Raw genomic sequence first — 144179 nt, 5'->3', positions numbered from 1 at the left:
ATATATTGACAATATTTTTACATATTGGTCATAAAATACTGATATTTGACGCATGCGTTCTCACGGATTTATTCTGTTCGCGCCGTAGTCGCCTTCATGCCCTCTCACGAGGCTCGAGAGGCCACCGCCGCCATCACCCGCCACCCTTCGACCTCGGAGTTCGCCATGCTCCTGAGTCGGGCGCACAGGTACGCCACGAGGATGCATCATTTCACATTAGTTACATACCCGTAGGGTTTTATCCGTCGGACCACGACACCGCCGACGCCTGACATCACTAACTCCGCACTCCGAGCATCGACTCTGTAACGCATCCAGAGCACGCCATAGAGGACGCCCGACATCAAATTGGTGTCAGAGCATCATCTCGCATCGCGACGACCGACACCATCGCCGTTTCTGCGCCAAATTTGCATCAGAACATCGCCTCGATATCGCACGGACGCATTTACACCGCCGCCCTTCTGCATCACCGATGCCATGTAGAGACAAGCTTACTCCACTACGCATACATTCAAGTGCAGTCACATAGCTATCATAAATTTTATTTGATTTGGGAAGGCTAAATGGCAACGGCATTACAAATACTCATCTGCAATTCACGCCCACCAGCGACACTCCACAAAGAGATCAACCTGAAATATCTACATGTTAACATCGGATGAGAAAGAATGGCCAACCATTTCCTATTGGCCTGGCAAGTTCCACCGAAGAGCAATGCTTGGCTGTTCGAATCACACTTTCTCGGCATCGATACTAGAAGAGGACAGAGGAGGAGAATAAAGCAGTTTGGAATCTCAGGAAATAAGGAAGGACTGATGATAAGAAACTGTCCAAAAAAACCTCTATTCACTATACTTTCAACCAAAGTTTCCAATCTAAAATACAGGTCTGTGAGCCCTTGAGTAGGCTCACAATTGTAACCAATAGTTTACAAAACATATATTTGTCAATGAGTAATAACTCATGCGACATTTGTTCTTAACGGCATAACTTATGTTAATGTTTTTGTTACGTGACTTGTGCCCATATAAATTGCAAAGAAGGCGCGAGTGAACACCCACGCCCCACTTAACGCTTTCGTGCTAATAGAGAGGTAGTTTCTTATCTGTTTGTGTTGGTCCCATTTATCACAAAAAGAACATCAGGGGCCTTCACAACACACGCGCTTTCTTATTTGAGAAGGTCTCCAATACGTATACACCTTTTCGAGAGGTTTCTCCCTACCAACCAACTCTCCCATCCTGAACTGTCTCTCCACGCCTCTCTGAAACTTCATCTTCAGCCTTTTGTTGGTTCAGTCCCCATGGCCATATCTCGCTGCCACATATCATTGGTGGGATAGGGTTTTCATTTGTGGTGACCACGGATTGCATCATAATCCTTTATCGTAACAAATGAAAGTGTATAAACATATACAACGCTCAATTACAGCGTTGAAACTATCGAAAAGATAAATTCATTATATAGATTCTAGCATGAAGGCTTCTTGTCGGAATGAATTTTGAGTATACTCCTTGCTGAATTAAACCACTTCAGAAGCTCTAGATTTTTATTTACGTCAAAGATAGACATGCTCTAATAGTGAACGTAAACAAGGCCAAGCTGTTCAAATTTTGTATGGAGCGGATCCGAGTGGGGAGCCTTTGGTGGAGAACTGCTACAAGCTACATCCACACGATCAGAACAAAGATGCAGGAACGCGTTCCCCATGCAGTCTTGGATTTGGAGCTACTAGGACTGTCATCTTTGATGTCACGTAGCATTCGTGATCATTCGCAATCCCATCTAAAGTCTATACATTTCTGTGTCGATCAAGACTAAATACATCCAGTATTAGTATTCCTCAACTTACAACTGAGGTTCTGTAGTTCGCTTAATGAGCAGATCCAAGGTGACAAATGACTAAGTTTTTGGTCACGAGGACGAGTTTTGTCTATGACTAGACATGTTGTGGAACGTTCTTGCGGAATTTACTGGATCAACTTTGGATAATATGTCAGTACAGTTCTCGCATAAATATTACTTTAAAATGTTGCAGTGCCTTGCATTGTTGTAAGGTATTCGTGACCAAGGCACCATGAATGTAAGGTCTTTTCCAATAAAATATACACGAATATCGCAATAATATGAAAGCAATCTTTAGATTACGCATGTAGTCAGCGCACACATATTCATGTCATAGACTGGTAATGTGTCATGGCCGGATGCTCTGTTCTTGTAGTAAGAAGCTCAAACATATTTGCGGTTTCCTGAGGAAAGCTTCTGTCATCGAGAGATATATAAAGTGGGAAATACATCCAACGGCATACTTACAATGTAGATTGGTATCTGATTTACCTACGTGTCACGCCCCATGACGAGTGATTAAATATTTTATTGTGGTCCCATCTTTGTAGGGGTCTAATTTTTTTTAAGGGCAAAGCCAGTAATGCCTTACTAGATGCGCGTAAGATACGCATTCAAATGATGTTCGATCTGTCATCGAATCAAATCTGCCGGGAAATATGGGGATGCGAGTGCTTATCCTCCGCTTCACCTCTGAGGAGTAAAATAACATAACAGTGTACAATAATTTATATGCGCAATCGTTTGTTTGACGCTATCTAAAACCTAACCCTTAATCACCGATGATTCTTATCATCAGCTTCTGCCAACATTCTTGGACGGGTTCTGCTAACAGCTCGTGCCACAAAATCACAGTATAAATGTCATTTCACATGGCTAGGAACAATCAGAAGGACGAGGGGTTTATCACGTGACGTACTGTGGAATACGAATTATTAATACTGTGGACGGTACGTAAATCATACCATTGGGTAGTTTTGAGCGTTAACTTTAAGTAGGATACTAATCCGAGAACAACGACGCAATTCCTTGTGAGTCTTATTTGCACCAACGTGACCTATCAGTCTCTTCCTAGTTTATTGTGTTTCTGTCCGTAAATTTTGGTGAAGAAATGCATAAAACGGCCTTAGGACCATTAGTCTTCGCGCCCGGCCTTGTTTCGCAGTGGAGAGGTGTTTGCCGGTGGTACGATGTGAAAGACAAATCTCATCACCCGGAGCCCCACAAAGACTTGACGCCCGTAGAGTTAGAATGAAAGCCAAACTTGGATCAACCTTACTATCCGAAGGAAATCAGGATACGAGGCACGGTTGGGGAGAAAAAGCACATCTGGCCGGACGAGCCACGTCACACTTAGTAGACTCGAAATCTAACCCGCAGGCGCCGCCCGCGAACGCGCCACCACCCATGCTAAGCTCCTCCTGACGAGGCCCATGGCCTCACAAATTCGTGCAAGTCCATGTCGCGCAGGTTTCGCAAGGGAGGAGGGCCCTGGGCTCTCCTTATGATGGTTTGGTTTGCCTCTCGCAGGCGCCGCACGCGCCGCCAGAGTAGGATACAGCCCTAGATGAGCTCTGTTGTTGTGGATGTCGACGATCTCCGCAGTCCACCCCGCTGCTGTGTTCTCACCACGGCTTCAGGAGCCTCCATGGTGCAGAGGACGATCTTCCTGCGCTAGAGCTCCATTCGTTGCCGCGAGCCATGACGAAAAGTCAATCTGGATTAGCGTGGATGGTCGCCAGTCTGCACGAAGCGAGCTAGTATATATACTGGTTATTTTACAGTACCAAACGGGAATGTTTTCATTGCCGAGCGCTTTCAGAGTTGGCCGCACTCTTGAGCAGTAAAGCACTTGCCAAGCCCAGGCATCGGTTGCAGAAGGCCTTTGTTAAGTTTCCTCGGGGTCCAATATTTCCAAAGAACCCGCAACTCAAAGATTGCCGCACGTAAGCAGCTCTTCGAGACCAGAGAGAGAACGTCCGACAGGGAGAGCGGCATGGTGAGAGTCGGACTCGCGATAGAGGTCGCGGAAGTAAAAATACGGACAGAGAGAAGGGAAACGGGCGAGCGAGGAAAGGAAATGACGCGTTTGGGAGAAAGAGAGAGAGGGAGAGGGAGAAGCGAGGCATCCGTTGTGTCCGTCGTAAATATGTATAGGTACATATCTACGCATTATAGACAGACAGTTGAGAGATAGAGAGTGAGAGAGAGGGAGAGGGGGGGAAGACGAGAGAGATTCGCCGTGTCTCTCGGAGAGAGAAGAGAGACTGAGAGAGAGCAAGATGGATAGCGTGGGAGAGAGCGACAGATGAATAGAGACTGCGATATAGCAAGTGAGAAGGCGAAAACAAGAAAGAGACGAAGAGAGAGAGGGGAGAGATAGGTTCGGCGGAAGAACGCTCTACATGGAGAGACATAGAGGACAGAGAGATCGACTGCACGAGAGGAGGAGAGAGAAAGCCGAGAGAAGTAGGGAGGATAGAGCGAAGTGGGAGGGATAGGAAGATGGAGATAGCGAGCGACTGACAGACAAAGAGCCGGGAAAAGCGAGAACTACAGGGGGTCGAGAATGAAAGGGGGACATTGGGGAAACAGGCCCCAAATGAAAGACAGGGAGAGTGAAAGAGTCAGAGTTTCAAGAAACGGAACAGAAGATAGACCGTGAGGTTGAAACGAAGTGAGAGAAATCGAGAGATAGCTGGAGAGGCTCATGAAGAGGCAGAGCGCCAGGGCGGGACAGAGAGATGGAGATCGAGAGAAAGGCGGAGGGAGCCAGAGGAAGAACAGAGAGAAAAGGAGAGATAGATGGAGAGACTGATCTGGGGTACTGAGATAGACATGAACAGAAAGAGGGAGAACTCCAGAGCGACGAAGGGAGACAGAGCGGATCCTGAGACAAACCAGGAAGCGGTGAAATGAGAGACGGAAGGAGAGAGGGGCGGCATCGAGTGACTGCCCAGCAGAGAAAGGAAGGAATAGAGGAGGGCGTGTCGAGAGACCAAGAGTTCAAGAGACTGGTCAACACGGATAGAGAAAGGGAACGAGCGAGAGAAATAAAAAGCTACAAATATAGGGGCGAAAGAGAGAGAGAGATATTTATCAGACCAGAGGCGGAAGAGAGTGGAGCAAGAGAGAGAAAGAGAAGTAGGGATGGGGATCGACAGAAAGGTTCACAGTTTGATTAAAAGAGGAGAGAGAGGGGAAACGGAGAGAGAGAGTCGAGAGCGAGATCCGAGAGAGACACAAGGGTGAGACAGAGGGAAGGATTAGAGAGAGAGAGATGGAGAGGAGAGGAAGACAGAGATAGGGTTTTATAGAGAGAGAGATAAAGACAGACACAGAGAAAGAGAGAGAGAGAGAGAGAGAGAAAGAGAGAGAGAGAGAGAGAGAGAGAGAGAGAGAATGAGAAACAGTACAGTAGAGAGAAAGGAGAGACATAGAGAAAGGAGAGACAGAGAGAGATAGATAGAGGCAGAGAGAATGAGAGTTGCTCCATGAAACCACCAGCATGCGGTGATGGCAACTACAGTGACGGCGGCACCGAGGCGTAACGTGGTGGCTGCCACTGCTGCGACGAAACAGTTATACCATATTCTCCGCTAATAATAACTCATTCTGAGCTACTCACATCACATACAAATAAAAAATACCGACTAAATCTTCTCCGTGTACAGGCTGCATCCTATTATTACATTCTGCCTTTAAATCATACAGTGCATTCAGTGATGACTTCTTATTTAATTATTATTTATCCTATAATATTGTTTTTCCATTTCTTCATCTGATCAAGTAAACCTCTCAAAAACTAAGCTACTCTATTCAGCCAATATCTCAGTTAATATTTAGCCTTTTATTTTAGACATCTACCTCATGAGCACGCAAAAATTAAACAACACTGCTCCTCTCTTTCCCAAATTCTCATATTCGTTACTGCTTTCTCGCATTGGATTATCTTACTAAACAAACAAATCATATTCATGTGTCCTCTAAATCTAACATATATCCAATTAGCATATTTATCTATTTTTGTCCCACATCTAACTTATTGGTCCTAACATACCAATATTTGTCTTCACCTCAGTTTTATTAGTTGAATACTTATATAACTCTTTTCTTTACATATATTGACAATATTTTACATATTGGTCATAAAATACTGATATTTGACGCGTGCGTGTTCTCCTACTGATTTATTCTGTTCGGCGCCAGAGTCGCTTCATGCCTCTCTCACGAGGCTCGAGAGGCCACCGCCGCCATCACCCGCCGACCCTTCGGACCTCGGAGTTCGCCATGCTCCTTGAGTCGGGCGCACAGGTGCGCCACGAGGATGCATCATTTCACATTAGTTACATACCCGTTAGGGTTTTATCCGTCGGACCACGACACCGCCGACGCCTGACATCACTAACTCCGCACTCCAATCATCGACTCTGTAACGATCCAGAGCACGCCATAGAGGATGTCAAGCATCAAATTGGTATCAGAGCATCATTCGATACCGCACGCATCGACGACACCATCGCCGTTTCTGCGCCAAATTTGCATCAGAACATCGTCTCGATATCGACGGACGACGACACCGCCGCCCTTCTGCATCACCGATGCCATTAGAGATAAACTTACTCCCACTACGCATACATTCAAGTGCAGTCACATAGCTATCATAAATTTTATTTGATTTGGGAAGGCTAAATGGCAACTGCATTACAAATACTCATCTGCAATTCACGCCCACCAGCGACACTCCCACAAAGAGATCAACCTGAAATATCTACATGTTAACATCGGATGAGAAAGAATGGCCAACCATTTCCTATTGGCCTGGCAAGTTCCACCGAAGAGCAATGCTTGGCTGTTCGAATCACACTTTCTCAGGCATCGATACTAGAAGAGGACAGAGGAGGAGAATAAAGCAGTTTCAAATCTCAGGAAATAAGGAAGGACTGATGATAAGAAACTGTCCGAAAAAAAACCTCTATTCACTATACTTTCAACCAAAGTTTCCAATCTAAAGTAATACAGGTCTGTGAGCCCTTGAGTAGGCTCACAATGGTAACCAATAGTTTACAAAACATATATTTGTCAATGAGTTAGAACTCATGCGACATTTGTTCTTAACGGCATAACTTATGTTAATGTTTTTGTTACGTGACTTGTGCCCATATAAATTGCAAAGAAGGTGCGAGTGAACACCCACGCCCCACTTAACGTTTGGTGCTAATAGAGAGGTAGTTTCTTATCTGTTTGTGTTGGTCCCATTTATCACAAAAAGAACATCAGGGGCCTTCACAACACACGCCTTCTTATTTGAGAAGGTCTCCAATACGTATACACCTTTCGAGAGGTTTCTCCTACCAACCAACTCTCCCATCCTGAACTGTCTCTCCACGCCTCTCTGAAACTTCATCTTCAGCCTTTTGTTGGTTCAGTCCCCATGGCCATATCTCACTGCCACATATCATTGGTGGGATAGGGTTTCCTCATTTGTGGTGACCACGGATTGCATCATAATCCTTTATCGCGACAAATGAAAGTGTCGGAAACTAATACAACGCTTGATTACAGCGTTGAAACTATCAAAAGATAAATTCATTATATAGATTCTAGCATGAAGGCTTCTTGTGGTCATGAATTTTGAGTATACTCCTTGCTGAATTAAACCACTTCAGAAGCTCTAGATTTTTATTTACATCAAAGATAGACATGGTCTAATAGTGAACGTAAACAAGGCCAAGCTGTTCAAATTTTGTATGGAGCGGATCCGAGTGGGAGCCTTTGGTGGAGAACTGCCACAAGCTACATCCACACGATCAGAACAAAGATGCAGGAACGCGTTCCCATGCAGTCTTGGATTTGGAGCTACTAGGACTGTCAACTTTGATGTCACGTAGCATTCGTATCATTCGCAATCCCATCTAAAGTCTATATATTTCTGTGTCGATCAAGACTAAATACATCTACTATTAGTATTCCTCAACTTACAACTGAGGTTCTGTAGTTCGCTTAATGAGCAGATCCAAGGTGACAAATGACTAAGTTTTTGGTCACGAGGACGAAGTTTTGTTTATTACTAGACATGTTGTGGAACGTTCTTATGGAATTTACTGGATCAACTTTGGATAATATGTCAGTACAGTTCTCGCATAAATATTAATTTAAAATGTTGCAGTGCCTTGCATTGTTGTAAGGTATTCGTGACCAAGGCACCATGAATGTAAGGTCTTTTCCAATAAAATATACACGAATATCACAACAATATGAAAGCAATCTTTAGATTACGCATGTAGTCAGCGCACACATATTCATGTCATAGACTGGTAATGTGTCATGGCCGGATGCTCTGTTCACAGAGTAAGAAAAAAAACATATTTATTTGTTGTAGTAAGAAGCTCAAACATATTTACGTTTCCTGAGGAAAACTTCTGTCATCGAGAGAGATATATAAAGTGGGAAATACATCCAACGGCATACTTACAATGTAGATTGGTATCTGATTTACCTCGTGTCACGCTCCATGACGAGTGATTAAATATTTTATTGTGGTTACATCTTTCTAGGAGTCAATTTTATTTTGAGGGTGAAGTCAGTAATGCCTTGCGAGATGCACGTAAGATACGCAGTCAAGGGATGTTCGATCTGTCATGGAATCAAATCTGCCGGAAATATGGGGATGCGAGTGCTTATCCTCCGCTTCACCTCTGAGGAGTAAAATAATATAACGATCTACAATGATTTATATGCGTGCAATTGTTTCTTTGCCGCTATCTAAAACCTAACCCTTAATCACCGATGATTCTTATCATCAGCTTCTGCCAACATTGTTTGACGGGTTCTGCTAACAGCTCGTTCCATAAAATCACAGTTTAAATGACATTTCACATGGCTAGGAACAATCAGAAGGATGAGGAGTTTATCACGTGACGTGCTGTGGAATAAGAATTATTAATACTGTGGACAGGTACGAAATCATACAATTGGGTAGTTTTGAGCATTAACTTTAAGTAGGATACTAGTCTAAGAGCAACGTCGCAATTCCTTGTGAGTTGTGTTTGCACCAACGTGACCTATCAGTCTCTTCCTATTTTATTGTGTTACTGTTTGTAAATTTTGGTGAAGAAATGCATAAAACGGCTTTAGGACCATTAGTGCTCAGCGCCCTGGCCTTGTTTTGGGAGTGGAGAGATGTTTGCCCGGTTGTATGATGTCAAAGACAAATCTCATCACCCGGAGCCCCACAAAGAGTTGACGCCCGTAAAGTTAGAATGAAAGCCAAACTTGGATCAACCTTACTATCCAAAGGAAATCAGGATACGAGGGCACGGTTGGGGAGAAAAAGCACATCTGGCCGGACGAGCCAGGTCACACTTAGTAGACTCGAATCTAACCCGCAGGCGCCGCCCGCGCGAACGCGCCACCACCCATGCTAAGCCCTCCTCCTGACGAGGCCCATGGCCTCAATAAATTCGTGCAGGTCCATGTCGCGCAGGTTTCGCAAGGGAGGAGGGCCCTGGGCTCTCCTTATGATGGTTTGGTTTGCCTCTCGCAGGCGCCGCACGCGCCGCCAGAGTAGGATACAGCCCTAGATGAGCTCTGTTGTTGTGGATGTCGACGATCTCCGCAGTCCACCCCGCTGCTGTGTTCCTCACCACGGCTTCGGGAGCCTCCATGGTGCAGAGGACGATCTTCCTGCGCTAGAGCTCCATTCGTTGCCGCGAGCCATGACGAAAAGTCAATCTGGATTAGCGTGGATGGTCGCCAGTCTGCACGAAGCGAGCTAGTATATATACTGGTTATTTTACAGTACCAAACGGGAATGTTTTTATTGCCGAGCGCTTTCAGAGCTGGCCGCACTCTTGAGCAATAATGCAGTTGCCTAGCCAAGGCATCGGTTGCAGAAGGGCTTTGTAAAGTTTCCTCGGGGGGTCCAACATTTTCGAAGAACCCGCAACTCAAAGATTGACGCATGGATGCAATTCTTGGAGACCAGAGAGAGAACGTCCGAGAGGGAGAGCGGCATGGTGAGAGTCGGACTCCGCGATAGAGGTTTTGGGAAGGACAAATATCGACACAGAGAAGGGAAATGGGCGAGTGAGGGAAATGGATGTCGTGTTTGAAAGAAAGAGAGAGAGAGAAGGACAAGCGAGATATCCGTTCTGTCTCTCGTAAATATGTATATGTATATATCTACGCATTTTAGATATACAGTCGATAGATAGAGAGTGAGAGAGAGGGAGAGGGGGGAAGACGACAGAGATTCGCCGTGTCTCTCGGAGAGAGAAGAGAGATTGAAAGAGAGCAAGATGGATAGCGAGAGAGAGAGATAGTGACGGATGAATCGGGACTGCGATATGCCAAGTAAGAAGACGAAAAACAAGAGAGAGACAAAGAGAGAGAGGGAGAGAGATAGGTTCGGTGGAAGAACGGTCTCTACATGGAGAGACATAGAGCAACATAGAGATCAACCGCACGAGGGGGGGAGAGAGTAGTGCCAAGAGAAGTAGGGAGGGATAGAGCGATGTGGGAGGGATAGGAAGATAGAGATAGCGAGCGACTTACAGACAAAGAGCAGGGAAAAGGAGAACGACAGGGGTCGAGAATGAAAGGGGACATTGGGGAAACAGGCGCCAAATGAAAGACAGGGAGAGCGATAAAGACAGAGTTTCGAGAAACGGAATAGAAGAGAGCCAGTGTGGTTGAAACGAAGTGAGAGAAATCGAGAGAGATAGATGGAGAGGCTCATGAAGAGGCAGAGCGCCAGGGCGGGGCAGAGAGATGGAGATCGAGAGAAAGGCGGAGGGAGCCAGAGGAAGAACAGAGAGAAAAGGAGAGATAGATGGAGACACTGATCTGGGGGCACCGAGATAGACATCAAAAGAGAGAGGGAGAACTCCAGAGCGACGAAGGGAGACAGAGCGGATCCAGAGACAAACCAGGAAGCGGTGAAATGAGAGACGGAAGGAGAGAGGGGCGGCATCGAGTGACTGGTCAGCAGAGAAAGGAAGGAATAGAGGAGGGCGTGTCGAGAGACCAAGAGTTCAAGAGACTGGTCAACACGGAGAGAGAAAGAGAACGAAAGCGAGAGAAATAAAAAGCGACAAATAGAGGAATGAGAGAGAGAGATAGTTATCAGACCAGAGACGGAAGAGAGTGGAGCAAGAGAGAGAAATAGAAGTAGGGATGGGGATCGACAGAAAGGTTCACAGACCGATTAAAAGAGGAGAGAGAGGGGAAACGAGAGAGAGAGTCGAAAGAGAGATCGGAGAGAGAGACAAGAGAGAGACAGAGGGAAGGATTAGAGAGAGAGAGATGGAGAGAAGAGGAAGACAGAGATAGGGTTTTATAGAGAGAGAGATAAAGACAGACACAGAGAAAGAGAGAGAGAGAGAGACAGAGAGAGAGAGAGAGAGAGAGAGAGAGAGAGAGAGAGAATGAGAAACAGTACAGTAGAGAGAAAGGAGAGACATAGAGAAAGGAGAGACAGAGAGAGATAGATAGAGGCAGAGAGAATGAGAGTTGCTCCACGATGCTGTGTTGCACCATGTGAAGCATGATAAGGATGGCAACGACAGTGACGGGGCACCGAGGGTTAATGTGGTGGCTGCCACTGTTGCGACGAAAGAGTTACACCATTTTCTCCGGCTATAACTTTATTCATTCTGATTTTTCATATGACAAATAAATAAAAATACCGATTAAATCTTCTACGTGTACAGGCTGCATTCTATTATTACATTCTGCCTTTAAATCAGACAGTGCATTCAGTGATGACTTCTTAATTAATTATTATTTATCCTATAATATTGTTTTTCCATTTCTTCATCCGATCAAGTAAACCTCTCAAAACTAAGTTACTATATTCAGCCAATATTTCAGTAAATATTCAGCCTTTTATTTTAGACATCTACCTCATGAGCACGCATAAAATTAAACAACATTGCTCCTCTCTTTCCCAAATTCTCATATCCGTTACTGCTTTCCTCGCATTGGATTGTCTTACTAAACCAACTAATCTTATTCATGTGTCCTCTAAGTCTAACATGTATCTATTCAGCATTTTTATCTATTTTTGTCCCACGTCTCACTTATTGGTCATAACATACCAATATTTATCTTCACCTCAGTTTTATTAGTTTAATATTTAATATAAATATTTTCTTTACATATATTGACATTATTTTTACTTATTGGTCATAAAATACTAATATTTGACGTCGTGCTCTCCTACTGATTGATCATGTTTGGCGCCAGTAGTCGCCTTCATGCCCTCTTAAGAGGCTCGAGAGGCAACCGTCGCCATCACCCGCCGACCCTTCGACCTCGGAGTTCGCCATTCTCCCTCGAGTCGGGCGCAGGTGCGACACGTGGACGCATCATTTCACCTTTGTTACATACCTGTTAGGGTTTTCTCCGTCGGACGACGACACCGCCGACGCCTGACATCACTATCTCCGCACCAATCATCGACTCTATACCGACCAGACGATGTCCTAGAGGATGTCAAGCATCAAATTGGTATCAGAGCATCACCTCGATACCGCACGAACCACCGCACGAACCACCGCGACTGTCGCCGTTTCTGCATCAAATTGGCATCAGAGCACCGCCTCAATACCAAGACGGACGACGACACCGCCGCCCTTCTACATCACCGATGCCATTAGAGATAAACTTACTCCCACTACGCATACATTCAAGTGCAGTCACATAGCTATCATAATTTTAATTTGATTTGGAAAGGCTAAATCACAACTGCATTACAAATACTCATCTGCGATTCACTTCCACCAGCGACACATCCACGAAGAGATCAACCTGCTATATGTACATGTTAACATCGGATGAGAAAGAATGGCTAACCATTTCATATTGGCTTGACAAGTTCCACCGAAGAGCAATGCTTGGCTGTTCGAATCACACTTGCTCAGGTATCGATACTAGAAGAGGACAGAGGAGGAGAATAATGCAGTTTCAAATCTCAGGAAATAAGGAAGGACTGATGAGAAGAAAGTGTCCAAAAAAATCTCTAGTCTCTATACTTTCAGCCAAAGCTCCCCATATAAAGTAATACAGGTCTGTGAGCCCTTGAGTAGGCCCACAATGGTAACCAATAGTTTACAACACATATAGTTGTCAAGGAGTTAGAACTCATGCGACATTTGTTCTTAACGGCATAAGTCTTAGTTAATGTTTTTGTTACGTGACTTGTGCCCTTATAAATTGCAAAGAAGGTGCAAGTGAACACCCAGCCCCACTCAATGTTTTCGGTGCTAATAGAGAGGTAGTTTCTTATCTGTTTGTGTTGGTCCCATCGATCACAAAAGAACACCAGGAGGCCTTCACAACACACGCGCTTTTTATTTGAGATGGTCTCCAATACGTATACACCTTTTCGAGAGGTTTCTCCTACCAACCTACTCTCCCATCCTGAACTCTCTCCACACTCTCTCTGAAACTTCATCTTCATACTTTTGTTGGTTCAGTCCCCATGGCCATATCTCACTGCCCCAGATCATTGGCGGGATAGGGTTTCCTCATTTGTGGTGAGCATAGATCGCATCATAACCCTTTATCGCGACAGATGAAAGTGTGGCGGAAACTAATACAGCACTTGATTACAGCGATGAATCTATCAGAAAAGATGAAATCATTAAACAGATTCTAGCATGAAGGCTTCTTTGTGGTCATGAATTTTGAGTATACTCCTTGCTGAGTTCAACTACTTCAGAAGCTCTAGATTTTTATTTACATCAAAGATACACATGGTCTAACAGTGAACGTAAACAAGGCCAAGCTGTTCAAATTTTGTAGGAGCGGATCCGAGTGGGAGCCTCTGTTGGAGAACCGCCACAACTTACATCAACACGATCAGAACGAAGATGCAGGAACGAGGTTCCCCATCAGTCTTGGATTTGGAGCTACTCAGAATGTCAACTTCTATGTCACGTAGCATTCGTAACATTCGCAATCCCATGTAAAGTCTATATATTTCTGTGTCGATCAAGACTAAATACATCTACTATTAGTATTCCTCGACTTACAACTGAGGTTCTGTAGTTCGCTTAAGGAGCAGATGCAAGGTGACAAATGCCAAGTTTTTGGTCACGAGGACGAGTTTTCTTTATTAATAGACATGTTGTGGAACTTTCTTGCGGAATTTAATGGGTCAACTTTGGATAATATGTTAGTATAGTTCTCGGCATAAATATTAATTTAAAATGTTGCAGTGCCTTACATTGTTGTGAGGTATTCGTGGACCAAGGCACCATGAATGTAAGGTCTTGTCCAATAAAATATACGCGAATATCACAACAATATAGAAACAAACTTTAGATTATGCATGTAGTCAGAGCACACATATCCATGTAATAGACTGGTAATGTGTCATGGCCGGATGCTCTGTTCTCGTAGTAAGAAAATCAAACATATTTACGGTTCCCTGAGGAAAACTTGTGTTATCGAGAGATATATACAATGGGAAATACATCGAACGGCACACTTACAATGTAGATTGGTATCTGATTAACCTACGTATCATGCTCCACGACGATTAATTGAATATTTTATTGTGGTTCCATCTTTCTAGGAGTCAAATTTATTTTAAGGGTAAAGCCAGCAATGCCTTACTAGGTGCACGTAAGATACACATTCAAATGATGTTCGATCTGTCCTGGAATCAAATCTGCCGGGATATATGGGGACGCGAGTGCTTATCCTCCGCTTCACCTCTGAGGAGAAAACCAATATAACGATCTACAATGATTTATATGCGTACAATTGTTTCTTTGCCGCTATTAAAAACCTAACCCTTAATCTCCGATGATTCGTATCATCAGCTTTCGTCAACATTGTTTGACGGGTTCTGCTAACAGCTTGTGCCATCAAATCACAGTTTAAAGGACATTTCACATGGCTAGGAACAATCAGAAGGACCAGGAGTTTATCAAGTGACGTGCTGTGGAATACAAACTATTAATACCGTGGACAGGTACGAAATCATACAATTGAGCATTAACTTTAAGTAGGATACTAATCTAAGAGCAACGACGCAATTCCTTGTGAGTCGTGTTTGCACCAACGTGACCTATCAGTCTCTTCCTATTTCATTGTGTTACTGTCTGTAAATTTTGGTGAAGAAATGCATAAAACGGCTTGAGGACCATTAGTGTTCGGCGCCCTGGCCTTGTTTCGGGAGTGGGGAGCTGTTTGCCGGTTGTATGATGTCAAAGACAAATCATCACGCGGAGCCCCACAAAGAGTTGACGGCCCGTAAACTTGGAATGAAAACCAAAGTTGGATCAGCCTTACTATCCAAAGGAAATCAGGATACAAGGCCGCGGTTGGGGAAAAAAGTACGTCTGGCCGGACGAGCCAGGTCATACTTAGAGGACTCCGAAATCTAACCCGCGGACGACGCCCGCGAATGCGTCACCACCCATGCTAAGGCCTCCTGACGAGGCCCATGGCCTCAATAAATTCGTGCAGGTCCATGTCGCGCAGGTTTCGCAAGGGAGGAGGGCCCTGGGCTCGCCTTATGATGGTTTGGTTTGCCTCCTCGCAGGCGTCGTACGCGGCCGCCAGAGTAGGATAGAGCCCCAGCTGAGCTCTGTTGTTGTGGATGTCGACGATCTCCGCAGTCCACCCCGCTCTTGTGTTCGTCACCACGGCTTCGGGGAGCCTCCATGGTGCAGAGGACGATCTTCCGGTGGTAGAGCTCCATTCGTTGCCGCGAGCCATGACGAAAAGTCAATCTGGATAAGCGTGGATGGCCGCCAGTCTGCACGAAGCGAGCTAGTATATATACTGGTTATTTTCACAGTACCAAACGGGGAATGTTTTTATTGCCGAGCGTCTCCAGAGCTGGCCGCACTCTCGAGCACTAATGCACTTGCCCAGCCCAGGCATCGGTTGCAGAAGAGCTTTGTTAAGTTTCCTCGCGGGGTCCAACATTTTGAAAGAACCCGCGACTCAAAGATTGCCGCATGGAAGCAACCCTTCGAGACCAGAGAGAGAACGTCCGAGAGGGAGAGCGGCATGGTGAGAGTCGGACTCCGCGATAGAGGTTTTGGGAAGGATAAATACCGACAGAGAAGGGAAACGGCCGAGGGAGGAAAGGGATGTCGTTTTTGAAAGAAAGAGAGATATAGAGAGAGGGAGAAGCGAGACATCGGTTGTGTCTCTCGTAAATATGTACATTTATTTATCTACGCATTATAGATAGACAGTTGATAGATAGAGAGTGAGAGAGAGGGAGAGGGGGGAAGACGAGAGAGATTCGCCGTGTCTCTCGGAGAGAGAAGAGAGATTGAAAGAGAGCAAGATGGATAGCGAGGGAGAGAGATAGTGACGGATGAATCGGGACTGCGATATGCCGAGTGAGAAGACGAAAAATAAGAAAGAGACGAAGAGAGAGAGGGAGAGAGATAGGTTCGGCGGAAGAACGGTCTACATGGAGAGACATAGAGCGACATAGAGATCCACCGCACGAGAGGGGGAGAGAGTAGTGCCGAGAGAAGTAGGGAGGGATAGGAAGGTAGAGGTAGCGACCGACTGACAGACAAAGAGCAGGGAAAAGCGAGAACGATAGGGGGATCGAGAGTGGGAACAGAGAGGCGGAAACAACGTCAGGTGAATCCCAGGATAAAGAACACGCGATCTGTCTGGAATGAGACGGGGACATTGGGGAGACAGGCGCCAAATGAAAGACAGGGAGAGCGATAAAGACAGAGATCGAGGAAGGGAATAGAAGAGAGCCAGTGTGGTTGAACCGAAGCGAGAGAAATCGAGAGAGATAGATGGAGCGACTGCTGAAGAGGCAGAGCGCTAGGGCGGGACAGAGAGATGGAGATCGAGAGGAAGGCGGAGGGAGCCAGAGGAAGAACAGAGAGAAATGGAGAGATAGATGGAGACACTGAGCTGGGGGCACCGAGATAGACATCAAAAGAGAGAGGGAGAACTCCAGAGCGACAGAGGGGATCCAGAGAGACACCAGGAAGCGGCGAAACGAGAGACGGAAGGAGAGAGGGGCGGCATCGAGTGACTGGTCAGCAGAGAAAGGGAGGAATAGAGGAGGGCGGATCGAGAGACTGGTCAACACGGAGAGAGAAAGAGAGCGAGCGCGAGAGAAATAAAAAGCGACAAATAGAGGAATGAACGAGAGAGAGATAGTTATCAGACCAGAGACGGAAGGAGAGTGGAGCAAGAGAGAGAAATAGAAGTAGGGATGGGGGGGATCGAGAGAAAGGACGAGAGACCGATTAAAAGAGGGAGAGAGAGCGGGAAGAGAGAGAGAGTCGAAAGAGAGATCGGAGAGAGAGATCAGAGAGAGACACAGGGGGAAGGGATAGAGACAGAGAGACGGAGAGAAGAGGAAGACAGAGATAGGCGAGAGAGAGAGATAAAGAGAGACAGAGCGAGAGAGAGAGAGAGAGAGAGAGAGAGAGAGAGAGTAAAGTGAGAGACAGAGAGAGGAGAGAGTAAAGTGAGAGAGAGAGGAGAGACATAGAAAGGAGAGACAGAGAGAGACAGATAGATACAGAGAGAATGAGAGTTGCTCCACGATGCTGTGTTGCACCATGTGAAGGATGATAAGGATGGCGATTACTAGGATGCTGTGTTGCACCTGTGAAGAAATAATGAGCCGGTCGAATCATCTAATGGGACGACGGGTGGGAGGGGAGGGAGGGATAACGCATATAATATTAATCATCTAATCTAATGGGGGTCCATTCCACAACAGATTTAATTTCTTAAATTTATTCTTGAAGGAAAAAATAATTTAATAGTGTTTGAGTGTAGCGGCATCCGTGGCACATTATGTTGAACTCCCACAGGGCATCGAAAGAGTTACACCATTTTCTCCGGCTATAACTTTATATTTTCATTTTTTCTCATGACAAATAAATAAAAAATACCGATTAAATCCTCTACGTGTACAGGCTGCATTCTATTATTACGTTCTGCCTTTAAATCAGACAGTGCATTCAGTGACGACTTCTTAATTAATTATTTTTTATCCTATAATATTGTTTTCCATTTCTTCATCCGACTAAGTAAACCTCTCAAAAACTAAGTTACTATATTCAGCCAATATTTAAGTAAATATTCAGCCTTTTGTTTATAGACGTCTACCTCACGAGCACGCATAAAATTAAACAACATTGCTCCTCTCGTTATCCCAATTCTCATATCCGTTACTGCTTTCCTCGCATTGGATTGTCTTACTAAACCAACTAATCTTATTCGTGTGTTCCCGAAGTCTAACATGTATCTATTCAGCATTTTTATCTCTTTTTGCCGTACGTCTCACTTATTGGTCATAACATACCAATATTTATCTTCACCTCAGCTTTATTAGTTTAATATTTAATATAAATATTTTCTTTACATATATGGACATTATTTTAACTTATTGGTCATAAAATACTAATATTTGACGTGCGGGCTCCCTACTGATTGATCATGTTTGGCGCTGTAGTCGCCTTCGCCCACTCTTAAGAGGCTCGAGAGGCAACCGTCGCCGTCACCCGGCGACCCCTTCGGCGCCCGGAGTTCGGCATTCTCCCTCGAGTCGGGGCCTGCAAGTGCGACACGTTGGACGCATCATTTCACCTTTGTTACATACCTGTTAGGGTTTTCTCTGTCGGACGACAAAGCCGTCGACGTGTGACATCACTATCTCCGTACCCAATCATCGACTCTATACCGACCAGACGATGTCCTAGAGGATGTCAAGCATCAAATTGGTATCAGAGCATCACCTCGATACCGCACGAACCACCGCACGAACCACCGCACGAACCACCGCACTGTCGTCGTTCTGCATCAAATTGGCATCAGAGCACCGTCTCAATACCGCACGGACGACGACACCGTCGTCGCTCTACATCACCGATGCCATTAGAGATAAACTTACTCCCACTACACGTACATTCAAGTGCAGTCACCAAATTGCCATAATTTTAATTTGATTTTGAAAGGCTAAATCACAACTGCATTACAAATACTCATGCGCGATTCACTTCCACCAGCGACACATCCACGAAGAGATCAACCTGCTATATGTACATGTTAACATCGAGCGAGAAAGAATGGCTAACCATTTCATATTGGCTTGACAAGTTCCGCCAGAAGAGCAATGCTTGGCTGTTCGAATCACACTTGCTCAGGTATCGTATACTAGAAGAGGAGACAGGAGGAGAATAATGCAGTTTCAAATCTCAGGAAATAAGGAACGGCGACTGATGAGAAGAAAGTGGCGGAAAAAAAAATCTCTAGTCTCTATACTTTCAGCCAAAGCTCCCCATATAAAGTAATACAGGTCTGTGAGCCCTTGAGTAGGGCCCACAATGGTAACCAATAGTTTACAACACATATAGTTGTCAAGGAGTTAGAACTCATGCGACATTTGTTCTTAACGGCATAAGTTGCTTAGTTAATGTGTTTGTTCGGTGACTTGTGCCCTTATAAATTGCAAAGAAGGTGCAAGGAAACACCAGCTTCCCACTCAATGTTTCGGTGCTAATAGAGGTCGTTTCTTATCTGTTTGTGTTGGTCCCATCGATCGCAAAAAGAACACCAGGAGGCCTTCACAACACACGCGTCTTTTTATTTGAGATGGTCTCCAATACGTATACACGTTTTCGAGAGGTTTTTCCCTACCAACCTACTCTCCCATCCTGAACTCTCTCTCCACACTCTCTCTGAAACTTCCTTCATACTTTTGTTGGTTCAGTCCCCATGGCCATATCTCACTGCCCCAGATCATTGGCGGGATAGGGTTTCCTCATTTGTGGTGAGCATAGATCGTACCGGAACCCTTTATCGCGACAGATGAAAGTGTGGCGGAAACTAATACAGCACTTGATTACGGCGATGAATCTATCAGAAAAGATGAAATCATTAAACAGATTCTAGCATGAAGGCTTCTTTGTGGTCATGAATTTTGAGTATACTCCTTGCTGAGTTCAACTACTTCAGAAGCTCTAGATTTTTATTTACATCAAAGATACACATGGTCTAACAGTGAACGTAAACAAGGCCAAGCTGTTCAAATTTTGTAGGGAACGGATCCGAGTCGGGAGCCTCTGTTGGAGAACCGCCACAACTTACATCAACACGATCAGAACGAAGATGCAGGAACGAGGTTCCCCCCCTCAGTCTTGGATTTGGAGCTACTCAGAATGTCAACTTCTATGTCACGTAGCATTCGTAACATTCGCAATCCCATGTAAAGTCTATATATTTCTGTGTCGATCAAGACTAAATACATCTACTATTAGTATTCCCTCGACTTCCAACTGAGGTTCTGTAGTTCGTTTAAGGAGCAGATGCAAGGTGACAAATGCCAAGGTTTTTTGGTCACGAGGACGAGTTTTCTTTATTAATAGACATGTTGTGGAACTTTCTTGCGGAATTTAATGGGTCAACTTTGGATAATATGTTAGTATAGTTCTCGGCATAAATATTAATTTAAAATGTTGCAGTGCCTTACATTGTTGTGAGGTATTCGTGGACCAAGGCACCATGAATGTAAGGTCTTGTCCAATAAAATATACGCGAATATCACAACAATATAGAAACAAACTTTAGATTATGCATGTAGTCAGAGCACACATATCCATGTAATAGACTGGTAATGTGTCATGGCCGGATGCTCTGTTCGCGTAGTAAGAAAATCAAACATATTTACGGTTCGTGTAGTAAGAAACTGAAACATATTTACGGTTCCGTGAGGAAAACTTGTGTTATCGAGAGATATATACAATGGGAAATACATCGAACGGCACACTTACAATGTAGATTGGTATCTGATTAACCTACGTATCATGCTCCACGACGATTAATTGAATATTTTATTGTGGTTCCATCTTTCTAGGAGTCAAATTTATTTTAAGGGTAAAGCCAGCAATGCCTTACTAGGTGCACGTAAGATACACATTCAAATGATGTTCGATCTGTCCTGGAATCAAATCTGCCGGGATATATGGGGACGCGAGTGCTTATCCTCCGCTTCACCTCTGAGGAGAAAACCAATATAACGATCTACAATGATTTATATGCGTACAATTGTTTCTTTGCCGCTATTAAAAACCTAACCCTTAATCTCCGATGATTCGTATCATCAGCTTTCGTCAACATTGTTTGACGGGTTCTGCTAACAGCTTGTGCCATCAAATCACAGTTTAAAGGACATTTCACATGGCTAGGAACAATCAGAAGGACCAGGAGTTTATCAAGTGACGTGCTGTGGAATACAAACTATTAATACCGTGGACAGGTACGAAATCATACAATTGAGCATTTACTTTAAGTAGGATACTAATCTAAGAGCAACGACGCAATTCCTTGTGAGTCGTGTTTGCACCAACGTGACCTATCAGTCTCTTCCTATTTCATTGTGTTACTGTCTGTAAATTTTGGTGAAGAAATGCATAAAACGGCTTGAGGACCATTAGTGTTCGGCGCCCTGGCCTTGTTTCGGGAGTGGAGAGATGTTTGCCCGGTTGTATGATGTCAAAGACAAATCTCATCACGCGGAGCCCCACAAAGAGTTGACGGCCCGTAAACTTGGAATGAAAACCAAAGTTGGATCAGCCTTACTATCCAAAGGAAATCAGGATACAAGGCCGCGGTTGGGGAAAAAAGTACGTCTGGCCGGACGAGCCAGGTCATACTTAGAGGACTCCGAAATCTAACCCGCGGACGACGCCGCATGCGTCACCACCCATGCTAAGGCCTCCTCCTGACGAGGCCCATGGCCTCAATAAATTCGTGCAGGTCCATGTCGCGCAGGTTTCGCAAGGGAGGAGGGCCCTGGGCTCGCCTTATGATGGTTTGGTTTGCCTCCTCGCAGGCGTCGTACGCGGCCGCCAGAGTAGGATAGAGCCCCAGCTGAGCTCTGTTGTTGTGGATGTCGACGATCTCCGCAGTCCACCCCGCTCTTGTGTTCGTCACCACGGCTTCGGGGAGCCTCCATGGTGCAGAGGACGATCTTCCGGTGGTAGAGCTCCATTCGTTGCCGCGAGCCATGACGAAAAGTCAATCTGGATAAGCGTGGATGGCCGCCAGTCTGCACGAAGCGAGCTAGTATATATACTGGTTATTTTCACAGTACCAAACGGGGAATGTTTTTATTGCCGAGCGTCTCCAGAGCTGGCCGCACTCTCGAGCACTAATGCACTTGCCCAGCCCAGGCATCGGTTGCAGAAGAGCTTTGTTAAGTTTCCTCGCGGGGTCCAACATTTTGAAAGAACCCGCGACTCAAAGATTGCCGCATGGAAGCAACCCTTCGAGACCAGAGAGAGAACGTCCGAGAGGGAGAGCGGCATGGTGAGAGTCGGACTCCGCGATAGAGGTTTTGGGAAGGATAAATACCGACAGAGAAAAGAAACGGCCGAGGGAGGGAAAGGGATGTCGTTTTTGAAAGAAAGAGAGATATAGAGAGAGGGAGAAGCGAGACATCGGTTGTGTCTCTCGTAAATATGTACATTTATTTATCTACGCATTATAGATAGACAGTTGATAGATAGAGAGTGAGAGAGAGGGAGAGGGGGGAAGACGAGAGAGATTCGCCGTGTCTCTCGGAGAGAGAAGAGAGATTGAAAGAGAGCAAGATGGATAGCGAGGGAGAGAGATAGTGACGGATGAATCGGGACTGCGATATGCCGAGTGAGAAGACGAAAAATAAGAAAGAGACGAAGAGAGAGAGGGAGAGAGATAGGTTCGGCGGAAGAACGGTCTACATGGAGAGACATAGAGCGACATAGAGATCCACCGCACGAGAGGGGGAGAGAGTAGTGCCGAGAGAAGTAGGGAGGGATAGGAAGGTAGAGGTAGCGACCGACTGACAGACAAAGAGCAGGGAAAAGCGAGAACGATAGGGGGATCGAGAGTGGGAACAGAGAGGCGGAAACAACGTCAGGTGAATCCCAGGATAAAGAACACGCGATCTGTCTGGAATGAGACGGGGACATTGGGGAGACAGGCGCCAAATGAAAGACAGGGAGAGCGATAAAGACAGAGATCGAGGAAGGGAATAGAAGAGAGCCAGTGTGGTTGAACCGAAGCGAGAGAAATCGAGAGAGATAGATGGAGCGACTGCTGAAGAGGCAGAGCGCTAGGGCGGGACAGAGAGATGGAGATCGAGAGGAAGGCGGAGGGAGCCAGAGGAAGAACAGAGAGAAATGGAGAGATAGATGGAGACACTGAGCTGGGGGCACCGAGATAGACATCAAAAGAGAGAGGGAGAACTCCAGAGCGACAGAGGGGATCCAGAGAGACACCAGGAAGCGGCGAAACGAGAGACGGAAGGAGAGAGGGGCGGCATCGAGTGACTGGTCAGCAGAGAAAGGGAGGAATAGAGGAGGGCGGATCGAGAGACTGGTCAACACGGAGAGAGAAAGAGAGCGAGCGCGAGAGAAATAAAAAGCGACAAATAGAGGAATGAACGAGAGAGAGATAGTTATCAGACCAGAGACGGAAGGAGAGTGGAGCAAGAGAGAGAAATAGAAGTAGGGATGGGGGGGATCGAGAGAAAGGACGAGAGACCGATTAAAAGAGGGAGAGAGAGCGGGAAGAGAGAGAGAGTCGAAAGAGAGATCGGAGAGAGAGATCAGAGAGAGACACAGGGGGAAGGGATAGAGACAGAGAGACGGAGAGAAGAGGAAGACAGAGATAGGCGAGAGAGAGAGATAAAGAGAGACAGAGCGAGAGAGAGAGAGAGAGAGAGAGAGAGAGAGAGAGAGAGAGAGAGAGAGAGAGAGAGAGAGAGAGAGAGAGAGAGAGAGAGAGAGAGAGAGTAAAGTGAGAGACAGAGAGAGGAGAGACATAGTGGGAGGGGAGACAGAGAGAGACAGATAGATACAGAGAGAATGAGAGTTGCTCCACGATGCTGTGTTGCACCATGTGAAGGATGATAAGGATGGCGATTACTAGGATGCTGTGTTGCACCATGTGAAGAATGAGCCGGTCGAGGATCTGGTAGACGCCTGACGTAGTGGGAGGGGGGGAGGGCCAGATACGCAACTACGCAGCGTTAATCATCTAATGGGACATTGGTCCACAGAGTTAATACATTTCTTAAATTCCAGGTTACTTGAAGGAAAAAATAATTTAATAGTGTTTGAGTGTAGCGGCATCCGTGGCACATTATGTTGAACTCCCACAGGGCATCGAAAGAGTTACACCATTTTCTCCGGCTATAACTTTATATTTTCATTTTTTCTCATGACAAATAAATAAAAAATACCGATTAAATCCTCTACGTGTACAGGCTGCATTCTATTATTACGTTCTGCCTTTAAATCAGACAGTGCATTCAGTGACGACTTCTTAATTAATTATTTTTTATCCTATAATATTGTTTTCCATTTCTTCATCCGACTAAGTAAACCTCTCAAAAACTAAGTTACTATATTCAGCCAATATTTAAGTAAATATTCAGCCTTTTGTTTATAGACGTCTACCTCACGAGCACGCATAAAATTAAACAACATTGCTCCTCTCGTTATCCCAATTCTCATATCCGTTACTGCTTTCCTCGCATTGGATTGTCTTACTAAACCAACTAATCTTATTCGTGTGTTCCCGAAGTCTAACATGTATCTATTCAGCATTTTTATCTCTTTTTGCCGTACGTCTCACTTATTGGTCATAACATACCAATATTTATCTTCACCTCAGCTTTATTAGTTTAATATTTAATATAAATATTTTCTTTACATATATGGACATTATTTTAACTTATTGGTCATAAAATACTAATATTTGACGTGCGGGCTCCCTACTGATTGATCATGTTTGGCGCTGTAGTCGCCTTCGCCCACTCTTAAGAGGCTCGAGAGGCAACCGTCGCCGTCACCCGGCGACCCCTTCGGCGCCCGGAGTTCGGCATTCTCCCTCGAGTCGGGGCCTGCAAGTGCGACACGTTGGACGCATCATTTCACCTTTGTTACATACCTGTTAGGGTTTTCTCTGTCGGACGACAAAGCCGTCGACGTGTGACATCACTATCTCCGTACCCAATCATCGACTCTATACCGACCAGACGATGTCCTAGAGGATGTCAAGCATCAAATTGGTATCAGAGCATCACCTCGATACCGCACGAACCACCGCACGAACCACTGTCGTCGTTCTGCATCAAATTGGCATCAGAGCACCGTCTCAATACCGCACGGACGACGACACCGTCGTCGCTCTACATCACCGATGCCATTAGAGATAAACTTACTCCCACTACACGTACATTCAAGTGCAGTCACCAAATTGCCATAATTTTAATTTGATTTTGAAAGGCTAAATCACAACTGCATTACAAATACTCATGCGCGATTCACTTCCACCAGCGACACATCCACGAAGAGATCAACCTGCTATATGTACATGTTAACATCGAGCGAGAAAGAATGGCTAACCATTTCATATTGGCTTGACAAGTTCCGCCAGAAGAGCAATGCTTGGCTGTTCGAATCACACTTGCTCAGGTATCGTATACTAGAAGAGGAGACAGGAGGAGAATAATGCAGTTTCAAATCTCAGGAAATAAGGAACGGCGACTGATGAGAAGAAAGTGGCGGAAAAAAAAATCTCTAGTCTCTATACTTTCAGCCAAAGCTCCCCATATAAAGTAATACAGGTCTGTGAGCCCTTGAGTAGGGCCCACAATGGTAACCAATAGTTTACAACACATATAGTTGTCAAGGAGTTAGAACTCATGCGACATTTGTTCTTAACGGCATAAGTTGCGTTAGTTAATGTTTTTGTTCGGTGACTTGTGCCCTTATAAATTGCAAAGAAGGTGCAAGGAAACACCAGCTTCCCACTCTATGTTTTCGGTGCTAATAGAGAGGTCGTTTCTTATCTGTTTGTGTTGGTCCCATCGATCGCAAAAAGAACACCAGGAGGCCTTCACAACACACGCGTCTTTTTATTTGAGATGGTCTCCAATACGTATACACGTTTTCGAGAGGTTTTTCCCTACCAACCTACTCTCCCATCCTGAACTCTCTCTCCACACTCTCTCTGAAACTTCCCCTTCATACTTTTGTTGGTTCAGTCCCCCATGGCCATATCTCACTGCCCCAGATCATTGGCGGGATAGGGTTTCCTCATTTGTGGTGAGCATAGATCGTACCGGAACCCTTTATCGCGACAGATGAAAGTGTGGCGGAAACTAATACAGCACTTGATTACGGCGATGAATCTATCAGAAAAGATGAAATCATTAAACAGATTCTAGCATGAAGGCTTCTTTGTGGTCATGAATTTTGAGTATACTCCTTGCTGAGTTCAACTACTTCAGAAGCTCTAGATTTTTATTTACATCAAAGATACACATGGTCTAACAGTGAACGTAAACAAGGCCAAGCTGTTCAAATTTTGTAGGGAACGGATCCGAGTCGGGAGCCTCTGTTGGAGAACCGCCACAACTTACATCAACACGATCAGAACGAAGATGCAGGAACGAGGTTCCCCCCCTCAGTCTTGGATTTGGAGCTACTCAGAATGTCAACTTCTATGTCACGTAGCATTCGTAACATTCGCAATCCCATGTAAAGTCTATATATTTCTGTGTCGATCAAGACTAAATACATCTACTATTAGTATTCCCTCGACTTACAACTGAGGTTCTGTAGTTCGTTTAAGGAGCAGATGCAAGGTGACAAATGCCAAGGTTTTTTGGTCACGAGGACGAGTTTTCTTTATTAATAGACATGTTGTGGAACTTTCTTGCGGAATTTAATGGGTCAACCTTGCATCATATGTTAGTATAGTACCCGCACTAAATATTAATTTAAAATGTTGCAGTGCCTTACATTGTTGTGAGGTATTCGTGGACCAAGGCACCATGAATGTAAGGTCTTGTCCAATAAAATATACGCGAATATCACAACAATATAGAAACAAACTTTAGATTATGCATGTAGTCAGAGCACACATATCCATGTATAAGACTGGTAATGTGTCATGGTCGGATGCTCTGTTCGTATAGTAAGAAACTCAAACATATTTACGGTTCCCTGAGGAAAACTTGCGTTATTAAGAGATATATAAAATGGGAAATACATCGAACGGCACACTTACAATGTAGATTGGTATCTGATTAACCTACGTATCATGCTCCACGACGATTAATTGAATATTTTATTGTGGTTCCATCTTTCTAGGAGTCAAATTTATTTTAAGGGTAAAGCCAGCAATGCCTTACTAGGTGCACGTAAGATACACATTCAAATGATGTTCGATCTGTCCTGGAATCAAATCTGCCGGGATATATGGGGACGCGAGTGCTTATCCTCCGCTTCACCTCTGAGGAGAAAACCAATATAACGATCTACAATGATTTATATGCGTACAATTGTTTCTTTGCCGCTATTAAAAACCTAACCCTTAATCTCCGATGATTCGTATCATCAGCTTTCGTCAACATTGTTTGACGGGTTCTGCTAACAGCTTGTGCCATCAAATCACAGTTTAAAGGACATTTCACATGGCTAGGAACAATCAGAAGGACCAGGAGTTTATCAAGTGACGTGCTGTGGAATACAAACTATTAATACCGTGGACAGGTACGAAATCATACAATTGAGCATTTACTTTAAGTAGGATACTAATCTAAGAGCAACGACGCAATTCCTTGTGAGTCGTGTTTGCACCAACGTGACCTATCAGTCTCTTCCTATTTCATTGTGTTACTGTCTGTAAATTTTGGTGAAGAAATGCATAAAACGGCTTGAGGACCATTAGTGTTCGGCGCCCTGGCCTTGTTTCGGGAGTGGAGAGATGTTTGCCCGGTTGTATGATGTCAAAGACAAATCTCATCACGCGGAGCCCCACAAAGAGTTGACGGCCCGTAAACTTGGAATGAAAACCAAAGTTGGATCAGCCTTACTATCCAAAGGAAATCAGGATACAAGGCCGCGGTTGGGGAAAAAAGTACGTCTGGCCGGACGAGCCAGGTCATACTTAGAGGACTCCGAAATCTAACCCGCGGACGACGCCCGCGAATGCGTCACCACCCATGCTAAGGCCTCCTGACGAGGCCCATGGCCTCAATAAATTCGTGCAGGTCCATGTCGCGCAGGTTTCGCAAGGGAGGAGGGCCCTGGGCTCGCCTTATGATGGTTTGGTTTGCCTCCTCGCAGGCGTCGTACGCGGCCGCCAGAGTAGGATAGAGCCCCAGCTGAGCTCTGTTGTTGTGGATGTCGACGATCTCCGCAGTCCACCCCGCTCTTGTGTTCGTCACCACGGCTTCGGGGAGCCTCCATGGTGCAGAGGACGATCTTCCGGTGGTAGAGCTCCATTCGTTGCCGCGAGCCATGACGAAAAGTCAATCTGGATAAGCGTGGATGGCCGCCAGTCTGCACGAAGCGAGCTAGTATATATACTGGTTATTTTCACAGTACCAAACGGGGAATGTTTTTATTGCCGAGCGTCTCCAGAGCTGGCCGCACTCTCGAGCACTAATGCACTTGCCCAGCCCAGGCATCGGTTGCAGAAGAGCTTTGTTAAGTTTCCTCGCGGGGTCCAACATTTTGAAAGAACCCGCGACTCAAAGATTGCCGCATGGAAGCAACCCTTCGAGACCAGAGAGAGAACGTCCGAGAGGGAGAGCGGCATGGTGAGAGTCGGACTCCGCGATAGAGGTTTTGGGAAGGATAAATACCGACACAGAGAAGGGAAACGGCCGAGGGAGGGAAAGGGATGTCGTTTTTGAAAGAAAGAGAGATATAGAGAGAGGGAGAAGCGAGACATCGGTTGTGTCTCTCGTAAATATGTACATTTATTTATCTACGCATTATAGATAGACAGTTGATAGATAGAGAGTGAGAGAGAGGGAGAGGGGGGAAGACGAGAGAGATTCGCCGTGTCTCTCGGAGAGAGAAGAGAGATTGAAAGAGAGCAAGATGGATAGCGAGGGAGAGAGATAGTGACGGATGAATCGGGACTGCGATATGCCGAGTGAGAAGACGAAAAATAAGAAAGAGACGAAGAGAGAGAGGGAGAGAGATAGGTTCGGCGGAAGAACGGTCTACATGGAGAGACATAGAGCGACATAGAGATCCACCGCACGAGAGGGGGAGAGAGTAGTGCCGAGAGAAGTAGGGAGGGATAGGAAGGTAGAGGTAGCGACCGACTGACAGACAAAGAGCAGGGAAAAGCGAGAACGATAGGGGGATCGAGAGTGGGAACAGAGAGGCGGAAACAACGTCAGGTGAATCCCAGGATAAAGAACACGCGATCTGTCTGGAATGAGACGGGGACATTGGGGAGACAGGCGCCAAATGAAAGACAGGGAGAGCGATAAAGACAGAGATCGAGGAAGGGAATAGAAGAGAGCCAGTGTGGTTGAACCGAAGCGAGAGAAATCGAGAGAGATAGATGGAGCGACTGCTGAAGAGGCAGAGCGCTAGGGCGGGACAGAGAGATGGAGATCGAGAGGAAGGCGGAGGGAGCCAGAGGAAGAACAGAGAGAAATGGAGAGATAGATGGAGACACTGAGCTGGGGGCACCGAGATAGACATCAAAAGAGAGAGGGAGAACTCCAGAGCGACAGAGGGGATCCAGAGAGACACCAGGAAGCGGCGAAACGAGAGACGGAAGGAGAGAGGGGCGGCATCGAGTGACTGGTCAGCAGAGAAAGGGAGGAATAGAGGAGGGCGGATCGAGAGACTGGTCAACACGGAGAGAGAAAGAGAGCGAGCGCGAGAGAAATAAAAAGCGACAAATAGAGGAATGAACGAGAGAGAGATAGTTATCAGACCAGAGACGGAAGGAGAGTGGAGCAAGAGAGAGAAATAGAAGTAGGGATGGGGGGGATCGAGAGAAAGGACGAGAGACCGATTAAAAGAGGGAGAGAGAGCGGGAAGAGAGAGAGAGTCGAAAGAGAGATCGGAGAGAGAGATCAGAGAGAGACACAGGGGGAAGGGATAGAGACAGAGAGACGGAGAGAAGAGGAAGACAGAGATAGGCGAGAGAGAGAGATAAAGAGAGACAGAGCGAGAGAGAGAGAGAGAGAGAGAGAGAGAGAGAGAGAGAGAGAGAGAGAGAGAGAGAGAGAGAGAGAGTAAAGTGAGAGACAGAGAGAGGAGAGACATAGTGGGAGGGGAGACAGAGAGAGACAGATAGATACAGAGAGAATGAGAGTTGCTCCACGATGCTGTGTTGCACCATGTGAAGGATGATAAGGATGGCGATTACTAGGATGCTGTGTTGCACCATGTGAAGAATGAGCCGGTCGAGGATCTGGTAGACGCCTGACGTAGTGGGAGGGGGGGAGGGCCAGATACGCAACTACGCAGCGTTAATCATCTATCTAATGGGACATTGGTCCACAATACATTTCTTAAATCTCATTCATAGGTTAAAAAAAAAAATAATTTAATAGTGTGAGTGTAGCGGCATCCGTGGGCATTATGTTGAACTCCCACAGGGCATCGAAAGAGTTACACCATTTTCTCCGGCTATAACTTTATATTTTCATTTTTTCTCATGACAAATAAATAAAAAATACCGATTAAATCCTCTACGTGTACAGGCTGCATTCTATTATTACGTTCTGCCTTTAAATCAGACAGTGCATTCAGTGACGACTTCTTAATTAATTATTTTTTATCCTATAATATTGTTTTCCATTTCTTCATCCGACTAAGTAAACCTCTCAAAAACTAAGTTACTATATTCAGCCAATATTTAAGTAAATATTCAGCCTTTTGTTTATAGACGTCTACCTCACGAGCACGCATAAAATTAAACAACATTGCTCCTCTCGTTATCCCAATTCTCATATCCGTTACTGCTTTCCTCGCATTGGATTGTCTTACTAAACCAACTAATCTTATTCGTGTGTTCCCGAAGTCTAACATGTGTCTATTCAGCATTTTTATCTCTTTTTGCCGTACGTCTCACTTATTGGTCATAACATACCAATATTTATCTTCACCTCAGCTTTATTAGTTTAATATTTAATATAAATATTTTCTTTACATATATCGACATTATTTTAACTTATTGGTCATAAAATACTAATATTTGACGTGCGGGCTCCCTACTGATTGATCATGTTTGGCGCTGTAGTCGCCTTCGCCCACTCTTAAGAGGCTCGAGAGGCAACCGTCGCCGTCACCCGGCGACCCCTTCGGCGCCCGGAGTTCGGCATTCTCCCTCGAGTCGGGGCCTGCAAGTGCGACACGTTGGACGCATCATTTCACCTTTGTTACATACCTGTTAGGGTTTTCTCTGTCGGACGACAAAGCCGTCGACGTGTGACATCACTATCTCCGTACCCAATCATCGACTCTATACCGACCAGACGATGTCCTAGAGGATGTCAAGCATCAAATTGGTATCAGAGCATCACCTCGATACCGCACGAACCACCGCACGAACCACCGCACTGTCGTCGTTCTGCATCAAATTGGCATCAGAGCACCGTCTCAATACCGCACGGACGACGACACCGTCGTCGCTCTACATCACCGATGCCATTAGAGATAAACTTACTCCCACTACACGTACATTCAAGTGCAGTCACCAAATTGCCATAATTTTAATTTGATTTTGAAAGGCTAAATCACAACTGCATTACAAATACTCATGCGCGATTCACTTCCACCAGCGACACATCCACGAAGAGATCAACCTGCTATATGTACATGTTAACATCGAGCGAGAAAGAATGGCTAACCATTTCATATTGGCTTGACAAGTTCCGCCAGAAGAGCAATGCTTGGCTGTTCGAATCACACTTGCTCAGGTATCGTATACTAGAAGAGGAGACAGGAGGAGAATAATGCAGTTTCAAATCTCAGGAAATAAGGAACGGCGACTGATGAGAAGAAAGTGGCGGAAAAAAAAATCTCTAGTCTCTATACTTTCAGCCAAAGCTCCCCATATAAAGTAATACAGGTCTGTGAGCCCTTGAGTAGGGCCCACAATGGTAACCAATAGTTTACAACACATATAGTTGTCAAGGAGTTAGAACTCATGCGACATTTGTTCTTAACGGCATAAGTTGCGTTAGTTAATGTTTTTGTTCGGTGACTTGTGCCCTTATAAATTGCAAAGAAGGTGCAAGGAAACACCAGCTTCCCACTCAATGTTTTCGGTGCTAATAGAGAGGTCGTTTCTTATCTGTTTGTGTTGGTCCCATCGATCGCAAAAAGAACACCAGGAGGCCTTCACAACACACGCGTCTTTTTATTTGAGATGGTCTCCAATACGTATACACGTTTTCGAGAGGTTTTTCCCTACCAACCTACTCTCCCATCCTGAACTCTCTCTCCACACTCTCTCTGAAACTTCCCCTTCATACTTTTGTTGGTTCAGTCCCCCATGGCCATATCTCACTGCCCCAGATCATTGGCGGGATAGGGTTTCCTCATTTGTGGTGAGCATAGATCGTACCGGAACCCTTTATCGCGACAGATGAAAGTGTGGCGGAAACTAATACAGCACTTGATTACGGCGATGAATCTATCAGAAAAGATGAAATCATTAAACAGATTCTAGCATGAAGGCTTCTTTGTGGTCATGAATTTTGAGTATACTCCTTGCTGAGTTCAACTACTTCAGAAGCTCTAGATTTTTATTTACATCAAAGATACACATGGTCTAACAGTGAACGTAAACAAGGCCAAGCTGTTCAAATTTTGTAGGGAACGGATCCGAGTCGGGAGCCTCTGTTGGAGAACCGCCACAACTTACATCAACACGATCAGAACGAAGATGCAGGAACGAGGTTCCCCCCCTCAGTCTTGGATTTGGAGCTACTCAGAATGTCAACTTCTATGTCACGTAGCATTCGTAACATTCGCAATCCCATGTAAAGTCTATATATTTCTGTGTCGATCAAGACTAAATACATCTACTATTAGTATTCCCTCGACTTCCAACTGAGGTTCTGTAGTTCGTTTAAGGAGCAGATGCAAGGTGACAAATGCCAAGGTTTTTTGGTCACGAGGACGAGTTTTCTTTATTAATAGACATGTTGTGGAACTTTCTTGCGGAATTTAATGGGTCAACTTTGGATAATATGTTAGTATAGTTCTCGGCATAAATATTAATTTAAAATGTTGCAGTGCCTTACATTGTTGTGAGGTATTCGTGGACCAAGGCACCATGAATGTAAGGTCTTGTCCAATAAAATATACACGAATATCACAATAATATAGAAACAAACTTTAGGTTATGCATGTCGCCAAAGCACACATATCCATGTATAAGACTGGTAATGTGTCATGGTCGGATGCTCTGTTCTTGTAGTAAGAAAATCAAACATATTTACGGTTTCCGTGAGGAAAACTTGTGTTATCGAGAGATATATACAATGGGAAATACATCGAACGGCACACTTACAATGTAGATTGGTATCTGATTAACCTACGTATCATGCTCCACGACGATTAATTGAATATTTTATTGTGGTTCCATCTTTCTAGGAGTCAAATTTATTTTAAGGGTAAAGCCAGCAATGCCTTACTAGGTGCACGTAAGATACACATTCAAATGATGTTCGATCTGTCCTGGAATCAAATCTGCCGGGATATATGGGGACGCGAGTGCTTATCCTCCGCTTCACCTCTGAGGAGAAAACCAATATAACGATCTACAATGATTTATATGCGTACAATTGTTTCTTTGCCGCTATTAATAACCTAACCCTTAATCTCCGATGATTCTTATCATCAGCTTCTGCCAACATTGTTTGACGGGTTCTGCTAACAGCTTGTGCCATCAAATCACAGTTTAAAGGACATTTCACATGGCTAGGAACAATCAGAAGGACCAGGAGTTTATCAAGTGACGTGCTGTGGAATACAAACTATTAATACCGTGGACAGGTACGAAATCATACAATTGAGCATTTACTTTAAGTAGGATACTAATCTAAGAGCAACGACGCAATTCCTTGTGAGTCGTGTTTGCACCAACGTGACCTATCAGTCTCTTCCTATTTCATTGTGTTACTGTCTGTAAATTTTGGTGAAGAAATGCATAAAACGGCTTGAGGACCATTAGTGTTCGGCGCCCTGGCCTTGTTTCGGGAGTGGAGAGATGTTTGCCCGGTTGTATGATGTCAAAGACAAATCTCATCACGCGGAGCCCCACAAAGAGTTGACGGCCCGTAAACTTGGAATGAAAACCAAAGTTGGATCAGCCTTACTATCCAAAGGAAATCAGGATACAAGGCACGGTTGGGAAAAAGCACGTCTGGCGGACGAGCCAGGTCATACTTAGAGGACTCGAAAATCTAACCCGCGGACGACGCCCGCGACGCGTCACCACCCATGCTAAGGCCTCCTCCTGACGAGGCCCATGGCCTCAATAAATTCGTGCAGGTCCATGTCGCGCAGGTTTCGCAAGGGAGGAGGGCCCTGGGCTCGCCTTATGATGGTTTGGTTTGCCTCCTCGCAGGCGTGCACGCGCCGCCAGAGTAGGATAGAGCCCCAGCTGAGCTCTGTTGTTGTGGATGTCGACGATCTCCGCAGTCCACCCCGCTCTTGTGTTCGTCACCACGGCTTCGGGGAGCCTCCATGGTGCAGAGGACGATCTTCCGGTGGTAGAGCTCCATTCGTTGCCGCGAGCCATGACGAAAAGTCAATCTGGATAAGCGTGGATGGCCGCCAGTCTGCACGAAGCGAGCTAGTATATATACTGGTTATTTTCACAGTACCAAACGGGGAATGTTTTTATTGCCGAGCGTCTCCAGAGCTGGCCGCACTCTCGAGCACTAATGCACTTGCCCAGCCCAGGCATCGGTTGCAGAAGAGCTTTGTTAAGTTTCCTCGCGGGGTCCAACATTTTGAAAGAACCCGCGACTCAAAGATTGCCGCATGGAAGCAACCCTTCGAGACCAGAGAGAGAACGTCCGAGAGGGAGAGCGGCATGGTGAGAGTCGGACTCCGCGATAGAGGTTTTGGGAAGGATAAATACCGACACAGAGAAGGGAAACGGCCGAGGGAGGGAAAGGGATGTCGTTTTTGAAAGAAAGAGAGAGATAGAGAGAGGGAGAAGCGAGACATCGGTTGTGTCTCTCGTAAATATGTACATTTATTTATCTACGCATTATAGATAGACAGTTGATAGATAGAGAGTGAGAGAGAGGGAGAGGGGGGAAGACGAGAGAGATTCGCCGTGTCTCTCGGAGAGAGAAGAGAGATTGAAAGAGAGCAAGATGGATAGCGAGGGAGAGAGATAGTGACGGATGAATCGGGACTGCGATATGCCGAGTGAGAAGACGAAAAATAAGAAAGAGACGAAGAGAGAGAGGGAGAGAGATAGGTTCGGCGGAAGAACGGTCTACATGGAGAGACATAGAGCGACATAGAGATCCACCGCACGAGAGGGGGAGAGAGTAGTGCCGAGAGAAGTAGGGAGGGATAGGAAGGTAGAGGTAGCGACCGACTGACAGACAAAGAGCAGGGAAAAGCGAGAACGATAGGGGGATCGAGAGTGGGAACAGAGAGCGCGATCTGTCTGGAATGAGACGGGGACATTGGGGAGACAGGCGCCAAATGAAAGACAGGGAGAGCGATAAAGACAGAGATCGAGGAAGGGAATAGAAGAGAGCCAGTGTGGTTGAACCGAAGCGAGAGAAATCGAGAGAGATAGATGGAGCGACTGCTGAAGAGGCAGAGCGCTAGGGCGGGACAGAGAGATGGAGATCGAGAGGAAGGCGGAGGGAGCCAGAGGAAGAACAGAGAGAAATGGAGAGATAGATGGAGACACTGAGCTGGGGGCACCGAGATAGACATCAAAAGAGAGAGGGAGAACTCCAGAGCGACAGAGGGGATCCAGAGAGACACCAGGAAGCGGCGAAACGAGAGACGGAAGGAGAGAGGGGCGGCATCGAGTGACTGGTCAGCAGAGAAAGGGAGGAATAGAGGAGGGCGGATCGAGAGACTGGTCAACACGGAGAGAGAAAGAGAGCGAGCGCGAGAGAAATAAAAAGCGACAAATAGAGGAATGAACGAGAGAGAGATAGTTATCAGACCAGAGACGGAAGGAGAGTGGAGCAAGAGAGAGAAATAGAAGTAGGGATGGGGGGGATCGAGAGAAAGGACGAGAGACCGATTAAAAGAGGAGAGAGAGGGGAAGAGAGAGAGAGTCGAAAGAGAGATCGGAGAGAGAGACAAGAGAGAGACAGAGGGAAGGATTAGAGAGAGAGAGATGGAGAGAGAGGAAGACAGAGATAGGATAGAGAGAGAGATAAAGAGACACACAGAGAAAGAGAGAGAGAGAGAGAAAGATAAAAAGAGAAAGCGAGAGGGAGAGGGGGAGAGAGAGAAAGAGAGAGAGTAAAGTAGAGAGAGAGGAGAGACATAGTGAAAGGAGAGACAGAGAGAGACAGATAGATACAGAGAGAATGAGAGTTGCTCCATGATGCTGTGTTGCACCATGTGAAGGATGCGGTGATGGCAACGACAGTGACGCGGCATCCGAGGGTTAATGTGGTGAACTCCCACAGGGCATCGAAAGAGTTACACCATTTTCTCCGGCTATAACTTTATATTTTCATTTTTTCATGACAAATAAATAAAAATACCGATTAAATCCTCTACGTGTACAGGCTGCATTCTATTATTACGTTCTGCCTTTAAATCAGACAGTGCATTCAGTGATGACTTCTTAATTAATTATTTTTATCCTATAATATTGTTTTTCCATTTCTTCATCCGACTAAGTAAACCTCTCAAAACTAAGTTACTATATTCAGCCAATATTTAAGTAAATATTCAGCCTTTTGTTTTAGACGTCTACCTCACGAGCACGCATAAAATTAAACAACATTGCTCCTCTCGTTATCCCAATTCTCATATCCGTTACTGCTTTCCTCGCATTGGATTGTCTTACTAAACCAACTAATCTTATTCATGTGTCCTCAAGTCTAACATGTATCTATTCAGCATTTTTATCTCTTTTTGTCCCACGTCTCACTTATTGGTCATAACATACCAATATTTATCTTCACCTCAGCTTTATTAGTTTAATATTTAATATAAATATTTTCTTTACATATATGGACATTATTTTAACTTATTGGTCATAAAATACTAATATTTGACGTCGTGCTCCCCTCTGATTGATCATGTTGGCGCTGTAGTCGCCTTCGTCCCCTCTTAGGAGGCTCGAGAGGCCGCCGTCGCTGTCACCCGGCGACCCTTCGGAGATCGCACTTCGGCATTCTCCCTCGAGTTGGGGCCTGCAAGTGCGACACGCAGGACGCATCATTTCAAATTAGTTACATACCCGTTAGGGTTTTATGTGTCGTACGACAACGCCGTCAACGTCTGACACCACTATCTCCGCACCCAATCATCGACTCTATACCGACCAGAGCGATGTCCTAGAGGATGTCAAGCATCAAATTGGTATCAGAGCATCACCTCGATACCGCATACGACCGCGCGACACCATCGCCGTTTCTGCATCAAATTGGCATCAGAGCACCGTCTCAATACCGCACGGACGACGACACCGTCGTCGCTCTACATCACCGATGCCATTAGAGATAAACTTACTCCCACTACACGTACATTCAAGTGCAGTCACCAAATTGCCATAATTTTAATTTGATTTTGAAAGGCTAAATCACAACTGCATTACAAATACTCATGCGCGATTCACTTCCACCAGCGACACATCCACGAAGAGATCAACCTGCTATATGTACATGTTAACATCGGATGAGAAAGAATGGCTAACCATTTCATATTGGCTTGACAAGTTCCACAGAAGAGCAATGCTTGGCTGTTCAATCACACTTGCTCAGGTATCGTATACTAGAAGAGGACAGAGGAGGAGAATAATGCAGTTTCAAATCTCAGGAAATAAGGAACGGCGACTGATGAGAAGAAAGTGGCGGAAAAAAAAATCTCTAGTCTCTATACTTTCAGCCAAAGCTCCCCATATAAAGTAATACAGGTCTGTGAGCCCTTGAGTAGGGCCCACAATGGTAACCAATAGTTTACAACACATATAGTTGTCAAGGAGTTAGAACTCATGCGACATTTGTTCTTAACGGCATAAGTTCTTAGTTAATGTTTGTGCTCGGTGACTTGTGCCCTTATAAATTGCAAAGAAGGTGCAAGGAAACACCAGCTTCCCACTCAATGTTTTCGGTGCTAATAGAGAGGTCGTTTCTTATCTGTTTGTGTTGGTCCCATCGATCGCAAAAAGAACACCAGGAGGCCTTCACAACACACGCCTTTTATTTGAGATGGTCTCCAATACGTATACACCTTTTTCGAGAGGTTTTTCCTACCAACCTACTCTCCCATCCTGAACTGTCTCTCCACACTCTCTCTGAAACTTCCTTCATACTTTTGTTGGTTCAGTCCCCATGGCCATATCTCACTGCCCCAGATCATTGGCGGGATAGGGTTTCCTCATTTGTGGTGAGCATAGATTGCATCATAACCCTTTATCGCGACAGATGAAAGTGTAGGAAACTAATACAGCACTTGATTACAGCGATGAATCTATCAGAAAAGATGAAATCATTAAACAGATTCTAGCATGAAGGCTTCTTGTGGTCATGAATTTTGAGTATACTCCTTGCTGAGTTCAACTACTTCAGAAGCTCTAGATTTTTATTTACATCAAAGATACACATGGTCTAACAGTGAACGTAAACAAGGCCAAGCTGTTCAAATTTTGTATGGAACGGATCCGAGTGGGAGCCTCTGTTGGAGAACCGCCACAACTTACATCAACACGATCAGAACGAAGATGCAGGAACGAGGTTCCCATGCAGTCTTGGATTTGGAGCTACTCAGAATGTCAACTTTGATGTCACGTAGCATTCGTAACATTCGCAATCCCATGTAAAGTCTATATATTTCTGTGTCGATCAAGACTAAATACATCTACTATTAGTATTCCCTCGACTTACAACTGAGGTTCTGTAGTTCGCTTAAGGAGCAGATGCAAGGTGACAAATGCTAAGTTTTTGGTCACGAGGACGAGTTTTCTTTATTAATAGACATGTTGTGGAACTTTCTTGCGGAATTTAATGGGTCAACTTTGGATAATATGTCAGTATAGTTCTCGGCATAAACATTACTGTAAAATGTTGCAGTGCCTTACACTGTTGTAAGGTATTCGTGGACCAAGGCACCATGAATGTAAGGTCTTGTCTAGAAAAATATACACGAATATCACAATAATATAGAAACAAACTTTAGGTTATGCATGTCGCCAAAGCACACATATCCATGTATAAGACTGGTAATGTGTCATGGTCGGATGCTCTGTTCGTATAGTAAGAAACTCAAACATATTTACGGTTCCCTGAGGAAAACTTGCGTTATTAAGAGATATATAAAATGGGAAATACATCAAACGTCACAATTACAATGTAGATTGGCATCTGAGTTACCTACATATCATGCTCCATGACGATTAGTTGAATATTTTATTGTGGTTCCATCTTTCTAGGAGTCAAATTTATTTTGAGGGTGAAGGCAGTAATGCCTTACTAGATGCACGTAAGATACACATTCAAATGATGTTCCATCTGTCCTTGAATCAAATCTGCCAGGATATATGGGGATGCGAGTGCCTATCCTCCACTTCACCTCCGAGGAAAAAATAATACAACAAACTACAATAATTTTTATGCGTACAATCGTTTCTTTGCCGCTATTAAAAACCTATCCCTTAATCTCCGATGATTTGTATCATCAGCTTTTGTCAACATTGTTGGACGGGTTCTGCTAACAGCTCGTTCCATCAAATCACAGTTTAAATGACATTTCACATGGCTAGGAACAATCAGAAGGATGAGGAGTTTATCACGTGACGTGCTGTGGAATACAAACTATTAATACCGTGGACAGGTACGAAATCATACAATTGAGCATTAACTTTAAGTAGGATACTAGTCTAAGAGCAACGTCGCAATTCCTTGTGAGTTGTGTTTGCACCAACGTGACCTATCAGTCTCTTCCTATTTTATTGTGTTACTGTTTGTAAATTTTGGTGAAGAAATGCATAAAACGGCTTTAGGACCATTAGTGCTCAGCGCCCTGGCCTTGTTTTGGGAGTGGAGAGATGTTTGCCCGGTTGTATGATGTCAAAGACAAATCTTGTCACGCGGAGCCCCACAAAGAGATGACGCCCCGTAAACTTGGAGTGAAAACCAAAGTTGGATCAGCCTTACTATCCAAAGGAAATCAGGATACAAGGCCGCGGTTGGGAGAAAAAGCACATCTGGCCGGACGAGCCAGGTCATACTTAGAGGACTCGAAATCTAACCCGCGGACGCCGCCCGCGTCACCACCCATGCTAAGCCCTCCTCCTGGCGAGGCCCATGGCCTCAATAAATTCGTGCAGGTCCATGTCGCGCAGGTTTCGCAAGGGAGGAGGGCCCTGGGCTCGCCTTCTGATGGTTTGGTCTGCCTCCTCGCAGGCGTCGTACGCGGCCGCCAGAGTAGGATAGAGCCCCCGCTGAGCTCTGTTGTTGTGGACGTCGACGATCTCCGCAGTCCACCCGCTGCTGTGTTCCTCACCACGGCTTCGGGAGCCTCCATGGTGCAGAGGACGATCTTCCTGCGCTAGAGCTCCATTCGTTGCCGCGAGCCATGACGAAAAGTCAATCTGGATAAGCGTGGATGGCCGCCAGTCTGCACGAAGCGAGCTAGTATATATACTGGTTATTTTACAGTACCAAACGGGGAATGTTTTTATTGCCGAGCGCTTTCAGAGCTGGCCGCACTCTTGAGCACTAATGCACTTGCCCAGCCCAGGCATCGGTTGCAGAAGGCCTTTGTTAAGTTTCCTCGCGGGGTCCAACATTTTGAAAGAACCCGCGACTCAAAGATTGCCGCATGGAAGCAACTCTTCGAGACCAGAGAGAGAACGTCCGAGAGGGAGAGCGGCATGGTGAGAGTCGGACTCCGCGATAGAGGTTTTGGGAAGGATAAATACGGACAGAGAGAAGGGAAACGGCCGAGGAGGAAAGGAAATGACGCGTTTGAAAGAAAGAGAGAGAGAGAGAGGGAGAAGCGAGACATCGGTTGTGTCCGTCGTAAATATGTACATTTATTTATCTACGCATTATAGATAGACAGTTGATAGATAGAGAGTGAGAGAGAGGAGAGGGGGAAGACGAGAGAGATTCGCCGTGTCTCTCGGAGAGAGAAGAGAGATTGAAAGAGAGCAAGATGGATAGCGTGGGAGAGAGAGTGACGGATGAATCGGGACTGCGATATAGCAAGTGAGAAGACGAAAAACAAGAAAGAGACGAAGAGAGAGAGGGAGAGATAGGTTCGGCGGAAGAACGGTCTACATGGAGAGACATAGAGCGACATAGAGATCCACTGCACGAGAGGAGGAGAGTAGTGCCGAGAGAAGTAGGGAGGATAGAGGAGGGATAGGAAGATGGAGATAGCGAGCGACTGACAGACAAAGAGCAGGGAAAAGCGAGAACGATAGGGGTCGAGAGGTGAATCCCAGGATAAAGAAGAATGAAAGGGGACATTGGGGAAACAGGCGCCAAATGAAAGACAGGGAGAGCGAAAGAGACAGAGTTTCGAGAAACGGAATAGAAGAGAGACAGTGAGGTTGAAACGAAGTGAGAGAAATCGAGAGATAGATGGAGCGACTCATGAAGAGGCAAAGCGCTAGGGCGGGACAGATAGATGGAGATCGAGAGAAAGGCGGAGTTAGCCAGAGGAAGAACAGAGAAAATGGAGAGATAGATGGAGAGACTGATCTGGGGGCACCGAGATAGACATGAACAGAGAGAGGGAGAGCTCCAGAGCGACGAAGGGAGACAGAGCGGATCCAGAGACAAACCAGGAAGCGGTGAAATGAGAGACGGAAGGAGAGAGGGGCGGCATCGAGTGACTGGTCAGCAGAGAAAGGAAGGAATAGAGGAGGGCGTGTCGAGAGACCAAGATCAAGAGACTGGTCAACACGGAGAGAGAAAGGAACGAAAGCGAGAGAAATAAAAGCTACAAATAGAGGAATGAACGAGAGAGAGATAGTTATCAGACCAGAGACGGAAGAGAGTGGAGCAAGAGAGAGAAATAGAAGTAGGGATGGGGATCGAGAGAAAGGTTCAGAGTTTGATTAAAAGAGGAGAGAGAGGGAAGAGAGAGAGAGTCGAAAGAGAGATCGGAGAGAGACACAAGAGAGAGACAGGGGAAGGATTAGAGACAGAGAGATGGAGAGAAGAGGAAGACAGAGATAGGGTTTTATAGAGAGAGAGATAAAGACAGACACAGAGAAAGAGAGAGAGAGAGGGAGAGAGAGAGAGAGAGAGAGAGAGAGAAAGAGAGAGAGAGAGAGAGAGAGAGAGAGAGGGAGAGAAAAAGTACAGTAGAGAGAAAGGAGAAACATAGAGAGAAGAGAGAGAGAGAGAGAGAGAGAGAGGGAGAGAGAATGAGAGTTGCTCCATGAAACTGTGGCACCAGCATGCGGTGATGGCGATTACAGTGCTGTGTTGCACCATGTGAGGGTTAATGTGGTGGCTGCCACTGTTGAACTCGACGAAAGAGTTACACCATTTTCTCCGGTTATAATTATTCATTCTGATTTTTCATATGACAAATAAATAAAAAATACCGACTAAATCTTCTACGTGTACAGGCTGCATCCTATTATTACATTCTGCCTTTAAATCATACAGTGCATTCAGTGATGACTTCTTATTTAATTATTATTTATCCTATAATATTGTTTTTCCATTTCTTCATCTGATCAAGTAAACCTCTCAAAAACTAAGTTACTATATTCAGCCAATATTTAAGTTAATATTCAGCCTTTTATTTTAGACATCTACCTCATGAGCACGCATAAAATTAAACAACATTGCTCCTCTCTTATCCCAAATTCTCATATCCGTTACTGCTTTCCTCGCATTGGATTGTCTTACTAAACAAACAAATCATATTCATGTGTCCTCGAAATCTAACATATATCTATTTAGCATATTTATCTATTTTTGTCCCACATCTAACTTATTGGTCATAACATACCAATATTTATCTTCACCTCAGTTTTATTAGTTTAATATTTAATATAAATATTTTCTTTACATATATTGACAATATTTTAACATATTGGTCATAAAATACTAATATTTGACGCGTGCGTGCTCTACTGATTTATTCTGTTGGCGCTGTAGTCGCCTTCATGCCCTCTCAAGAGGCTCGAGAGGCCACCGTCGCCATCACCCGCCGACCCTTCGACCTCGGAGTTCGCCATTCTCCCTCGAGTCGGGCGTGCAGGTGCGACACGTGGATGCATCATTTCACCTTTGTTACATACCTGTTAGGGTTTTATCCGTCGGACCACGACACCGTCGACGTCTGACATCACTATCTCGTACCCAATCATCGACTCTATACCGCATCCAGACGATGCCATAGAGGATGCCAAGCATCAAATTGGTATCAGAGCATCATCTCGATACCGCGACGACCGGCGACGACACCATCGCCGTTCTGCATCAAATTGGCATCAGAACATCGTCTCAATACCGCGGACGGCGACACACCGTCGTCCTTCTACATCACCGATGCCATTAGAGATAAACTTACTCCACTACGCATACATTCAAGTGCAGTCACATTGCTATCATAAATTTTATTTGATTTGGGAAGGCTAAATCACAACTGCATTACAAATACTCATCTGCAATTCACTTCCACCAGCGACACTCCCACAAAGAGATCAACCTGAAATATCTACATGTTAACATCGGATGAGAAAGAATGGCTAACCATTTCCTATTGGCCTGGCAAGTTCCACCAGAAGAGCAATGCTTGGCTGTTCGAATCACACTTGCTCAGGCATCGTATACTAGAAGAGGACAGAGGAGGAGAATAATGCGATTTCAAATCTCAGGAAATAAGGAAGGACTGATGATAAGAAACTGTCCGAAAAAAAATCTCTAGTCTCTATACTTTCAGCCAAAGTTTCCAATCTAAAATAATACAGGTCTGTGAGCCCTTGAGTAGGCTCACAATGGTAACCAATAGTTTAAAACATATAGTTGTCAATGAGTTAGAACTCATGCGACATTTGTTCTTAACGGCATAACTTATGTTAATGTTTTTGTTCGTGACTTGTGCCCATATAAATTGCAAAGAAGGTGCAAGTGAACACCAGCTTCCACTTAACGTTTCGGTGCTAATAGAGAGGTAGTTTCTTATCTGTTTGTGTTGGTCCCATTTATCACAAAAAGAACATCAGGAGGCCTTCACAACACACGCGCCTTCTTATTTGAGATGGTCTCCAATACGTATACACCTTTTCGAGAGGTTTCTCCCTACCAACCAACTCTCCCATCCTGAACTGTCTCTCCACACTCTCTCTGAAACTTCCTTCATACTTTTTGTTGGTTCAGTCCCCATGGCCATATCTCACTGCCACATATCATTGGTGGGATAGGGTTTCCTCATTTGTGGTGACCATAGATTGCATCATAATCCTTTATCGTAACAAATGAAAGTGTGCGGAAACTAATACAACGCTCAATTACAGCGTTGAAACTATCGAAAAGATAAATTCATTAAATAGATTCTAGCATGAAGGCTTCTTGTCGGAATGAATTTTGAGTATACTCCTTGCTGAATTAAACTACTTCAGAAGCTCTAGATTTTTATTTACATCAAAGATAGACATGCTCTAATAGTGAACGTAAACAAGGCCAAGCTGTTCAAATTTTGTATGGAGCGGATCCGAGTGGGAGCCTTTGGTGGAGAACTGCCACAAGCTACATCCACACGATCAGAACAAAGATGCAGGAACGAGGTTCCCCATGCAGTCTTGGATTTGGAGCTACTAGGACTGTCATCTTTGATGTCACGTAGCATTCGTATCATTCGCAATCCCATCTAAAGTCTATACATTTCTGTGTCGATCAAGACTAAATACATCTACTATTAGTATTCCCTCAACTTACAACTGAGGTTCTGTAGTTCGCTTAATGAGCAGATCCAAGGTGACAAATGACTAAGTTTTTGGTCACGAGGGCGAGTTTTGTCTATGACTAGACATGTTGTGGAACTTTCTTGGAATTTACTGGATCAACTTTGGATAATATGTTAGTATAGTTCTCGGCATAAATATTAATTTAAAATGTTGCAGTGCCTTGCATTGTTGTGAGGTATCGTGGACCAAGGCACCATGAATGTAAGGTCTTGTCCAATAAAATATACACGAATATCACAATAATATAGAAAGCAATCTTTAGATTATGCATGTAGTCAGCGCACACATATTCATGTCATAGACTGGTAATGTGTCATGGCCGGATGCTCTGTTCTTGTAGTAAGAAGCTCAAACATATTTGCGGTTTCCTGAGGAAAACTTCTGTCATCGAGAGAGATATATAAAGTGGGAAATACATCCAACGGCATACTTACAATGTAGATTGGTATCTGATTTACCTCGTGTCATGCTCCATGACGAGTGATTAAATATTTTATTGTGGTCCCATCTTTGTAGGAGTCTAATTTATTTTAAGGCAAAGCCAGTAATGCCTTACTAGATGCACGTAAGATACACATTCAAATGATGTTCCATCTGTCCTTGAATCAAATCTGCCGGGAAATATGGGGATGCGAGTGCTTATCCTCCGCTTCACCTCTGAGGAGTAAAATAACATAACAGTGTACAATAATTTATATGCGTGCAATCGTTTGTTTGACGCTATCTAAAACCTAACCCTTAATCACCGATGATTCTTATCATCAGCTTCTGCCAACATTCTTGGACGGGTTCTGCTAACAGCTCGTGCCACAAAATCACAGTATAAATGTCATTTCACATGGCTAGGAACAATCAGAAGGATGAGGAGTTTATCACGTGACGTGCTGTGGAATTAGAATTATTAATACTGTGGACAGGTACGAAATCATACCATTGGGTAGTTTTGAGCGTTAACTTTAAGTAGGATACTAATCCGAGAACAACGACGCAATTCCTTGTGAGTCTTATTTGCACCAACGTGACCTATCAGTCTCTTCCTAGTTTATTGTGTTTCTGTCCGTAAATTTTGGTGAAGAAATGCATAAAACGGCCTTAGGACCATTAGTCTTGGCGCCCGGCCTTGTTTCGGCAGTGGAGAGGTGTTTGCCGGTGGTATGATGTGAAAGACAAATCTCATCACCCGGAGCCCACAAAGACTTGACGCCCGTAGAGTTAGAATGAAAGCCAAACTTGGATCAACCTTACTATCCAAAGGAAATCAGGATACAAGGGCACGGTTGGGGAGAAAAAGCACATCTGGCCGGACGAGCCACGTCACACTTAGTAGACTCGAAAATCTAACCCGCAGGCGCCGCCGCGACGCGTCACCACCCATGCTAAGCCCTCCTCCTGGCGAGGCCCATGGCCTCAATAAATTCGTGCAAGTCCATGTCGCGCAGGTTTCGCAAGGGAGGAGGGCCCTGGGCTCTCCTTATGATGGTTTGGTTTGCCTCCTCGCAGGCGTCGTGCGCGGCCGCCAGAGTAGGATACAGCCCTAGATGCGCTCTGTTGTTGTGGATGTCGACGATCTCCGCAGTCCACCCCGCTGCTGTGTTCCTCACCACGGCTTCAGGGAGCCTCCATGGTGCAGAGGACGATCTTCCTGCGCTAGAGCTCCATTCGTTGCCGCGAGCCATGACGAAAAGTCAATCTGGATTAGCGTGGATGGTCGCCAGTCTGCACGAAGCGAGCTAGTATATATACTGGTTATTTTACAGTACCAAACGGGAATGTTTTCATTGCCGAGCGCTTTCAGAGTTGGCCGCACTCTTGAGCAGTAAAGCACTTGCCAAGCCCAGGCATCGGTTGCAGAAGGCCTTTGTTAAGTTTCCTCGCGGGGTCCAATATTTCCAAAGAACCCGCAACTCAAAGATTGCCGCACGTAAGCAGCTCTTCGAGACCAGAGAGAGAACGTCCGACAGGGAGAGCGGCATGGTGAGAGTCAGACTCCGCGATAGAGGTCGCGGGAAGTAAAAATACGGACAGAGAGAAGGGAAACGGGCGAGCGAGGAAAGGAAATGACGCGTTTGGGAGAAAGAGAGAGAGGGAGAGGGAGAAGCGAGGCATCCGTTGTGTCCGTCGTAAATATGTATAGGTACATATCTACGCATTATAGACAGACAGTTGAGAGATAGAGAGTGAGAGAGAGGGAGAGGGGGGGAAGACGAGAGAGATTCGCCGTGTCTCTCGGAGAGAGAAGAGAGACTGAGAGAGAGCAAGATGGATAGCGTGGGAGAGAGAGCGACAGATGAATAGAGACTGCGATATAGCAAGTGAGAAGGCGAAAAACAAGAAAGAGACGAAGAGAGAGAGGGGGAGAGATAGGTTCGGCGGAAGAACGCTCTACATGGAGAGACATAGAGGGACAGAGAGATCGACTGCACGAGAGGAGGAGAGAGTAGTGCCGAGAGAAGTAGGGAGGGATAGAGCGATGTGGGAGGGATAGGAAGATGGAGATAGCGAGCGACTGACAGACAAAGAGCCGGGAAAAGCGAGAACGACAGGGGGTCGAGAATGAAAGGGGGACATTGGGGAAACAGGCCCCAAATGAAAGACAGGGAGAGTGAAAGAGTCAGAGTTTCAAGAAACGGAACAGAAGATAGACGGTGAGGTTGAAACGAAGTGAGAGAAATCGAGAGATAGATGGAGAGGCTCATGAAGAGGCAGAGCGCCAGGGCGGGACAGAGATGGAGATCGAGAGAAAGGCGGAGGGAGCCAGAGGAAGAACAGAGAGAAAAGGAGAGATAGATGGAGAGACTGATCTGGGGGTACCGAGATAGACATGAACAGAAAGAGGGAGAACTCCAGAGCGACGAAGGGAGACAGAGCGGATCCAGAGACAAACCAGGAAGCGGTGAAATGAGAGACGGAAGGAGAGAGGCGCGTCGAGTGACTGGTCAGCAGAGAAAGGGAGGAATAGAGGAGGAGCAGAGAGTTCAAGAGACTGGTCAACACGGATAGAGAAAGGGAACGAAAGCGAGAGAAATAAAAAGCTACAAATATAGGGGCGAAAGAGAGAGAGAGATATTTATCAGACCAGAGGCGGAAGAGAGTGGGAGCGAGAGAGAGAAAGAGAAGTAGGGATGGGGGGGGGATCGACAGAAAGGTTCACAGTTTGATTAAAAGAGGGAGAGAGAGGGGAAACGGAGAGAGAGAGTCGAGAGCGAGATCCGAGAGAGACACAAGGGTGAGACAGAGGGAAGGATTAGAGAGAGAGAGATGGAGAGGAGAGGAAGACAGAGATAGGGTTTTTATAGAGAGAGAGATAAAGACAGACACAGAGAGAGAGAGAGAGAGAGAGAGAGAGAGAGAAAGAGAGAGAGAGAGAGAGAGAGAGAGAGAGAGAATGAGAAACAGTACAGTAGAGAGAAAGGAGAGACATAGAGAAAGGAGAGACAGAGAGAGATAGATAGAGGCAGAGAGAATGAGAGTTGCTCCATGAAACCACCAGCATGCGGTGATGGCAACGACAGTGACGGGGGCACCGAGGGTTAATGTGGTGGCTGCCACTGTTGCGACGAAAAGAGTTATACCATTTTCTCCGGTTATAATTATTCATTCTGATTTTTAATATGAAAAATAAATAAAAAATAACGACTTAATCTTCTACGTGTACAGGCTGCATCCTATTATTACATTCTGCCTTTAAATCATACAGTGCATTCAGTGATGACTTCTTATTTAATTATTATTTATCCTATAATATTGTTTTTCCATTTCTTCATCTGATCAAGTAAACCTCTCAAAAACTAAGCTACTCTATTCAGCCAATATCTCAGTTAATATTTTAGCCTTTTATTTTAGACATCTACCTCATGAGCACGCAAAAAATTAAACAACACTGCTCCTCTCTTTTCCCAAATTCCCGTATTAGTTACTGCTTTCCTCGCATTGGATTATCTTACTAAACAAACAAATCATATTCATGTGTCCTCAAATCTAACATATATCCAATTAGCATATTTATCTATTTTTGTCCCACATCTAACTTATTGGTCCTAACATACCAATATTTGTCTTCACCTCAGTTTTATTAGTTGAATACTTATATAACTCTTTTCTTTACATATATTGACAATATTTTTACATATTGGTCATAAAATACTGATATTTGACGTGCGTGCTCCCTACGGATTTATTCTGTTCGGCGCCGTAGTCGCCTTCATGCCCTCTCACGAGGCTCGAGAGGCCACCGTCGCCATCACCCGCCGACCCGCCGGACCTCGGAGTTCGCCATGCTCCCTTGAGTCGGGGCGTACAGGTACGTCACGTAGGATGCATCATTTCACATTAGTTACATACCCGTTAGGGTTTTATCCGTCGGACCACGACACCGTCGACGTCTGACATCACTAACTCCGTACCCGAGCATCGACTCTGTAACGCATCCTAGAGCACGCCATAGAGGACGCCCGACATCAAATTGGTGTCAGAGCATCATCTCGGTACCGCACGACCGACGACACCATCGTCGTTCTGCGTCAAATTTGCATCAGAACATCGTCTCGATACCGCACGGACGACGACACCGTCGTCCTTCTGCATCACCGATGCCATGTAGAGACAAGCTTACTCCCACTACGCATACATTCAAGTGCAGTCACATAGCTATCATAAATTTTATTTGATTTGGGAAGGCTAAATGGCGACGGCATTACAAATACTCATCTGCAATTCACGTCCACCAGCGACACTCCCACAAAGAGATCAACCTGAAATATCTACATGTTAACATCGGATGAGAAAGAATGGCCAACCATTTCCTATTGGCCTGGCAAGTTCCACGGAAGAGCAATGCTTGGCTGTTCGAATCACACTTCTCGGGCATCGTATACTAGAAGAGGACAGAGGAGGAGAATAAAGCGATTTGGAATCTCAGGAAATAAGGAAGGACTGATGATAAGAAACTGTCCGAAAAAAAAAACCTCTATTCACTATACTTTCAACCAAAGTTTCCAATCTAAAATACTGCGGGTCTGTGAGCCCTTGAGTAGGCTCACAATTGTAACAATAGTTTACAAAACATATATTTGTCAATGAGTAATAACTCGTGCGACATTTGTTCTTAACGGCATAACTTATGTTAATGTTTTTGTTCTGTGATTTGTGCCCATATAAATCTGAAAGAAGGCGCGAGTGAACACCACGTCCATAACGTTTTCGGTGCTAATAGAGAGGTAGTTTCTTATCTGTTTGTGTTGGTCCCATTTATCACAAAAAGAACATCAGGGGCCTTCACAACACACGCGCCTTCTTATTTGAGAAGGTCTCCAATACGTATACACCTTTTGAGAGGTTTCTCCCTACCAACCAACTCTCCCATCCTGAACTGTCTCTCCACGCTCTCTCTGAAACTTCATCTTCAGCCTTTTGTTGGTTCAGTCCCCATGGCCATATCTCACTGCCACATATCATTGGTGGGATAGGGTTTCCTCATTTGTGGTGACCACGGATTGCATCATAATCCTTTATCGTAACAAATGAAAGTGTGGCAAAAACATATACAACGCTCAATTACAGCGTTGAAACTATCGAAAAAGATAAATACATTCTATAGATTCTAGCGCGAAGGCTTCTTGTCGGAATGAATTTTGAGTATACTCCTTGCTGAATTAAACCACTTCAGAAGCCCTAGATTTTTATTTACGTCAAAGATAGACATGCTCTAATAGTGAACGTAAACAAGGCCAAGCTGTTCAAATTTTGTATGGAGCGGATCCGAGTGGGGAGCCTTTGGTGGAGAACTGCTACAAGCTACATCCACGATCAGAACAAAGATGCAGGAACGCGGTTCCCCATGCAGTCTTGGATTTGGAGCTACTAGGACTGTCATCTTTGATGTCACTCCGCGTAACATTCGTATCATTCGCAATCCCATCTAAAGTCTATACATTTCTGTGTCGATCAAGACTAAATACATCCAGTATTAGTATTCCCTCAACTTACAACTGAGGTTCTGTAGTTCGCTTAATGAGCAGATCCAAGGTGACAAATGACTAAGTTTTTGGTCACGAGGACGAGTTTTGTCTATGACTAGACATGTTGTGGAACGTTCTTGCGGAATTTACTGGATCAACTTTGGATAATATGTCAGTACAGTTCTCGGCATAAATATTACTTTAAAATGTTGCAGTGCCTTGCATTGTTGTAAGGTATGCGTGGACCAAGGCACCATGAATGTAAGGTCTTTTCCAATAAAATATACACGAATATCGCAATAATATGAAAGCAATCTTTAGATTACGCATGTAGTCAGCGCACACATATTCATGTCATAGACTGGTAATGTGTCATGGCCGGATGCTCTGTTCTTGTAGTAAGAAGCTCAAACATATTTGCGGTTTCCTGAGGAAAACTTCTGTCATCGAGAGAGATATATAAAGTGGGAAATACATCCAACGGCATACTTACAATGTAGATTGGTATCTGATTTACCTACGTGTCACGCCCCATGAGTGATTAAATATTTTATTGTGGTCCCATCTTTGTAGGGGTCTAATTTTTTTTAAGGGCAAAGCCAGTAATGCCTTACTAGATGCGCGTAAGATACGCATTCAAATGATGTTCGATCTGTCATCGAATCAAATCTGCCGGGAAATATGGGGATGCGAGTGCTTATCCTCCGCTTCACCTCTGAGGAGTAAAATAACATAACAGTGTACAATAATTTATATGCGTGCAATCGTTTGTTTGACGCTATCTAAAACCTAACCCTTAATCACCGATGATTCTTATCATCAGCTTCTGCCAACATTCTTGGACGGGTTCTGCTAACAGCTCGTGCCACAAAATCACAGTATAAATGTCATTTCACATGGCTAGGAACAATCAGAAGGACGAGGGGTTTATCACGTGACGTACTGTGGAATACAATTATTAATACTGTGGGCCAGTGCGAAATCATACCATTGGGTAGTTTTGAGCGTTAACTTTAAGTAGGATACTAATCCGAGAACAACGACGCAATTCCTTGTGAGTCTTATTTGCACCAACGTGACCTATCAGTCTCTTCCTAGTTTATTGTGTTTCTGTCCGTAAATTTTGGTGAAGAAATGCATAAACGGCCTTAGGACCATTAGTCTTGGCGACCCGGCCTTGTTTGGCAGTGGAGAGGTGTTTGCCCGGTGATGCGATGTGAAAGACAAATCTCATCACCCGGAGCCCCACAAAGACTTGACGCCCGTAGAGTTAGAATGAAAGCCAAACTTGGATCAACCTTACTATCCGAAGGAAATCAGGATACGAGGCACGGTTGGGGAGAAAAAGCACATCTGGCCGGACGAGCCACGTCACACTTAGTAGACTCGAAAATCTAACCCGCAGGCGCCGCCCGCGAACGCGTCACCACCCATGCTAAGCCCTCCTCCTGGCGAGGCCCATGGCCTCAATAAATTCGTGCAAGTCCATGTCGCGCAGGTTTCGCAAGGAGGAGGGCCCTGGGCTCTCCTTATGATGGTTTGGTTTGCCTCCTCCTCGCAGGCGTCGTACGCGGCCGCCAGAGTAGGATACAGCCCTAGATGAGCTCTGTTGTTGTGGATGTCGACGATCTCCGCAGTCCACCCCGCTGCTGTGTTCCTCACCACGGCTTCAGGGAGCCTCCATGGTGCAGAGGACGATCTTCCTGCGCTAGAGCTCCATTCGTTGCCGCGAGCCATGACGAAAAGTCAATCTGGATTAGCGTGGATGGTCGCCAGTCTGCACGAAGCGAGCTAGTATATATACTGGTTATTTTACAGTACCAAACGGGGAATGTTTTCATTGCCGAGCGCTTTCAGAGTTGGCCGCACTCTTGAGCAGTAAAGCACTTGCCAAGCCCAGGCATCGGTTGCAGAAGGCCTTTGTTAAGTTTCCTCGCGGGGTCCAATATTTCCAAAGAACCCGCAACTCAAAGATTGCCGCACGTAAGCAGCTCTTCGAGACCAGAGAGAGAACGTCCGACAGGGAGAGCGGCATGGTGAGAGTCAGACTCCGCGATAGAGGTCGCGGGAAGTAAAAATACGGACAGAGAGAAGGGAAACGGGCGAGCGAGGAAAGGAAATGACGCGTTTGGGAGAAAGAGAGAGAGGGAGAGGGAGAAGCGAGGCATCCGTTGTGTCCGTCGTAAATATGTATAGGTACATATCTACGCATTATAGACAGACAGTTGAGAGATAGAGAGTGAGAGAGAGGGAGAGGGGGGGAAGACGAGAGAGATTCGCCGTGTCTCTCGGAGAGAGAAGAGAGACTGAGAGAGAGCAAGATGGATAGCGTGGGAGAGCGCGACAGATGAATAGAGACTGCGATATAGCAAGTGAGAAGGCGAAAAACAAGAAAGAGACGAAGAGAGAGAGGGGGAGAGATAGGTTCGGCGGAAGAACGCTCTACATGGAGAGACATAGAGGGACAGAGAGATCGACTGCACGAGAGGAGGAGAGAGTAGTGCCGAGAGAAGTAGGGAGGGATAGAGCGATGTGGGAGGGATAGGAAGATGGAGATAGCGAGCGACTGACAGACAAAGAGCCGGGAAAAGCGAGAACGACAGGGGGTCGAGAATGAAAGGGGGACATTGGGGAAACAGGCCCCAAATGAAAGACAGGGAGAGTGAAAGAGTCAGAGTTTCAAGAAACGGAACAGAAGATAGACGGTGAGGTTGAAACAAGTGAGAGAAATCGAGAGATAGATGGAGAGGCTCATGAAGAGGCAGAGCGCCAGGGCAGGACAGAGAGATGGAGATCGAGAGAAAGGCGGAGGAGCCAGAGGAAGAACAGAGAGAAAAGGAGAGATAGATGGAGAGACTGATCTGGGGTACCGAGATAGACATGAACAGAAAGAGGAGAACTCCAGAGCGACGAAGGAGACAGAGCGGATCCGAGACAAACCAGGAAGCGGTGAAATGAGAGACGGAAGGAGAGAGGGGCGTCGAGTGACTGCCCAGCAGAGAAAGGAAGGAATAGAGGAGGGCGTGTCGAGAGACCAAGAGTTCAAGAGACTGGTCAACACGGATAGAGAAAGGGAACGAAAGCGAGAGAAATAAAAAGCTACAAATATAGGGGCGAAGAGAGAGAGATATTTATCAGACCAGAGGCGGAAGAGAGTGGGAGCGAGAGAGAGAAAGAGAAGTAGGGATGGGGGGGGGATCGACAGAAAGGTTCACAGGTGGATTAAAAGAGGGAGAGAGAGGAAACGGAGAGAGAGAGAGTCGAGAGCGAGATCCGAGAGAGACACAAGGGTGAGACAGAGGAAGGATTAGAGAGAGAGAGATGGAGAGGAGAGGAAGACAGAGATAGGGTTTTTATAGAGAGAGATAAAGACAGACACAGAGAAAGAGAGAGAGAGAGAGAGAGAGAGAGAGAGAGAAAGAGAGAGAGAGAGAGAGAGAGAGAGAGAGAATGAGAAACAGTACAGTAGAGAGAAAGGAGAGACATAGAGAAAGGAGAGACAGAGAGAGATAGATAGAGGCAGAGAGAATGAGAGTTGCTCCATGAAACCACCAGCATGCGGTGATGGCAACGACAGTGACGGGGCACCGAGGGTTAATGTGGTGGCTGCCACTGTTGCGACGAAAGAGTTATAAGATTTTCTCCGGTTATAATTATTCATTCTGATTTTTCATATGACAAATAAATAAAAATACCGACTAAATCTTCTACGTGTACAGGATGCATCCTATTATTACATTCTGCCTTTAAATCATACAGTGCATTCAGTGATGACTTCTTATTTAATTATTATTTATCCTATAATATTGTTTTTCCATTTCTTCATCTGATCAAGTAAACCTCTCAAAAACTAAGCTACTCTATTCAGCCAATATCTCAGTTAATATTTTAGCCTTTTATTTTAGACATCTACCTCATGAGCACGCAAAAAATTAAACAACACTGCTCCTCTCTTTTCCCAAATTCCCGTATTATTACTGCTTTCCTCGCATTGGATTATCTTACTAAACAAACAAATCATATTCATGTGTCCTCGAAATCTAACATATATCCAATTAGCATATTTATCTATTTTTGTCCCACATCTAACTTATTGGTCCTAACATACCAATATTTGTCTTCGCCTCAGTTTTATTAGTTGAATACTTATATAACTCTTTTCTTTACATATATTGACAATATTTTTACATATTGGTCATAAAATACTGATATTTGACGTGCGTGCTCCCTACGGATTTATTCTGTTCGGCGCCGTAGTCGCCTTCATGCCCTCTCACGAGGCTCGAGAGGCCACCGTCGCCATCACCCGCCGACCCCTTCGGACCTCGGAGTTCGCCATGCTCCCTTGAGTCGGGGCGTACAGGTACGTCACGTAGGATGCATCATTTCACATTAGTTACATACCCGTTAGGGTTTTATCCGTCGGACCACGACACCGTCGACGTCTGACATCACTAACTCCGTACCCGAGCATCGACTCTATAACGCATCCTAGAGCACGCCATAGAGGCGCCCGACATCAAATTGGTGTCAGAGCATCATCTCGGTACCGCCACGACCGGCGACACCATCGTGCGTTCTGCGTCAAATTTGCATCAGAACATCGTCTCGATACCGCCTGGACGGCGACACCGTCGTCCTTCTGCATCACCGATGCCATGTAGAGACAAGCTTACTCCACTACGCATACATTCAAGTGCAGTCACATAGCTATCATAAATTTTATTTGATTTGGGAAGGCTAAATGGCGGCGGCATTACAAATACTCATCTGCAATTCCGTCCACCAGCGACACTCCACAAAGAGATCAACCTGAAATATCTACATGTTAACATCGGATGAGAAAGAATGGCCAACCATTTCCTATTGGCCTGGCAAGTTCCACCGGAAGAGCAATGCTTGGCTGTTCGAATCACACTTTCTCGGGCATCGTATACTAGAAGAGGACAGAGGAGGAGAATAAAGCGATTTGGAATCTCAGGAAATAAGGAAGGACTGATGATAAGAAACTGTCCGAAAAAAAAAACCTCTATTCACTATACTTTCAACCAAAGTTTCCAATCTAAAATACTGCGGGTCTGTGAGCCCTTGAGTAGGCTCACAATTGTAACCAATAGTTTACAAAACATATATTTGTCAATGAGTAATAACTCGTGCGACATTTGTTCTTAACGGCATAACTTATGTTAATGTTTTTGTTACGCGATTTGTGCCCATATAAATCTGAAAGAAGCGCGAGTGAACACCACGTCCATAACGTTTCGGTGCTAATAGAGAGGTAGTTTCTTATCTGTTTGTGTTGGTCCCATTTATCACAAAAAGAACATCAGGGGCCTTCACAACACGCGCCTTCTTATTTGAGAAGGTCTCCAATACGTATACACCTTTTCGAGAGGTTTCTCCCTACCAACCAACTCTCCCATCCTGAACTGTCTCTACACGCTCTCTCTGAAACTTCATCTTCAGCCTTTTGTTGGTTCAGTCCCCCATGGCCATATCTCGCTGCCACATATCATTGGTGGGATAGGGTTTCCTCATTTGTGGTGACCACGGATTGCATCATAATCCTTTATCGTAACAAATGAAAGTGTCGCAAAAAACATATACAACGCTCAATTACAGCGTTGAAACTATCGAAAAAGATAAATTCATTATATAGATTCTAGCGTGAAGGCTTCTTGTCGGAATGAATTTTGAGTATACTCCTTGCTGAATTAAACCACTTCAGAAGCCCTAGATTTTTATTTACGTCAAAGATAGACATGCTCTAATAGTGAACGTAAACAAGGCCAAGCTGTTCAAATTTTGTATGGAGCGGATCCGAGTGGGGAGCCTTTGGTGGAGAACTGCTACAAGCTACATCCACACGATCAGAACAAAGATGCAGGAACGCGGTTCCCCATGCAGTCTTGGATTTGGAGCTACTAGGACTGTCATCTTTGATGTCACTCCGCCGTAACATTCGTATCATTCGCAATCCCATCTAAAGTCTATACATTTCTGTGTCGATCAAGACTAAATACATCCAGTATTAGTATTCCCTCAACTTACAACTGAGGTTCTGTAGTTAAGCAATGAGCAGATCCAAGGTGACAAATGACTAAGTTTTTGGTCACGAGGACGAGTTTTGTCTATGACTAGACATGTTGTGGAACGTTCTTGCGGAATTTACTGGATCAACTTTGGATAATATGTCAGTACAGTTCTCGGCATAAATATTACTTTAAAATGTTGCAGTGCCTTGCATTGTTGTAAGGTATGCGTGGACCAAGGCACCATGAATGTAAGGTCTTTTCCAATAAAATATACACGAATATCGCAATAATATGAAAGCAATCTTTAGATTACGCATGTAGTCAGCGCACACATATTCATGTCATAGACTGGTAATGTGTCATGGCCGGATGCTCTGTTCTTGTAGTAAGAAGCTCAAACATATTTGCGGTTTCCTGAGGAAAACTTCTGTCATCGAGAGAGATATATAAAGTGGGAAATACATCCAACGGCATACTTACAATGTAGATTGGTATCTGATTTACCTACGTGTCACGCCCCATGACGAGTGATTAAATATTTTATTGTGGTCCCATCTTTGTAGGGGTCTAATTTTTTTTAAGGGCAAAGCCAGTAATGCCTTACTAGATGCGCGTAAGATACGCATTCAAATGATGTTCGATCTGTCATCGAATCAAATCTGCCGGGAAATATGGGGATGCGAGTGCTTATCCTCCGCTTCACCTCTGAGGAGTAAAATAACATAACAGTGTACAATAATTTATATGCGTGCAATCGTTTGTTTGGCGCTATCTAAAACCTAACCCTTAATCACCGATGATTCTTATCATCAGCTTCTGCCAACATTCTTGGGCGGGTTCTGCTAACAGCTCGTGCCACAAAATCACAGTATAAATGTCATTTCACATGGCTAGGAACAATCAGAAGGACGAGGGGTTTATCACGTGACGTGCTGTGGAATACAATTATTAATACTGTGGCCAGTGCGAAATCATACCATTGGGTAGTTTTGAGCGTTAACTTTAAGTAGGATACTAATCCGAGAACAACGACGCAATTCCTTGTGAGTCTTATTTGCACCAACGTGACCTATCAGTCTCTTCCTAGTTTATTGTGTTTCTGTCCGTAAATTTTGGTGAAGAAATGCATAAACGGCCTTAGGACCATTAGTCTTGGCGACCGGCCTTGTTTGGCAGTGGAGAGGTGTTTGCCCGGTGGTACGATGTGAAAGACAAATCTCATCACCCGGAGCCCCACAAAGACTTGGCGCCCGTAGAGTTAGAATGAAAGCCAAACTTGGATCAACCTTACTATCCGAAGGAAATCAGGATCTGAGGGCACGGTTGGGGAGAAAAAGCACATCTGGCCGGACGAGCCACGTCACACTTAGTAGACTCGAAAATCTAACCCGCAGGCGCCGCCCGCGAACGCGTCACCACCCATGCTAAGCCCTCCTCCTGGAGGCCCATGGCCTCAATAAATTCGTGCAAGTCCATGTCGCGCAGGTTTCGCAAGGAGGAGGGCCCTGGGCTCTCCTTATGATGGTTTGGTTTGCCTCCTCGCAGGCGTCGTGCGCGGCCGCCAGAGTAGGATACAGCCCTAGATGAGCTCTGTTGTTGTGGATGTCGACGATCTCCGCAGTCCACCCGCTGCTGTGTTCCTCACCACGGCTTCAGGAGCCTCCATGGTGCAGAGGACGATCTTCCTGCGCTAGAGCTCCATTCGTTGCCGCGAGCCATGACGAAAAGTCAATCTGGATTAGCGTGGATGGTCGCCAGTCTGCACGAAGCGAGCTAGTATATATACTGGTTATTTTACGGTACCAAACGGGAATGTTTTCATTGCCGAGCGCTTTCAGAGTTGGCCGCACTCTTGAGCAGTAAAGCACTTGCCAAGCCCAGGCATCGGTTGCAGAAGGCCTTTGTTAAGTTTCCTCGCGGGGTCCAATATTTCCAAAGAACCCGCAACTCAAAGATTGCCGCACGTAAGCAGCTCTTCGAGACCAGAGAGAGAACGTCCGACAGGGAGAGCGGCATGGTGAGAGTCAGACTCCGCGATAGAGGTCGCGGGAAGTAAAAATACGGACAGAGAGAAGGGAAACGGGCGAGCGAGGAAAGGAAATGACGCGTTTGGGAGGAAGAGAGAGAGGGAGAGGGAGAAGCGAGGCATCCGTTGTGTCCGTCGTAAATATGTATAGGTACATATCTACGCATTATAGACAGACAGTTGAGAGATAGAGAGTGAGAGAGAGGGAGAGGGGGGGAAGACGAGAGAGATTCGCCGTGTCTCTCGGAGAGAGAAGAGAGACTGAGAGAGAGCAAGATGGATAGCGCGGCAGAGAGAGCGACAGATGAATAGAGACTGCGATATAGCAAGTGAGAAGGCGAAAAACAAGAAAGAGACGAAGAGAGAGAGGGGGAGAGATAGGTTCGGCGGAAGAACGCTCTACATGGAGAGACATAGAGGGACAGAGATCGACTGCACGAGAGGAGGAGAGAGTAGTGCCGAGAGAAGTAGGGAGGATAGAGCGATGTGGGAGGGATAGGAAGATGGAGATAGCGAGCGACTGACAGACAAAGAGCCGGGAAAAGCGAGAACGACAGGGGTCGAGAATGAAAGGGGACATTGGGAAACAGGCCCCAAATGAAAGACAGGGAGAGTGAAAGAGTCAGAGTTTCAAGAAACGGAACAGAAGATAGACGGTGAGGTTGAAACGAAGTGAGAGAAATCGAGAGATAGATGGAGAGGCTCATGAAGAGGCAGAGCGCCAGGGCGGGACAGAGATGGAGATCGAGAGAAAGGCGGAGGGAGCCAGAGGAAGAACAGAGAGAAAAGGAGAGATAGATGGAGAGACTGATCTGGGGGTACCGAGATAGACATGAACAGAAAGAGGGAGAACTCCAGAGCGACGAAGGGAGACAGAGCGGATCCCGAGACAAACCAGGAAGCGGTGAAATGAGAGACGGAAGGAGAGAGGGGCGGCGTCGAGTGACTGCCCAGCAGAGAAAGGAAGGAATAGAGGAGGGCGTGTCGAGAGACCAAGAGTTCAAGAGACTGGTCAACACGGATAGAGAAAGGGAACGAAAGCGAGAGAAATAAAAAGCTACAAATATAGGGGCGAAAGAGAGAGAGAGATATTTATCAGACCAGAGGCGGAAGAGAGTGGGAGCGAGAGAGAGAAAGAGAAGTAGGGATGGGGGGGGGATCGACAGAAAGGTTCACAGTTTGATTAAAAGAGGGAGAGAGAGAAACGGAGAGAGAGAGTCGAGAGCGAGATCCGAGAGAGACACAAGGGTGAGACAGAGGAAGGATTAGAGAGAGAGAGATGGAGAGGAGAGGAAGACAGAGATAGGGTTTTTATAGAGAGAGATAAAGACAGACACAAAGAGAGAGAGAGAGAGAGAGAGGGGGAGAGAGAGAGAGAGAGAGAGAGAGAGAGAGAGAGAGAATGAGAAACAGTACAGTAGAGAGAAAGGAGAGACATAGAGAAAGGAGAGACAGAGAGAGATAGATAGAGGCAGAGAGAATGAGAGTTGCTCCATGAAACCACCAGCATGCGGTGATGGCAACGACAGTGACGGGGCACCGAGGGTTAATGTGGTGGCTGCCACTGTTGCGACGAAAGAGTTATACGATTTTCTCCGGTTATAATTATTCATTCTGATTTTTCATATGACAAATAAATAAAAATACCGACTAAATCTTCTACGTGTACAGGCTGCATCCTATTATTACATTCTGCCTTTAAATCATACAGTGCATTCAGTGATGACTTCTTATTTAATTATTATTTATCCTATAATATTGTTTTCCATTTCTTCATCTGATCAAGTAAACCTCTCAAAAACTAAGCTACTCTATTCAGCCAATATCTCAGTTAATATTTTAGCCTTTTATTTTAGACATCTACCTCATGAGCACGCAAAAAATTAAACAACACTGCTCCTCTCTTTTCCCAAATTCCCGTATTAGTTACTGCTTTCCTCGCATTGGATTATCTTACTAAACAAACAAATCATATTCATGTGTCCTCAAATCTAACATATATCAATTAGCATATTTATCTAATTTTGTCCCACATCTAACTTATTGGTCCTAACATACCAATATTTGTCTTCGCCTCAGTTTTATTAGTTGAATACTTATATAACTCTTTTCTTTACATATATTGACAATATTTTTACATATTGGTCATAAAATACTGATATTTGACGTGCGTGCTCCCTACGGATTTATTCTGTTCGGCGCCGTAGTCGCCTTCATGCCCTCTCACGAGGCTCGAGAGGCCACCGTCGCCCTCACCCGCCGACCCTTCGACCTCGGAGTTCGCCATGCTCCCTTGAGTCGGGGCGTACAGGTACGTCACGTAGGATGCATCATTTCACATTAGTTACATACCCGTTAGGGTTTTATCCGTCGGACCACGACACCGTCGACGTCTGACATCACTAACTCCGTACCCGAGCATCGACTCTGTAACGCATCCTAGAGCACGCCATAGAGGACGCCCGACATCAAATTGGTGTCAGAGCATCATCTCGGTACCGCACGACCGACGACACCATCGCCGTCGTTCTGCGTCAAATTTGCATCAGAACATCGTCTCGATACCGCGGACGGCGACACGTCGTCCTTCTGCATCACCGATGCCATGTAGAACAAGCTTACTCCCACTACGCATACATTCAAGTGCAGTCACATAGCTATCATAAATTTTATTTGATTTGGGAAGGCTAAATGGCGACGGCATTACAAATACTCATCTGCAATTCACGTCCACCAGCGACACTCCCACAAAGAGATCAACCTGAAATATCTACATGTTAACATCGGATGAGAAAGAATGGCCAACCATTTCCTATTGGCCTGGCAAGTTCCACCGGAAGAGCAATGCTTGGCTGTTCGAATCACACTTTCTCGGGCATCGTATACTAGAAGAGGACAGAGGAGGAGAATAAAGCGATTTGGAATCTCAGGAAATAAGGAAGGACTGATGATAAGAAACTGTCCGAAAAAAAAAACCTCTATTCACTATACTCTCAACCAAAGTTTCCAATCTAAAATACTGCGGGTCTGTGAGCCCTTGAGTAGGCTCACAATTGTAACCAATAGTTTACAAAACATATATTTGTCAATGAGTAATAACTCGTGCGACATTTGTTCTTAACGGCATAACTTATGTTAATGTTTTGTTCTGTGATTTGTGCCCATATAAATCTGAAAGAAGGCGCGAGTGAACACCCACGTCCCATAACGTTTCGGTGCTAATAGAGAGGTAGTTTCTTATCTGTTTGTGTTGGTCCCATTTATCACAAAAAGAACATCAGGGGCCTTCACAACACACGCCTTCTTATTTGAGAAGGTCTCAATACGTATACACCTTTTAGAGGTTTCTCCTACCAACCAACTCTCCCATCCTGAACTGTCTCTCCACGCTCTCTCTGAAACTTCATCTTCAGCCTTTTGTTGGTTCAGTCCCCCATGGCCATATCTCGCTGCCACATATCATTGGTGGGATAGGGTTTCCTCATTTGTGGTGACCACGGATTGCATCATAATCCTTTATCGTAACAAATGAAAGTGTCGCAAAAAACATATACAACGCTCAATTACAGCGTTGAAACTATCGAAAAGATAAATTCATTATATAGATTCTAGCGAAGGCTTCTTGTCGGAATGAATTTTGAGTATACTCCTTGCTGAATTAAACCACTTCAGAAGCCCTAGATTTTTATTTACGTCAAAGATAGACATGCTCTAATAGTGAGCGTAAACAAGGCCAAGCTGTTCAAATTTTGTATGGAGCGGATCCGAGTGGGAGCCTTTGGTGGAGAACTGCTACAAGCTACATCCACACGATCAGAACAAAGATGCAGGAACGCGGTTCCCCCATGCAGTCTTGGATTTGGAGCTACTAGGACTGTCATCTTTGATGTCACTCCGCCGTAGCATTCGTATCATTCGCAATCCCATCTAAAGTCTATACATTTCTGTGTCGATCAAGACTAAATACATCCAGTATTAGTATTCCCTCAACTTACAACTGAGGTTCTGTAGTTAAGCAATGAGCAGATCCAAGGTGACAAATGACTAAGTTTTTGGTCACGAGGGCGAGTTTTGTCTATGACTAGACATGTTGTGGAGCGTTCTTGCGGAATTTACTGGATCAACTTTGGATAATATGTCAGTACAGTTCTCGGCATAAATATTACTTTAAAATGTTGCAGTGCCTTGCATTGTTGTAAGGTATGCGTGGACCAAGGCACCATGAATGTAAGGTCTTTTCCAATAAAATATACACGAATATCGCAATAATATGAAAGCAATCTTTAGATTACGCATGTAGTCAGCGCACACATATTCATGTCATAGACTGGTAATGTGTCATGGCCGGATGCTCTGTTCTTGTAGTAAGAAGCTCAAACATATTTGCGGTTCTGAGGAAAACTTCTGTCATCGAGAGAGATATATAAAGTGGAAATACATCCAACGGCATACTTACAATGTAGATTGGTATCTGATTTACCTCGTGTCACGCCCCATGACGAGTGATTAAATATTTTATTGTGGTCCCATCTTTGTAGGGGTCTAATTTTTTTAAGGGCAAAGCCAGTAATGCCTTACTAGATGCGCGTAAGATCGCATTCAAATGATGTTCGATCTGTCATCGAATCAAATCTGCCGGGAAATATGGGGATGCGAGTGCTTATCCTCCGCTTCACCTCTGAGGAGTAAAATAACATAACAGTGTACAATAATTTATATCGTGCAATCGTTTGTTTGGCGCTATCTAAAACCTAACCCTTAATCACCGATGATTCTTATCATCAGCTTCTGCCAACATTCTTGGGCGGGTTCTGCTAACAGCTCGTGCCACAAAATCACAGTATAAATGTCATTTCACATGGCTAGGAACAATCAGAAGGGCGAGGGTTTATCACGTGACGTACTGTGGAATACAATTATTAATACTGTGGGCCAGATGCGAAATCATACCATTAGGTAGTTTTGGCGTTAACTTTAAGTAGGATACTAATCCGAGAACAACGACGCAATTCCTTGTGAGTCTTATTTGCACCAACGTGACCTATCAGTCTCTTCCTAGTTTATTGTGTTTCTGTCCGTAAATTTTGGTGAAGAAATGCATAAACGGCCTTAGGACCATTAGTCTTGGCGACCCGGCCTTGTTTGGCAGTGGAGAGGTGTTTGCCGGTGGTGCGATGTGAAAGACAAATCTCATCACCGGAGCCCCACAAAGACTTGGCGCCCGTAGAGTTAGAATGAAAGCCAAACTTGGATCAACCTTACTATCCGAAGGAAATCAGGATCTGAGGGCACGGTTGGGAGAAAAAGCACATCTGGCCGGACGAGCCACGTCACATAGTAGACTCGAAAATCTAACCCGCAGGCGCGCCGCCCGCGAACGCGTCACCACCCATGCTAAGCCCTCCTCCTGGCGAGGCCCATGGCCTCAATAAATTCGTGCAAGTCCATGTCGCGCAGGTTTCGCAAGGAGGAGGGCCCTGGGCTCTCCTTATGATGGTTTGGTTTGCCTCCTCGCAGGCGTCGTGCGCGGCCGCCAGAGTAGGATACAGCCCTAGATGAGCTCTGTTGTTGTGGATGTCGACGATCTCCGCAGTCCACCCGCTGCTGTGTTCCTCACCACGGCTTCAGGAGCCTCCATGGTGCAGAGGACGATCTTCCTGCGCTAGAGCTCCATTCGTTGCCGCGAGCCATGACGAAAAGTCAATCTGGATTAGCGTGGATGGTCGCCAGTCTGCACGAAGCGAGCTAGTATATATACTGGTTATTTTACAGTACCAAACGGGAATGTTTTCATTGCCGAGCGCTTTCAGAGTTGGCCGCACTCTTGAGCAGTAAAGCACTTGCCAAGCCCAGGCATCGGTTGCAGAAGGCCTTTGTTAAGTTTCCTCGCGGGGTCCAATATTTCCAAAGAACCCGCAACTCAAAGATTGCCGCACGTAAGCAGCTCTTCGAGACCAGAGAGAGAACGTCCGACAGGGAGAGCGGCATGGTGAGAGTCAGACTCCGCGATAGAGGTCGCGGGAAGTAAAAATACGGACAGAGAGAAGGGAAACGGGCGAGCGAGGAAAGGAAATGACGCGTTTGGGAGAAAGAGAGAGAGGGAGAGGGAGAAGCGAGGCATCCGTTGTGTCCGTCGTAAATATGTATAGGTACATATCTACGCATTATAGACAGACAGTTGAGAGATAGAGAGTGAGAGAGAGGGAGAGGGGAAGACAGAGAGATTCGCCGTGTCTCTCGGAGAGAGAAGAGAGACTGAGAGAGAGCAAGATGGATAGCGTGGAGAGAGCGACAGAAGAATAGAGACTGCGATATAGCAAGTGAGAAGGCGAAAAACAAGAAAGAGACGAAGAGAGAGAGGGGGAGAGATAGGTTCGGCGGAAGAACGCTCTACATGGAGAGACATAGAGGGACAGAGAGATCGACTGCACGAGAGGAGGAGAGAGCAGTGCCGGGAGAAGTAGGGAGGATAGAGCGATGTGGGAGGATAGGAAGATGGAGATGGCGAGCGACTGACAGACAAAGAGCCGGGAAAAGCGAGAACGACAGGGGTCGAGAATGAAAGGGGACATAGGGGACACAGGCCCAAAATGAAAGACAGGGAGAGTGAAAGAGTCAGAGTTTAAAGACACGGAACAGGAGATAGACGGTGAGGTTGAAACGAAGTGAGAGAAATCGAGAGATAGATGGAGAGGCTCATGAAGAGGCAGAGCGCCAGGGCAGGACAGAGAGATGGAGATCGAGAGAAAGGCGGAGGAGCCAGAGGAAGAACAGAGAGAAAAGGAGAGATAGATGGAGAGACTGATCTGGGGGTACCGAGATAGACATGAACAGAAAGAGGAGAACTCCAGAGCGACGAAGGGAGACAGAGCGGATCCCGAGACAAACCAGGAAGCGGTGAAATGAGAGACGGAAGGAGAGGGCGGCGTCAGTGACTGCCCAGCAGAGAAAGGAAGGAATAGAGGAGGGCGTGTCGAGAGACCAAGAGTTCAAGAGACTGGTCAACACGGATAGAGAAAGGAACGAAAGCGAGAGAAATAAAAGCTACAAATATAGGGGCGAAAGAGAGAGAGATATTTATCAGACCAGAGGCGGAAGAGAGTGGGAGCGAGAGAGAAAGAGAAGTAGGGATGGGGATCGACAGAAAGGTTCACAGTTTGATTAAAAGAGGAGAGAGGGGAAACGGAGAGAGAGAGTCGAGAGCGAGATCCGAGAGAGACACAAGGGTGAGACAGAGGAAGGATTAGAGAGAGAGAGATGGAGAGGAGAGGAAGACAGAGATAGGGTTTTTATAGAGAGAGAGATAAAGAGAGACACAGAGAAAGAGAGAGAAAGAGAGAGAGAGAGAGAGAGAGAGAGAGAGAGAGAGAGAATGAGAAACAGTACAGTAGAGAGAAAGGAGAGACATAGAGAAAGGAGAGACAGAGAGAGATAGATAGAGGCAGAGAGAATGAGAGGTGCTCCAGGAAACCACCAGCATGCGGTGATGGCAGCGACAGTGACAGGGCACCGAGGGTTAATGTGGTGGCTGCCACTGTTGCGACGAAAGAGTTATAAGATTTTCTCCGGTTATAATTATTCATTCTGATTTTTCATATGACAAATAAATAAAAAATACCGACTAAATCTTCTACGTGTACAGGCTGCATCCTATTATTACATTCTGCCTTTAAATCATACAGTGCATTCAGTGATGACTTCTTATTTAATTATTATTTATCCTATAATATTGTTTTTCCATTTCTTCATCTGATCAAGTAAACCTCTCAAAAACTAAGCTACTCTATTCAGCCAATATCTCAGTTAATATTTTAGCCTTTTATTTTAGACATCTACCTCATGAGCACGCAAAAAATTAAACAACACTGCTCCTCTCTTTTCCCAAATTCCCGTATTCGTTACTGCTTTCCTCGCATTGGATTATCTTACTAAACAAACAAATCATATTCATGTGTCCTCGAAATCTAACATATATCCAATTAGCATATTTATCTATTTTTGTCCCACATCTAACTTATTGGTCCTAACATACCAATATTTGTCTTCGCCTCAGTTTTATTAGTTGAATACTTATATAACTCTTTTCTTTACATATATTGACAATATTTTTACATATTGGTCATAAAATACTGATATTTGACGTGCGTGCTCCCTACGGATTTATTCTGTTCGGCGCCGTAGTCGCCTTCATGCCCTCTCACGAGGCTCGAGAGGCCACCGTCGCCATCACCCGCCGACCCCTTCGGACCTCGGAGTTCGCCATGCTCCCTTGAGTCGGGGCGTACAGGTACGTCACGTAGGATGCATCATTTCACATTAGTTACATACCCGTTAGGGTTTTATCCGTCGGACCACGACACCGTCGACGTCTGACATCACTAACTCCGTACCCGAGCATCGACTCTGTAACGCATCCTAGAGCACGCCATAGAGGACGCCCGACATCAAATTGGTGTCAGAGCATCATCTCGGTACCGCACGACCGACGACACCATCGTCGTTCTGCGTCAAATTTGCATCAGAACATCGTCTCGATACCGCACGGACGACGACACCGTCGTCCTTCTGCATCACCGATGCCATGTAGAGACAAGCTTACTCCCACTACGCATACATTCAAGTGCAGTCACATAGCTATCATAAATTTTATTTGATTTGGGAAGGCTAAATGGCGACGGCATTACAAATACTCATCTGCAATTCACGTCCACCAGCGACACTCCCACAAAGAGATCAACCTGAAATATCTACATGTTAACATCGGATGAGAAAGAATGGCCAACCATTTCCTATTGGCCTGGCAAGTTCCACCGGAAGAGCAATGCTTGGCTGTTCGAATCACACTTTCTCGGGCATCGTATACTAGAAGAGGACAGAGGAGGAGAATAAAGCGATTTGGAATCTCAGGAAATAAGGAAGGACTGATGATAAGAAACTGTCCGAAAAAAAAAACCTCTATTCACTATACTCTCAACCAAAGTTTCCAATCTAAAATACTGCGGGTCTGTGAGCCCTTGAGTAGGCTCACAATTGTAACCAATAGTTTACAAAACATATATTTGTCAATGAGTAATAACTCGTGCGACATTTGTTCTTAACGGCATAACTTATGTTAATGTTTTTGTTACGCGATTTGTGCCCATATAAATACGAAAGAAGGCGCGAGTGAACACCCACGTCCCACTTAACGTTTTCGGTGCTAATAGAGAGGTAGTTTCTTATCTGTTTGTGTTGGTCCCATTTATCACAAAAAGAACATCAGGGGGCCTTCACAACACACGCGCCTTCTTATTTGAGAAGGTCTCCAATACGTATACACCTTTTCGAGAGGTTTCTCCCTACCAACCAACTCTCCCATCCTGAACTGTCTCTCCACGCTCTCTCTGAAACTTCATCTTCAGCCTTTTGTTGGTTCAGTCCCCCATGGCCATATCTCGCTGCCACATATCATTGGTGGGATAGGGTTTCCTCATTTGTGGTGACCACGGATTGCATCATAATCCTTTATCGTAACAAATGAAAGTGTCGCAAAAAACATATACAACGCTCAATTACAGCGTTGAAACTATCGAAAAAGATAAATTCATTATATAGATTCTAGCGCGAAGGCTTCTTGTCGGAATGAATTTTGAGTATACTCCTTGCTGAATTAAACCACTTCAGAAGCCCTAGATTTTTATTTACGTCAAAGATAGACATGCTCTAATAGTGAACGTAAACAAGGCCAAGCTGTTCAAATTTTGTATGGAGCGGATCCGAGTGGGGAGCCTTTGGTGGAGAACTGCTACAAGCTACATCCACACGATCAGAACAAAGATGCAGGAACGCGGTTCCCCCATGCAGTCTTGGATTTGGAGCTACTAGGACTGTCATCTTTGATGTCACTCCGCCGTAGCATTCGTATCATTCGCAATCCCATCTAAAGTCTATACATTTCTGTGTCGATCAAGACTAAATACATCCAGTATTAGTATTCCCTCAACTTACAACTGAGGTTCTGTAGTTAAGCAATGAGCAGATCCAAGGTGACAAATGACTAAGTTTTTGGTCACGAGGACGAGTTTTGTCTATGACTAGACATGTTGTGGAACGTTCTTGCGGAATTTACTGGATCAACTTCGGATAATATGTCAGTACAGTTCTCGGCATAAATATTACTTTAAAATGTTGCAGTGCCTTGCATTGTTGTAAGGTATGCGTGGACCAAGGCACCATGAATGTAAGGTCTTTTCCAATAAAATATACACGAATATCGCAATAATATGAAAGCAATCTTTAGATTACGCATGTAGTCAGCGCACACATATTCATGTCATAGACTGGTAATGTGTCATGGCCGGATGCTCTGTTCTTGTAGTAAGAAGCTCAAACATATTTGCGGTTTCCTGAGGAAAGCTTCTGTCATCGAGAGAGATATATAAAGTGGGAAATACATCCAACGGCATACTTACAATGTAGATTGGTATCTGATTTACCTACGTGTCACGCCCCATGACGAGTGATTAAATATTTTATTGTGGTCCCATCTTTGTAGGGGTCTAATTTTTTTAAGGCAAAGCCAGTAATGCCTTACTAGATGCGTAAGATACGCATTCAAATGATGTTCGATCTGTCATCGAATCAAATCTGCCGGAAATATGGGGATGCGTGCTTATCCTCCGCTTCACCTCTGAGGAGTAAAATAACATAACAGTGTACAATAATTTATATGCGTGCAATCGTTTGTTTGACGCTATCTAAAACCTAACCCTTAATCACCGATGATTCTTATCATCAGCTTCTGCCAACATTCTTGGACGGGTTCTGCTAACAGCTCGTGCCACAAAATCACAGTATAAATGTCATTTCACATGGCTAGGAACAATCAGAAGGACGAGGGGTTTATCACGTGACGTACTGTGGAATACAATTATTAATACTGTGGACGGATGCGAAATCATACCATTGGGTAGTTTTGAGCGTTAACTTTAAGTAGGATACTAATCCGAGAACAACGACGCAATTCCTTGTGAGTCTTATTTGCACCAACGTGACCTATCAGTCTCTTCCTAGTTTATTGTGTTTCTGTCCGTAAATTTTGGTGAAGAAATGCATAAAACGGCCTTAGGACCATTAGTCTTCGGCGACCCGGCCTTGTTTCGGCAGTGGAGAGGTGTTTGCCCGGTGGTACGATGTGAAAGACAAATCTCATCACCCGGAGCCCCACAAAGACTTGACGCCCGTAGAGTTAGAATGAAAGCCAAACTTGGATCAACCTTACTATCCGAAGGAAATCAGGATACGAGGGCACGGTTGGGGAGAAAAAGCACATCTGGCCGGACGAGCCACGTCACATAGTAGACTCGAAAATCTAACCCGCAGGCGCCGCCCGCGAACGCGTCACCACCCATGCTAAGCCCTCCTCCTGACGAGGCCCATGGCCTCAATAAATTCGTGCAAGTCCATGTCGCGCAGGTTTCGCAAGGGAGGAGGGCCCTGGGCTCTCCTTATGATGGTTTGGTTTGCCTCCTCGCAGGCGTCGTACGCGGCCGCCAGAGTAGGATACAGCCCTAGATGAGCTCTGTTGTTGTGGATGTCGACGATCTCCGCAGTCCACCCCGCTGCTGTGTTCCTCACCACGGCTTCAGGGAGCCTCCATGGTGCAGAGGACGATCTTCCTGCGCTAGAGCTCCATTCGTTGCCGCGAGCCATGACGAAAAGTCAATCTGGATTAGCGTGGATGGTCGCCAGTCTGCACGAAGCGAGCTAGTATATATACTGGTTATTTTACAGTACCAAACGGGAATGTTTTCATTGCCGAGCGCTTTCAGAGTTGGCCGCACTCTTGAGCAGTAAAGCACTTGCCAAGCCCAGGCATCGGTTGCAGAAGGCCTTTGTTAAGTTTCCTCGCGGGGTCCAATATTTCCAAAGAACCCGCAACTCAAAGATTGCCGCACGTAAGCAGCTCTTCGAGACCAGAGAGAGAACGTCCGACAGGGAGAGCGGCATGGTGAGAGTCAGACTCGCGATAGAGGTCGCGGGAAGGAAAAATACGGACAGAGAGAAGGGAAACGGGCGAGCGAGGAAAGGAAATGACGCGTTTGGGAGAAAGAGAGAGAGGGAGAGGGAGAAGCGAGGCATCCGTTGTGTCCGTCGTAAATATGTATAGGTACATATCTACGCATTATAGACAGACAGTTGAGAGATAGAGAGTGAGAGAGAGGAGAGGGGAAGACAGAGAGATCCGCCGTGTCTCTCGGAGAGAGAAGAGAGACTGAGAGAGAGCAAGATGGATAGCGTGGGAGAGAGAGCGACAGATGAATAGAGACTGCGATATAGCAAGTGAGAAGGCGAAAAACAAGAAAGAGACGAAGAGAGAGAGGGGGAGAGATAGGTTCGGCGGAAGAACGCTCTACATGGAGAGACATAGAGGGACAGAGAGATCGACTGCACGAGTGGAGGAGAGAGGAGTGGCGAGAGAAGTATGGATGGATAAGACAATGAGGGATGGATAGGAAGATTGAGATAGCGAGCGACTGACAGACAAAGAGCCGGGAAAAGCGAGAACGACAGGGGTCGAGAATGAAAGGGGACATTGGGAAACAGGCCCCAAATGAAAGACAGGGAGAGTGAAAGAGTCAGAGTTTCAAGAAACGGAACAGAAGATAGACGGTGAGGTTGAAACGAAGTGAGAGAAATCGAGAGATAGATGGAGAGGCTCATGAAGAGGCAGAGCGCCAGGGCGGGACAGAGAGATGGAGATCGAGAGAAAGGCGGAGGGAGCCAGAGGAAGAACAGAGAGAAAAGGAGAGATAGATGGAGAGACTGATCTGGGGGTACCGAGATAGACATGAACAGAAAGAGGAGAACTCCAGAGCGACGAAGGGAGACAGAGCGGATCCTGAGACAAACCAGGAAGCGGTGAAATGAGAGACGGAAGGAGAGAGGGCGGCGTCGAGTGACTGCCCAGCAGAGAAAGGAAGGAATAGAGGAGGGCGTGTCGAGAGACCAAGAGTTCAAGAGACTGGTCAACACGGATAGAGAAAGGGAACGAAAGCGAGAGAAATAAAAAGCTACAAATATAGGGGCGAAAGAGAGAGAGAGATATTTATCAGACCAGAGGCGGAAGAGAGTGGGAGCGAGAGAGAGAAAGAGAAGTAGGGATGGGGGGGGGATCGACAGAAAGGTTCACAGTTTGATTAAAAGAGGGAGAGAGAGGGGAAACGGAGAGAGAGAGTCGAGAGCGAGATCCGAGAGAGACACAAGGGGGAGACAGAGGGAAGGATTAGAGAGAGAGAGGGGGAGAGGAGAGGAAGAGAGAGAGAGGGGGTATATAGAGAGAGAGAGAGAGACAAAGAGAGAGAGAGAGAGAGAGAGAGAGAGAGAGAGAGAGAGAGAGAGAGAGAGAGAGAGAGAGAGAATGAGAAACAGTACAGTAGAGAGAAAGGAGAGACATAGAGAAAGGAGAGACAGAGAGAGATAGATAGAGGCAGAGAGAATGAGAGTTGCTCCATGAAACCACCAGCATGCGGTGATGGCAACGACAGTGACGGGGGCACCGAGGGTTAATGTGGTGGCTGCCACTGTTGCGACGAAAGAGTTATAAGATTTTCTCCGGTTATAATTATTCATTCTGATTTTTTCATATGACAAATAAATAAAAAATACCAACTAAATCTTCTACGTGTACAGGATGCATCCTATTATTACATTCTGCCTTTAAATCATACAGTGCATTCAGTGATGACTTCTTATTTAATTATTATTTATCCTATAATATTGTTTTTCCATTTCTTCATCTGATCAAGTAAACCTCTCAAAAACTAAGCTACTTTATTGAATTTTTTGATTCTGGTGCAGTCATTATTACATATCCAAAGTCTCGGGAAGTCTTTTACAGTCAATGGTCAATGATTGAAGCCATATCTTAAAGAAGATCAAATAGAGCAACCTATGGGCACCATCCTTTAAGACATCCCAGCTTTACCACCATTTCCTCAGTCTTCCACCATCTCCTTTTCTTAGCTTAATTTTGTTCAAAGACATTTTAATTTTGCTTGTTTTTACTTGAACTAAGGCCACGGTGGCCATTTGTTTTTCTTGATGCTTTATTTTTCTCTTTTAGGTTTTCCATCAAGCAGGATGACAAGTGAAGCACCATCAACTAGTCTACACTTAGATCATTTCTAGTGCTTAACAATGGCGTTCATGTGTTTTTTGGCATGAATAATCAAGTGGTATTCTTCCCAGACAGATGAGTTGTGCATTTTATGGCCATAAATATCCTTTTTAGCCCATGAGTCAAGCCCAGTCTGTTAGCTCCCTTAACTATTAGAGGTTTCGCTCCACAACCATGATTCCATCTCCACCATTATTATGTACTTCCTCTCGTCTCTCCACATCCAATCACTGTCACTATCTCTCCACATCCTTCAGATTACTCATGCCCTTATCATGACTCCATCTTTATCTTCTACAATCAATTTACCCTTAGTTGGAGAGGTAGCATTTCCCTTCTCCTTTAGGAATGATGAATGCCAACTAGTGTGAACCAATTTAATTTGTTGGCTAAGGCTTATCGAGAAGAAGGCTAAATGCAGTTGACTGAGGTATATGTGGCTTGAATAAATTCAAGGGAAATTCTGTAATAAGTGACGTAGCCAAGCTGCTTTGGGAAAACACTCTCCACTACTTTTGGAAATAAAATTAGGAAGAGAGTCCTCCCTTGGATTCTCCTCTTTCATACGTGTCATCTCCAACTTCTGATCAAGAGGGTACTGATCAACACCATCTCGCTAAGAAATGAAGGAGATGGTAATGAGAATAAACTCAACCTGTTGATATACCTTTTTGTTTTGTTTTTTTTCTTTTTTTAATTTGTTTATTTTATTTTTTTTAACACAACTGGGTTATATAGAAAAATGGGGATTATGAGATAAATTAATAAAATAGAAGAAGAGAAAAGGATTAGTGACTGCCAATTCGACCCTTTGGTACAGAGGAGTAATCCAAATATCTCCCTCCATGAATAATGAAATCACTTACTTCTTACATCAAAAGGATTTGACTATCATAGTTCACGGAGGAATATATGGGGCAATTGGGAGGACTGGATAGAGAATGACAGTATAAAGAACAAAGGTTGGAATAAATATTGAAAATAAAAGTGGATATCGTTATTGATGCCGGACGCGCCCCAACGTATACCACCACTATTGAGGGTAGGAAACTCTGGTGTCGACACTAATTAATCGTTACGCGCACGACGCCAACCGATGGATATATGCGGGAGAAGTAACATGTATGACGCGCATAACGAGGACGATGGTTCGCACGATGGTATCAATGCGCGCCAGTTAAGGAGAGCCAACCCGAGCGCGGGGTCGCTCGCGGGTCAACCAGCCAGCCCTCCAAGTCGCCCGGAGTGGGTCGAGGGCCGCACGAATGCCGTCGAAACTTACCACTCTGAATGCTCACGCCAAGCCCCACTCGCATCGACAGTGGTAAGACGCCGCCTTGCTTTTGCTGCTCTTCAATCTGTCCCACCCACCTATCTAACCCGAGCGCGTGGGAGAGGACGTAAAGACTTCTTCTTCTCTACTCCTCTTCTTCTTCTCTTTCTTCTCCTTCTCCAGGCCTGACCCTTCTTCAAAAAAATGCCATTCAAAATAATTTAGGTCAAGGTAGGGAAGAGCCCACCTCTTCCCCTTATATATGGGTGAAGATGGCCCTTCCTAAGTCAATAAAATAAAATAAAAGGAAAAATGTTAGCAAGAAAATAGGAAAGCAGGCTTATCAGGCCCAACATAAAAAGGAAAAGGGGAAGGTTCCTCCCACTTACGACCTTCCAGCTACCATACGAATATAAAGGAAAAGATAAAGTAAAAGTAACGGCTATGGTGTACTCCACAGGTCGGGAATATCGCGTCATGCCCGGAAATGCCGGGATCCCGTGATCGTGTTACTCGTCGCGTCTGCCATTGGCTGGACTCGTCGGTGGCGAGCTGGGTGATGCTCGGCCACCGGTCCCTGGTCGGGGAAGTCCTGCTGCTCCTCTGCTGCTGGCTCGATGACGTCCGGTGGTGACGCGCCATCAGTTATGATATCATTTTCAAAATTAGTAAAGTAGACAGACTTGAAAAGCGAATGTCCATGATTATGTGAGATGTTTTGTAAGAATGTAGGGGAACTTGAAGATGAGAATTTATGGGTAAGGTTAATGGATGGGACACTAGGACTCAGGTATTGGACTCTTCCATCTAGACTAAGGTTGGTTGACTGAGAAAGTCAGCTCTGTATGAAGTTCACAGGGGCTTACACTATATACCTAAGGGTTAATTGAGGAGGAGCTAGGATGAAGATAACTAGAAGTGAAAATTTGACAAGGAAGCAACGAACTCCCAAGTGACATGAAGAAAGGTATGAAGTTAGGGTTCTAAGAGGGCTTTGGAAATTCTCTTACCAATATCAGCTGTGGGTTTTCTGATGAGAAATAACATTAAAATTCACATAGATCCCCACATAACCAAGGATATACAAGTGAAAGTGAACACAATTATGCTTCAGCATGTCGAGGGAAAGTGTGAAGATTTGTATGAAAATAAGTAAAATGATATGAAATTTTTATTTAAAGTGCTTGCAATCCCCCACTAAAAGTATGCATTACCCCTAATTCAAAAGAAAACTAGCAAACCATGGGTTGAAGGCAGATGTGTAGCATGGATTTTTGATACATGGTAAGATGATCTCCTATTCTTGGACTTTATTCTGGAACCAACAAAAACAAAGCAAACAAAAAAAAATGAACTATGAGATGGAATTTTAGATGGGAATGAGCCAGGTTCCTCCAAAATTGAACTGAGGTGTTTTTACTTGCTCTAGGTTTGGTTTTGCCCTTTGTACATTCACTTTAAATGAAGAAACTGTCTAGGTATTATGCAGTAATATCGAGCCATTATCAAAAGATTTAATTACAACAAAGGGACCATCTCTCTTTCTAAAGCCTTATATTGCAAATATCAACTGTTTGGTTTAGTGAATAAAATTGTTTAGGACACAGTTTACTGCATTTGAGAAAACCCAAATACTGAAAGCCATTTGCTCGAACACAGTTTAACTGTTTTCACATAAAATCACTAAATGACATCATTTTTAAATTAATAATTTTGCATTACTAAATTTAATAGCTTACAGCATAGCTCGCTGTATTTGCCCCTATGTAACTAATAGGAATCACTTATTGTTTCAGGCATTTCAATAGAGAAAATATCAAAGGTCATTTCCTTGACCCTTTCTAAAGCCGTGGATAGCAAAAGCCAACCATATGATATAGCTAACTGTGATATAAATTGTTACATATGATATAAATTGTTGAACATTCTATAGGGCGTTTAACGAATAAACTGTCAAAACCTATTATCAGCTATATCATATTTTTGCTTTTAAACACCTTTTCCAAGGCTTTATATGGCTAATATCGCTGGTTTGGTGACTGTTTGAGTGTGTTCATATAAAAATGTATGAAACAGTATTTATATATAAATAAATTTACAAAAGTTAAAGTTCTTCCTCGAAACTCACTTTGTATGCTTTGATTTAGCTAAAAGAACCTGTTTGATTGATTTATAGTGTAAAGATAGAGAATGGTAAGGGCCATTTCCTTGAAAAAGAATCAATTATATCATGTTGATGCCTCAAAAACCCCTTCCAAGGTTTTTTTTTGCTAATATAATCTGTTTCATCTGTGTTTGGATGTTTTTCCATTAAAAGCACTTAATATGGTATTTATGCGTAAATAAATTTACTTTTTTCATAGGTGTGGCTCATAATTAATTTTTTGTGCATTGATATAGCTAGAGAATCTTCGCCCACTGTTTGTGGTATTTCATATAAAAAATCCCCAAATTCATATCATATTTCTGCCTCAGAAACCCCTTTCTAAGGCCTTATAGTGCTTAGATCAACCGTTTGATCACTCTTTGAGTTTTTTTATTTTTAATGAAAAAGAGGGAGAGAGAGAGAGAGAGAAGAGCACCAGAGCGAAAAAGAGTTAGAGAGAAAGAAAGAGAAGAGTGACAGAAGTGAGAGGGATAGAGAGGGATAGAGAGAGAAAGAGGTACAAAGAGAAGCACCATAGAATGTGAAAGAGAGAGGGAGCAGGCGACAGAGGAGCGATAGAGAGCGGGCACTTTCGCATCGCACGGGCCTCTGTGCAATTATTATGACAGGTAAGCGATGTGCCGTTCAAATTCAAACCGCACCGCACATCACACCAAATTTGCACCAGCGGTTGCACGAAAGTACCTTCCCTAAATGAAAGAGAAGCCCATGGGCATGGCTCGACATTACCCTCAAACATGGAGCGAGATACAGAGAGAAAAAGGCTCAAAGAGCAACCAAAGACACCCAAGAAGCCGGTCAGACAGACAGTAAGTTTTAAACTCCAAGAGCATCCTGAGAAACGATCACAGCATCTCGGACAAGACAGCCTCCAAGAAGGGTAAAAACAAGGCCACTTGATAACCAACAAGCAGATGAGAGGGGTTGTAGAAAGATAAAGATAGAGAGACTAGTGGAGCCTGGTGAGCTCCTCGACGCGCTTACAGAGGTCCTCAACAGAGACACCCATGGCAGTCGAGACGTCGAGCATGCGGGCCGGGAGAGGTCGAGGAACGACTCGATGAGGTCGCCGTCGAGGAAGTTCGGCCTCGGCAGTCCTCTTCTCATTGTTGAACGAGCGCCACTGCTCATGGCTGAGCCCCACGCCTTTGATCACCTTTGCCAGACACCCTGAAGCTTCTCCAGGAATGCGTACTGCTCCTGCGGCAGCGAGGCTACCACTCGATCACGCCATTGATGCTTCGAAGATCACAGTTTGGATCTGGGCTGCCTCTGAGTCCGGCAGCCGCATCACCAGCGACCCGCCCGAACCTGTTCACGAACTCGCCAAGGTGGAACTCACCCACCACGTCCAAGTGCCCCCGCTCCTCGTCCGTTGCCGCCTCGCTGTTTCTCCTCACCGTGAACAGGTTGAAGCTGTTCTCCGCCCCCAAGTACACGTCATCATCAAGAATCTCCGCCGCTGTCATCCAGTTTGCGTTGTAGTCCCGCGCCCGCTCCTCAATTGCCCCCTCCTCATGCTGAAACTCAGATGCGAGTTTCTCTATTGGTGACAGATGATAGAGAGATAGATAGATAACATTCTCTAAAAAAAAGAAGTCATGAAAAGAAGATACAATAAAAAAAGAAAAAAATATGACAGGATGTGAACGCGCGTTTTAGAATAATAAAAATTTTTCGAAGAAGCGTTCCCAGACAAGAAAGGATGAGAGCTATTTTGAGTTACAGTTGGATCAGAAACGACAAGTTACAATATGAAAGGTTATCTTTGGATGAGATGCGTAACTGGTGATAATAACATTCTGAAAGAAAAGATGCGATGAAAGCTTCTTTTTTGATGAAAAAATATAACAAGTTATGGAAGAAAAGAAGCGAAGAAAACTCATCTTTAGAAGAAAACATGCACTCTGAAAGAAAAGAAACCATGGTTGCAGGCCTGGTTGGATGCATTACCTTGTAAAGGAGGAGGGAGATGGACTTCATGAGATCGCCGACAATGATAAAATCCCCGCGGGTCTGGACAAAAAGGGCAAGAATGTGGCCGTGGTGCCCACACTCTGACTGCAGCTCGCGGGAGCCATCCTCGCGGAGCACCCACCTGTAAAGCTGAATCTTCTGGCTTATGGCCGCCAGCAGCTTCCCGTTGAAGGCATTGAGAGAGAACACCGCCCCCTTTGTCTCCTTCTCAGCGATTAGTTGCAACTTCCCTTCCTCCACGGCAAACACCAGTATCCTCCCCTACAAAACCAGAGCATCTGAGGATGTATGCATGTATGTATGAATGCACATACATAGATATGTATGAACGTACACATGTCTGCACATAGATAGATATCTATGTATGTGCATCTATATGTGGCTGCTCCTACGAATGCATATATGTGAGTATTAGTTTATGCATGCAACATTCAAAAAAGATATAGTTTGTGCATGCAGGAATGTACGTTTGTAAGTATTTATGTATGCATCCGAGCAGGTATGTACGTACGTATTTGTGTCTGCATGCATGCCCGTATGTATGTTTGTGTTTAAGTATGCATGTGTGCAGGTTATGTACTCGCACATTCATGTATAAATGCAGGCATGTATGTGTGTAGGTATCAATTTATGTACTAATGCATATGTCCATGCATGTAAGTAGGTAAGTGTTTATGTATTTATGCGTGCAAGTCTGGATGTGTGCATGTGTTTATGTATGCATACATGCATGGATGCAGGTCTGTAAGCAGGTATGCTCGAGAGTAGGGGCGCACCTTGTTCGGCTCGGGCTCCTCAGGGAGAACATAAGCCGTACCAACACAGTAGTAGGTGTTATTGTCGTCTGCAAAAGAGCAGCTGAGGATGGAGCAGCCATATTCATAGCTGTCGAGCGCATAGGTGGAGATGAAGTCAAATGTCTGGTCATCCAGAAGCCGCACAAAGTTCATCTCTGTGTCGTCGGTGCTTGTCTGGATCTGCTTCACGCTACATATCGCAAACGTCCGTGACTGCTCCTGGTGGCAAATCCGGCGGGCATGCTCACCCAGGGGGATTGACCTGATGTGGAGCTTCTGAATGTCATCGATGGTGCCGATGGAGAGCTCCCCTTCTTTAGCAATGGCAAGGCTGCGACAAATATCAATCCCCCACGTCAAAAAAAAAAACAGGCTATTTCACAAATCTTTCTTCCCCCCGAGAAAGCAAACATCTTGAAAAGGACTACTGCGCTACTATGGGTCATAGCAAGGGCTTCCAACAAAAGCAGGGATTATCTAAAAAAGATTATACAGGAGGGGAAAGGAGGCAAACCTGTCCGGAAAGGCCGCGGAGTTGAAGGGGCACATATGGCTGACTTCCTTAAGATTGACGTTGCTATATAGCAGCTTCTTGTTGCTGCTGTAGATGACGGTGGGCCGATCTGATGCCGCAAAGACATGGGTTGCACCCTTCGGACGCCAGTGCGGAGGGTGATAGGTTGAGTGCCCAAGGAAACCTTCTTCCGGTCGCTCAGCTCTCCTGTGCTTGCATTGAGTAGAAAGTTGAAAAGATGGCCGTCTCCCAGCGCGCATAGCAGATAAGGAACCTGAGAAGTGATCCAAAAAGAAAGTTTTGATTAAGCATGCAGACGAGAGAAAAGCTGATGTGGGTTGAGAGCTCACCCCTTCAAGTTTACACAGGAGAACAGACCGCGGGATTATCTCTCCACCCAGATGTTCCTTTGTGATGAGATCCAAAGCAGGGAGAGAGAACACCCTTACACTGATGTCTGTCCACATCCCCACAGCAGCCAGGGAGCTGTAGTTGGAGTTCTCATCTATTGGGTTGATGTCAAGACATGAAACATCATATTCCAGCTGGATATGTTTCACTTCTCTCAACTTTCCATCCCCAATCTCTAGATAAACCAAATGGCCTCCGCCCGTTGCCAGTAAAACCTGAAGCAAAAGTTGAAACACAGATGCAAAGGAGTTTGTAATATTTCTGGAGATGTGGTATACGTCGAAGGGAACAAATTACGAAGAGAATTAAGAATCTTTTCTAAGACTCAATTTAAGTATAGAGATTCGAACTTGTTTAAGCTTCATATGTAACTAGCAGGAAGTAAACTAAAGGAAAAGAGCCCAGCATATAGTTCCTTTTTACGGTTTCACCTCGTAATGAATTCCAGGGACACATATATAACTGCAAAGCAGCTGCAGGCGACTATCGTGTCCCCTTAATTGAGAAAATTCAATGCGGAAAATAATAAAGTATATGGAAGGAACCTTGATTGAAACATATAAACATCTCTGCGTTAAAAGGCCATTGTCAACAAGCATCTTCAGTGGTCAGAAGGTAAGAGAGAAAAGAACATTTTGCTGTATTGAGTGTGCGGGTTTCACTGGTTTAAAACCAGTGAAAATACAAGAATGGGCTCGGCCCACATGGGTGACTTAAATGGTGCGTGGGTCAGCGGATAAGCGGGCCTCTTATGTATGAGGCCCACTTTTACAACATAAAGACATAACAGAGAAAAATAAAATAGCAACAAAAAGAATGGGGCTTCACTGCACCCCCTCAAGCTGGTGCCTAGATGCTATGAAGGCCCACCTTGGAGATCATTCACTGGAAGTTGCTTCTTGAAATCCTTCAGTCAAACTATTGGCTTGTTGCTCGGAGGATTGAACATACTTCATCTAAACAACACCGGAGTCAATTTTTGTTCTGATTGTCTATATATCTCACGTGCCTTGTCCTGTCATGTTGGACAGGATTAGCTGACTTACTGTCACAATGCATGATGGTTGGGGTGACTTGAGAGAAACCCGAATCTTAAAGAATTCCCCAAATCCCGAAGGCTTCACTAATTCCTTTAGCAACTGACCTGAACTCTGCTTCGGCGGTGGATCTAACCACAACATCTTGCTTCTTTCTCCTCCATGCAATTAAGTTCTTGCCAATGAAAGAATAGTACCCTGATGTTGATATCACGTCTAGTACCGACCGTCCATAGTCAGCATCAGTGTAGATTTGTGCAAAATAATCACCATCCCCTCTGAATAATAGTCCATGAGTCGCTGTCTCTTCCAGATAGGATAAAACTCCGAGAGCAACTTGCCAGTCTGTTCCTCCTGGTCATACTTGATTTGACTCAATACTCAAACAGAGAAGAATCTATATGTCTCGTGTGAACAGGATAGATACATCTACCCACTAATCTTTGGTACTGTTCTTTACCGACTGGGCTGTCATCTTCGTATGCACCAAGGTTCGTGTTTGAATGAAGTTGGGTGCTACATGGTTTGGATTCTGACATCCCAGTCTCCTTTAGGAAATCCAATATATAATTCTGCTGGGAAATGAATATGCCCTCTCCCGACTAGGCCACTTAATTTCCCAAGAAATACCTCAAGGGCCCCAAGGACTTGATGTCAAATTGGTTTGATAATTGTCCACTCAGCTCCTGAATTGCCTTATCAAATTGGTTTCAGGAGATCACTGTTGTTCAGGTTCATCAGGTTGGGACTCCTGGTCGTCAGAACCCCTTGTCTGCTCACTACCATCGGATTTATTGTTGCGCCTTCCTATTGGCAGTCCCCTCTGGTAGATACGGTCTCTGCTGCTTCACCAAAAGTTCATTTAAGATCACATCAGCAAAAACTATGATTCTCTGCTGGCCTGACAGATAGCACCTTTTTGAGTTGAGGAGTAACCCACAAAAACACATTTTTCTGCTCGGATTGAGTTTAATAACATGGGCAAATGCTGCACATCCAAGTATCCCCATAGGTAATCCAATCCCATGACTCTCCTGTCAGGGTGGAAAAGAAGACATTAACTTCGTTGGACTTTGGTAAGCCAGTTTTCTTGACGGGAGTCTGTTGATTTGATAAGCAGCTGAGATTAGAGCTGCACGTAAGATTTTAGGCGCCCATGCATGAATGATTAGTGTATCAACCATATGCCCTACCGTCCTCTCTGCTGCTCCATTTTGCTGTGGGGTGTTCACGTATGATTGACTCGTGAACTATGCCCTGCTAAGAAAAAGACTGTCAACCCTAGATTAAAGAAATCTTTAGCACTATCTGACAAGAACTTCTTTATGGCAACCCCATACTGGTTCTTTACCATGTGACAGATTTTCATGATATTTGGTATTTCTGTTTTATTCTTGAACAAGTGTACCCGCATACTCCTAGTAAATCTGTCAATTAAAACAATTATCTAGTGTTTGCCTGAAATAGATGAAGTTATGCATGGCCTCCACCCGCCGTTGTGAATCAAGGTGAATGGTCAAGCGCTCCTCTCACAAGTACACCCAAATGATGCTCTCTTATGCTTCCCAAATGGCATGAGTCACAAACAAACTTAGATGAATTCAAATGTTTTGACAGAAACTGGGAATATTTTCCTGAAAACATCAAAAGAGGGATGGCCAAGTCGCGCATGCATCATCTTCTGCCCCTCCAGGCTCTCAGGTGCTTCTTCCCTGGTCTCCATCATCACCTCCTCCATATCATCATCCAGCTGGAGGAGGCCGTTCTTCTCTTTAATTGATCCAATCTTCAAGTTTAGTACCTTATCAAACACAAAACATCCATAAGATCTCAGATTCGTTGAACATTTATGTCTTTAACAAATCTCTGCATGGAAACCAATTGTGGCTTCAGGAGAGGCACATGGAGGGCATCTCTCAGGAGTCCCAACTGCTTGATATATACTGTACCAATGCCTGCTACTTGGAGAATTTTCTCTCCAGCAGTAATGACTTTTCTTTGACTGTCACAGCATAAATATGAATAAAACTTTGAACGGACAGGAGTCTTATGATCATTTGCGCCGGTGTCAATGATCCAGCTCATTCTCAGAACAGCTGTATGAAAGACAGAAGAGATATAATGATTGCCTGATCCAGTCATGTACGCGGATCCAACCAATGACTTGAGCCTTTCAACTTCTTCCCTGAGGGCACATATTTCTTCCGCTGTATTTCCCGACATCATTTTGAGTTCTTCACGTGCAACTGGTTCAAAACCCTCCTTGGCGGCTCCCTGAACCGCGAATGTGTTTACCTGACCCTGTCAGGGAGGCCGATTCTGCAGCTTCCAACATTGGTCAATGTTATGATTCCGCTTCTTGCAGTACTTGCGGAACATGCCATCCTGAGGCTAAGGCTGTGGTTGCATCTGAGTTTGTGTCTTTCAGTTCTGAACCTTCTGAGTCCCTTGTAACCATAAGTCCAGTTCCACCTTCCTCTTGGTGCCATCAGATACCATACCCATTCTCTCATCTTCTTTTCTCACAAGTCTGATACCTTTTTCTAGGTCCTTGAACCAGCTTGTAGTTCATTGACTTAGTCAGTGACCACCTTATCTCCTTGAACCAGGTTAGCTGCCCTGGCGATCAAACTATATATTCTCCTATCCCTTAATTTAGTGCTGGCTTTATGCCCATGATCCCAGATCGCTTTGGCTGTCTTCAGGAGTAGGAAGTTCTAACACTCATTGCCAAGTATGCTCCCCAGGAGCCAAGCTTGATTTAGGGCATTGTCTTGCTTAAATGACTTAGCCCACAAAAAAAAGGTTAAAATTGAGACTGTCCATCTGCATTGGTGGAAATTCGAGCTGCTGGAATATTAGGAGATCCAAGGACTGGGGTAGGGCATGATGCCGCCCTACATTGAGGCTACTAGAGATGGCACCCGCATAGTGAGGGCTGGTGTGAGGATCACAAGGCAGACATGTGGTGGGTGACAATCGCGCACGAACACACTAGCAACACGGGTGGTGACACCAAACCTGGTCCAGGGCAACAGAGTGCAGGGCACTATCATTGGAAATTGATCGCAGCGACTTCTCGATCAGATCTGGAGCAAGCATTCCATGGGGAGGTACACCATCTTGCAACAGGGCCACCTGGTGCTGTGGCATGGGCCAGCAGACCAGAAGGGGTACACGAGCACATCATGTGCCAAGACTGTCAACGAGCCAGCGATGGCAGACAAGACAGACACATGGTGCACTGCTTTCAAAGAGGACGGAGCAGCCCTCCATCAGGGTTAAAGGGGTTGAGCTGGCATGTCAGCTGTACATGGCACTCACAGCCAAAACGCTTAAGGACATTCCCTACATAAGGCCGTGCGTGGCTTGTATTTTTTTGCAGCTCGGCAACAAAGAAAAGTTATATAAAACCCTGTTATATAAAATCCACTTGTCTTAGATCTCAGTTATATAAAACCCAGAATAGTAGTATTGTGAGTGGAGCATTTCTTACGGATCCACCCAATGACAAGTGGCGGCAGTTCCCGGTCATTGCCGGTCAAGAGATTTGGGTATTTTTTAGAAAACATATGATTTAAGGCAGTCACCCGATAAAGCATTACTGCCCAACGATACAAGTGAAGAGAGTTCAAGTTCTCCTCTTGCATGATCAACCCCTCCCTTATCTGTTTACACCTCGAGGGAACCTTGATGCCATGAGGCCCTCGACCTCGTGGGCGAGCCCATTCTTATACACCTTGCGCCCCCTACATACTGCCTCATTACGGTGTAGCCATATTGCCCAGAGCACTGTCATCGCTTAGCCCCCCTCTTCCCTCCTCCTAGGAACCTGTTAGTTTGGGAGAAATAGAGAGATGTTGAGGAGAGGAGAAGCTCCAGCCAAGGGCGGCGCCTGAGACAAAGTCTTGTAGACAAAAAGAACAAAAACAAAGAAGTGTACTCTTGACGGCTAGGGCTTGGGGCCTTTTAAGAGGCCCCATTACAAGGTCCCACATGTGAGTCACTTAAAGGCTCACACGTGGGATTTTACTTAAGTGAAATTCGAATAAAATAAAATAAAAGAAATAAAGTGAAGAAGAACTCCCACGTGGGCCACTTATAGAACGTGGCCCACTCACAATGGAGAAAGAAATAAAATGAAAAAAGAGAAAGAGAGAGAGAGAGAGAGCCTCGGTTCAACACCCCCCCGCAAGCTAGGTGTGGATGTTGACCATGCCTAGCTTGGACACTAACTGTTGAAATCTCGGACCAGGCAGAGGCTTGGTGAAGATGTCGGCTTTTTGGTCGACAGATGGAATGTACTCTGGTCGAATGATTCCCCGATCAATGTTCTCCGAAAGATAATGCCGATTAATGGCCATATGCTTGGTCCTGTCATGTTGAACAGGATTTCTGGCAATTGCAAGGGCAGACTGATTGTCACAGTAGAGTTTGATTCCTTCACCATCATATAATCCAATATCCTCCAACAAATGCTTCAACCAGCGACATTCTGAGACACCCGCAAGTGCTCGAAGTTCAGCGTCCGCACTAGACAGAGAGACTTCCTTCTGCTTCTCCTCCAAGTGACCAAACTACCACCAAGAGTGTACAGTAACCGGATGTAGAGCGACGATCAATCACCGACCCGGCCCAATCAGAGTCAGTGTAGGCTTCTAACGTCAGACCTCCTTCACGAGTGAATAGAAGTCCTTGTCCAACAGTGAATTTCAAATATGCCAGAATCCTGTAAGCTGCTCGCAAATGAATTTCATATGGCTCACTCATGAACTGACTCAATAGGCTGACAGCATACGAGATATCTGGTCTTGTATGGTTGAGGTAAATCAGTTTCCCAATCAACCTTTGATAAAGATGTTTGTCTACCGCCGCTCCATCATCTCCTTTTCCAATCTTTACATTAATATCAAGGGGGGTTGTCGCTGGCTTACACCCCAATTGCCCAGTTTCCTGCAGTAGATCCAATGTATACTTATGTTGGCTGAGAGAAATACCTTCGTTGGAGTATGCAACCTCAATACCCAAAAATACTTCAATGGTCCAAGTTCCTTCATATCAAATTGTTTGGACAGTGCCTTGGTCAACCGATCAATTTCTTCTATATCTCCACCAGTAACAAGTATATCGTCCACATAGACTAGTAGAACAGTAACTGCTCCACCTGCTCCCTTCTTGATAAAGAGAGCATGATCTCCTCTAGCTTGATAGTAATTCAATTCTACCATGGCCTTGGTGAAGGTCAAACCATGCCCTCGGTGATTGTTTCAACCCATACAGAGCCTTCTTCAGTCGACATACTTGATTTGGTTTTTCTGTCAATCGATATCCCGGGGGAAGCTGCATATAGACTTCTTCTTCCAACTCTCCATGGAGAAATGCGTTCTTCACATCAAACTGAAAAATTTCCCAATCACACTTAGCTGCAAGTGCAATCAAGACTCGGACGGTGTTAAACTTTGCTACTGGCGCGAATGTCTCACCATAATCAATTCCCTCTGTTTGTGTGTAACCCTTTGCCACTAGTCTGGCCATGAGCCTTTCCAACGTTCTATCTGCCAGAAATTTGGGTGTGAACACCCATCGACATCCCACTGCCTTCTTTCCCTTGGGCAGGGAAGTAATCTCCCAAGTGTCATTCTTCATGAGAGCATACATTTCATCATCCATAGCCGCTTTCCAGCCCGGATCTCGGAGGGCATCCTCGACTCTGTCTGGAACAACAATTTCACCCAGCAGAGTGAGAAAACTCCGATACTGACTGCTCAGTCTTTCATATTTCACGTAATGGCTGATCGGTGCCATGCCTTAGCACGACCTTACTCCCTTCCTCAATGCTACAGGCCAACCTGAGTCATCATCCGGTGCTTCTACATTCGTATCTGCAACTGCATCTTCTAGTGAGTGTTCCGGAACTTCTTGGGTCAATTCTTCCTCAGGATTAATTTGATTGTCCATAGCTCCCGCTGGTTCACCCTGCTCATCCGAAGGCTGAATCAATTCATCTTCGGCATCATCAACTATCTGCCCGCTTGTGTTGACCTCGATCTCCCCAGCTGGAGTGGCAGTAGAACAATGGGTTTGATCAGGAGTCAAATGACGTAGAAATTCAAATACGTGTGAGCCTTGTTCAGTCTGGGTTGTCGCAGACACATTTTCAGCAGTGGAGTACAGTTCTGTCTCGTTAAACACCACATCTGCCGACACAAAGAATCTTCTTAAAGGAGGGTGAAAGCACCTATATCCCTTTTGAGTCCCAGAGTATCCAACAAATATGCAACGGATTGCTCGTGGGTCAAGTTTGCCTAAATTCTGATGCACATACACCACACATCCGAATACTCGAGCAGGAAGTCCAGAGAACAGACGAACTTTCGGAAAAAATTCTCGTAGTCGATCCAGGGGACTGTTAAGATCAATGACTTTCATAGGAATTCTGTTTATCAGATAGGCTGCTGTCTGTACCGCCTCTCCCCAGTATTTCTTGGACAACTTTGCTTGAAATAATAGTGACCTGGCAGTGGCCAATGTGTAACCCAAACGCCTCTCAGCTAGCCCATTTTGCTGAGGGGTGTTGACACATGACGTCTCATGTATAATCCCCTGGCTCATAAAGTACGACTTAACTTCGGCATTGAGGAACTCAGTTCCATTATCAGATCGAAAACGTTTGATCTTCTTCCCAAACTGATTCTGAATTAAACTGCAGAATTCGATAATTACTGTTGGCACTTCTGCTTTAGATTTCAGCAAGTATAGCCACATCGCCCGACTGCAGTCGTCAACAAACACAATGAAATAACGGCTGCCCGTTAAACTTTCCACTGGGCAGGGCCCCCAAACATCACTGTGTATACAATCAAATGGGGAAGAGCAGCGATCATCCATAAATTTAAAAGTAGTTCTTCGAAGTTTGGCCATACAACAGGCCTCACAAAACAATTTTTCAGCTAAAATCCCATTAAACATAAAGGGATAACAAGTCTTAAGTAAGTCAAAAGGAGGGTGTCCCATCCGTTGATGTAGGCGGATCACCCTTTCCTCCTTGGTGATCGTATGTTGTGACACCATGCACTGTCGAGGCAAGCCATCAAGGATGAGTAAGCCACCTTCCCTCCTAAAGGACGAAATCTTCCTCCCGGAGACCTTGTCATACAAAAAACAGTCATCACTGTCCAGAATAAATTGACAACCCAAATCATCAACTACTTTTTGTATAGATATCAAGCTTGTCCTTAGGCCCTCTACATGTAAGACTTCTTTGAGGAGCCCAAGGGGGGAACCCGAATCTTTCCAACTCCCTTTACTGACAGATAACCATCTCCAGCTGTTTGGACTCTATGTGTCACTTCAGCAGGGCTATACTCGCTGAATTGCGATGCATCTGGGGACATATGATCTGTTGCCCCAGTATCGGCAATCCAATCATGGGGAGAGGAATTACCTGACTTTACCAATGAGGTAGAGCTGAGTTTTTCTTGCACTTCTTCAACTGCTTGACTCGTCCCGGCTGCTCCAGAGTTTTGTGGTTGGGAAGTAGATACATAAGCCTTCTTCCCTGCGTTCTGATTCTTCCATGCTAGCTTCCAACAATTCTCTTTAGTATGTCGACGCCTTTTGCAGTAGGCGCAGAACAGTGCATCACGACTGTCTTCCCCTTCTGGTGAAGCAGTCGAGTTAGGTGGCGGTGGACGAGTGGGCCAGCTCGTATTTGGAGCCGCTTTAGCCTCTGGCTTCCTTGATAAAAATGCAGCGGAATTTTGAGTCTGAGGATCAGAGGCAACACGCAGTCGACTCTCTGCCTGTCTGATTGCTCCAATAGCTTCTTCCAGACTAGGCAATTTTTCTCTGTGCTGGAGCTGGCTCCTCACAGATTCATACGTGGGATTGAGACCCATCAGAAAAGTAAATAATCTCTACTTCAGAATATACTGCCGCTCCACTGACTGTGGGTTGTGAGTGGGCCACAAGTAGTCAATTTCTCTCCAGACTGCTTTCAGTTTTGAGGAGTACTGAAGTACATTGTCCGTCCCTTGACGTGCTTGAGTCGCCTGGACATTTAACTCGTAAATCCTCCAGTCATGACTCTGTTCTTCACTGTATTTCTGAATATCATCCCACATTTCTTTAACTGTATCACAGTAGAGGAAATCTCGCCGCATCTCTGGTAATCATCGATCTGAGCATCCAGCTGAGGATCAGAGATTCCTCAGCCCTCCATTTTTTGTACTCTGGATCCGATGCAGCTCTTGGATCATCTGTCAAGTGGTCTCCCAGCTGGCATCCATACAGAGTGAGAGTGACCATCTTGGACCACTCAAACATATTTCCCCCATCAAACTTGACTTCTGGTGGGGGAAAAATAAAGTTAGGACGACCAGCATCTTGAACTTGAGGAGAGTCAGACTCTCCTTGTCTAACTCCACTCAGTCCTTCATCAACAGTAGCCAAACTTTCATCGCCATTGTTTGCCATTGCAGACAGAGCTTGAGGGAATCTGAGACGAGCTAACAGCAACAGGGAACACCTCCAACAACGACTTGATCTGCTCCAGTTGATGAGCCCTTCGAGGATCAGAGATGCTCTGATACCGTGTTAGTTTGGGAGAAATAGAGAGATGTTGAGGAGAGGAGAAGCTCCAGCCAAGGGCGGCGCCTGAGACAAAGTCTTGTAGACAAAAAGAACAAAAACAAAGAAGTGTACTCTTGACGGCTAGGGCTTGGGGACTTTTAAGAGGCCCCAATACAAGGTCCCACGTGTGAGTCACTTAAAGGCTCGCACGTGGGATTTTCCAACTTGAGGACAACGTGGCTGCAAAACTGACGAGCACTGATGGCATTTGAAATTCTGGTTAGTCCTTTTTTTGTAAGACTGACTGTATTGGAATTAGGGTTATCTTCTGATATGCCCTGAACATATCAAGAAATAACCACCACATTCAAATCAAGAAACATGGAGTATATCACAATCTGGATCGATAGACTCAATCAAAGAAAGTCCCATACAGATCGCCACAAGAAAAGTAGGAAGAATTTTGATATGGATATATGCTAAAGGAAAATCAAGGAAGCACTCCTCTCCTCCGGTTCAACAGGCCTGCTTCTGCTGCTCCAACTACTGACTGCCTGTAGCCACCAGTATCAAGAAAGAACTCCCAACACGGTGAGCAGGTATGGGAGATGAAAACACAGAATGTTTTACAACTGATTTGAGAGATGTCATGCGGTAAAATCAAATTTGATGGTGAAATAACACTGAACACAACATGCATAGCAAATTTAATAAAGCAATTCAGTACAGTAACTTGTTCAACAATCCAAGAGGAGGGCCGAGCACAAAACTACAGCGAAAAAATTGGAACCGATTTATGAGGACGACCCCATTCGTCAACCAAAATAGTTTGACCGATGAATCAGAAAACACATTAGATTGTTGCTGTGTGAATCAAAGTTGCATAAAATATAATGAAGATCTTTTTGAAGAGCTAAAATATAATGTAGATATAGTGAGTAGGATAGGGCAGTACCTGAGAGATGTTGGCCGTTCCAACATTCACCGAAAATCCTGAAGGCGCAGTCCACTCATCCACTAATTCGCGGGATGCAGCCTTAACTAAACGAACAGAATTCGCAGTAACCTACAAAAATCCAATTAAATGATATATAGAGATAAATTTATGAATTTTCTTTAGTATCTTAGGCATTAAGATCTAAACAAGAAAGAATTATTTTGTGTGGGAAATTTGTGTTAACGATTTATAAATAAACCTTGCAGAGACACCAACGATGCATCCACCAACGATGAAAAACAAAGGCACAAGAATTGCAAAGAATTGAAGGGTTTTCTACAATAGTTAGGCTATTCGATATTATTAAACAAAACACAGATGAGAGAAATAAAAACAAAACATGAATATCAAAAGAGCAGATAACATTTCAAAAAAAGGGATATCTTCTGGAAAACTGGAACCTATTTACATGATATGATGAGGGAAGAATATTCAAATAGTAATAAAAAAACGGTAATGTGTCGTTGGTCTTTAAAAAGCACGGAAATTCAAACAGTAGTAGGAAATTCTGAATCGACAACCAAACGCCAAGTGCTAAATTTTAAAATTAAAAGATAAGTTCGATCAAAGAGAACCGGAAAAAAATGGAAAAAGAATCCCAAAGAAACTCACTTGAATAAATTGGTCATGAACAGCATTCTGACAAAATAATGTTTGGGTATGCGCAAAAAAGCCTTCTATATCAGTTTCCTCTAGCTCATCTTCGAGGTTCATCGCAAGTATGCGTGTCTCACTAATGAAACTGACCACTAGAAATGTATCATGAGTATCACCAGTAGAAGATCGCAGAGACCATAACCCCTTAATGCCTTGTAATTCTACGGATGCCTGCAGGTTAATGTAAATATCAGGAAACTCCGAGCAGTAGAGTATGGAAAAATAGACAGCCTAGAAAACATGATCCTTGGACATCGTAATGGAAAAGTAAATCATTTTTGTAGATGTTTCGAACGACACCTGTTCATTAATCCCAATCCCATTCCGAACGACCCGCAGAGATCCATCTTTGTAGGCCCCAGAGCAGGTGACGACTTGACCTTGCCCTTGTCTTTCGAGATCCACCACGCAAAAGTCAACAATTGGCCCAAGATTGACATAACTCTCGAGGACTTCGACATAAGAGCCTTTGGCATCAGGTTGGATATTCAGTTTTATAAGCTGCAAGGGAAATCAAACTGTCATAAGAAGTTATCTTTATGTTATAGTAAGTCCCACTTTCTGATGGAAATATTTTTTTAAGACTATATCTTCCTATATATGTCCTTAAGATGATCCACCAATAAAGGATCCTCTTAATGACTCCGTCTGGGCAAGGCATAGTAGTTGCGTAACCTACATATACACAGGTAAATTGCCCGTTAGTCATCTTTTGGCATTTTTAAAACTGTAACTCCATTGGTGCCTGACTGCTAGAGAAAAGAAAGGTAACCCAATGAGAAGACCATGTGCTGACTGATAGAGCATGAGTGAGAAGATATAAATAAGGAGAATCGGAACGCAGCTGTGCATCAGATCATCCTTCATGAATCGGTTGCATGAAGCAACCAGAAGCTGGGAGCAGGATCGGACCTCTGATCCAGAGAGAGGGAAGCTCAACCAGAAAACTCCATTATCCATTCTACGTTCTCATCTCTGATTCTACCTCATTCTTTCTCTCCCTCTACATCGTTCACAATACTCTCCGCAAATATTAGATTGAACATCTATTGGGATTCGGTTATAAAACGCCAACATTTCTCAGATCGATATCAGAAACCCAGGGAGAACGTTAGGTCTCACACAACATAAAACAGAGAATTAATCTCAAAATCCATATAATCTAACACTGTGATTATGAATTAGAGATCTCTTTGCACAACTCAAATTAACCTTTAGCAGGCGTATCAAGAAATGTCGTAAGGTATTCCTTAAATGGAGATCACATTCAGAGTACTAAACTAATATCAAACAAGGGTAGAGTAACATGAAGTGATAACCACTCCGTTTCAAATCGTCATACAATTCAGGGAGCTTGAAGGAGCTAAAGCTGACGAATCTAACTTCAGTAATCGAAGGAAACCATGCAAATCATTAAAGGATATTAACACTCCCAGCAGGAGCACTGAGTAAAAAAATAAAAAAGATCTGTCCGATTGAATGTGGATCAGAGTGGATGTCTGATGGAGCTAGGCAAAAGAGAGTCAATGTTGTTTCAGGATTAGAGCAAAACGCATATGCCCAGGCAGAGGAACATCAAAAGAGGAAAAAAGTATGCACATGCAGACGACATGATCTCTACTTGTTCGGTTGAAAACTCTATTGTTAGAAGTTTCCATGGTTGGTCGGCATTTTGACCTAGCCGCTAGTCAGCTCGGGAAGAAAACACAAAAGAAAGCTTTCTTGTTTAACTCTTAGGGTTTCTCTGGTTTAAAACCAGAGATTTACAAATAAATGGGCCAAGCCCATATCAGAGTGCACTAGCGGATTAATAAGTCAGTGGGCCCCTTATATATGGGGGCCACATTTACAGATAAATAAAACAGTAAATAAGACAGGAAAATACAAGGCAGTTAGCCTTCTGATGACACCCCCCCTCAAGCTGGTGCATAGATGCTATCAATGCCCAGCTTGGACATCATTTTCTGGAAGTTGCTGCTTGGAAGACCTTTGGTCAAAATATCAGCTAGTTGATCTGATGATTCTGGAGTCAATTTTCTCTCTAATAAAGTGTCTGTCAAACTCCACATGTTTTGTTCGATCATGCTGAACTGGGTTATGTGCAATGTCAATTGCAGACCTACTGTCACAGTACAGAGTGATTGGAGTGTCTTGAGAGAAACCTAGGTCTTCCAGAACTCCTTTGATCCACAACGCTTCACATATTCCTTTGGCAACAGACCTGAACTCTGCTTCTGCACTGGATCTGGCTACAACGTCCTGTTTTTTACTCCTCCAGGTAATCAAGTTTTTACCGATGAAGGAACAGTACCCAGATGTTGATCTCCGGCCCACTGCTGACCCTGCATAATCAGCATCAGTGTAGATCTTTACAGAGTAATTACTGTTTCCTCTGAATAGTAAACCAAGCCCAGCTGTTCCTTCCAGATAGGCTAGCACTCTATTAGCAACTTGCCAATGTGTTTCCCTTGGATCATGCATGAATTGACTCAATACTCCAAAGACAAAGGCTATATCTGGTCTGGTATGGGTCAAATAAATAAGTCTACCAACTAATCTTTGATATTGTTCCTTGCTGACTTGACTGTCATCCTCACACGATCCAAGCTTCAGGTTTGTGTCCATTGGGGTACATGCGGGCTTGGAGTCCAGCATTCCGGTATACTTTAGAAGGTCCAGTATATATTTGCATTGAGAGACGAATATACCCTCCCTTGAGTAAGCTACTTCAATTCCCAGGAAGTATCTCAAGGGGCCCAAGGCTTTGATGGCAAATAACTGTGATAGCTGGTTACTCAGTTGCTGAATAGCTTTTTGATCACTTCCGGTGATTATGATATCGTCTACATAAACCAACAATGCCACAACCCCCCCTGAATGAGAGTGTCTGACAAATAAAGTGCGATCCCAGTTACTCTGAGTGTACCCCATAGTTTTCATGGCCACTGAAAATTTTCCAAACCAGGCACGTGGTGATTGTTTCAGTCTGTAGAGTGTCTTCTTCAGCCGGCAGACTCTATAACTAAACTCAGGAGAATAATATCCCTGTGGTGGTTGCATGTATATCTCTTCTTCTAGATATCCATGCAGGAAGGCATTCTTGACATCATACTGATTCAGACCCCACCCTGAGTTTGCTGCTAGTGCGATTAGTATCCACACAGTGTTGAGTTTCACCACTGGTGTAAAGGGCTCTGTATAGTCAACGCTGTATGACTGACTATATCCTTTGGCTACAAGTCTAGCCTTATACCTCTCCAGTGAACCATCTGAATTGTACTCAACGGTGTAGACCCACTTACATCCTACACACTTCCTGCCCTGTGGGAGTGGTACTAGCTCCCAGGTTTTGTTTTTACTGAGGGCCTCCATCTCTGCATCCATAGCTGACTTCCACTTAGGGTCTTTCACAGCTTTTTCCACAGTGCGTGGCACACTCACCCCATCCAGCTTGGCAAGGAAGGTGTGAGATTCTGACGAGAGCCTTTTGTAGCCAACCACATTGCATACAGGATATTTTGGATGTTGAGTGCAAGTTCTCTTCCCTTTTCTCAACACCACTGGCCAACTCAAGTCTTCCTCCTCTTGTGTTGGGTCTTCTTAGTGTCTTGCATGAGTCTCCTCTGCCCTTGTTTCCTGTTGCTAGAATTCCTCTAGTGGTGACTCATTCTGATCTCCAATATCTCTGATCTGTTCATGCTCTTCCATTGGTAATTCTCTCCTGATGGCAGTCTCTTCCCGCAACTGCCACTCAATATCTCCTCTGCATTGTGTCTAATTATCATGAACTCTCTCAGTTGGATCAGCATAATACATCTGCTGCTCATTAAAAGTCACATCAGCAGAAACAATGATCTTCCTCTGACCAGGGAGAAAGCATCTGTAGCCTTTTTGAGTTGAGGAATATCCAACAAATACACACTTTTCTGCCCTTGGGTTGAGTTTGCTACCTGAATTGTGTACATGTGCAAATGCCACACATCCAAAAATTTTCATTGGCAATTCATTCTTGGTCCTTCCGTCAGGGTAAAAGGTTGACATCATCTCTATGGGCTCTGCTAATTCAGTGTTCTGGAGGGCAATCGATTGATCAGATAGGCAACCGAAAGAAGGGCTTCTGCGCATAAGTATTGTGGTGCATGTGCATGGATAAGCAGTGTCCCTGTGGTATCAACCACGTGGCCTATCTTCCTCTCTGTTACCCCATTTTTCTGTGGGGTGTTCACGCACGATGATTCTTGGACTATGCCCTGATTGAAAAAGAATTTTGACAGTTCTTAGTTATAAAAATCCTTAGCATTGTCTGACCGAAATTTCTTTATGGCAACTCCATATTGGTTCTTCACCATGTGGCAGAATCCCTGAATGATGTCAGGTACCTCTGTCTTATTTTTGAACAAGTGTACCCACATACTTCGGGTGCAGTCATCCACCAAGACAATAAACCATCTTTTGCCTGAGATGGATGGGGTTCTACATGGCCCCCATACATCAGCGTGAATCAAAGTAAATGGCCGTGAGCTCCTCTCACTAGTATTTTTAAATGATGCATGTTTGTGCTTCCCCAAATGACATGAGTCACAAAAAACTTCAGACAAACCCAGATGTTCAACAAAGGTATTGAACATTTTTCTTAAAATAGCAAAAGAGGGGTGCCCAAAACAAGCATGCACCATCTTCAACTGCTCCAGTCTTCGAGACGTAGCTGCTCCTGCCACCATCATAACTTTTCGCGTGCCATCATCCAGCTGGAGGAGCCCATTCTTCTCTTTAATTGATCCAATCTTCATATTTAGTACCTTGTCAAACACAAAACATCCATCAGATTTCAGGGCGACTGAGCAATTAATATCTTCGATTAGTCGCTGTGGAGAAATCAGTTGTGCCCTTAACATAGGCACATGAAGAACATCTTTAAGCATTCCCAATTCTTTAATATGCACTGTACCAATGCCTGCGACTTGGAGAATTTCTCCTCCAGCAGTAATCACTTTTCTCTGATTCTCACAGGAAGTATAGGAATAAAATTTGGAGCGATCTGGGGTCATATGATCTGTTGCTCCTGAGTCAATTATCCAGTTCATTCCTAGAACGGACGTTTGAAAACAGTAGAAATATGATAATCACCTGATCTGGTCATGGAGGCAGATCCGAATAAGGACTTGAGTCTTTCCACCTCTCTCAGCACAGATATCTCTTCCCCCATTTTCCTGGGCAGCATTTTGGATTCTTCAGGGCAACTGTTTCACGGCCTTCCTGAGCACTACCTTGGACTGTTACTGCATTAGTGTGACCTTGGTGAGGAGGTCGATTCTGCAATTTCCAGCATTGGTCAATATTGTGATTTCTTGCAGAATTTGCAGAACAAGCCCTCCCGTGACTGAGGCTGTGACTGTATCTGAGGCTGTGGCTTCCAATTCTGACTTCTCTGATCCCCTTGAACTGTCTGAGCTCTCTTGAGACTTCTGTGGCGCCTGTGGGGCCACCTTCACCATCAACCCGGTGGCACTTTCTCCATGACCAGATTCAGCCATCACACACAGCCTTTCTTCTTCTTCTCTCGCCAGTATGATGCCTTCCTCTAGATCAGGTATGATTTCACGATTCAGCAATTGACTCCGCATACTTTCATACTCAACATTAAGGCCCAACAGAAATTGGTAAAGTTTATCCTTCTTTGTATATTGCCATTCGTCTGACTCAGGGTCCTTGATCGGCCGGTAGTAGTCAATCTCCCGCCAGATAGCTTGTAGTTCATTGGTGTATACACTGACTGTCTTGTCCCCTTGAACCAAATTGGCAGCCCTAACAATTAGGCTGTATATTCTCCAATCCCTTCCCTTTGAACTGCCTTTGTGGGCATGATCCCAGATTGCTTTGGCTGTCTTCAAGAGAAGGAAGTTTTTACACTCATTTCCAAGCATGCTCCCAAGGAGCCAAGCTCGGACTAGGGCATCATCCTGCTTCCATCCTTTGTACCCTGCACTGCCAGGGTCTCTAGTGATGAACAGATGGCCAGATAGAGCGCTCCCTTCCAGGATGATCACCCCAATGGAGTGCATTCAACCCATCATATTTGAGGGGTTCAGGAACACTTGGAAAGATGTGTTGCACCACATTCTTGCGATATTGGAGTGATACAGAATTACTCAAACTCGCGTTCGCCATCTCTGTGGCCATTACAGAAGCCCAGAGACTCTAAAAAAAAAATTCTGATACCTTGAAATAGCAAGTTGCTTCCGTTGTGTTTTCCCCCAACGATGAGCTCTTCGCGCCCAGCTCTGATACCATGTTAGAAGTTTCCATGGTTGGTTGGCATTTTGACCTAGCCGCCAGTCAGCTTGGGAAGAAAACACAAACGAAAGCTTTCTTGTTTAACTCTTAGGGTTTCTCTGGTTTAAAACCAGAGATTTACAAATAAATGGGCCGAGCCCCATATCAGAGTGCACCAGCGGATTAATTAGTCAGTGGGCCCCTTATATATGGGGGCCACATTTACAGATAAATAAAACAGTAAATAAAACAGGAAAATATAAGGCAGTTAGCCTTCTGATGACATCTATTGTCCAGAACCCAAAAGTGGGATGGACATACCCAAAGACTTCAGGATCATCATGGTAAACAATTTCAAAGCAAATAGTGACCTCCTGAGTTACTTTCCAGCATATGAAAGGTAAATAAAACCAGTTAAACTCAAGTGGTTGTGTGAGAGAGTCCAATCAGAGTCAGCCGACCAGAAAACTAGAAGTTCTTCAGTTGACGACTATGAGTGAAACTGTTGATTAGAGCCAATTTTATTTCTGTTATTAGTCCTGTAAATGGGCCACATTATAAGTGGTCCATTTCATTTACCTAATATAGTAATAGAATGATTTATGTGGGGCAGACTTATAAGTGGCCCACATGAAAGTGTCTCAAATGACTTATTCTTAGAATAAGACACGTTCGAAAGTAGGGTCCACCTGTCTCCGTTAGTGGCTGGTATTTAATCCAGCGTGGAGGAATAAAATGAGAGTTTTTTGGATTATTCAAACCCTAGCCGCCAGGATGTCTCTGCTGTTAACAGAGAGAGGAGCATCAACTGGAGAGCAAGAAGACATCAGCCATTGTTTAACAGAAATATTTAGACATTCGTCAAGAGAACTAAGCTATTATGAGGGATACACAACCGCCAAAGAGAGTGACTACCTATCTTTAGTGGCTTAAGCAATTAGTATAGTTCAAATATCTCCACTAGAATTTGTGTCAGCAGGCTCTCTTTCCCTTTCCTTTTATATGGTTTTGTTGCTAACCCATGTATTTCTCTTAATTGTGTAAGTACCCTTAAGAGATGCTGTTAGTGATAGACTATCCCTCATGGGCTAATGGGCCCTATTCTATAAGCCCATTAGCCCTATTATCCTCTCTCCCTCTTAGGGTACATATACCCTTACATGTACTCTGTTCATGTTATGTCATTACCTTCTTCTTCTCTTCCCCAACAGATGCATTTAATTCGAATCCCCCATAATGGGTCTGCGGAGATCCAATTGATGTAACCCAGTATAACTACTGGGTAACTCCTAAAGACTGTAAGTCATATTTTTTTTGTTATGCTCTCTCTCCCTTGGTGGCTAGGGTTACAACAGGTGGAGAAGACAACAAGGAGAAGCTTCCCTGTTGATCGTTCTCATTGATCAGCTGGAAGCTGACAATTTGCAACGGATACCACCATTTCAAAATTTTGTTGACTCAGAGCTCCCCTCAACTTTCCATAGATATCCTAATCTTACAGGAAATAATCAATTACAAATGACTGAAACCTGAAATCTTCCCTTGGAAAACCAAGAACCTGAAGCTGGCAAAAAATAAAATTCTCTTGTGGTGTTAGAAGTGGAAAAACCTAAGGTGAAATTTCACAAGACTCATGAGATGATCAGAGCGAATATGATGTAGAGGTTGTCGACAGGAATGAGGTTTCTTGAGATGAGTAGGAATACAAAGCAGAAGTGCTTTCTTGTTTTCCTTCACAACAAGAAAAACAGTGCCATGAGAATTTCCGGCCTTGCACCATGGTCCCTCAGATTCATAAATGCAGATTAGGGTAGCATCTCGAATGAAAGATACGAATTATACAATGATCCGGATGCTGATCAAATGATTTGATGATGCGGGCCAGATCATGATCGGACCCCCCAGGTCAATGTGAAAACAAACGGTTTGATCTGATCAAAGCAGTGGCCCATCAAGCCTAGTAATCATCTATTAAAAGTTGCCACGTGGCAAGCCCAAGAATTGACAGATGGATGGGCTCAATGGCAGGGCCGTCATGGTGCAGACGGGTGATGTGGTTGCGGGGAGGATGGGGAGACTGGGCCTGCATGGTGGGTGAAAGAGAGGCATTTTTTTAATAAGTTACTCAAAAAAATTGGTTGGACCTGCACTTTGGACGATCAATCAGCCAATCCACTGGGCCCGACCGGGATAGGTGATTGATCCATAGGACCGACTGAAGACCAAATTGGACGCCCTAATTTCCAATCCAATCAATCAAATGATGAATCAACGATCAGACAGAACTTCTACCATAATTCAGACCTCATTTTAACATATTTTCTCTTTACTCTTAGTAGTTGGAGCTCATTCTCCCCCTGCATTTACTTCAGGAGCATATTCATGATTCGCAGACTCAAGAGTGTCCAGGGATATGAAGGAAAGTACAAAGCATATGTCCTAGATGGTCAACAGGACGAATTGACAATCTTCCTAAACGTTTGTGTACAATGAGGTGCATAAGAAGGGATCAAGATAGAACCATACCTGCGAATCTCCATAACTGGAACCGACGTATACGACTGCATTGTCCAGGTAAGATATAGTTGACGCAACAGATGTCTCACCCAAATATTCAAGTCTAAGACCAGTTACCCTGCAAATATTGATAGAAGACCTTAGTGACTTAAATGTCGGTTGATGACTTCAGCTGTGAGATATCTAATCTAATAAGAAATGCTATGATACTTTTGACCAACAAGAGCATAAAATGTTCACCTCTCCTTGTCATGAATGATAACCAATAATCTTAGGGCTCCGGAAATATCCCCCAGTAAGTATCGTGAACCATCCGCATCAACTTTCCCATAGGCTCTAGTGATTGACTAATTGAACGAAATGTTACATTAACGTAAGCATGAAGCAAAGCTGTCACATATATCTTAAGTGGACAAGAGAGTCAAGATATAACTTACTGGTTTAGTTGGGATGGCCTTAAAAGCTGTCGAACAACAGTAAACGATAGTCTCCTCTCCGATTATGATAACTCCACCAAGTGGCATAGGAACAGGAATAAGGACACCGGCTCCATTATCAACATTAGCTTGTTGCCAAGGGCCCTCAGCAAAGTCTTTGTCCTTCAAGGAGACTTCATACGTCTTGACATGCCGTGCATCCTTATTATCCTGCAAAGACATGAAAAGATACACATGGCATGAGTCAAAAAATCCTTGTTCATGCACATACAATGTCAGCAGACGTCCACCTTTCTCTTTTCTTTATGTTCTTAAAGCGATGTATTTCTTTTCTTGGATATCTACCCTTATAAATCTGGGTATAGCGGATTCACCATATCGGGTCCACGGGACCAGATACGTGTATAACCCAGAATAAGTACTGGGCCTTGATGTTAAACTAAAACAAGAAGTATTATTGGTTGAATCCCTTCTCTCTCTGGCGGCTAGAGTTTGGACAAGTGGAGAAGAAGCTTCTCCATTTCTTCTCTCCAAGATCAGCTGGAAGCTGACATACAACAACAAATAATTCGAGAGAAAAAAATATTCAAACATCTTCAAACGGTAAACTGCCACACATGAGAATATTTTTTTCTCAAGTTTGGAACAAATAGCGTCAGGGTAAGAAATGAACCACGAACACAGATGTATCATTACTATTCTCAGGAACGTTGGAGGAAGGAGATGTGTCAGATTAAGGCAAAGATCCAAAAAAACTGCAAAGAATCATCAATGCAAGTAAAGTGAGTCGAAGCATCGATAAAGTATGAATACATTCGAGCACAACAGTTGCATTAATGAGTTCTGCGGTCATGCGCCCCTAACAGTTGCTTCAGTCTCCTCCAGTGAGAAGTTGACGGGGCTCTATGGTTTCCAAGGAGAGAGAAGCGAGCTCATGTTTCCATTAAAATTCTTCTTCATTTAAATGCAGTTCATACAAGTCAAACTTAACACAACTCATTAGATAGATAATTTTTTTTTTGAACGAAATATTTAATGCTAACAATTATAACAAAGATAAGAAAAATATGAACAGAATATAATCTCAACAGGATAGATCGGAGTTCAACAAGCTTCATAAGTTTTCTTTAAAAAAAAGTCTTCATAAGGAAAAAGTTATCCAAGCATTTAACAGTTGAGCGAGTTGTTTTTTTTTTGAAATAACAGTTGAGCGAGTTGTTAAACATAACTCACTCCGAAATATTCAAAACAATATTTTCCTGGCATTATTTGGAAGCTAAGCGAGGTAAAGTTTGTTCATAAGCGTATTCAACCCAGAAACGAACTACCTCGTGACCTCCCCATCCCAGGGAATTCGATTATCTTGCTCTCCAAAAGGAATGAGTGAAATTTTCAACAGAACTCATGCACATTTCAATCAGCGTATTCAATCCAGAAACGAACTGCCTCATGACCTCCCCATCACAGGGAATTTGATTCAATTGCTCTTCAAAAGGAATGAGTGAAAATCCCAACAGAACTCATGTATGTTTCATTCAAATCAATGTTCTTCGCCATTACAGACTCATGATTCCATTGATGATAGCATCTTCTCAAATCCGGAAGCAAGTATCCAAATCAAAACAACTATTTACCGTTTAATCATTGCTTTTATACCGCCCAGAAATTTTTTTGTTAACCGTTGATGAATCTTCCATTGATGATAGCATCTTATCAAATCCGGAAGCAAGTATCCAAATCAAAACAACTATTTACCGTTTGATCATTGCTTTCATATCGCCCAGAAATTTTTTTGTTAACCGTTGATGAATCTTCCATTGATGATAGCATCTTATCAAATCCGGAAGCAAGTATCCGAATCAAAACAACTATTTACCGTTTAATCATTGCTTTTATATCGCCCAGAAATTTTTTTGTTAACCGCTGATGAATCTCCGGTCCAATTTCAAAGTCGTTTTTTCATCCTTCTTTCTACAATCTGAGAAAAATGGATGAATCCAAACAATTTCTGAAACCTTAATTGGAACCGGGAGAACTCTGGAAACGTACACACGCATAGGTTTTTGCATACTTCAATAAACTAGCATCATTAGAATTCTTAAATGGTACTCTAGGCAATAAACAAATCTTGATAACATATGTTCCTCAGGCAGTGCAAGATGGCCTCCAAAGAAAGCAAATAATGGAAAATTAATTAGAAGGCAAATACCAGTCCATGATTAATGGGGAAAAGTACTTTTTTCAGTCTTTGTTTTTTCTCATAAAAAGATATGACTATAAAGGAGGCTATTTCAGCCCATGAAAAGTTATTGAATGCTGCATCAGATGCTGCATCGGAGCCAGCAAGTGAAATTGAGACCAGTGTTCCTCATTCCACCATGAGGACAAGATGGATCTCACAGCGGAAAGTAATGATATGCACATGGACAGGTCTTATAGACATCATTCTGGGGGCATGGGCCTCTGTAACAGACCTCCAGATCTTATAGAAGAAATAAAGATAAGAAGACTCGAGAAAGTCGCACTAGCCAATTAGGAAGCATGCGACGACAAATAAAGCGCCAAGGGACATGGCTGGAAACTGGTATCAATAAGGGAATTGGACAACTCAAGAAGTTCTGGAAACAACGGCCGGAGTGTGGAGATCCTCCTCCAAAGGGCTTGGCCAATGTTGCTGACCTCTGTTGTTTCTTCCTTGATTCCTACTCGTGTTTGCCCTCCAATATCCATCTCAATCCCAATATCCAATAATAGACCCACCTATATCTGGTAACCGGGAAAATCAAGACAGCTTCAGATGAAAATATTAGATATCCATACTGTCTTCAATGAGGAGAAGTGTCTTCAGAATTCAACGATAAACTTCATTTTCTCTAGATGGCCAAAAACAAAATGAAAATAGAAAGGAAACAAATACGACTTAACTTCATCCCCTTAAGGGGCCCCAGTTCAAATAATTAGGTAGGATATACATGAGATGGGCCAATAGACATGCCTATTAATCCAGACTAAAAAATATATAAAAGAAATATAACAGCGGGAATAAACGTATAATCTCCTATTGACAGCCTGGTCAAGATGATAGGTATATGTTCTGCCTTCTCAGCTTGGAATACATCCGGTGAACAAATCTTCCTGGGAAATCTTTGGTGAGTATATCGGCCACCTGGTGAGGTGACTGAATGTACCTCATCTGAATCACATTAGTGTCAATATTCTCTCTAATGAAAAGCCTGTCAATCTACTCTTCGGCTGACAGGGACAGATATCAGAACTGTAGCAGGAATCAGATATTGGCACTGACATCACCATCATGTAGACAGTGGCAGATATCAGACTCAGATATTGGATATCATCTTGGTTATCTGATTCAGTACATGCATATCGTAACATGTCCCATACTGACAATTAGAAAAAACTCATACCTAAACTACTACATCAAATGGCTAGTGACTACTGAAAAGCAATGCTGAATCCCCACACCCCCGTTTGCCCACATGCATGCCTCATGGTATCTATCCACAGGGAAGGAGGGGGGGACGCACCACTCCTGGGCTTTGAGCATGACACGTACATGTGTTGGTCCAGGCTGGATTTTAGTGCTCCCTGTTGACTCAGATGTGGATACCCTAGCCTCAGTCATTGATGGCCTAGCCTACTCACCCCATTTTTGCATTTGCTCCGTGGTCACTGCATACATTGACCAAAAATGAAATATCATAATATTAAAAAATTGCAATAAAACAATATGTTGGATATCAGAAAATATGATATTCGCATCCTATATCTGATATTGGCGTCCAAACCTCAAGATACAGGCAGATGCCAATACAGGGAAAGATATTGATATCTAATATCGGTGATGTAGCAACCATATCCGATGGCATCCAAATTGGGTCTGTAAGTTATGGAAAATATCAGTTTTCCCCGTCCAATATTCGAGTTGGTATTAGGAAACATACTGGCATCTGATATCAGCACCCAGAATGGGCAAACACTACCTACTCCTGATCTATTTCAAAAAAACTACCTACTCCTGATCTCTCCTCTTATATGCTGTTATTCTTGACCGTTAATCGGAGAGAGGGAGAGAGATCTCAAAGACTTGTTCAATATTGGAAAGGTTCTTGCTCTTCTTGAAGTATCTCTTGGATTGTATCCGGACTGCAGTTCCAAGGTGAACATGGCAGGAGCATCTAAGGAGGTGTATGAATCTCAGTACAGGCAACCCATGGGCCACAAGAAGCCCAGGAAGTAATCAAGAACAGGATGTTGAACGCCTGCCGAGGGGGACAGAGTGCATGTAGGCAGAGGGATTGTCGGAGGGGGCAGAGAAGACGCCACAGCTAGGTGAGCAGGTTGCACTCAATCAACCCTTTCGGTATCAGCATCTCACATTGTCTCTCTTTGCCTCCCACAATACATCTATCTCTCCTTCTCATACACTTTCTCAATCTTGTTCTCTCTCTTCGGGTGAACTTCGGTAATACTTTGGCCATGTGACCAGGCACAATTTTTATTGACATACCAGGTTGTTCGATACCTGCTAATCATCATTGACATCCATTGAACTATGTACTACATTGATTGAGCGAATAATCCAATCCATGACTTTTTTCCTAAGGACGACCATAAAAAAGTGTAGACATAGTGACGGAAACACGAATTTAAAGTCATTCTGAATAAGATTTGTTAGCCAGCGACTCTTCTTTACAGTCCGTTTCTTTCTTCTTTCTATTACAACTCTTCTTGCCTGTTTTTATATTTCTTCAAACCCCTTCTGTTATGTATTTGTAAAGCCCTTAACAAGCCCTCTACATATGAGGCTACTAAAGGGCAGTTAGTGGGCCTGGCCCATTACCAATAAAACCAGTTATTATACAGGTCGCTTCTTATTAATGGAGTCTCTTCTTTTCTCTTCTCCGGACTCCAGTCGCCAAGAGTTATTATAGAAGGAGAGGAAGAGAACAGGATCCATCCAAAGCCAGAGGGTTCAGCCGTCATTGATTTGAGAATTACGACTTTGCAGAGCTATTTGTCTTCAGAGTAACCACCGTACCATATTTCCAAAAAAAAAAAGGTAACCACCGTACCCTGCATTACCGTTACTGGAAAACTCTACTGCACATAGCCAAGTCCCCAAATTCAGAAATTATTTCCTCAGAAACCAGCTAAGTGGAGTAATCCCAAAAAACGAAATTCATGCACGTGTTTTTTTATGAATGCTGCTAGCAAGACATTCTGACCTACATGGGTGGAACATACTCTGCAATGTCAGGCGCTAGCTACCATCATCCGGTCATTTAAATGATAAACCACATAAGAAAGTGAGTAAAATATCTAATTTTCATGTCCGTTTAAAATACAGAGAAGCGATGATTAACCTTAATGCCATCATCAGGAACTAGTTGGCATATTTCTGACATAGTGGGTACCAAACACCGCGGGTACCAAAAATATAAACTATGACACATATTCATAAATGAAGAACATCAAATCCTCCACAGATCCCAAAATATTTTCATGATTCTTTTCTGCAACTAATTCCATAAAATCTACATAAGAGTGTTTGAGTATGAGAAGAGCATCCAGAAACCAATCCACTGAAAGTCAATGTAATCAAGATTGCTGAAAAAGATAAGATTGAAGAAAAAGAGAGCTTAATATTTTTTCTTGAAGAAACAGGAGAGCCTAATATTTTTTGTATTAAATGATCTCAAGTCTGATAACATAACGCATAAAAATTGAGAAGAAATTAAAGATCTAAAACAGAAAGGGAGATTCATGTCATGGCTATCTCAGATGAATATTCAACTTTTAGATGTACACACACACCTGGTAAAGAACTACAATGGTTGGTCTCAAACAACCGTAAAGAAATTTGATGTCCAACACTTGAAGTTCCTCCAGCCTGAACCAAAGACAAACATAATGAAGACAAAAAATCAGAAGAACAGCAGTCGTCCAGAAGCATATTATCAAAATTAATTGGACGTCAAAATGACAGTAAAGGTAAACAGAATATGTAGCAAAGTCTAACTTCAGGAGTGGAAAGATGATACGAACCTTGAACTAGGTTCGTATCGGAAGGAGTAAAGGACGAAGAGAGGTAGGAATTCCCGGGGTGGAGAGGTGAAACGGGAAGGGTAGGGGAGGCGGCCGAGCAGGGGAGGTAGGGATCGGCCAGGGGATGAGCCGCCTGAAGATGCGGTGAAGCAGAGACGATCACGAGGACGGGGATCGTAGAGGGAGACGGAGCCTGGATGTAAGAAGAGACGAGAGGGGAGAGAGGACCGACATTCACTTAAGCAAATAACGTTCTGTCTGCCCTCCTCAAAGGAGGGCTGTGCTATTTAAAGGGAACATAGAGGGAAAGGAAACATAGCGAAATGACGATAATGCCCTTCATGCAGCCAGGGGATCTTATCAAAAGAAGATTTCTTTAATCGACTAGTTTTGTTCCCAATAAAAATATGTGATACTAAGAAATATAGCCCAGCACAAAACAGTCTCTTTTTATATCATTATAACTACAGCAATGATTTTTAAACTAAATTACACATAAATTCGTCCAGCAGAATACCTTAATACGGGAAAAGAAAAAGGATAAGGAGATAAACCTGATATTGAATGCCTCCTTCAGTTGTCCTTTATTGTCAAAGGGTATGACCTGAGAATGGAAAAATTCCACTCAATACTGGAAGCATTCAACCTTTTAATGGCTTTACGTACATTAGAATGGAGAACAGCTTCCGTAAAAAAGGTTTAAAATTTTACCTTGAATAATCCATCATACAAGTGAAGCCCAATTAATTTACAGTCCGGGTCAATTATCCCAATCTAAAGACAGAAAAATATTTCCAAATAAATTTCTTCCTCAAATGAATTGATGAATAAAATGGAAATGAAACAGGCTTCTAATCATTTCATCTTTTGGAAAAAAAAACCTAGTACCTACTATGAGTACCTAGCAGCTATGCTACATACATGGATGCCTGTCGGAAAAGAGTAAAATGCAATTATAAAAAAATCAGTACCTGTCCGCTTTCTGTTGGACGACCAATACGATCAGAAACGTCTCCCATGGCTCTGCATGGCACCATTCACAACACACTAAAGAATAAGTTTCCATCTCATATGCCAATGAACCACTACGTTAGAAATGATATTAGAATCAAATACAGAATTTCCTCTTCATTTTCTATTAATAAAAAATTTCCCTGCACGAAATTTAACTCATATACCTAGTGATAAGCTCAGATGACTCCCCATCCCACTGAAGAACGCAAAATTTGTATCTCTCCGTTGCAATAAACAGAAAATCTTGCGTCTCACCCTGCAAACAGGCATGTCCACTGATTAAAAAGTATGGTTCCAGTAGAGAAGGTGACACCGCGTAAGATGGAACTACAGATGAGAAATAAAATAATAGCACTTTTATAGAATTATTATGATAATAGTGCACTTCAAGGAAAAAGAACTTTGAGGCTAGAAACTTTCTTACATGAGGACGAAAAAGCTCAAGTGTAGCAATTCTCCCATAAATTGGAACATCTAGAAGAGGCTGCAACAAATAACAATGAGTGATCATTGAATTGAAACTTAGTAAACACAATAACGTATATGAGGAATGATTCCATCATGATGTAAAAAAACGAGGGAAACGGTCAGAAAACTAGATAGTAATTATAAAGGGTTCATAAATCCAGTCAGAGACTAGAGATTTACCTTGATATGAAAAGTTTAAAGAGATAATACCGCGAAATACTCAAAAAGATGAAAGAAACTTCGTGCTTAATTATGTTTTGCAATGTATTTTCGCTGTGAAATCTTTTTGGACAAGAAAAGGGACAAGTGGGCATTTCTATTTCGTAGACAAGCATTCATCATCGGCCAGGCAATGCCATCCAGTCTCAATGAAGAAGCATGGTGACAATCGAAAATGGAGTTTTCTGGCTTGTGCGGCAAACAGGTAATCTGTGAGAGAAGAATAATTCTATAAACCAGTGAATTCAGTGAAAGAACACGTAATATTCACAGAACTCTTCAATTGGACAAGAACAGGCATTATTGTCTGGACGCTTCACCGTTGGAAACGTGAGAAGAACTCATTTTCACAAGGTTTATAAATAAAATTTAACGAAACGAATGGAGAAAAGATTAATCAAAAATGTTGGGAACAGAAAACGTAACTACTACTTAAATATCAACAGAAGTTCACGGGAGATAAACAAATGAAGAGCTGGGATAACTTGCCCACAAGTTATTTAAAGTTACCTGTAGGCCTTGAGGCGTGAGCAAGTGTATTTCAATTCGAGTGCATTTCCTGAGTAAGCGAAAGCAATTTCAAGCGACACGTCAGACCCTCGATTCAAATCAATCACAGGAACAGAGGCCAGAGACAAATTCTTATCTTTCCCCATGATAAATCAAAAATAAATAAATAAACTATAAACACTTAACGATCACCTAAACTCCATGTGAGAAACCTAACAGGGATAAATGCTCCGCTGAGACAATCACGGAGCAACCGAAAAGAATTCATTTTCTCTAGAAAAACGGCCGAACAGAGAACAAAGTTCACCGATCATCATAGTTGAAAGATCAAAAGTTCACAAATCTTACGCTACAATGAGGTTCAGCTCCTGAGGATTGGTGAAGTTACCCACGCAGGAGTGTGTAACGTTCGTCGGCTTGTGCGCCGTCACAACGTAGTTCCACACGCTCATTTCTTGATCGCCCTTCCGCGAGGGCTTCTCCCAGTCTCCCTTCCTCTCTCGCTCTTCCTCTCTCAATATATATAGCTCTCTTCTTCTCTCTCTCTCCCTCTCGTTTGGTGGTCTGTACAGACAACTGTAAGAAAAATGGCGGACTAGTGATAAATTTTGGGCATACTGGTATCAGTTTAAGGTCTAGCCATGTTAAGTTTTCTTTAGATATGTTGTAAAAAATAAGGGTATGGGATATGAAATATTTACCCCAATGATTAAACATAATTTAATATTATAATTGGCAAAGAACACGATGTCGGATTGTGCCCGTAGACCGATCCAGTCATGCTCTGATTATACACAACTGCGCCTCTTTGACACGCTGCGCTGCGGAGGAAAAGCAAATGGCGGACTAGTGGCAATATTTGGGCATACTGGTATCAATTTAAGGTCTAGCCTTCTCAAGTTTTCTTTAAATATTCTGTAAAAATAAGGGTTTGGGATATGAATATTTACCCCCATGATTAAAAATATTATTTTTCTTTTTTAATATTATAATTGACAAAAACACGGGGTCAGGTTATGCTTGTAGACCGATCCAGCCATGCTCTGATTATACACAACTGCGCCTCTTAGACAGGCGGCGCTGCGGAGGAAAAGCAAATGGCGAACTAGTGGCAATATTTGGGCATACTGGTATCAATTTCAGGTCTAGCCTTCTCGAGCTTTCTTTAAATATTATGTAAAAATAAGGGTATGGGACATGAATATTTACCCCCCCATGATTAAAAGTATTGTTTTTCTTTATTAATATTATAATTGACAAAAACACAGGGTAAGGTTATGCTTGTAGACCGATCCAGCCGTACCCTGATTAGACACAAATGCGTCTCTTAGACAGAAGGCACTGCAGAGGAAAAGGAAATGGCGGACTAGTGGCAATATTTGGGCATACTGGTATCAATTTCAGGTCTAGCCTTCTCAAGTTTTCTTTAAATAGTATGTAAAAATAAGGGTATGGGACATGAATATTTACCCCCCCATGATTAAAAGTATTATTTTTCTTTATTAACATTATAATTGACAAAAACACAAGGTAAGGTTATGCTTGTAGACCGATCCAACCATACTCTGATTAGGGACAACTACGCCTCTTAGACAGGCGCCGCTGCGGAGGAAAAGCAAATGGCGGACTAGTGGCAATATTTGGGCATACTGGTATCAATTTAAGGTCTAGCCTTCTCAAGTTTTCTCTAAATATTGTGTAAAAATAAGGGTATGGGATATGAATATTTACCCCCATGATGAAAAATACTAATTTTATTTTTTAATATTATAAGTGACTAAAAACATGGGGTCGGGTTATGCTTGTAGACTGATCCAACCGTACTCCAATTAGGGACAACGACGCCTCTTAGACAGGCGGTGCTACGGAGGAAAAGCAAATGGCGGACTAGTGGCAATAATTTGGGCATACTGGTATCAATTTAAGGTCTCGCCTTCCCAAGTTTTCTTTAAATATTATGCAATAATAAGGTTATGGGATATGAATATTTACCCCCCATGATTTAAAATATGATTTTTCTTTATTAATAGTATAATTGACCAAAAAACACGGGGTCGGGCTATGCTTGTAGACCAATCTAACCGTGCTCTGATGAGACACTACTACGCCGCTTAGACAGGAGGCGCTGAGGAGGAAAAGGAAATGACGGACTAGTGGCAATATTTGGGCATACTGGTATCAGTTATAGGTCTAGCCTTATTCCGAACATGTCTTCAAGTTTTCTTTAGATATGGTGTAAAAATAATGGTAGGGGAGATGAATATTTACCCCAATCATAAAACATAGTCCTTTTTATTAATATTATTGTTGGCAAAAAAAACGGTGCCCGGTTGTGCCAGTAGATCGATCCAGCCATGCCATGATTAGACATAGTCTTGAAGATATGTGAAAGTAATAAATTTACCTGAGCATTTAATTAAAGCTTCTACAAGTTTTACTCGGAAAAGGGTATGAGATATTAATGTTTACCCCCCATGATTAAATATTGTTTTTTAATTATGTGAAAACAATAAATCACCAGAGCGTTTGATGAAAGCTTTTCCAAGATTTACTTGGAAAAGGGTATGAGTTATTCATATTTACCCCTACGATTAAAATTTGTCTTGAAATTATGTGAAAACAATAAATTACTAGAGCGTTTGATGAAAGCTTTTTCAAGTTTTACTCAAAAAACGTTATGGGTCACATGGGATATTAATATTTGTCCGATATTTAAATATTGTCATTAAATTATCTGAAAGGGTGTGAGATTAATATTTAACCCAATGATTAAAGATTGTATGGAAGATATGTGAAAACAATAAACCACCAAAGCATTTGTTGAAAGCTTTTTCAAGTTTCCCTCAGAAACTGAATGAAAGTTGAGATATGAGAGATTAATATTGACCCCAAAGATTAAATTGTGTCTTGAATTTATGTGAAAACAAAACTATCCAAAGCGTTTATTTCATTCATATACTACAGGATACATGTTCATTCTTTGCGGATATACTATTTTACTCACAGTCATTGGATATAAAAGTTGCTTATTTATGACTAATCATAACAAATTAAAAAACTAAGGGTGTGGTATAATATTGATTAGAATATATTTGTGAAAACTATGAGTCACCAAATCATTTGTGGTCATAATTATACAACACATTACATGTGTTTTCTGTTTAAGTAGACTACTCTATTGGCAATTGTAGATATAAAACTTATCGGTAGGTATGCCAAAACATTGCAAAGAATTTTCATAGTTTCCTGAAAGATATAATAAAAATAAGCATATAGCAGATTCATATTAGCCCATTAATATCATAATTTTAATATGCAGGAAAATCACAAATCACCAAAACGTATCCTTTCTACCTGAATAGATTATTCTACTTAGATGAACTAAAACTAATGTGCAGTTATGGTTATGGTTTGAAGACTGGACTATCCTTCGTATGTTATGTCCATATCGACATCAGTCATATGTCTTGACCTCAAGACGATGAGCTAAAATGCAGGTTTGGATAAAATTAATAGACTATTGGTAGATGACTGATAATGAGTTAAAAAGGGGACCATTGATGAAGGAAAATTGTGTATTTAATTTTAATGTCATTGTAGTTTTAATTTGCCTTAATCAAATAAATTTGACAAAAGAAAGAAAACTTGCTCAACTGTATAGTAAGAGCAAGATAGTCTCAACGGGGACTGGGCATTAGATGTGAATTTAACAATTGAGTTATGGATAAGGACGGGTAATAATAGGAATAAAGATATTGAATATTATAGAAGATAAGGAATAGGTAGTCAGGGGATAGTATCTAATGGATTAAATAATTTAAGATAATATTCAATAATGATGAATAGTAATTGATAGTAAAGAGAAGTAGAGAACTAGAGAGAATATAAGATATTATGTATATCTTTTTATAGATATTGAGGATAACAAGAAAGTAGGATATTGAGAAGAATTAATGGTGCTATGGTTAAAGATGATCTTAGAATAAATAGTGGATAAGTAGAGAAGATTAATAAGGTAGATAAAATAATGAAGTATTATAAATAGGAGATAACAATACTTATAATGGTAATAAGATGTAAGAAGTTAATTAATAGAAATATTTAGTTTAATAAAAGGTAAGACAAAGAGTGAAAGAGAGAAAGGGAATAGAATTATGATTAATCTTGGGAAGGAGAGATTAAGGATTATTCAATCAGATATCGACAAAGATGAGAATATAGATGTATTGATATATAGATATACTAAGAGCGTAATATGAAGAGAGGAGGGACAATAGATTTTGTTTGGTTTTAGAGGAATTCAGTTAATTAGGTAGAGAATGGAGAGCGATTATAAATAATAAGCTAATTAAAATACTTAAGAGGTTAATATTTTTTATCGTCTTACGTTTAGGATAGCTTAGAATGATAGAAATAAGTTTTGTATAAGGAGATATATTTAATAAGTACTTTGTAGTATTTTTTAATAGATGAAAATTTCAGGAAATACTAATGTTTCTGTTGACACCTTGTAGGTGTTTGACATAACGCCTATACGAGTGCTAAATTTAAAATAAGTAAAAACTTCTAGTTCCTACGACAACCAACGATGAATCATTTGCAGATCATGGAGATAATACTAATAGAAGATTGATCAATGGAATCTTGAACTCACAGAAATCCAGATTCAAAGAGCAGCAATGGAGGGCATCATCCGCCAACCCCCCAACTTCGGTGTGCTTTGCTTGCCCTTCTCCTCCACCCTAGCACGATTCTATGAGCTCTGATCCTTCTTGTCCTTCTTGAACCTCCTTCAAGCTGGAAGAGGCGTGTCATGGAACCTCTTCAAGATCCTAGATCATCGTCAATAGTCCTTGATGTCTCCCCCATTTCACACGATGAAGATCAATTTTTAGCCTTCAAAAGCTTGCTTTAAGGGGTTGAGAGAGGTTCTCTTGACTCTCCAAGGTTTCAGATTTGATCCAATGGCTTTCTAGGGGCTGTTGGATCAATCCATGGTCCCCTTGTCGGCGGCCTTCGCCGGCCGACCGATGAGGATGGTGGCCAGGGGGTGGGGAAAGACGAGATTAACCCCCTCTCCCCATCCGATCCCCCTTTTGAATGGGTTCAACGGCTGTGATTTAATTGTAGTCGTAGACCCATTCTTATAGTGTGCCCCTTGTTTGTCCATGTCAACACCCCGTCAGCTGCCCTGTAAGCCACCCCTTTAGATCTGATTTACTCACACTTGGCCACGTTATCCATGTCATCAGCCGCATTCAATGCGAAGGCTGGAAAAATAAATAAAAATGATTAAATATTATGAATAGATCTCACTGTCCAATCTTCCATGAGAAGATCAGACGGTTGAGATCATGTCTGTTTACTTAAAATGGCCTAAAATGCCATGGGCTTTGGGGCGATCGGCTTGAAGCCTGGTCACAATTTCTTCCTTTATTTCTTAAGATTGCGACCATTGGATTGCGATCACATTGTTACTTATTGACCCAGCCCGATGCAGAGCTGAAACTTAAAGAGGAATCTTTGATCCCATATCAGAGAAATTGAAAAGAAACATCACTATATAATGACCTTGTTTCTTTACCCTTTGAAATTAGTTAATACCGATTGCGCGCATGCTCGAACCTCTCCATGGGTATCTGTGTGGGACTTTGCGTGGCATAATGTGGGCCTTTGTGTGCCAACAGTTGAGGACTCTTTGTGCGGCTAGTGCTCGCCGGCTGCTGCCTAGCTTGAGTGTTGTGCACTCGCTAGCTGGTGGCTGGCTTGAGTGTCACCCACTCTTCCTTGAGGCTAATTAAAAGCCCTTTTGTTTGATATTCTTTTCTTCTCTTTCTTTTTATTTACTAAGTGCACTTAAAGCTTAATGCCACAATAATTCTATTTTTTTTTCTAAATCAGATAAAATAATGGCCCTCAATAACTATATAGAATTTAGTGATAAGAAATGGTCATGTTGAAGATTTTTCAAGAATTAATGTAGGGAAGGGGAATTTATATTAAAATAAAGATAAAATTAATAAAAGGATGCATACAATGATTCTAAAATGTGTCTATTTTTAATAACAATAATTTTATCAACAATTTAACTCAAGATCTCTGTATGCATGTCTTTATCTCTCTCTCTCTTTATTTTAACAACTGCATAATGTCATTTTGATCCTAATATCCTCAACCTCTAGGACATGATGTGTCACAAAAAGAATGAAAACTGTTATGAATAACATATCTCAGCCCATCTCATAGTGTTCCACCAAATCTCAAGTCCAATTTTTGCATTCCTAGTAAACCCTCATGTATCCCTTTTCACTAAGAACGAATAAAAATCATAAGTCATCAAATCATTTGTAACTATACTCGATCCAAATCCATTCTACTTATGTTAGGAATTCCATTGACATCATTGGTTCTATATTTACGTATAGTATTGGGTTTTTTAATCTGTTCCAATCAATAATTATTACATACTAATAACTTATTTGTGCTAATAGACTGTGGTACCTATTTTTCCATACAATGCAAATAACCTCTACTGGTTAGTATGTCGAAAGGCCAAATGACCCATACACATTTGGCTTTAGCATCGTCTTTAGCTTCTCAATATCTCACTCTGGTTTAAGAGTCATAGCAGACTTTATGACTACATACAAATATACCAGCATTCAATTATTTTTATAAAAATGAACGCCATCAATTTTTCAAGAACTTTAAATATAAATTCTTCATATACAGTGAGATGATATGTCAACATACTTGGAAATACTTTCTCTCATCCTAAAATGAGTGCTCTCACTAAATATGACCTTAAGAAGTATTATAATATTATTCTCATGTCTTAAAAATTACGAGTTAAGTGAAATTGAGTAAAAACATTGTATGTACTATTGTAAGGGCTCAAAGGCCTGTGAGCAAACAGTCGAGGACATGTCCATGTACTGGAACTCATTATTAGAGACTAGTTAGTAGCGTGGACACCATATACATCATGGGTGGTGAGGCCTGACCCTAATATTTAAAGCCAATGCTCATTAGGTGCTTATGCTTGCGAGCGTGAAAACATGACAGATTAGGGTAGGCTGTGTGCCCAGGCCATGGGCACTATGCACTTAGGCTGCCAAGGATGCACGAGCCATGCAAGTTGTGCACGCACGCCGTGGGCGTTCAGGGCGCGGGGCATGAGACATTTTTGTTAGGAGACTAAGCATGGGGTAGAGAGCACCCAGACGGTTGCGGGGCGCGGGGTGCGCTTGTGGGCAGCGTTGCAGCGTGCAAGCACCAAGACTTGGGCCCCCAAGGATGGAGGCACCAAGGTGGACCGAAGCAGCAGAGGTGTAGATCAAGTGCTGGTGGTGCATGACAGGGGTGCGGTAAATGGACATTGGGCTTGTGGTACAACCTATCAGCGGATGTACCAAGGGCCATGGCCCACATGCACATAGGTGAAGGTTGTCCAAAGAGACTTCTGCTGCATACATGAAGGCTGCTCAACCTTCCTGCCCAAGCGCTAACATTGGCATGCATTCGATCCGAGCATTCTTCTTAGCTACGGATTTGACCGTGTAATAGTATGTCATGGAAAGAATTCTAGGTAGGTAGAAAGATATCTTGATAAATTTATATAAAGTATTGTCTAATTCAGTATATTAAATTAGAATCCATCTCGGACCTGCAATCGTCATCCACCTAGTCTGTCATAAGAGCAGGCTTCCTAACTTATTCAAACTTATTGTTGTGAATGAGAAAATACTATCTATAAATTTATCAAAATGTCTTACTACCTACCTTGAATTCTTTCTAGGAGACTTCCATTTATTACTATAGTTCCGGATCGTCCAGGACGTGGACGGGACGGGACGAAGATCGTCCCATCTGGTTTTCGGAATTAGTGCAGGGACGCGGATGGGACCATGACCGAGTGAACGGAAACCGTCCGTCTGGAGGTCTCAGGACGAATTTCCGTTCCAATTTTCGTCCAACCTCGCGGACGGGACGATTTTTTTGTCCTGGGACAAAAAAACCATCCCTTTCGCATCCCTGCACCCTCTAGTTCTGGATCGTCTTGGACGTGGATGATGGACGAGACAGAACGAAGATCGTCCTATCTGACGTTCGGCATCAGAGCAGGGACGTGGACGAGATGGGTTTTTCATCCGAGTGCACGAAAATTGTCCCGTCTGGAGGTCTCAGGACGAATTTCCGTCCCAATTTTCGTCCAACCTCGCGGACGGGACGAATTTTTTGTCCTGGGACAAAGAAACCATCCCTTTCCCGTCCCTGCACCCTCTAGTTCTGGATCTTCTTGGACGTGGACGATGGACGAGACAGAATGAAGATCATCCTATCTGACGTTTGGCATTAGTGCAGGGATGCAGACGGGATGGTTTTTTCATTCGAGTGGACTAAAACCATCCCGTCTGGAGGTCTTGGGATGAATTTCCGTCCTAATTTTCGTCCAACCTCGTGGATGGGACAATTTTTTCATCCTGGGACAAAAAAACCATCCCTTTCGCGTCCCTGCACTCTCTAGTTCTGGATCGTCCGGGACGTGGACGATGGACGGGACGGGACGATGATCATCCCATCCGACGTCCGGAACCAGTGCAGGGACACGGGCGGGACAGTTTTTTTGTCCAAGACCTCCGTACGGGATGGTTTTTTCGTCTATTCGAACGAAGAAACCATCTCATCCAGAGGTCTAGGGACAAATTGTCCAACCTCGTGGACCAACGATTTTTCCATCCTGGGACGAATAAACCATCCCGTCCGCGTCCCTACGCTGTAACAATGCACGGATCGAACGCGTGCCACCCTCAACACTTGGGGGCATCGCTGGGATGCTCACAAGTAAGAAGAACTGGGCAGAGCTCCTCAAATCAGATAAAGCTCTCAACTTTCCTTCTTCCCAGCAGAAGATCTACAATGGGTTGCGCCTACTCGAAGGTGGAGAGGGAGGAGGCGGTGCGGCGATGCCGAGATCGGAGGAAGCTGGTGAAGCGTCTAATGGCGGGCAGAGCCCAGTTCGCCGCTGCCCATCTCGCCTACCTCCGAGCTCTGCGCAACGCCGGCGCCACCATCCGCCAACTGGCCGAGGCCGACGCTTGCCCACCTCCATTGATCCGCCCCCCTCTCTCCCCCTCCTTCCTTCCCCCCCCTCCCCCTCCTCTCCCCCCCTTCAGCCCCGACGAGGAACCCAAAGGCGAAGATGCCAAGAACTTGGAGCAGACGACCATGGAATCCGACCAAGACTCCCTCGAAGAAGACCCTGTGGAGCTCAAAGAAGACGATCTGTCGATGCTCCGTTCTTTGGGAAGCAGGAGCTTGGCTGAAGTTGCGAGAGACATTGATGAGTATTTCTTGAAGGCTTCCGCTGGGGGGACGAAGGTGGCCCAGTTGTTGGAATCCCACCTCTTTTGTTCTCTCCAACAGCTTTTCAATGAAGGCCAAGGTGATGAATCAATCTGAATTCTAAGTCTTGACATGTTTCAAGAGTAGGATAAGTTTTTTTTTTTTTTCTTTTTGAAAAAAATTCAAGGCGATCACCCGACAACGCGGTAACCACCCAAAGTTCCATGTGGATAAGTTAAAGGAGAAGGTTTGATCTGTGCAGGAAAGAAGTTGAAGCGGTGGTCTTTGAAGGTGCCATTAGGCGGCGCAAATGCTAAGAAGCTGGGTCATCATTCCTCTACTCTTGATAAGTTGTTGGCAGATGAGCTCAAGCTCTTTAAAGAAGTCAAGGTATGGATTCTAATTAATCTCAATATTTATCTGGGTGGGGAATTACATCTGTATACAGGAACTCTGGATTTCGTTTTTCTTAGATCTGTTGTCAATTTATCAACCTATCAAGATTTATGATAGGGTTTGGCATCAATTATGATGGTGAGTCGACAGTCATGAATCATCGTTCATAGGTTGGAGATGAATCATCATCGCAGTTTGTCCAAGCCAGCACATGAACGATGATGATGACGACGATGGTGACGAATTCATCATTATACATTTATGAATTATCATTGTCATCTGTTCAAGCCCAGATATGATGGCGAGGATGATGATGAAGTTTATGGATGGGTGACACCCACCCTACTTCTGTGTCAACATTGATCATGACGAGAGTAGGATGAACATTTGACATCATCATCCGGTTTCCAAGATTTGTCGTTGTCATTGCCCTTGCCATCCAACCATCAACATTGATTTCGTAATCTTCATTGCCATCCAATTTTCAAGATTCATTATTGCCATATCCCTCAACATCCAACTGTCGATGACGATTTCGTCAATCGTCATCTAGATTCCAAGATTTGGCATTGTAGTTGTCATCATTATTCTACTGCAGATTCTTCAAAAAAAAATTCCTACTGTAGATAGATTACAATTTCGTCATCGACATCAACATTCAGCCAAGCAACCCTTGGATGATGATGATGATGATCAGGAATTTCTCATTGTCGTCATCAGTGTCATCCTGGCTGGTTTGGATGAGTGACGACAACAATGACAGAATTGTTGGATGAAGAAGACAATGATGATGATGAATTTGTCATTGTCGGCTGAGAGGAGCCTTGATGTAGGTTCGTATGGGGGAGGGGAAATAGATGAGATGCACGGTAGATGTTCCCCGAGTCAGAGAATAGAACAGGAATGATCGGAGGAGTCGAGTAGAGGAGGCGACGATCGACCAGGGACAAGCCGTCTGAAGATGTGGCGAGGGGTTGTTGATCGCAGTGGCAGGGATGTCAGAGACTAGAAGGAAATTGATCTACAGGGGTAGGGATTGGATTTGAGGGGAGCTGGCTGAAGATCCTGTGAGACGATCTAAGGGATGGGGAATCTCTGGACAGTTAAGGGAAATGGGACAGAGATGGGGTGGATTGAGATAGTGAGCCAAGAGGCCAATCTTACCTAAATTCTTGACTGCCTCCTAAAGGGAGGGCTACACGTATTTATAGAGAAAGGAGATAATCTATCCTGAACATTGAATGACTAAAGTTCCCCTAATGGGCTTAAATGCAGAAGATACCCTTGGGGGTATAGGATCTTATCATCAGCCAACCATATGTAGGCCTTATATCAGGTCATCAAATATTTTTAGGAAATTTTCAAAAAAAAAAATTTTAGGAAACATATCTATCAAATTTGCCCGACCATGTTCCCTTACCATGCCAGAAAATGTGTTACATCAATTGATATAGGGCTTTTAATTGATATATTCATAGTGCTGATGGTTTTGTATAGTTTGTCAGCGCATTTTTCTTGGGAACTGTCCATGCAGGATGAGGAGATGAAGAAACTCGAATTTGGAAAGAAGGTGGCATTGTTGCGCTGTCAGGAAACCAGGAAAGAAAATTGGATGGTAACAGATAGGACCCGCTCGAGCATGGAGTTGGTGCAAATAGAGATTGTCTCCTTGCAAGAATCTATAACCAGTACCTGCACCTCCATCTCCACGCATAGAGATGAAGAGTTATTTCCTCAACTCGTTGAGCTATGCTCTGGGTAATTTATTTTATAATTCTGTACGTTGAAAAATATTTTTTTCCAATTTCTTTTATATTTTCTCCTACATTTCTCCCATCTCAGCATGAAGGAGATATCCTTGAAATTAGGGTTTCGTATCCAGGATGATGATGTAATTAGGCAATGACGACAATGATGATCAGGTATTATCATTGTCATCATATGTTTGAATCATCTGATTACAAATTCTTCATCAGCTCGTCATCATCTCATACTTTGTATGAAAACAGATGATGATAACGATGACACAATGATGAATTGATCGTCGTTTGCCAATCCTACATGAAACTTTCTTTTTTATGTTGCAAATTGTGGCATATAATCGCCTGAGTTCAAACGCTTTGCTTTTTAACTTTAGCCACCGGTTGATCCTGAGGATCCAAGATGCTCTGTCGGCAAATCTGTTTAATGATCATTTTTTTTTGCCATAAAAGTTATTTCTCTCTGTTTCTTTTCATTTTTTGTGAGATTTTTTGGGTCTTCCACAGAGATATTTCTGTGTGGTGGACCCAAGCGCTTTCACACTTATGAAAATTTTCAACCAAGGATCAAGTTTAATAAAAGATTCTACTATCAATGATGGATTCATCTCCCATTTCTATATTCAACATGTGAGAAGTTCTTCAGTTTTTTCTCATAATCGTCGTTCAAAATCACTGTGAACAATTCCATCCTGACGCAGCTACAACATATATCAAAATAAAGCCTGCTAGCCTGAACTTACTTTGGAAATCAAAATAGAAAATAGTTGCAACTTCTGGTTGATTTTGTCTCTTTTGATCATTCTTCTCGCTTTCTCATTTAATCTGAGTTCATCATCAGGTTGGCTGAGATGTGGCGGACCATGTATGAGTGCCATGTGGCTCAGAACTCTCTTGCTCCACAGATTAGCCATTTGCATGGGCCTAGTCTCACAGAGCCCACCACTGAGGCCCACATCGCCGCCGCGGCCCAGTTGAAAGATGAGCTGGGCACATGGCTCAGCTCTCTCCACAGCCTCCTCCGCTGCCAAAAGGACTATGCCCTCTGCCTCAACAAATGGCTCCGGCTCACTGACTGTCTTCCCCCGGCCCCTGGCCCTCTCTCCATCTTCCGCCTCTGCGACCAATGGCAGCTCTCCCTTGACCAGCTCTCTCACAAGGTAAGTGACAACCTTTAGTTGTAGAGAAGAGAAAAGAAGAAAAAAACTGGTAATACTGCTAGTTACTTACTAGAGTAGTATTTTCTTAGTATTTGATACCAAGAATCCTATTCAGATCGTTAATATTAGAAATAGTTTATTATTGTACCAATAAGTTGTACCCTCCAAATATCCTTCACTTTCAACTTCAAAGGCTCAAAGTTAGAATTTTTTTGAAGGGGGCGGCAGAGGCTATGGAAAGATTGGTGGGGAAAGTGCGGGCAGTGGAGAAGCAGTTGGGCAGGGAGCAGCAGCAGAGGAGAAGGACGAGGCAGGTGGAGAAGAGATTGGGTGGGGAAGATGCTGATGGAAATGGGGCAGATGGTAGTGCAGGGTTGGGAGAGAGGAGGCGGCAGGCGGAGGAGGAGAAGGGAAAGTACATGGGGTCCATCCGCCAGAGCCGATCCATGATTAATGATGTCTTCAAGGTGGGACTTCCTGATGTATTCCAGGCCATGATGGGCTTTGCCAATGGCTGCGCGTGTACGTATGAGGGGGTCCAGCTGATTGACGGGTGAGTCCGGTTTCTATGGATTTTCCATTTCCTTGGGGGAATTGAAGCTGTAGATAATTAGCTTTGAGGTTGGCAAAGAAACTCTGTTATGGGTTTCTTTGTAAGGATCTTACTGTCACTAAGGAGATGTGGGTGCCCACATGGCCAGAGTTGCCCTGATCTACACGTCTTATAGGAAATACTGTTATGTGTCAATGATGATGACAGTGATGATGAATTAATATTATCATTATCCTCTTCATCCATCAGTCAAGGATGAATCATCATGAGTCCTAGCTGAATCATTGATGACGATAATGCAGATGACCCTTGGGGATGATAAGAACTATTTCACATCTTCTGTCAACTTGAGTTAAATGTTAATGACAAGTTAATGATGATGGTTTCACATTGCTATCATCATCCTGCGGCAAGGTTCCTCATCTTCCACCAGTTGATGGCTAATTTGCCATCATCATCATCATCATGATTCATCCAAGCTACCTATGAATAATGATAAACAACAATAATAACATTAATTGAGGATGATGGTGATTTCATTATTGTCTTCCAACCCTTGTACTGAATTAATGATCCCACGATAGCTCCAAGCTGAGCATGCTTAAATTTGGAACTTCTTGACATTATATGAGATTCTTAGAGTTTTTGGGATTAAAAAATATGTCAAGAGAGAGCGAGAGCCAATTGTACATTCCATGTCTCCTATGATATTAGTTGATAGGAAGTTATTTGTATAGTGCACCGACACTAGTATCAGCACACTAGTGTACCGGATCCCATTAGAAATCCAAACTTAAGTGTGCTTGGGCTAGAGCAGTAACAGAATGGGTGCCCGCCTGGGAAGTCCTCGGTGGTGACCACAGCATGGGCATGTGATCACAGTTCAAAATTTCAGAAAACAAATTCCTATAGTGCACCTGCAATGTGTAAAATGAAGTCTAAGGATATCTGCAATACATGCATTGCAGATTAAACCATCCTGAATTCATTGGACACACGATGATCAGAAATAATCTTAACGCGGTTTTATTTTGAGGTTTATACATCTGATTTAATATACATGCATGGCGGATTAAACCTCCCTGAACTCATTGAACAAACGATGATCATAAATAATTTGAACGCCGATGGATTAAGCTAGGCAGGCATAAGTACAAGTCGTTTCTCTTTTACAAAAATGGGATTTTGTTTCATCTAATTCATATAGACAATGGTGTATTGAACAAATATAATTCCAATGTAATTCTAAATAAATGCATCGATTTCCATTAATACTTATACTGGTTGGATTGGTTTCATTGGTTGTATTTATATTAGGAGTGTATCGACTCTTAACTTAACATATTCTATTAAAATATTATACAGACAGGGTTGTGATAACTAGAATATTAACATGTTTAATTGATGAATTTTACATTATATATTTGTGTTTTAATGACCATATTTGCATGTTATCATATACAAATGGAGATAAATGATATACATTTTGATTTGTTTGTTATTTCTAAATTTATAGTATTTTTACGTGGTATTTAACCTCATTTCATTGAAGAAATATTTTTTACAGGGATTAAAATACTTGGCTAAAGGTTGGTAAGTCTTCTCTTAATTTTTATGGAATTTTTTCATATTTTTATTTAATTTTCTGACCATTCTATAGCCAAGAAATGATTTTTACGAATTTAAAGAATATATTTTATTTATCTAGTATTTAACAAATGTTTTTTTTATTTATGGCGTCCACGTCATTCGCCCAAAAATTCGAACAAATAATTGGAAGCGCCATAACGAACAAATCATTGGCTCAAATGATTTGTATCGCGTCGATTCGCCGCGTGCATTGATTGCACGCGGCAACCGATACACGTGCGTTTATAGCTATTAAAGAAATGTCTTTTTATTTAATATTTGTGGCGTCAATTCGAAACGTGCATTAAATGCACGCAGAATCAACGCTGCGTATATTAAATAAAACGACGGTAAGCTCACCTCTCTATTATTTTATTTTAAAGGGGCGCTGACGAGGGCGACATGGCTTATTTTTAACCATTTAAAGGGAGCATCAATTATTCAATAATTTTTAACTGTGGAAGCGCACAACACGTGTTAGAACGCGATTCGAGAAGGGGGAAAAACAAAAATAAAAGCATCGACCAATCAAAAAAGAGCATTTTATGAGATATCTTGAAGAGAAATAAAAGATCCAACGGCCTAGATTAATCCTCGGTAAAACCTTGATATCTTGAGATCTAGTCGTCCGATTGAGCTGAAATTTTGAGGGCATGTTTGTCTTTTCCCCCTCTACAATCCAGACGGTTGGATCTTTAAATAGAGGTCTGAAAAGGGCGAAATTTACTTTTTGAAGCTCTCCCCAAGAATTTGGCCAGGAAGGACACACGAGTTGCTTTGGAAGTCGACAGATCTTGATTCTCCATTCAAAGTTCTAAGTTTCTGATTTATATTTTGAACTTCTTCTTGAGATATTCTAAAAGGCCTTGGCATGGGCAAAATGTACATGCCCTAGAAGTCGTTTTGAATGAAATTAGCATTGCAATTTGATTCTGATTCAAGATCTGATTTTTAATCTTTAGTTTTAATTATATCTGGAACAATGCTGCATTTTTAGAATTTTAAATTAGGGTCGGATTTCACTTTTCCCAGAAATTCTTCATTTTCTCTCTCTAGGTTAATTCGTCTATTTTCTCTTTTTAGATTTCAAAATTGATTATTTGGAAATTTAGTTCAATATATAAAAAAGTTAAATATAAAATTTTATCCAAGAATTCGTCCATCTTGAAGTCCAATTTCAAACCCCCTTCTTGATTATTAATTCCCAATTTTAATTCATAAAAATTATCTTAAAATTTTATAATAATTGGGAAATTAATTATTTGAATTAATATGATCTTTTAATTAAAATTTTCCAATCTTGAGTGTTTTGACCGAAAATATTTAATATCAAAATTAAGTATTTACTTAATTTTGAATAATTAAAAACATCATTAAGTATAATTAAGGTTTACTAATTGCAAAAATCAGTTCATTCTTGAATTAATTTATTAAAAATTGGATAAAAATTCTTGCTCGATGCCTCCCAGTGGTTCGACCCCTTGCGTGCTCTATACACTATATTTAGTGATGAAGGGTATTTATAAATTTTATTGTACAAGTCTAAACTCCCAATCAACGACGTATTTATACATCAATTTTTTGGCTTATCAGGTTGCTAACTCAACAGTAGATTACTCGGCTTTTAAGTGAGGGTATAATAGTTTACACATTTAGATAAAGGAACGAATTCATCCAGACTATAGGTAGAGCCTATAAGACCACGACTGATCCTGAAAGGTAATGAATGAAAAAATAGCATGTCGTAATAGTCTTTAGTTAATATAAACTTTTAATGTATAACTCTGAAAGGGTCATCCTTACTGAATCGATAGTTTTTCATGAGTAAGGGGACAAAATAAGTTCACATTTAATTTTACCCTTCAATCAAGTGAATAAATGGAAAGATTTTTATGGCTGGAATTCTGCGAATGAAAAAATAACGAGCTTGTGTTCTTAATTTGATGTGTAGACAATCTAATCTAATTATAAGTTAAAAATAGATTAGTGCCTGATACGGGACAGGATTTTGTAAAATTTCCTCGTGGTTACTTGAGTCTATCGCGCCATTTGGCAACCCTTAGTGGGCTGGTTCATTGGGCCATCTCCTCGGGTGAAGTTCCTAACACATTCAAATCAGAATTTTCCTTTATTTTATCTTGTTTTTCATCAAACAAGTCGTGTCCAAAATAACACTAGATGTTGTTTGAACCTAATTTACCGACTCTACCATGTCAATGAGTTACTACCCTAATTGATGGGTTAAGAGGACAACTAGCTATCAAAAAGGTATTGATTCTCCCTTCCGATCCATTGGCCAACAAAAATATAGGAACATAAATGATGTCATTTCTTCAAACTTACTCCATTAATAACAACAAATTAGTCTGATTATGTGGGATTTACTTATTATATATGAAATTTAATTCATGAGTTAGACATGTGAGGAGACTAGAATGATAGTAATAATGATAACAATCGGGGAAGGGGACACATTAGTTTTAGGGAAGGAATCAAGGAGATGACTAGATGACTTATTAATATCTAAATAAGGAGATCATGAGACTAATAGTAGTAAATATATGAGGGGGGGGGGTATAAAAATGTAATGTGAATAAAGGTGGAGTGGAGAATTGAGATATGGTAGAAAATGGAGGACATTGCTGTCGACACTGAAAGAAGTATTGCCTGTGTATGATGTATTTAATATCTAGACAGCGGAGAAGAGGGCAGGATTAAAACAAACGAGACATACATGGGAGACACTTGCATGAATAAATTACAGAATATTTTAGTGGTAGAACTCTAAGTAGGTTTTACGGTCTTTGGAGTTGAGGATTCTTTTCTGTTCTGTCTTTCACAGATCTTGACAGCATTTCCCTAGCTATTTTACACTTTATAATATTTCATATTAGTATACAACTTTCAGTGTTTTTCCGAAAAGTGGGATGTTGTGGGCTTCTAATCGAAGGTCTGCTCGCATAGTCCTTAACCTGGTCAACTCTTCAACTCGCTCTTACTTCTTCCTCTCAACCAGTACACTCTACCTGCCAGAGAGCCATCACTTGCCATCATAATGAGGTGAAGAAGGTGAAGAGGAATTTTCCATTACCCAGTTCAGTGAACTCTCTCGTACACACAGTGGTCTTGCAAAAAGCAGGTTGTTCAAAAACACAACGCCTGAGCAAGAGCTCTGAATATTATTCCCCGTTAACACTCTCTGCATCGTATCCTAGTTCTGACAAGGACATTTCTTGAACCTAATTCTGTCCGCCGATGACATGTTTTTGCTATAACAAAGAGAAGTTAACACCAAGAAGACAACAAGGATAACAAAAGATTACACAGATCCAGCAGAGGGAAGTAGAAACAAACATCTGTTTGGAACGTTCAGAAAGTTGTAGAAAGTGATAGATCGCCGTGGTTGGCGGTGCTTCCCCATGTGGCCTCCGAGAGCCTGCCCGGTGAGGAAAACCCAGCTGCACTGACTACACCTGTGCTCGCCTCCGCTGGGCTTCGCCGGCGTCCTCGTCTTCTTCTTCCTCCGCCCCATCGTCCCCACCGCGTACCTTTCTTCCTCTCTTTCTTCTACAACAGTCGTTACGGTCTCCTCCGAGGCGGATCTGGGCTTCATCTCGACCGCAGGAGGAACCTGTTTGAATAACCACGATGCATCAAAACATGGCTTGAAGGAGTAGCGACGTGGAGTAAGCGGAGGAAACGTTCTTTTTCCTCATTTGTGGCTTAGAGAAAGTTGCGGGAAAACGTGGGAGCATGGATCCACGTTTTTCCTTCGACAGTTATTTTTTCTTCCCTATAAATGTATGTTGTATTTCAGTTTTTAATAGACAAGTCGTGAGTTCTTTTTTCCCTTGCCTCTTTCTCTCAAAGAAAAACCTCTCGCCCTCTTATTCTTCCACCGTAAGAGGGTACTGTCCAACAGAACCAACTCAGAATCAGGGACGGCCGGGATGCTCCGGGAGAGCTCAAGAAGAGCGCAGACAGCTTCGTCCGGGATAGAGAGCGCATACAAACTTTGCTGTGCCGGTGCTATGGATGCAAGAAATACGGTGCAATGACTTCTTCTCTTCTTCGTCGCCCACGTCGGCAGCCAAAAGGCGGCGCGCTTCTTCAGGGGCGTCTCTCCTCCGGCGTATGCACTCTCATGTGCCCGTGCACTGCCTTCGCACTGCCGAAGCACTTTAAGCATAGACTACAACGCAGTTGAGCCATCTCAGAATTATACTATCTTCTCTCGTCTCTCTGCTCTCTCTCTCTTCTCTCTTCTCTTCTACCTTCTCTTCTCTTCTTAATGCTTGCGCTTAAGCTGAGAGGGTGGCAGCTGTTTATAACGGTGACTGGGGCCATGGTTTGCGAGAGAATTTGCAGTTGGAGAGTTAACGAGAGTGCGATGAGTTTCACTCTGGGCCCTGCGATGGCCTCTAATAAACGTCCAGAGAAAGGCCTGGCGGGCAAGAGAGGATTCTAAGAACGGGTCAGAGAGAAGAGAGAGATGATGGGGTGTTGCTCAAGCTCGCCGGAGGATCACCGTCGCTGGCTTCGCTTCTAGAACAATGGTCGTTACGGGATCTGTTTCGGTTTAATCCCGACCGTCCGTCTCAAGGAGTTATTACGGCAAGGATGGTGCCACCTCAGCTCGACGCCAGCTCTCACGTGGAGTTAGTTAAAGACTCTCTTTGACTATTCTGTGTTGAACGCTCTTTAAAAGGGGCTATGTGTTTGATAAAATGCACACCCTGAGAACTCATTTTTTTTCCACGAGTGCTTCTTTTTCTTCCTCGCTTTCTTGCCCGTCTTAGTAGGTTCTTGAGAGGTTCTCAGGCTTCCCATAGCCAACATTTGGGATCAGAGCCTTGGCTTAACATCGTTGGGATCCTGAAGATGGCGAAGAAGGCAGGAGATCGTGGAATGGAGATGGCGGTTTTGGCAGCGACGCCCCTCATGCTCTCCAAGACGAACTACCGCGTCTGGGCAATGCAGATGGAGGTACTGCTCGAATCTCATGATTTGTGGTCAGTCATGGTGGACAATGATGTCCCAAAGAAGAAGGATAGAATGGCGCTCTCGGTGATCCTGAGCGCAGTGCCGGAAGATGTCATGGTCATGCTGGATGCGAAGAAGACGGCCAAGGAGAATTGGGAGATCCTACGGCAGAGTAATCTCGGCGTGGACAGAGTGATTCAGTCCCGCATACAAGGTTTGAAACGTGATTTTGAGATGCTTACCATGTCCAGGAATGATTCAGTCGTGGATTTTGCGATGAAATTCACGCAAATTCTCTCTGAGTTGCGGACTTTGGGCGAGGTGGTAGAAGAGCGAGAAGCTGTGCGGCGGTTCTTGAGGGCGAATCCTTCAAAATTCGACGCACTCACCCTGTCCTTGGAGCAGTATGGAGACCTGGATAAGATAAGCCTCGATGAAGTTATTGGGTCCCTCACCGTCCACGAGTTGCGACTCAAGGAGCGGGAGACTCGTGAAGAGGAGCAAGCATTGCTGGTGAAATCCATGAACAAGATGAAAATGAAGAATGAAGAAGGATCCTCATCTCGTGGTGGAGGTCAAAATCACCACCATGGCAGAGGAAGAGGCAGAGGAAGGAGCCGAGGACGAGCTTCAGCTCATGAAGAAAACAAAGAGAGCAAGTCGTTTGACAAGTCAGGAATCCAATGCTACAACTGTCAGAGATATGGGCATTTTGCATATGAATGCAGAAGCAAAAGGAAGGAGAGAGCAGATCGAGCATTTGTTGCTGAAACAACTGCAGCACCGGCGACCGCAAGTGTCCCTGCACCGACTGCAACATCCTCCCTTCTGATGGCCGTAGAAGAGGCAAGTTTATCAAATTCACTCTTGCTTGGATCTGACTATGGTATAGAAGTTTCAGATTACCGGTATCTCGACACGGGAGCAACAAACCACATGCCTGGACAGAAGAATTTCTTCTCCAATCTCGATGAATCAGTGTCCGGATTTGTGAAATTTGGGGATAACTCCAAGATTCCTATTAGAGGGACAGGTGATATCGTGATAACTCAGAAAAATGGCAGCACTCTCCGGCTTCCCAAGGTGCTGTTTGTTCCTGACTTGGCAGCAAACATCCTCAGTCTAGGCAGATTGGATGAAGAAGGATGCAAGATGACCACGGAAGAAGGTAAATTGACTATATTTGATTCTGATGGGCAATTATTTGCAGAAGTAAAGAGATCAGAGGGGCGGATCTACCTGCTGAAACTCAATGTGGTGGATCAATGTCTGATCACTGCAAAAGACGACTCTAAAACCTGGTTGTGGCACTCTCGTTTTGGCCACACCAGCGTTCATACTCTGAAGGAAATGTCCAAGAAAAATCTGGTAGAAGGTCTTCCCCAGCTCAACTTGCCTGCTGAAATCTGCAGAAGCTGTGTTGCAGGAAAGCAACATCGGGTGCCATTCCCACAGGCATCCATTTTTCGAGCATCAAAGCCTTTGGAGCTCATTCATGCCGATTTGTGTGGTCCTATCTCACCACCCACCTTGGGGGGGAGCAGGTACTTTCTTCTAACCATTGATGATTATTCAAGATTAACCTGGGTGGCAATGTTGAGACAGAAATCAGATGCCTTTGAGGCATTCAAGCGTTTCAAGAACTTGGCAGAAACGGATAAAGAGGTGAAAATAAAGACACTTAGGACGGACAGAGGGGGAGAATTCACTTCTGATGAGTTCTCAAAGTTCTGTTCAGAGCATGGCATCAAGAGACAGTTGACTGCACCTTACTCACCTCAGCAGAATGGGGTCGTGGAGAGGAAGAACAGGACTGTAATGTCCATGGTCCGAGCTATGCTCAAGGCTAAAGAACTTCCCAGAGAGCTTTGGGGAGAAGCTGTAAGTACAGCCATTTACATTCTTAATCGGTCTATTACTAAAAGTCTGCAGGGCCAAACTCCATACGAAGCCTGGACCGGTAGCAAGCCCAATGTGGACCATTTGAGAACTTTTGGGTCGATGGTGCATGTGAAGCTCACTACAGGACATGTGGGAAAGTTGGAAGACCGAAGTCATCCCATGGTCTTTATAGGCTATGAATTGGGAACGAAGGTGTATCGATGTTTTGATCCAACTACGAGCAAAGTCGTGGTCAGTCGGGACGTGTTTTTTGAAGAAGATCAGAAATGGAATTGGTCGCAGCAAGGTGAAAGTCCAATTTCTCTCACTTTCTCACCAGATTTCTTGTATGAACCAGGTGAGGAAGAAGAGTATGATGATCCTGATGGAGAACAAGAAATTACAGTGCCACAGGAAGAAAATCAGACATTTCCGGGTGACTCCAATGACAGTCAACCACCGAGGTACCGGTCATTAACTGACTTGTACTCAGATACCAGTCCTGTTACTCTAGATGAGCAGAGCTGCCTGCTTGCTGATGAAGAGCCTCTCACTTATTCAGAAGCTGCTCGAGAGGAGGTCTGGCGACAGGCCATGAAAGAAGAGATAATGGCCATTGACAAAAATCATACTTGGGAACTTGTGCTCCCTCCAGTTGGCTGCAGACCAATTGGATTAAAATGGATCTTCAAGCTGAAGAGAAATGCACAAGCAGAAATCATCAGGCATAAAGCAAGAATTGTGGTAAAGGGCTACTCGCAGAAGAAGGGGGTTGACTATGAGGAAGTATTTGCCCCTGTAGTCAGATTTGAGTCCATAAGAGCCTTGATTGCTTTGGTAGCCCAAAGGAGATGGGTGATTCATCACCTAGATGTGAAATTGGCGTTCCTAAATGGAGAAATTGATGAAGTAATACATGTTCAGCAGCCAGAAGGTTTTGTTGTTGAAGGGAAGGAGAGCCATGTGGTCCGATTGAAAAAGGCTCTGTATGGATTGAAACAGGCACCGAGGACCTGGTATTTCAAGCTTCACAAGTGCTTATTGTCACTTGGATTTGCCAAAAGTGATTATGAACAAGTCCTATACTTGAAGAGATCAGGTTATAAATGTTTGATTATTGGTGTATGTTGATGATATGATTGTCACAGGTTCCAGTCCAGAGGAGATCATGACATTCAAGATGCAGATGAAGAAAGAATTTGACATGAGTGATCTTGGATCACTAAGCTCATATCTTGGACTTGAGGTGAAACAAGAAGAAGACATGATTTTTCTGACGCAAAAAAGCTATGCTCAGAAAATCCTGGAATGTGCAAGGTTGACTGATTGCAATGGTGTCTCCACTCCACTGGAAGCTCGTGCTAAGTTCACCCATAATGAGAAGAGTACATGGGTGAATGCCACGGAATACAGGAGCTTAATTGGAAGTCTAAGATACCTGACTCATACAAGACCAGATTTGCTCTATTCCGTGGGGATACTGAGTAGATTCATGGAGGATCCAACTCAAGAACACTACAGTGGAGTCAAGCGGGTTCTGAGATATGTGAAAGAGACAGCTGATTATGGGCTAATCTACAAGAAGGGAGGTACAAATTCTGAACTAATTGGTTTCAGCGACAGCGATTTTGCAGGAGACGTAAATGATCGGAAGAGCACCTCCGGGTACATCTTCTTCCTTGGTGGAAGAGCGATCAGCTGGGGATCTCAGAAGCAGGGTATTGTGGCTCTGTCTTCATGTGAATCCGAATACATAGCTGCTACAGAAGCTGCACGTCAAGGTGTGTGGATGAATCGCCTGATTTGTGAAATGAAGGGTGAAGAGGAGATGACAGTAAAACTGATGGTGGACAACCAATCTGCAATTATTTTGAGCAAGAACCCAGTCCACCACAACCGCACCAAGCACATTGATACAAGGTACCACTTCATCCGACAATGTGTTGAAGACAAGAAGATTGAGATAAGCTACATTAGGACGGAGGATCAACTGGCGGATATTTTCACCAAAGCTCTTGGAAGATTGAAGTTTCAAGAGATGCGAGGACACCTTGGAGTACGTCGTCTTCGCAATGAGGAGCTAGAGCAAGGAGGAGATTGATGGGGTGTTGCTCAAGCTCGCCGGAGGATCGTCGTCGCTGGCTCCGCTTCTAGAACAATGGTCGTTACGGGATCTGTTTCGGTTTAATCCCGACCGTCCGTCTCAAGGAGTTATTACCGCAAGGATGATGCCACCTCAGCTCGACGCCAGCTGTCACGTGGAGTTAGTTAAAGACTCTCTTTGACTATTCTGTGTTGAACGCTCTTTAAAAGGGGCTATGTGTTTGATAAAATGCACACCCTGAGAACTCATTTTTTTTCCACGAGTGCTTCTTTTTCTTCCTCGCTTTCTTGCCCGTCTTAGTAGGTTCTTGAGAGGTTCTCAGGCTTCCCATAGCCAACAAGAGACACAGGTATTTCCGTTTGCGTATTGTCTCGGATGCCAAGTTCTGGCGGCGCGAGAAATTCAGGGGAGGTCTCGCTGGGGTTTGCGACGAGAGGAGAGAAGAGAGAAAGAGGTCCGCGGGATATTGGAGAGAGAGAGAGAGAGAGAGAGAGAGAGAGAGAAATAGTTCGAGATCGAGCGTGAGAGAGAGAGATGGAAAGAGAGAGAGAGAGAGAGAGAGAGAGAGAGAGAGAGAGAGAGAGAGAGAGAGAGAGAGAGAGAAATAGTTCGAGATCGAGCGTGAGAGTGAGAAAGATAGAGAGATGGAAAGAGAGAGAGAGAGAGAGAGAGAGAGAGAGAGAGAGAGAGAGAGAGAGAGAGAGAGAGAGAGAGAGAGAGAGAGAGAGAGAGAGAGAGAGAAATAGTTCGAGAGAGAGCGTGAGAGCAAGAAAGATAGAGAGATGGAAAGAGAGAAAGAAAGGTTCTGGAGGATTAAGAGTGAAAGCAATTGAATGAGAAAGAAGACAAAGACGAAAGAGAGAAGGAAACTGATCAGGTATGTCATTTTTTAATTTCACCTTCAAGCCATTACCAAAATCTTCTGTCTTATATCTTTGTTTCTTCATGAGTTCATCCTTGAGAAATCAATGCAAGACCTCCTTTATTTCCCTTCGGAAACCACACCCATAAACATTTTACTAACTAAACTAATCAACCCAGCGATGGAAAGAACGCTGACCTGAGAGGTATAGAGACCTCAGACAAGTCTACAGAGATTCAGAAAGAATCGATCTTCCACCTGAGATGCTGCAGCTTGTCTCCACAAAAGAGCCTTTCACGTTTCAAAAACTCTCTGTTCTTCAAGGTAAGCTTACTGATCATATACTTGCCCAGTTAGATAACAAGAAGACTGCAAAAGAGACGTGGGAACCTCGGTCCCGCTCGAACATTTCTTGGTATCCAACTCATTCCTCAACCCCTAGGCCTTGCACTTTCCCAGTCGCACTATTTATCTAACATTCTTCGCCGGGCTAACATGAGCCAGTTCAATGCCACGGTTACCCCTGCTCCGGTTATGATTTGAGTTTTCGTGTTTACCTTTACCTTGACCAGGGTTTTCTGAGTTTGAGTGCGTGAGATTGACGGTTGGTGGAAAATCGGGTGACTCCTTGGCGGGTTGATGTCTTGCGAGCATTGCTTCATGGTCTCGAAGATACGAGATGACTGTGCCTAATGACATAGGCTCTGCTGCTGCTCAGACCGTGGTGATAACAGGTGCGTGCTGCGTACCTAACCCTCGGAGAAGTGCACGAACCATAGTTCGTTGGTCAATTTGTTCTCCAGACGCTGCAAGAGCACTGCAAATGGACCGGAACTGAGCAATGTAGTCCTCAAGACTGGAGTTCCCTTTCGTCTGGATGTGCAGTTTTCCGAGTAGTTCTTGTACTCGGGCTTCAGCGGATGAGGCGTAATCTTTCGCTAGTGCATCCCATATCGCTTTTGCCGTCGAAGCTTCGGTTATGCATCCTATGTCATTCTCCGTCATGGATGATAGGAGGAATCCCATGACGTGTTGGTCGTAGTACCACCAGTCATCTTCGGGGTCCTCGGCTTGTTGAGGCGGCTCTGCTTCAATATGAGATATGAGGCGATGAGACCTGAGCGTAGGGAGTACCTGAGTTTTCCACACTATATAGTTTTCCCTTGTGAGCTTCACAGAAGGTGCCATCGCGGCAGAGATTCTCGTAGGACCTTTACGGGAACCGCTTCTTCTCCGAGTTTTTGACGAATCCTCCGGAGATGACGACTCCGACGCGCTTCCATTGTTCAGATGTAATGCTTTGAATGTTGATTCCGGCATTGGCTCTGATACCATGATAGAATTCGACACTCTCCAAGAGGAGTTGGGAAAGAGATTGATAAATAGAGGAGATTGATAAAGAGGAGAAACAAGATATTGAAGATACAGGATGAAGTTCTGTCCGTTGAGATACAGTGTCTGCCTTCTTATAGAGGGTCAAGGATATCTCAGGGCAGTTGCCATCATTAATGAGGGACGATACCATCATTATCCTTGCCTTGGAACTCTGCGAGGGGCGCCTCTTTGGCGGCGTGTGAGCTGGGAGAAATATCTTCCTCGACTGTTGCAGATTTGGTCGAGGAGAGGCTTCTCGAAGCTTCAGTGACGTCAGTAGCTGTTGCGTCATCGTTGGACTGGACGCGTGGGCGAGGGTCCTTGACAAGAAGAGAGAAAAAGGTCAGGGACAACGAGCACTTCCGACTCTCTTGCTGTGTTGACGATGTTCTTGAACTTTTTCCTGAGCGTTCGATAGAGATAAAGAGAGAGAAATAGGGAGGATATTAGAGCGAGAGAGATACAGATACGCATTGAAGCGGAAGACGCACGGGTAGATACCAAGAGAGACGGAGTAAGGCGGAGAAATAGACAGAAAAAGAAAACGAAAAATAAAACAGTGTGAGATATAGAGAGATAGTTTGAGAAATAGTTTAAGATAGATAGAGAGAGAGAGAAATAGCGAGGCAGATACAGAGAAAGAGGGAGAGAGAAATGGTTTCGGACAGAAAAATTGGGAGAGACAAAATTAGTTTGAGATGGAGAGAGAGAGAGAGAGAGAGAGAGAGAGAGAGAGAGAGAGAGAGAGAGAGAGAGAGAGAGAGAGAGAGAGAGAGAGAGAGAGAGAGAGAGAGAGAGAGAGAGAGAGCGACATAGAGAGAGAGAGATAGAGAGAGATATATATGTGGTATGAGGTACAGCAAGAGAGAGAGAGAGAGATAAATGGTCTGAGGTACAGCGAGAGAGAGAGAGAGATAAATGGTCTGAGGTACAGCGAGAGAGAGAGAGAGATAAATGGTCTGAGGTACAGTGAGAGAAAGAAATAGTCTGAGAGAGATACAGCGAGCGAGAGAAAGATATGGTTTGGGATAGATATATATAGAGAGAGATAGATGGATTGGGATAGATAGAGAGAGATAGAGACATGGTTTGGGATTGATGAAGAGAGAAAGAGAGAGAGAAATAGTTTGAGACAGACACACAGAAAGAGAGATCAATAGTTTGAGATAAAGAGAGAAATGGTTTGAGATAGATACAGATAGATAAAGAGAAATAATTTGAGATAGAGAAAGAGAGAGAGAGAGAGGGAGAGAGAGATATATGGTTTGAGATATATACAAAGAAAGAACGAGAAATAGTTTGAGATAGAGCGTAATAGAGAGAAGTAGTTTGGTATTTATATACGGAGAAAGATAACAAAATAAGTATAGAGAGAAGAAAAAATGATAGGGATGGAGAGACAGACAGAGAGACGGAAGGAGAGTAACAAAGGTTTAGGAAGATTAAGAGTGAAAGCAAATTGGATGATAAAGAAGTCAATGGAGAAAGGGAGAGGGAAACGGGGTGAAAGATGTCACCCATTTTTTTGTGGGAGAAAATGGTTTCTCCGATGTTCGCGCCGTTTAGAGAGATCGGGAAGAAATATATTAATTGAAGACTGATATGATTATAACTATATCATGACATACCGTCTTTACTCAACACACTTTCTAAAATGGTCTTAACACAATTAAAATTTATGAATTCAATTAAAGCATTTTATGTATAAATATACTCTCATCTTATCGAGAAGTTTGGTTAACAAAGAATTTGATCGTACATATCATTTATCCACAGGGTAATAATAACATTCTCATTTATAATGAATGCTACATTTTTCAGCTAGCTCTAATAAGCATAAACTGTAAAGTTGTTATTTCTTATTTGGACAATAATATTTTTAATTGCAGATATAACCTATCATTTGATCCCTAACTAGAGTGATATCTAATTTTAATTTGGGATTAAGAAATTTCATTAAGTGTGGGAGTTATTTATTATGTGTAGAGGAAAAGTCAATTTTGAGTAATAATGGCTTCATCTCAAGTGACACTAAAGAGGAAAATATGCTCATCTTGATAACAAATCAGGGCCAGTCTTTGAGTCACGGCTTAGGTTTGGTTTCTTTTAAATATCCCATTTCTCTCAAAACTAAGTATACTGCCAGTTGATTCAAACTACAAGCTCTCTGTATCAAGATCTCCAAAGAATCAGGTTTGTCCTCTCTTAATTTCACCTTCAAGCTACTACCACAATCGCTTGTCTTATATCTTTGTTTCTTCATGTTGTTCATCCTTCAGTAATCAATGAAAAAGATCCTTAATTGCCCTTCACAAAGAAAATCCATAAACATTTTACTGACCAAAATAATCAACCCAGGTCGTGCATTGAACATCGTATGTTTAAAAATCATGCACTTACAGTTATAATAAATATGTAAGTAACCAAAAGATCAGGTTTCCTTCCTCTTTCGTGTGACTTAAAGGGAGTGAGAAAAAGACCGAATATATCAACCAGCGCATGGACGCCTTCCGCCGTCATTCGCGATGCCTTTGGCAGCTCGCCCTGCACCACTACCGTCAACCGTTCAGCTGCCCCGGCGCATGCGTATCGCCCCTCTTGTCCATGGCATGCTGTGCCACTACTGCGCCTTGCCCCCGCCGCATCTCGCCACTGCCACGCCAACGATTATTGGTTGGCAGTGTCATTGACAACTCGAGTGTGCTTCTCAATAATTTTCAACTCGCATTCGCATCGACATCCACAATGCATTTTCTACCCGCCTAGATGCTGGAGCGGTCGTTCGATCCCAATCTGACGTTCTGCATCGGATCTCATTGTTTTTTAGTATTCTCTTAAAATAAAAGTGATAAATCTTAAATAAAAAATAGCAAAGATCACACAAATGTGCTTTTTTCCCAACAGTATAGATCGAACTTGAACTTTCCCAACCAAACTCCTGTAGCGCAAGAATTTATCAAGTAAATGTAATGCACTAAATTGCAAGCAACAAGTTGGGGACAAAAGTCCAAGATGGGGTACAAAGATATGGGAGAAGAGTTTTGAACTCTCTCAACAATTGGACTTGATCCAATGGTTTGAAGGGCTAGGATTAATTTACATTTTCAGCCTGTATCCACATTCCTTCCCATGTTTGAACACAGAACCTTCACATTCAAATCATGGTTTAAGTCCACTGTTATTGTATGTATTTGACTTAGTTCGTAAAAAGGACTTAAATGGACTTCGCAAAAGTATAATTGGGCCTCTTTTATGGTCAACCAAAGTGTAATTGGGTTACTAAGGCAACAAGAACATTTCGATACAAGATGGACACCAATTTTTTGTATATTTTTGACCACTGGCAATACATCATTGAAAAATCTGCACATAAAACACTTGATCTTAGTAGGTATCCTAGTTTTCCATACTATTGTGTTTAGGACATTTTAAGGTTTCTTGCTGCAAAAATGCTGCCATGCTGACTTTGTAGTAAATTCTCTATGTGTAGTAGGAGTCCAGATTGCTGAATACGGGACAATAGATAATTTATACCCCTTGTTTCTCATTCGTGTGATAATCTGTTCCGGAACCCCGTAATGTCGAAGATCCTATCTATCTATCTATCTATCTATCTATCTATCTATATATATATATCTATCTATCTATCTATCTACCTATCTATCTATCTATCTATCTATTTATCTCTCTATCTATCTATCTATCTACCTATCTATCTATCTATCTATCTATCTATCTATCTATTTATCTCTCTATCTATCTATCTATCTATCTATATATCTATCTATCTATATATATATATATCTATCTATCTATCTATCTATCTATTTATCTCTCTATCTATCTATCTATCTATCTATCTGTCTATCTATCTATCTATCTATCTATCTATCTATCTATTTATCTCTCTATCTATCTATCTATCTGTCTATCTATCTATCTATCTATCTATCTGTCTATCTATCTATCTATCTATCTTTTTTTTTTATAGCAAATTTGATCAAATATAATATCTATCTATCTATATATCTATCTGTCTATCTATCTATCTTTTTTTTTTTTAAAGCAAATTTCATCAAATATAAAAATTTGTACATCAGTTTGTTGGAGCTGACCAGATGTCAAGCACCTGAGAGAGATGGGATAGAAAATCAAAAAATATTTGGCAGCATCTCCCCTGTTTCTTTTCCCTTCAGCTAAAACCAAACTAGAGTAATCTAATCATTTTCCTTGTCAGATTTTCCTTCCTCATTTTGTTGATGTTTGGGTTCATTTGTTGGCTGTCACGTTCTTTTCCTGTTGTCTTCTCTCGTATGTCGTGGTTGTTCCCTATGGTTCGTATTTAAAGTGTATTCGATCACCGCGGATGGTTGGACTCAACCAAATCTTCTTGGGACGTTGCGGTGCTGTAATTCTTACCTATTTCTGAAATTATCAAGCTATGTCTCAAGGCTAACCTTGAACTTTAATAAAATTTTGGTTAGTTCATAAACAAGAATATAGATAAGAAAATTTAAAATCTTTAAGATGCAAGATAGGTATCCCATTTTTTAATTTTGGTTTTCTTAAAGAAATTATAGTATCATTTAATTATGTTATCATTTCTAAAAGAAATGCTAACATAATTATTTTACATCAATATATGATTTATGTGCTGAAATCTGAGATAAAAATAGTTTCTCCATGCCTTCAGGATCAATACAAACCACCTCCACTGGTCTCCTAGGGTACAATGATATGTTGATGCACTACCCTTAAAGATGTGTCGCTCTTTCTTCTTTGATTTGGCCCAACACTATCCGGTGGTGATGGGGATTAGCATCACATTCCTCGGGAGATCGAGAATCTTCATACGATGGTTTCAACACTTTTCTGAAAATAATCCACAAACTGTTGTACATTTCCCTCATTGTCATCTTTTGATACTTGTACTGATTCCTGCTGTTTTTTATTGGTGCAAACTTTCAAGCTTTTTGTAGAAAAGTTTATCCATTTGTTGTTGTCTGCTTGTTGTCTTGATCTTTCTTGATCATAGCTGAATATAATTCCAAATCAAGTTCGGCTTTGAGTTTGATTTGTTGTTGTTTCCTTGTTGTTCTGTCCTTTCTTGACTGCAATTGAATATCTTTCAATATTGACTTTGACTGTGAAGTATTGTTTCCAAGTCATTTGGTTTGCCTTTGTTGATTGCTTGAACGCTTATGGTGAGACCTCGTTGTTGGCTCCTCTCTCCCCCCCGACTTTGGTATTGGTTCTCCTGGTCACTTCCGGATAGGTGGGTTGCATCATTGAGTACTTAGCTAGTAACTTCTTGAGAAGATGCATCAAAAAATCCTCGGTCCTAATAAACCAAAGGTGGAAGTAGCTTCCATGTCCAAAAAGGTTAGAAAATCTTTTTTCCTCTCTGATTTCAAGCACATTATTTTCTTTTCATTGCATTCCGATGTTACTAAAATTTTTTGCCATCCATAATAATTTTGAGTCTAAATATCTAAACATTAGTGTTAAGATAAAGCAGCGCATAGAAATCTATGAATGTACTTGGTCCATAAAAGTGCGTACCTTGGAATTTTGATGCCAAGTTTCATGTCTTAAATTTGATTGAACTTCTTCACAAAGGTTTCTCGATCTTTTAGTTTGCGAAGATATGGTAATCCCATCTGCTCTGTCCTGATAGCCCCTTGCATGAAAGTGGTAATTCCTGCATAGATGAAAAAATATTTTCCTACCTAGCCTAATGCCATGGTTAGCCAGCATCTGCAACTGAATTCCCTTCCCTATATATGTGTTTGATTGTCATCCCTTCAAGCAGTTTTAAAATTTTATTCCATCTTTTTTGTTCTTTCCAAATGGCACAATGCTGCTTTTGTACCATTTCAACCAGTGACTGTGAGTCTGTTTCAACAATTATATTCCTTGTTCTTAGACTTCTACATAGTCTTAGTCCATCCAAAAGCGCTCTGATTTCTGCTACCATGCTCGTTGCACTTTGTAGTCTTTTGAAAATGCAGCTACCACGAAACCTCTTTCATCTCTGATTACTCCTCCTCCTGCACTTTCTCCAGGATTGCCTTTAGAAGCTCCATCAATGTTAAGCTTGAGAATACCCGTTGGAGGTTTCTGCCATGTGACTATTTTAACAGAATGTATAAAAATCTTTGGTCCTCGGTGAGCCCCAGTTTTTCAGACTTTTAATTCTTGAATACACGTGATTTTCTTTGGTTGGACTTGTCTATCCATGTACTTGATTGTATTTAGAAGCCTATATCTGAAAGCCTCATTCAAAACCTGACCTTTCCATTTTCCATTATTTCGTTCCTTCCAAATTTCTCACAATATTGTAAAGAAAGAGTTTCTTTTCAATATTTGGGCTTTGATTCCTGATGGATTTTTTACAAAAGAATTGAAACCAACCACCAAATGTCTTTGTACTTTTTTCTAGAAACTCCCATTGATTTAAAAACCAGTCCCATGTATTATTGGCACTTTGGCTATTGAAGAAAAGATGTAATCTGTCTTCTATTTGAGGCCAATTATTGCAACATACACATTTTGAGGCTAAACTGATTCCTACATTCTGGAAGTTTTTGTCAAGAGGAAGTTTATTATGGAGAAGCTTCCACATGAAGATACTGATTTTTGTGGGTAAGACTTTATTCCAAATAGTTGAGAATAACAATGATTTTGCATTACTATCCCTGCAAAATGCCCAAGCTGATTTTGTGGAAAACTTTCCTGAATTTTCTATAGTCCAGATTGGTTTATCATCACGGTCTGAGAGACTGACTTTTTCTGCTTAATTGCGTGAATATAAGCTTGGAAATCTAGCTCTTTTCAATAGTTCTTCCCAATTTTGTCCCAAAATTCAGCAACAGAGGAATTGCATATTTCACAGAGATATTTCCTATGTCACAAAGTCTTCCCAATCCTGTCCAATTGGTTTTCCAAGCATCGATGTTTCCTTTTCCAACCTCCCATTGAATGATAGGCATCATTTGTAACCATACACTATGCAATGATTTAATACAATGCGTAAAGTTGAGTCCTCTGCCCAGTCCTCTATGTGACCATATTTGGCAATTATTAATTGACTCCATAAAGAGGAGTTATTTAAAAGATTCCATACCCTTTTCATTTTAGTGCTTGGAGTATATCGTCTACCTTTCAATGCCTAGTCCCCTTTCTGCATATGGCCTACATACCATTGACCAACTTATCCATGATCTTTTATGATTCTGAAGGTTTCCAGCCCAAAAATGTAGCGAGATGCTTCTTGATAGACTTCAATATAGATTTTGGTGGATCATATACTGATAGAGTGTGGATTGGAAAACTATTTAGCACACTATTCAAAAGAGTCAATCTACCTCCTACAGACAAAAGTTTTCCTTTCCATCCCTCTATCCTCTTTTTAATTTTTGTAGTCAAATGCTCAAAGTAAGATGCTTTGGATCTACCTGTGAAAATTGAGCATCCTAAGTACTTGAAAGGAAAGCTTCCATTTTTGTAACCAGTCAATTCTTCCAACTTAGAGATTTTAGCTCGTCCAGTGTTTGCTTTTGTATAGAAGGAACTCTTATCCTTATTGATTTTCTGTCCTGACACCTCCTCAAATGTTTGAATAAGCTTCATCATTTTACGAATAGAGTTGATGCCACTGTTTAAGAAAATAATTGTATCATCTGCAAATAAGCTATGAGTAATTAAAGGACATCCCCTTTTGATATGATAATGTTTCACTTGCCCTGTTGAGATGATGCTCGATATGTGTCTGCTTAATACATCTTGCGCTAGTATGAATAGGCTTGCTGAGAGTGGATCCCCTTGTCTTAGACCCCTCGAACTTTGGAAGAATGGTGAGGAATTCACATCTACAATGACTGAAAATGGGATATCGCTAATGCATGCCTGAATCATCCATATCCATTTTCTACTAAATCCATATTGTGATAAAACTTTTTCCAAATATACCCAATCAACTCTATCATAAGCTTTTTCCATATCTAATTTGAGGATGAGATTATGCCCTCGGCATTTGTTATTTATTGATTGAGAAGCTTCTTGAACAAGTGTTATACTGTCATGTATTGATCGATTAGGTACAAACCCATTCTGTTCTTTGGATATGACTTTGGGAAGAACAATAGAGAGTCTTTTTGCCAGTATCTTAGTGATGATCTTATATATGGTGTTACAAAAGCTGATTGGTCTCATCTGTGAAAAGTTTTCTGGTACTTGTACTTTAGGAATTAGAGAAATAAAAGTGCTTTTCCAAGATATTGGTATTGAAGAAGTGTGAAAGAAGGATTGGATAGCTTCAATGACGTCCTTTTTTATAATATGCCAGCAACTTTGGAAGAATCTTGCTGTGAATCCATCAGGCCCTGGTGCACTGTCTGGCTTCATGTTTTTCACTGTGCTTTCTATCTCAGATGCATTGGGACATTCAGTGAGAGTATCATTCTCTTTTTCTGAGATTAGTGGTGGTAGAATGCTTAAGAAATCATCATTAATATGGGTCTGAATGGTTGTAAACATATTTTTGTAGTACTGAACAGCTTCATCTATTATACTTTTGCCCTCTGCTAAACACTTTCTCTTTATGAATGAATAAGGATCATGTGAATGTCGACATTTTAAAAGTGTATGGAAATATTTTGTGTTTCTGTCTCCTTCTGCGGACCACTGAATTCTGGCCTTTTGCTTTAAGAATAATTCTTCTTGATGGAGTCTTTCTTCGAGTTGGTTTTGCAGCCTTGTTAGAAGGTGTTCCTTTTCCTGATTCCATTCCATCTGAAGTTCCTCCTCTGTCTTTGCAATCTTTACTTGTAGCTCTTGAATATGATTGGTTATCTATCTATCTATCTATCTGTCTATCTATCTATCTATCTATCTATGTGTCTATCTATCTATCTATCTATCTATCTGTGTGTGTGTGTGTCTATCTATCTATCTATCTATCTGTCTATCTATCTATCTATCTGTCTATCTATCTATCTATCTGTCTATCTATCTATCTATCTATCTATCTATCTATGTGTCTATCTATCTATCTATCTATCTGTGTGTGTGTGTGTGTGTCTATCTATCTATCTATCTATCTATATATCTATCTATCTATCTATCTATCTGTCTATCTATCTATCTGTCTATCTATCTATCTATCTGTCTATCTATCTATCTATCTATCTATCTATCTTTCTATCTATCTATCTATCTATCAATTTATCTATCAATCTATCTATCTATCTGTCTATC

At 43.3% G+C, this 144179-nt stretch overlaps 3 protein-coding genes and 1 long non-coding RNA gene across 4 annotated transcripts; 1 reads left to right on the top strand and 3 right to left on the bottom strand.

The window, feature by feature from the left end:
- Nucleotides 1-77335: 77335 nt before the first annotated feature.
- LOC144704935 (DNA damage-binding protein 1a-like) lies at nucleotides 77336-109453 on the bottom strand. The gene is given in 26 exon segments (XM_078577523.1): nucleotides 77336-77444; nucleotides 77447-77493; nucleotides 77495-77576; nucleotides 77579-77632; nucleotides 77635-77652; nucleotides 77655-77716; nucleotides 77718-77929; nucleotides 78363-78647; nucleotides 79163-79514; nucleotides 79698-79845; nucleotides 79848-79971; nucleotides 80048-80323; nucleotides 90672-90782; nucleotides 91326-91541; nucleotides 91671-91871; nucleotides 100170-100278; nucleotides 100401-100507; nucleotides 100598-100807; nucleotides 106433-106508; nucleotides 107218-107267; nucleotides 107375-107437; nucleotides 107635-107686; nucleotides 107842-107933; nucleotides 108102-108161; nucleotides 108875-108923; nucleotides 109223-109453. Coding segments are annotated over 26 exon segments (3246 nt in total). The 5' UTR covers nucleotides 109327-109453; the 3' UTR covers nucleotides 77336-77358.
- An 8253-nt stretch (nucleotides 109454-117706) lies between these two features.
- On the top strand, nucleotides 117707-122129 carry LOC144704624 (protein ALTERED PHOSPHATE STARVATION RESPONSE 1-like). The gene is made up of 5 exons (XM_078577101.1): nucleotides 117707-118319; nucleotides 118482-118609; nucleotides 120150-120373; nucleotides 121217-121535; nucleotides 121754-122129. The coding sequence occupies exons 1-5, from the start codon at nucleotides 117794-117796 to the stop codon at nucleotides 122090-122092; spliced, it is 1536 nt and encodes a 511-aa protein (XP_078433227.1). The 5' UTR covers nucleotides 117707-117793; the 3' UTR covers nucleotides 122093-122129.
- Nucleotides 122130-127002: 4873 nt separating this feature from the next.
- On the bottom strand, nucleotides 127003-135727 carry LOC144704427 (uncharacterized). Its single transcript, XM_078576846.1, has 2 exons — nucleotides 134682-135727; nucleotides 127003-127348 (listed from the first exon to the last, which is right to left on the bottom strand). The coding sequence occupies exons 1-2, from the start codon at nucleotides 134880-134882 to the stop codon at nucleotides 127037-127039; spliced, it is 513 nt and encodes a 170-aa protein (XP_078432972.1). The 5' UTR covers nucleotides 134883-135727; the 3' UTR covers nucleotides 127003-127036.
- Nucleotides 132431-133180, bottom strand: LOC144704650 (uncharacterized). The gene is made up of 2 exons (XR_013581879.1): nucleotides 132922-133180; nucleotides 132431-132832 (listed from the first exon to the last, which is right to left on the bottom strand). It is a non-coding gene; the product is annotated as an uncharacterized LOC144704650 (long non-coding RNA).
- Nucleotides 135728-144179: the final 8452 nt, after the last annotated feature.

The sequence above is a fragment of the Wolffia australiana genome, chromosome 6, assembly GCF_029677425.1.
Source record: "Wolffia australiana isolate 7733 chromosome 6, ASM2967742v1".
NCBI classification, from domain to species: domain Eukaryota; kingdom Viridiplantae; phylum Streptophyta; class Magnoliopsida; order Alismatales; family Araceae; genus Wolffia; species Wolffia australiana.
Note: the sequence above shows the minus strand (reverse complement) of the source record. Positions and strands in the feature narration are given on the sequence as shown.

Excerpts from the sequence above, each read along its gene's own strand:
- LOC144704624 (XM_078577101.1), top strand. The coding sequence starts at position 117,794 with ATGGGTTGCGCCTACTCGAAGGTGGAGAGGGAGGAGGCGGTGCGGCGA. Across the intron at positions 118,320-118,481 it reads GCTTTTCAATGAAGGCCAAG|GAAAGAAGTTGAAGCGGTGG; the intron begins GTGATGAATCAA and ends TGATCTGTGCAG. Across the intron at positions 118,610-120,149 it reads AGCTCTTTAAAGAAGTCAAG|GATGAGGAGATGAAGAAACT; the intron begins GTATGGATTCTA and ends CTGTCCATGCAG.
- LOC144704427 (XM_078576846.1), bottom strand. The coding sequence starts at position 134,882 with ATGGTATCAGAGCCAATGCCGGAATCAACATTCAAAGCATTACATCTG. Across the intron at positions 127,349-134,681 it reads ATATAGTGTGGAAAACTCAG|GTTCCTCCTGCGGTCGAGAT; the intron begins GTACTCCCTACG and ends TTATTCAAACAG.